Genomic DNA, 121,896 nt, shown 5'->3' on the forward strand with positions numbered 1-121,896 from the left:
GACTATTCATAAGGTCGAAGACTAATAGAAATAAGTTAGCTAGGAGGAATAAAAAGAACTAGAAGACTAGCAACTAATAACCTAGTTAGAAGGCGAAGAGGACCTAGGATAGGAATAAGAACGCCAATACTAGGACTAGCTATATAGCTAGGACGACACGCATAACTACGAAGCATGCGACAATGATAACTACGAGTATAATCATAGTAGCTACGTACTATTAAAAAACTAGGAAACCCACCTATAAAAGGGCCATAGGCGGAAGAATAGCTAATAATGCCACGAAGGGCCTTACGTATTATAAAGGGAGGTATAAACCCAAGATATTTTAAAATACCAATATAAATTAAGAGAGAATAGCTATGCGCTTTAATAAATAGTAGAGCTAAGCAGAATCTATTTAACCTAAGGACGGCAAATAGGCTTAAGCTATTATAGAGGTATAAGGCAAAGCCCTATATAATAATTAACCTCGAAGGAAAATAATTTAATTATAATAATAGAGTTATTAATAGTAAGATTAATTACCTTAAAGTTTTTATTAAGGGAAAGAACTAAGGAATCTCATTTAATATTATACCCATAAAAGGCCATGACCTAATACTTAGGTACCTATAGTTATGCCGATTTAACCTATATTTTAACTAAAGGATTAACTAAGTACTCTCCTTTAATAAGGAAGTACCCTCTACGATGAATAACGACTTAGAGAATAATACGAGATCTTAAACTTTTACTAAAGACACTAAAGAAGTTAGGTAGAGGCAAACATAAGATACCTCTCTACCCAAAGGGACATAATATAAATACCATAATAAACAGAAATAATAAAATTAGCAAATAATCGCATGCGTTATATAATAATTCCATAGGTTAGAAAAAGACCTTAAGCATATTAAGAAGATACTAGAGGAAGAACGACTTAAAAATATTCCACTATAGTACCGCATCTATAAAAAACTCTTTGCGGAAAAACTTAAGATAGGTTTACTAAAGTATATATACTATGACCTAGAAATCGAGTTTATTAATAGGAAGCAACCCGGCTTTAGTAAACTCTACCTACTTAATAAAGCATAACTACTAGTATTAAAGGAATATATTAAAGATATACTATAGAAAGGATATATTAGGGAAAGCAAGTTATCTATTAGATACCCTATTATATTTATCCCGAAGAAAAATAAAAAGCTCTAACTTTATATTGATTTTAGAATACTTAATGCTATTATAGTTAAAAATCATATATTATTGCCCCTTATTAATAAATTAAAGGATCGACTTTTTAGTATAAAATATTTTACCGCACTTAACCTTAAAGGAGCCTATAACCTTATTTAGATTAAAAAAGGATATAAATAGAAAACCGCTTTTTATACTAAGTATAGACTATTTAAGTACCTCGTTATGCCTTTTAGACTTATAAACACACCCGCTATATTTTAATAAATAATTAATAATATACTATAAGAATATCTAGATATATTTGTTATATACTACCTAGATAATATCCTTATTTTCTCTGAAATAAAAGAAGAATATATAGAATATATCTATAAGGTACTATAAATACTATAAGACGCTAAGTTACTAATAGAGCCTAAGAAGAATAAGTTCTATGCCTTAGAGGTAGAATTTCTCGGATATATTATCTCTTATAACGAGATATATATAGACCCTAAGAAGGTCTTAGTAATCAAGGACTAGAAGGAACTAACTAACATTAAGGAAATATAAGCCTTCCTTGGTTTTACTAACTACTACCGTAAATTCCTTAAATAATTTAGGAAAATCGTAGCACTATTAATTAACCTCACGAAGAAAGATAAGATATTTATATTTAGGAATAAGGCACGAGAAGCCTTTTATATAATTAAGGAACTTATCCTAAGCGAACTAGTACTTAAGATATTTAACCTATCTAGACTGATAGAACTTGAAATAGATGCCTTAGACTTCGCGCTAGGAGCTTAGATTAAATAATAAGACGACGAAGGACTCTTATACTTAATCACATTTTATTCCCATAAGCTACATAAAGTAGAACTTAATTACCCTATCTATGACAAAGAATTCCTCGCAATTATTAACGCTTTTAAGGAATTCTAATATTATCTTCTTAGAAGTAAATACTAGATTAAGGTATATATAGATCATAAGAATATTACCTATTTCGCGAAAACATAAGAACTTAGTAAATAATAACTATAATACGCTAAATACCTTTCGGAATTTAATTATATTATTATCTACGTTAAAGGAACAGAGAACGGCAAAGTAGATACTATTAGCCGACGACCTAATCTAAATACTAGAAAGATCAAAGCTAAAGAATAACTTCTATATTTTATATTAAAGGGATACCTCAAATAGAAGTTTATTAGGCAAATATAAAAGCTAATACCCTTACTAGAGTACCTTATACTTATTAAGAAATATAGACGATAGGTTATAGACTTTATTAACTATGCGCGGGGATATTAATAAAGAAAAGACGGATTATAGACCTATAAAGGAAAACTCTCTATCCCTAATAAAGTATTTTAGACTATCTTTAATTATTACTACTACTAAGTCATACGTTATAGGAACCTAGAAGAAATAACCCAGGCCATATAATAACACTACGATAACTATAAGCTCTAAGCCAAAGTATAAAAAAGAATATTCTAATGCGAAAAATATTATGAGGTAGCTAAATAAGTAAGCTAGAAATAGACCTACCTCTTAGAAAAAGAATATAAGGAATAAATCATTAAATAATTCTATGATATAAACTATGGATACCTAGAAAGACTAGCAAAATATATTAATAAGTACTTCTAAGGAGACTTCTTAGAAGAATGCCATAAATAAGCCTAGAATTATATTATCTGCGAATATATCTAGAAACGAGGAAAAATACTAACCTACGAATAAAGCAAAATCACAGGGATATCCTATTAAATCAACGCAGCTACCTATATAGTAAAATAAGGCAATTTACTCCTAGAATGGATCTAATAATATAATAAATAACTCCTAGACGACAAAAGGACCGATAAGCAATAAGTCCTAGATAAACTATACTATGAACTCATACGCGAAATATATAGCTACCCGCTATATAGATACTAAGGAATTAATAAAACCCTAGAACAAATTAAGACGACATTTACCTTTTCTAATATAAAGAAAATAATCGCAGTAGTCATCGAATAATATGACCTTTGCGCAAAAACTAAGGCACGACGCTATAAACCTTACGAGAAGCTATAACTACTCCTAGTCGCATAATAACTATAGGACTCTATCACCATAGATTTTATCACTAAACTACCCCTATCAAAAGAACTAGCCACTAGAAACTTCTATAATAATATTCTTATTATTATAAATAAACTCACGAAATTTTCCTATTTTATATCCTATAAAGAATTAATAATAGCTAAAGAATTTACCTACCTTTTCTACTTTCACGTCGCCAAGATATATAGTATACTACTTAAAATCATCATAGATCGAGGACTACTATTTGCTTTAAAATTCTAGCAAAGCCTCATAGGATATTTAGGAATTAACCATAAACTCTCTATTATATACCACAAGGAGACAAATAGGCAAATAAAACGCATAAACTAAACGCTAGAATAATATCTCTAATATTATATTAATTATAAATAAACCAACTAGGTTAAGAAGCTACTAGCTACATAGCTAGCCTATAATATAGCAACAAATAAAAGCACAAAGATCACACTAGCTTACGCCAATTTTAGATTTACCCTAGATGCCTATTAATAAATAAAAGACATAATCATCAACCCTAAAGTAATCCTCACTAGCGATTAACTAAAAAACCTATATAAAGAAATAAAAACGGAACTTAAATTCGTTAGAAATAGGATAATAAATTATACTAATAAAAAAAGAATTAAGGGACTAATCTTCTTAGAGGGAGATATAGTCTACTTTGCAATAAAAAACATTAAAATAAAACAATAAAACAAAAAACTTAATTATAAATATATCGGACTATACAAAATTAAACAAAGAATCTTAAAAAATAATTATAAACTAGACTTACTACTAAAAGTCAAGCTCTATCTAATTATTTATATTTTATTACTTAAATCAATAGAAAACACTATCTAAGTTAAAACTAGAAACAAACTAAAAACCGAAGTCAACGGACTAGAAGAATATATCATAGAAGCCATCCTTAATATAAACAAAATCAACAGCAAAACAATATATTTCATTAAATAAAAAGACTACCTAGACTTAGAAAATACCTAAGAACCCCTAGAATACCTCACTAGTGTATAATGCCTTCTAAAGAACTTCTACTAACAACGCCGAGCATAGGCTCATCGAGACTAATAGCATTCTAGTTAATCAAATTAATAGCCCCAAGAGAATACGCCTCTATAACCGCGGACGACTCCTCCCAGAGCTCGCCTAAATCCTCCAAAGCGCATAAACCACGCTCAAAAGCCTCGTCACCTCGCGCTTTAAGTAATCTTTTCTACTTCTAGATATAAGCAAGTTTAGCCATCGCCTCCTCAAGAGTAGCCTCTACCTTGGCCTCCTCGTCCTCTAGATACTTATGCTCCTAGATATTTTTAGCCACTACTAGGATTAGTAAGGCTACTATAAGAAACTAATATACACCTACAGAAAGAAGCCACTCTAGCCCCATCGCACACGACCTTTACATCAATATAATTAGAATAATAATTAGAATAGCCAGAAACCACCCTATAGGTTAGACCCCGACGGAAACAGCAAGTATAAGGCATGATTTTAGAACTAAAAGCCTCGATATAGGAAGAAAGGCCCTGCGCTTTGGAAAGTTTATAAAGAGAAGTACGTTTAGAAACTCAGCCTAATATCGCGTCAGCAAAAGATAAAGATTTTTATAAGTCAAAGTTACTTACTGATAATACCTAGTCGCTGAAACTAGTCTTAAGGATAAGACCAACGGAGGGGAGACCTCGTATCACGGCTATAATATAGGCCAGGCGGTAAAGCCTAGCAGAATACCCTAACTAAGCAAGGGACCATAGGGACCGAACTTTATTCCTATTGGTCCTAGGACCAAAAGATAAAGACAATAGTCTTACCCTAGACTAAACATCAAAATAATCAGTCCAGATAAACTACAATAAGTATATAAAATATACTTATTTGCACTTCCTTATATAGTAGCTACCTCAGCTATCAATATAACTTAGTTACACTTAATACCTTTGAGCATATTACTAGACGTAATACCCCCCTTATTCAAGCATAGCGCGACTAGTCTATCTGCTAACATAAACCTAGCACGACCGGTTTATCCCTTAGGAATATACACGATCGTCACATCTCTTTATAGTATATAAGGCCCTTTATAGTATTATTAGTTATTCTTTTACTTATAGCCCTTTTATAAGTAGGTTTCCTAGTTTTTTAATAATATATAGCTAAGGTAGTTATATTTATATTTACTATCTTTATATGCTTTATAGTTATATATATTATCTTAGCTATATAGCTAGTCTTAGTATTATTATTCTTATTTCTATCTTAGGTTTTCTTTATCTTCTAATTAGTTTATTAATTACTAGTCTTTTAATTCTTCCTATTTTTCTTAGCTAACTTACTTCTATTAGTCTTTAACTTTATAGATAATTTATTTACATTTTTAGATAGCTTTATATAATTCTTCCTTATACCTAGTATATATAATACTAATAGTATTATACTAGTAGAATACCTAATAGCTTTTTATTTTATATTATATATAGGGGTTATTATTAGGTTAAGCTAGTAAGGCAATAGGGAAATAGTTTTATTTTTACTTTTCTTCTTAATATTCTTTATATTAATAGCATTAATAAGATATTTATAAGATATTAGGATATTTCTTATATATAAGGTATATCTATATATTATCTTATAGGTTAAAGAGTATTTTTTAGTATTATGGGTTTTTAGCTAATTCCTTATAATAGGCCCTAATATAAATTTCTTACTTATATACTATATTTATATATTCTCGTGCGGTTTAGATATACCTTTCCTATAGGCTATTCTAGTATTAGTTATTATTTTTATTATATAGCTATAGGTAGTTTTCTTTTATTTATAATTCTTTATTACTTTTTTAGCGTTTTTATTATTAAGGGTATTCTTTATATAGTTCTTTTTATAGCCTCTAGGTATCTTATTTAAACTTAGTTTAGTTTATATTACTATTACTTATTTTCGTAATCTAATTATTATATAGTAGCTTACTATATTAGTCTATTTTTTATTATTTATAGATTTTATTATATTCCCATGATGCCTTAACCTAGTATTAGGGGCATAGGGTATAGTTATATTATATAAGATTATTCTATCTATAGTCCCTTTAATAGATTATAGTAAGTATTAAAACTTATCTCTTTTTTTTATATCTTATAATTTATTTCTTATAGGGGAAGCCTTCTATAGTAGCTTCTTAGAAGTTAGTTTATTTATTTATAGTTAGGGGTACTTATTATTTTTGCCCTATTGGGGTTAATTCTTATTTAAGTTTCTTAATTACCGCGATAATAACCCTTTTACTATTTATTATATCTAATATAGGGTTTCTTTACTTTATTAGTTCTAAGAGTAATTACTAGTATATATCTTAGGTTTTTTTTAGTTATTCTTTTATATGCCTTACTTAACTATAGGCTACTTTAGTATCTAGTTTTTATTTATACTTATCTTTATCCTTTCTTATTAGCATATTATATCTACTTTGCGATATTATAATAAGTTTAATTATTTATAGCATAGTTTAGGGGTCCTTATCTTCCTATTAGACTTATTATATTATATTTATATATTTCTTACCTTCTAGGAGAGATTATTATTAGTTTAGCTAATAATATCCCTCCTTAATATCTCGCTATTTCTTATAATAAACCTTCTTAATATAGTTTATTTTATAATAATATTAATATTCTAGGCCATAGTAATCCTATTTATCTTTTTATATAGCTCTAAGTATTATAGGGCTAGCTTTAGTGCTATAGGAGGTATTATTATTTTTTTTCTTACCTTAATTAATATTAAATCATAGATTATTAGCCTTATTATTATTAAACTTAGGGTTTTATAATTTCTTTTATAAAAACTACTAGTTATTAATCTTAATTACCTTATTAATATAATTAACTAGGTTATTAGATTAATTTTTTTTATAAAGTTTTACTTAAACTTTTTTTTTAAGTCTATTAAAAAAGAATAATATTAAGGGTTTTTAGTCCTAATTAAGCTTTAAGGTAAGTTAGAGATATTTTATTTTATATTCTAAGGCTAAGTGGGTTTATCTAAGTGCCTTAATTTCTCTTTTAGCTTATATCTTTTTATTAATTATCCTAAATACTTATTAGAGTATAGCCTTAAAGGTCTTAAAGCTAAAATAAAGGCTAATAGTCTTAGGTAAGAGTTTAATAAATAAGGTAATAAAATATTTTTTTATAATAAATTTAAACTAGGCTATAATATACTTAGTAAGTTATCCTATAATATATTAAACCTTATTAGATGCTAAGTTAAATTATATTAGGTAATAGGTTATAAAAGCCTATAGCTATATAAGGAAAGTAAATAGCTTATAGGTAATCCTATTAAACTTCTCTAGGGGATCTAGCTTTAGGATTTCTCTTATATCTTTGCCCCTTATAGCAGCGATTACTATATTATTAACTTCCTAGATATTATTTATATACTAAGTATTTTATATTTACTATGTTTCGCCTATTCTCTTAATTAAGTTATATATATTATTTATTTCGGCGCTTATAGCGGTAATCTAAGCCCGAAGTTATTTAACTTTATTATTATTAGAGCTATCCGCATTGTCTATATCTTTGTCTTAGTTAGCTAGGGCTAGTATGGTAGGTTAATAATTAGTAGGTAGAACCTACTAGTGATTATTTGCGGGAGCTACTTAGGTAGCTATTATGTTTAATATTATTTAAGGTAATATAAGTAATCCACTAAATAAGAGCTATTAATATATAATAATTATATATATTCCTAAGGGATAAACTAGTCATGCTGGGTTTATATTAGTAGATAAAATAGTTACGCTATACTTAAATAATAGGGGGTATTATATCTAGTAATATACTTAAAGGTATTAAGTATAACTAAGTTATATTAATAGCTAAGGTAGCTATTATATAAGAAAGTATAATAAATATGTTTTATATACTCTAGATGTGGCTTATAATCGTGAGTTATGGCCCACGGTAAGTTATAAGTCCTTCTATAAGCCTAGGTCGGGCTTATAGTATATACTATGAGTCGCTGACCCTAATTGGTTGTTTTTTATGGAGGCACACGTGACCTAAGTTAGTGCCATAACATTTATTTATTTTAGCCTAAGCCTCTTATGCCTCTTGTTATAGATAAAAGAAATCCTCTTTAGTATATGGTTTCTTAGAATCTAGATAATTAGACTCTTAATTAATATAGGTTACTAGGATAATTAAAATAATACCTTATGGCATATATAAAGGAGAATATATATAAATACCTAATATATTCTTTAATATATTATAAGAATAACCCTAATGGGTATATTTGCTATAATAATTAGACTTCTTAGGTAAGGTTATATAATATAGACCCTAAGAATAATAAAAAAAATATAATATAATTTAAAACCTAAAGCGGTTAATAGTATTACTTAGCTTAATAGTAGCTAGATATTACTTAGAAAGGGATAGATAATTAAATATATTAATACTAGGAAATTTTTATAAGTCTAAGTTAGGTATATTAATATTAGAGATAAGGTTATAGGTATGGCCTTAAGGATAAGACTAATAGAGGGGGAACCTTATATTATATCTTAAGAAACCTCGCAGATATATAACTAAGGGATAACCCATAGCATTAATTAGTTATTAGGGATTATTAAGGATTATAATAAAAATACTATAATCTAGCTATAACCTAGCAAAGGCTTATATATAGATTATGCCTTATACCCTATGATCTAATATAATCTAACTAAGGAGCCTAAGTATATAAAATATAATTATTATACTTTCTTATATAATAGCTACCTTAGCTATTAATATAACTTAGTTATACTTAATACCTTTAAGTATATTACTAGATATAATACCCATATTATTTAATCATAGCATAACTAGTCTATCTACTAATATAAACCTAGTATAATTAGTTTATCACTTGGGAATATATATAATTATTATATAATAGGTATCTAAGATATATCTAAAATTAGTATAAGCTAAGGTAATTTTTATTTTTTTATTTATAGCTATATTATAGGCTAGTTATATAGCTAGTAACCTTTTTAACTTAATTAATTTATTTATATTTAATATAATATTAAAAATATTACTTTAGTATTTACTTTTTATAATTTATTTACTTATATATCTTTTTATAATAAATAATAAAGAGCTTATAATTAATTCTTAAGTATCTTATAAGGCTTTATTAGAATTTTAAAGTAAATAATAATTATTAATTTATAATAATTCTTAATAATATATTTTATATTTTTATAATATATAAATAATAAAATAAGTAAATTCTTTAATTATTATTAATTTTTTATAAGAAATAAAATAAAAAGCCTTTATAAATCTATATATAATAATAAAAATACTATTATAAAAGTTTCTAATAACTAGTTTTTTTAATAGGGGTAATTTTATAATAAAGTCTATAGTAATTAAGTTTTATAGTTATTTTATAATTAAGAGTAATTATAATTTCTTATAAGGTTTATAGTATTATATCTTAGTTTTTATATAGATATTATATTAATTAATAACTATTAAAATAGTTTTTTTTTATTTTAAGAAAAATATATATTATTATAATTTATTTTAATATTTTATTAATTCCTTAGTATTTATATAATTAGTAATTATATATTTTATATATAAGCTTATATTATAATTTATCTAGACCTTATTATTTATTTATTTTCTTATTATCTAAGAGGTATTTATTATATTTCTTATTTTATCTTAAAAATATATTATTTTATTTTATTATATAAGTATTTCTAAAATTTTTATTTAGTACTTATATTTATATATCTCTTTTTATACCTTACTCTTAAGATTATAGTTATTATAATTAATAACTTAGTAATAGTAATAATTAAAGATAATTTAAAATATTTTATTAAAATAAAGATCTTTTTTTATAAGTCTAGGCTTTATTATTTCTTTATTAATATTCTTAAATATAATTAATAAAATCTATAATTAATTATTTATATTTTTTAATAAATATAAAATATTTTAATAAAGGTATTAATTATTAGGTTTATATAATAAACTTTTATTATAAGTGTCCTTTAGGTATAAAGTATATTAATTATTCTTTAATTTTAGTCTTCTTAATATCTAAGTTAGGTTATTAACTAATATATACAATAAGTAAGTAAGATAGTTAAGTAAGCGAAATAAAAATCCCAACTTTCTTAGTAGAAATTATAATAAAAATACTATAAACTATTTAATTAATTAAAATTATATATTATACTTTTTACTAAATATCTTAATTATTACTTAATAAGTCCTTATATTATAGCTAAGCTTATTATAAATACTATAATATTAATTACTTAGTTATATTAGCCTTTTTATCTTATTATATATTTATTCTTTTATTATTATTTTTATATTTTCTTTATATTATTAATTACCTTTTAATCCCTAAGTAAAATCTTTATCTCTCTCTAATATAATAAAATATAAATTATATTTAATCCTTATAGGGGCCTTAAAGTTAGGATTACGCCTAATTTATATTTTATTATAAGAAGTTTACCTTGCCTTATTTTTAGCCCTTAAGATTATTAAAATTATTTAATTAATTTAAATTACTTATTATATTTTTCTTTAAATATCTTAATTATTACTTAATAAGTCTTTATATTATACCTAGGTTTATTATAGATATTATAATATTAAATACTTAATTATATTAATTTTCCTTAATCATTACTTTATAATAATTTTATTATTATTTATATATTAATTTTTATTTAATTAATTACTTACTTTTTTTTTTTTATTATTATTACCTCTCTTCTCTAAAATTAGGTTCTTTTTGCCCTTTAGCGCTAGCTTAGTATCTTATTTGCCTCTTAAAGGTCTTAGACCTTTGCCCTTATTAAAGCTATCTTATATATAACTACCTTTATTCCCTTTATAAGAGACTTTAAAGCCTCTAAAAGTAACTCTAGGGAGCTATTTTAATGCCTTTTAATTTATCTCTAAAAGTATTTAAACTAAGAATTAGCCTTAAGTATAATCTTTAGGGTCTTTAAGACCTAAGGGGTTAATAATTTAATCCCCTCCTCGGTAAGCATTAGAGTCTATAGCGATATATTAAGCTGTAAGATTATAATTTCTAGGTTAAGAGAAATAAGATTAACTTTCTTAAAAGCCCTCTTAATATTTCTTTTTATTATCATAGCCTTATATATTATATAAAAGGCTAAAAAAAACTTAATCTTTAAAATATAAGTTATAAAGTATCTAATTAAATATTTTATTTTTTAATTATAAGCCTTTTTAAATAGCCTAAAGTATTTAATATTAAGTAATTAAAATAAATATAAGAAATAAGCTAATATATAATATTAAATAATTTTTTTTTCTTTATAATATCTCTTAAAATTAATAAGTTAATAATTTTTATAACTATTAAGGATTAAGAAATAATAAGAACTAATTAATTAATTAATTATATATTAATTAAAATACTTAAGCTATTTAAGACTAATCTTATTATTAGTTTAACTATTTTAAGTTATTATAATAGCTTAATTACCTAAGAGGTTACTTTCTTAGTACTAATTAGCGAGGTAATATTAGCCTATATTAATAATAAATAGCTAAATTACTTAGCCTTTTATATTAATTACTTAAATAACTATAATCTATTCTTAGTTTCTAGGCTATATTAATTTTAGCTTTAAATACCTTTTTAAGCCTATAATAACTATTTTACTTATAATTATGCCTATAAGGAAACTAGTCTTATTAAAATTATAGATATTATTTAATTAGATATTATACTTTGCGATTATATTTACTATAAGCTAAAATTAATTATAAATAATAATTACATTTATATATTTATTTCTTTAATAATTATATTTCTAAAAAAATATATATCTTAAGCGCTAAGTATTACTTAATAAAGTTTAAAGCCTAATATATACTAATTAAGAATATATTATGGTTAATAAGTAATTAATTAGTTATTTCTTTTATATTATATAGCTAAGAGTGAAATTCTTATAAATCTAGGTTAAGAATAAAATAAATAAGGATTTTTTCTTTTAGATTAAATAGCTTATAAGATTTCTAGATAATATTATATTAAGATTAAATACCTTATTACTAGCGCTAAAGCCTTATATAAGTAATTTTATATATTTCTGCCGCCTATTAGAGGCTTATTTTTAGGTTATTTTAAAGGGCCTAAAAGATAAGAAGGATTTTAGCCTTAATATTTAAGCTTAATATCTTTTATAGTAAGGAATTAATTAATTAAATAGAGATAATAGAGGTTAAGGGATTTTTATTTTACTTACTTAATTATCTTATTTACTTATTATATATATTAATAATATTAGCCTTATTATTTTTTAATTCTTTACTATAATTAATAATATAATTAAATTTTAAAAAATATTTAATATATTATAATTATTATTTATTAAGTTTTATATCTTTAGAAAATAAGTAATATTTTTATAAAATAAGTTTTATTTCTATAATATATATATATCTTAATTTAATATTTATTTCTAAAGAAATAAAATTAAAATTCCTTAAAAGTATTAATAATTATAAATAATTCCTTAGTATAAATAAAATAATTAAGTTTTATTTTATATAACTTATAAAAATAAAATATAAAAAGATATAAACGTTTTTTATTATTTTATTATTTAATCTAGGCGCTAAATATAAAGTTTAAGGTATTTATTTTAAATATAATTTATTAAGATAAATTAAATATTATAAATATAAGTTTATTAAAAATAAATTCCTTAATTATATAAAAGACTTTTTTTATTTTATCTTTAAATAAATATATTTTATTTTTTATTATTAAGTTAATTAATAATATAATAATCTTTTTAAATTATTAAAGATATTTATAATAATAATTAATAAAATTAAAAAAGGCTTGGATTTCTTTAATATTTAGAGGCTTTTTTAATTCTTAATTACTAAGACTTCTTAAGGTTTATATATATGTTATTATATAAAATAATATATCTAAGGAATTTTATTTCTAAGGTATAGAATTTATTTTTCTTAGGTTTTCTTAATAACTTAATATCTTATAGTATTTATAATACCTTATAAATATATTTTATATATTCTTTTTTTATCTTAAAGAAAATAAAGATATTTTATAAGTAATATATAATAAATATATCTAAGCATTTATATAATATATTCTTAGGTATTTATTATAAAATAATAAATATATTAATAAGTCTAAAAGATATAATAAGGTACTTAAATAATTTATATTTAATATAAAATAGAATTTTTTATTTATTTTTTTTTAATTTAAATAAGGTTATAAGCTCTTTTAAATTAATTATAATAAAATATTTTATCTTAAAAGGTTAATCTTTTAACTTATTAATAAAGGATAATAATATATAATCCTTAATTATAATAATATTAAGCATCTTAAAATTACTATAAAATTAGAGCTTTTTATTTTTTTTTTAAAATAAATATAATAAAATATTTAATAAATAATTTATTTTTTTTAATATATTCTTTCTATAATATATCTTTAATATATTTCTTTAATATTAATAATTATATTTTATTAAATAAAGAAAGTTTATTAAAGTGAAGTTATTTCGTATTAATAAACTTAATCCCTAAGTTATAATATATATATTTAAATAAACTTATCTTAAGTTTTTTTATAAAAAGCTTTTTATAGATATAATATTATAATAAAATATTATTAAGTTATTTTTCTTTTAATATTTTCTTCACTTATTTAAGGTTTTTCTTCTATTAATAAAATTATTATATAATATATATAATTATTTATTAGTTTTATTATTTTTATTTATAATAGTATTTATAGTATATCCCTTTAAGTAAGGAGATATTTTATATTTATCTTTACTTAATTTTATTAATATTTTTAATACAAGTTTAAGATCTCTTATTATATGCTAAGTTATTATTTATTATAAAAAATCTCAATTTATTAAAAGAAAATTCTTAGTTAATTCTTTAATTAAAATATAAGTTAAATTAATATAAATATAAGTACCTACATATAAGATTATATTACCTCTTTAATATAATATTATATAATATCTCTTAGTTTTTTTTAAATAAAAACTTTAAAGTAATTAATCTTATTATTAATAATATTATTTTAATAATTAAAAGAGATTCTTTTTAAGTTAATAACTAAATAAGGTATAGATTTATATCTTTATAATAATTTAAGTTTATTTATTATTATTAAGTTAAAGTAATTTTACTTAGCTTTATTATTTATTAAAGTCTTTAGTTATTTTCTCTAAATTTATACTTTTAATTCTAAGTAATATTACTTATATATTTTATTCATAAAGTATAAGGCCTTTTATAATAATATATTCTTATATTTATTTATTTATTACTTTTTATTAACTAAGTTATTTAGCTTTTTAATATTATATAACTAAAATAATTAAACTTATATTTATTATTTATATCAGCTTTATAGTTTTATATATTATCTTAGCTATATAGCTAATCCTAGTATTATTATTATTTTTTAGCTCTAAGGATATTCTATTCTTATTAGCTGATCTTCTTTTATTAATTTTTAATTTTATATATATTCTTTTTCTAATCTTAGATTATATAATATAATTTATTTTATTATTATATATAAGTAATATTAATACAAATTATATTAATAAAAAGCCTTATAGCTTTGTATTTTATATTATAAGTATGGTTTATTATTTAATTAATATAATAATATAATAAGGAAAAAGTCTTATTTTTATTTCTCTTTTTAATATTCCTTATATTAATAATATTAATATAATATCTAAGAAATACTTAGGTATTCCTAATATTTAAGATATATTTATATATTATAAATTAAATAATATTTCTAGGTAATAAGGGTTTTTAGTTATTTCCTTATAGTAGGCTTAGATATAGATTTCTTATTTATCTGAGGTATTTATATATTAATATATAATTTAAATATATTATTCCCTTAGGTTATTTTAGTATTAATTATTATTTTTATTATATAACTTAAGGTAATTTTCTTTATTATATAACTTTTTATTACTTCTTTAGTTCTTTTATTATTAATAAGAGTATTTTTTATATAATTCTTTTTATATTTTTTAAATATCTTACTTAAACTTAGTTTAATTTATATTATTATTATTTGCCTTAGTAATTTAATTATTATAAAGTAATTAGCTATATTAATTTATTTTTCATTACTTATAAATCTTATTATATTCGTAGGATACCTTAACTTAATATTAAGGGCATAAAATATAATTATATTCTATAAGGCTATCTTATTAATAATCCCTATAATAAATTATAATAAGTATTAAAAATTATTTAGTTTTATTATATCTTATAATTTATTTTTTATAATTAAACCCTCTTATAATAACTTCTTAAAAGCTAGCTTATTTATTTATTATTAATAGGGGCTCTTAAGCTAAAGCCTTAAATACTTTTTTACTAAGCCTTACCTATCTAAGTATAATAATAATTTATTATATGCCATAAGTTAGCTTCTTATTATCCTAGCTAGGCTCTAAGAGTAGCTTTTAGCCTATATAGTTTATAATATATAACTAATTAGTCCTTACAGGTTTAATTAGCTTATAGAGTTATTTTTTTATAGTATTATTAATTATATAATTACTTTTTATTTATTTTTTTATTAAGTAGGTAGCCTAATATAGCATAATAATTTCCCTTAGTTATAAGCTAATTTTATTATATTTTCTTTAGCTTATATTAAGTATTTTAGTAATTTAAATAACTATTTAAGGGTTATCTTCTTTTTATATTTATTATCTTTATAGCTTTTCTTATAATAATAATAGCAGTTAATATCCTTAGGCCCTTATTAGGCTACTCTAAGCTCTACAGGTCTAGGGTTAATATTATATAAGGTATTATTTTATTTCTTTTTGCCTTAATTAATATTAAAATAAAGGTTATTAGCTTTATTATTATTAAATTAAGGGTTTTATAGTTTCTTTTATAAGAATTATTAATTATTAATTTTAATTACCTTATTAATATAATTAATAAGGTTATTAAGGCAATTTTCCTTATAGACTTTTACTTAGATTTTTTTCCTAAGGTTATTAAAAAATAATAATATTAGAGGTTCTTAGTCTTAATTAAGCTATAATATAAGCTAAAGGTATTTTATTTTATATTTAAAGGTAAATTAAGTTTATTAAAGTGACTTAATCTCTTTTTTAGCTTATATTTTTATATTAATTATTTTACATACTTATTAAAGCATAGCCTTAATGGTTTTAAAGCTTAAATAAACGTTAATAATCTTAGGTAAGAATGTAATAAATAAAGTAATAAGATATTTTTTTATAATAAGTTTAACTTATGCTATAATATACCTACTAAGCTATTTTATAGTATATTAAACCTTACTCGATATTAAATTAAATTATCTAAGGTAATATATTATAAAAGTATATAGCTATATAAGGAAAATAAATAATTTATAAGTAATCTTATTAAATTTCTCTAGGGGGTTTAATTTTAAGATTTCTCTTTTATTTCTTATAGTAATAATTACTATATTATTAATATTTTAGATATTATTTATATCTTAGGTATTTTATATTTATTATATTTTTTTTATTTTCTTAATAAGTTTATAGAGTCTATTTATCTTAGTGCTTATAACAATAATTTAAGCTTATAATTATTTATTTTCTTTATTATAAAAATTAGTTATATTATATATATTTTTATCTTAATTAATTAAGATAAATATAATAAGCATAGGTACATAATTAATAAGTAAAACTTATTAGTTGTTTATAAGAATTACTTAGGTAGCTATTATATTTAATATTATTTAAAGTAATATAAGTAATCCTCTAAATAAAAGCTATTAATATATAATAATTATATAGGTTCTAAGGGATATATTAATTATAATAGCTTTATATTAGCAAAGAGTTATTAATATTATCTTAAATAAGGGCATAAATTATATCTAATACTATACTTAAAGGTATTAAATATAACTAAGTCATATTAATAGCTAAGGTAATTATTATATAAGAAACTATAATAAATATATTTTATATACCTTAGGACTTATTAAAGTCTAGGTAAGTAGTTTATAATTACTTATTACCTTTATAATAAGTAATATATAATAGCTTATAGTTATATAAGTAAGCGAGTTAGTATTAGTTTATAATTAGTTAGGTAAGGTAAGGCAGTATCTGCTCACGTGACCCTAGTCTCACCAGGTCGTGACACTCTTAATATACTTACCTTATTAAGGCTAAGCCTTAAAGCTACCCTAAACCGCCTAAAGCAGCCCGGCCTAATAAGACTATTAGAGCTAAAGAAGCTCCTTGCAGTCTCGCGACCTTTATTAGACCTTCAGAGGGTCTATTTAATAGCCTTCAGTTACTTCCTGCTCTAGTCATAGACCACTCTTACCAACGGCGAGCGGGAGTTCATCGAATTCTAAGAATAAATTCTCTATGACTTCGCTGGTGATATTTAATATATGTATATATATTAAAATATAATTTCCTCCTAAAGAGGTTTACTCACAGCTATCTATCAAATTGCATCCCACGTTGTTTCAATCTCATGCCTTTCTCTCGAATAGACGCCATCGTCCACTTTCATAATGACATCAGCTCTCATCCTGATACCGTTATCCACGTCGCCGAGTTCCACAAACTCCGTCGTCGAATCGCCGCCCGATACAAAAACTCTGGCACTCGCACCATCACGTTCAGGATCAACAGCACTATGCTGTTTGATGTATCCACCTGCGCCGGGCCGAGTACCCGTCTTAGTGCCTGGAGTAGTCGGCTGGTCGGTGCTGTCGAGATGACTTCGGAGACCGAGCTTATAGGAAACGAGGCGGAGTAGAGGTTGAAGTGAAGGGAAACTGCCACACCAGAGGCCAACGTGAGTTTCAAGAATAAACCACAGTGCGACCCGAGCCATTTTGTAAGTTCTACGGTACTTGGTTAGCAGCGAAATGGCAGCAGGACTGAAAAGGCAACCAACGAATCCACACTAAAGTCAGTGGTGACCAGAATGCCGAGTCGAATAATTCCCGTGATAATAGCAAAGAAGCCGACGCAAAATACGAGGATAACTTTGACGGCTTTGAAACCAAAAACCATCTTTTTTCGGATCACCCAGATAGGTAGGCCAAACAGGGCGGCGTCAATAAAAATTCCAATAATAGCATGCGCCCATATGAAATAAGCCTCCGCTTTTCGGCTGATGCAGTTCCTTTCGGGCTTTAAAGCATTAAAAAGGTCGCTGAAACATTATCAGAGGATGAACTTGGATGGGTTGATGAGAAGAAATCAACGTACCCAATGGGTTTACACTCTGTGAGTAAAAACAAGACTGCCGCCAGAGTGATTACAACGATCATCGCGCCAACACCCCATACGCATCGCATAAAAGTGCCTAATCAGGATGTCAACCACTGGTCCGACTCAGTGGGACGCGTCACTTACGATCTCTGCTAAGGCGAGGGAGGAAAGCTAGGATTGACAGCCGAATGAAACCGCACGCCAGGAAGAATATTATTTGGTCAACTGGCAATAGCTTGAGAGGTCTGGCAGTTAGCATTGAACGAAGAATGGGTCCGCAATAAGCTTTCTGCGTACCGTAAAGAAAGCTTTCCGCTGTGCTGGCGAGAGGGTGATGATCGAAGATCCAGACCCATTTCCTACTTGGGTGATCTCCAGGGAAGATAAAGTGATAGCAAGGCCCTAATGTCCCAACAGTCAGCTAAGATAAATGGAAAAGGGTATCTAGAAACTCTTACAAAGCCAAATACCGCCAAGATATCATCAACACCGAAAGCCTCGGTCATCAAGCCGCGGGTGTATAACCGTGTTATCATAACAATGGACGAGAGGACGATAAGGGTGACATTCAGGTTGAAAATGAGAGGGCCCCGAGATTTAGCTCCTTTGTCCAGTTCACTGGCCATTTTGTCGGGCTGGTGTGATCCAGTATGAGATGTAGCAGGACCCTGATGGACCCATGCGTCAAGGCACTCGGCGATGTGTATTTTGTGCTAGTAAGGAACGAATGGTTGATGAACGGCCAGCAGCAGCCAGTGGAGGGATCTGCAAAAGGCGGGAGGGGATGCATGTATAATATGGACAAGCGGAAGAGCAACAGCCTTCCGAGACTCTGCGGTAGGTTGCCACCCTGTCTACAGCCACCACCTTAAAAATATTCTAGAGGGCTTTGTCTAGCGAGTGAACGGCAGGGGGCAGAACCAAGGCCAGGCAGCCACCACTGTATCATCGCGCGAAATAAACCTTCAGCCAGGACACAAGGTAGCCTAGTCGGAACCGCGAACTTCCGCGAGCCGCTTCCGCCTGCGATGCGCATCAGACAGCGTCGGACTTGGGCTTGTTAGCGAAGGTTCAAGGCTAGAATCCTTGAACGATAGTGCCCTGTCAATAAGTTTTGACAGCATGTATCTGACGGGAAGGAGGCAGTGGCTTGAGGAGTTGGGTTTGTGTAATTAGCCGTTTGATGATATGGGCTTCTGGGACCTGGCTAGTTGACTGATTAGCAATCGTCGTCGCGGTGTCCGCTCTTACCCGAGGTCGGGTCCTAGTGAGATAATATTGACATGAGCGGGTGGTAACTTGCGCCGGAGGCGTTCATTGAATATTGTAAATGGGTCGAGAAAGAGACGTGGGTTCAATATCAAGCTTTGATTGCCAAAATGCAATATCGAATGTGCCATCCCTGAGGATCATCACCGGGAGCCCCAGAACTTGCTTTAGTAGCGATTTTCCACCAAAAGAGAACAATCCGTCAGCAAATGTGGCTTCCATGACTCGAGCAGTTCATAGCCTAAGCGCACGTTTAGCTTTTGGAAGAGAGCGTGATTAGTGGACGCCATATCAGCCGTCGAGTCAGAGTAGCGTCAAAGTCAAAAACCAGGACGGAGAAAGCCGTCCAGTCGGTTGGTGCAAATGGCAATTTGACAAGGATCTGCATCCTCGCTTCGTCTTCGGGAGCAAGAGGCATTATCCGTAGCAGGGTGGGCTTCCACCGGCTTCTCCATCGGCTCGCTGATTCGCGGATTCTGGGCCCCTGAAAACGCTAGTAGGCGCAGATGCATTGGGGCATAAGAAAGTTGGAGTCTTTGAGACTGTACTGTTGGATTGGGCCCTGCACGATAGCACAGAGGGTGGTCACGTGCCTTCAATGGCCGGCCGGGCGATCTCCGGCTCAGTGAGCAGCCGCGTCGTTGTCACGACCTGAGACAACCCAGCCACGTGACAACGCGGCTCCACTATGCCCAGGTAATCCCAGAAGGAACTAAGACTGCTCACTATTGCGATAGTGAGTTGATATATACTACTTACTAAGACTATTATAAGCAGGCTTGCCTAGCTTACCATAACCCTAGTAAGCTCTCTAAGATATAATATATACTAAATTATACTTTATTATATAATAACTACCTTAGCTATTAATATAACTTAGTTATATTTAATACCTAAAATATATTATTAGATATAACTTATATCTTATTACTTAAATTATACTTATTATTTTTTATTAATATAAACCTAATATAATTAATTTATCTCTTAAGAAATATATAATTATTATATATTAATAGCTCTTATTTAACAAATATATTATATACTCTAAGTAACTAGTAATTTAATTAAGTTACTTATTATATTTATATATTATATTTACTATTATTATATCTTAAAACTTTACTTACAATTAGGTTAATAAACTTTTTATTAAACTTTTATTTAAAACCCTATTTTATTTATTAAGAAACTTATAAATTAAGCTTCTTACTTATTAACTTTCTATATAAACCCTCTCTATAGAGCAAAAAAGCTCTTATAACTATATTTCTTATTATTATAAGGTAATAAGAAATATTAATTATTTAGTATATAAAGAATAGCTATATTTAATATAATTAGCGAGGTTATAAAAAATGTATTTTTACAATTTAATAAACTCTTATTTATTATTAGTAAGAATATTTTATAATTAAAGTAAGAAGTAATTAAAGGCTATTAAATAAACCCTCTAAAGGTCTAATAAAAGTCACAAGATTATAAAGAGCTTTTATAGGTCTAATAATCTTATTAGGCTAGTTTGCTTTAGGCAGTTTAATATAACTTTAAGGCTTAGCCCTAATAAGGTAAGTATATTAAAAAGGCATAAAAGTATAATCCTACATTAAGGTACTTCTAGGCTAGAGTTATTAAGAGAGAGAATATATTAGGTAATTTATATAAAAATTACTATCTTATGCTATATAGTTATTATTAATAATAACTTATTACTATTTAAATACAAAGTAAATTACTTTTATTATTACTAGCTAGTAATATATTATTAATAAGATAAGGTTTATTAAGGTAGAGTATTAAGCGCAGAAGTGTTTATAAAATATATTTAATATTAATTCTTATATTAAAAGGCACTAAGTATAATAGCTTAATTATATATAAAATTATATTTCTTTTTCTAGGTTATTTTAATTTACCTTTAGGTATACTATAAGGTTAAATTATTTTTTAATACTTTAAGTAATACTTATTATTATAATATCCAATATTAAAATACTTTTTATTACTTAGTATAAGCTATTTAGTATTACTTAATAAAAATAACTTATAGTTATATAAGAGGACTTAAATATGTTAGTAAATATTAATAGTAATAAAATTCTTTTTTTATATTTTATATAAAAATAAGATTTATAAATTTAAATATAAATATAATTACTTTAAGACCTAATATAATAGTATCTTAGATAATATATATAATACTCTTAAAATTACTTAATAATACTTTATAGTAATAAAAAGTATTATAAATAATATATATAAAGTATTTCTAATAAAATTTAAAAGTAAAATAATAATAATAATAATAATAATAAACTTTTAATAAAAATAAATTACTTAACTTATATAGCTATAAGAGTAATAAAATAATATAATTAAGTAATAGATCTAAGATATTAGTAAACTTATAATAAGTTGTTATAATATTAATATTACTTAATAAAATATTAATAAAATCCTTAGATTAAAGGATTTAAAAGTATTTAATAAATAATCTTATTAAATTAAGCTTTTCTTAATACTTCTTATAGTATATTAATAAAATTTCTTAAATTAAATAATTAATATTAAAAATAAGGTCTTATATATTAATTAATACCTTATAGAGAATATATTTACTTACTTTAAGCCTTAGCTATATAATTATCTTAAAATAAATACCTTTAAAAAAACTTAATTTTTATTTAATATATATGTAAAAGACTGAAAAATAGAGACTATAAAGTCTGAAAATAGTATAGGGTAGGTAACTAAAATAGGAGGAGAATAGGCAGTGGAATCAGTCCTTATAAAAAGCTAATTGACTAGATAAGGTATCATAGAGTAATAAAAGTAGGAAAATAATATATAAGGTTATAAAGAAGAAGGCTAGCTTCTTATAGGTAGTCTTATTGGTTGAATTGGTTAAAGATCTAAGGAGCTATTTCTAAGAGAAGGTATATAGCTTATATAGTAAATTGCTTGGAATCTATTAGCCCGATTCCGATAAAGGTTATACCATCGGATAGCCCTAATTCCGGGCTTTAAAACCCTATTAGTCTTACTAATAACGGCTAACTAGAAGCTGAGTTATGGTATAATAGATATTAAAACCTATAGGGTTTTAAACTAGGATATTTAAAACCGGATAGGAAATACCCTATAGAAAGAGACGGGTTTAACAGCGTTATCGGGCTTATAATAAAATCCTAAGTCTGATATCACGTGACCTTCCTATAAGGGAAATAAGCCCAAAAAGGGAAATATTAACACTCCCTTATATTACGGCTTGGTTCCCCGTAATAGCGCTATAAGCCTCTATAGGCAGCTGAAGCACTACTATGATTGCTACAATAGCGATTATAGCCCAATCTTTTGCCCTGTGGCGTGACGGCTAAGGTGCACCGTTACACGATAATCGCTAGAAGCGGGTGACCCGAGGCTCGCAGGTTCGATCCCTGCCCTTGGCATAGTTGCTCACGGGCTTGCCTGATGCATACGGGGCATATGCGGGGCTTGCGCCGGGGGTTGGCAGCTGCAGCGTGCCGTACAGGGCTTGGTTCCCCCTGTGACGGATTGACCCTTAGTGGCTCGGGACGAAGCCACAGGGGAGGGAGCATCGTGTTACGGCTTGGTTCCCCGTAATAGCGCTATAAGCCTCTATAGGCAGCTGAAGCACCACTATGATTGCTACAATAGCGATTATAGCCCAATCTTTTGCCCTGTGGCGTGACGGCTAAGGTGCACCGTTACACCTTATATCTTGCTTATCTAAGCGGATATTGCTTAAGTAGGCACTCTAGAGAAAGGTGCATAAGCTAAGGTATGGGGTATTAGAATCCTAGGCTTATATCTTATAAGCTTATTTTTCTAGAAATTTATTTATATAAGACCTTCTTAGAAATAAGGTATTTTATATTAATATAGTAAAAAATAATAATAAGATATAATAAGTTATAATACCTAAGCTTTATATTAATTAAGTATAAAAAGTATAGATTAAAATATAACTTAGAAATTTAATTTATAACTTAATACTAAATAATAGTTATTTTAAGTTTAGTAATCTATAATTAACTTATAAAAAAGCGTTTAAGCTTTAAAAAAAATAGGATTTATAACCTAGGCCTAATAATATATCCTTAGAAGAAGTAAATACTTATAATAACTTAAAATCTAAAACGCTACACCTTATAAGGCTCTTATATTATAAGTAATATAAAATAAAATATTTATAATAAGTAAATATAATTACTTATAGGCCCTTTTAGCTTAATAGTTAAGAAGCTTTTTTATATTAACATATATACCTTTACTTTTTTATACTCTAAATAAACTAACAACTAGGTTTAATATATAAAAAGCTATAAGCAAATTATTAAAATAGAAGAATTAAGCTGCTATACCTAACACTTAGGGAGGCACTTGTTTTTCAATGCAGTGGTGTATTTAAAACAAATAATTAAATAAACCATACGAAGACCGTGAACCATATCTCAGGGACACCCTCGGCCTTATCAAGATTAGATAAGCCGGTGCGCATCTCGGTGGGTACCCAGACCTATGTACCCACCCAGGCGAGTCGAAGAAATCACCACCGCTCCCCCCATACAATTTTGGTGCCAGTACGGAGTACCAGCGGTGTTCTTTTCGACCCGCCTGCCACCCTACCCACTCGCCAAGAGGATGGGACTAGGTGGGTGCCATTTTGCGACTCCAGGCATTCCTTTCTTTTCGCCATGACGTCCACATGCATGCTTTCCATCCCAGGAAGCCGTTGCTAGTCATGTGATGCACACTCCTTGTGCAGGTTTTGATCAGCTCGATCACAGTTGTTTCAGTTGAGTCTCGCCAAGGAATTGGTGGGTCTTTTATGCCTGTCGGCTTTAATTATGCCTGAGACCTGTCTCCTGTCATGTCATTGCCAGTACTCTTGCTGTTCGGAATTTTCACTTTTCAACAGTCACAGGTATCAACAATGGTTTAAATCACACTGTAGGTTGGCAAGCGAATTCTTCTCTACCTCCTGGTGATAATCTCGTCCATCTTGTTGGAGCTCTTCAAGTACAGCTCCCTAAAAACCCCACACCCTCTCTTCGACTTGTTGGGAGCAATATCGGTATAGACTCTGAAGCCACTGTTCTTCCTCGCGTTCTGGAAGGCCGCGTGGTGTTCCTCCAGACTGTACACTTTGTGCGATGACCTCCCTCGCTTCCCGAGCTTGAGGACTCCCGAGTTCACCATCTTAATGGTCAAGTCGATTCCTTTCCGCGTAACCATAGCTTTGCCTATGATCTTGATGTTTTGATGCAGCACAAGCGTATACGGAACAGATATGGACCCAGATGGTGCGCCACTCAGGACGACTCTACCTTCCGGCCGCAGAGCGCGTATGGCGGCCGAGAAGTATGGAGATCCGGTCAGAGAGCCCGATGCCCAGTCGTTGTATACCTCGACACCGCGTCCATCAGCGCTGGCCTTGAGGATCGCTGCCGCGTCGACTTCATCATCCCCAGTCATGACAAGGTAACTAAACCGCTCGTCCGAGCTGCTTGGCCAGAGACGCGAGGTTCTCCTCACTGCGACCAATCGCAATGACGCTGGCGCCTAGAACTTGTGCCATATCACAAGTGATGCCGCCAAAGGTCCTAATGGCTGGGCCAAGCGCAATCGTCTCGCCTGTTTGGAGGTTGGCAGCTTCGCACAACGCTCCAGCAGCGATGGTGTAGAAGGAAATCTCGTGGAGGTCCGCTGGGGAGTAGCCAAGCTGCTTACACAGCCGATCCTCGTTCAAGATGAAGATGTTCTCAAGCGGAACCCTTTGATACTGCTGCAGTGTGCCGTCTCGCCATTCCCCCTGCATCAGCCTCCGGTCTCTCGGCCCCTCCCCGCCGTGGTGGCCCTGGATGATGCTCACTTCTGGGTCGTCCCGGGCAGAGATAGAAGCTGAGAAGAAGACGAGATCGCCAGGTCTGACGAGGATGGCATCCGATCCGACAGCGTGCACCCGGCCTATATGGCTAGGCTGCGGCACCAAGGGAAGAGAAAGGTTGAAGACCGGCAATCTCCCCTCGTGGATGTCCTCAGCGTAAGGGAACACGGCCGTGTTGAGGGCCTCGACAACTACCGAGCCAGCCCTTGCCTCAGGGACAGGGAGCTCAATGAGCTCCAAACGCTTCTCGAACGAGGAGAGCCACAAGGCACGGTTCTTTGTGAAAGTTGAGATGGATCCCATCGTGAACTAGAAGTGGAAGTAGATAGAGTGGAATAGACTTGAATCGAGATGGTGACAGACAAGGTAGAATGAAGAACTGGCAATAGACGACTCGCGAGGGAATGCCGGCTAAATATAGGAGGGCCCCATGAACTACAAGCGCTCTATCCTTCGGGCAACATTGTCAGAGCAAGAAGGGTGGAGTTCATTGCCACCTTGCCAAAAGATGCAACCCATCCGTAGCGTCCCATGCACTTTCCCCGCGTTATAGTGTTGACCTCGATTGATCCTCACACAGCTCTTGACGGCCTCGGCACACGGCAAGTGGAGTTAGGCTGAATAATAGAATTCGCGGCCCAAGAGGTCCGTCCTCTGTTCGGATCGACGAACGATGCAATATCACACCGAGCTTAACTGGGTCACCATCCACGAACGCCATGGGGCCCGTTGTGGGAATGAACGAATCCATGCTTAAGCTGCTATAAATACTAAATAATTCACCATCCCATCCCGTTCAAGTAGCCGAGATCCTTCGGGTCTTTCTGGCTTGAAATGCCTGCCTCACTCAACTCCAAGATGCCGAACAGATGTTTCCAAGCTTCTCTACCGTGCTCGTGAGTCAGGTCTGTGGCCGGAGTGTGTGTATTGGTAATTGAACCTACTTCGTCCCCAGTGAGCACCCAACTTGAACTCAATCATGATCGACTTACCTTCCGTGTTGCATGACAGTGACGGGACGGTGGAGGGCACCAAGTCGTTGGTGCCAGCCATGGAATACTCGGGACACTCTGCCGGCGTTGGAAAGCAACCTGGAGGAAACTCGCAGGACTGAACTGGGGACTGGCGGCATACAGCAAGATCCGGCCGTGCAGAATGCGGGTTGGTGTTTGAGCCCCCGCGGTAGGGCCGGACGACCGCTCCGTCGCCGATGGCCTGGTAACTAGTGAATATAGCAGGCATAGTAGACATTCCGAAGCGGTTTGCAAACATCAAAATGAGATGCATGGTTGAGAGGCCGACAACCTCTGTGCCTCTTGTGCTTGGCAGTCTATGCGGTGAGGTGAGGGACCGCTGGGCTTTGAGGAACATCTCGGTGCTCTTGAAGGCAAGATGAAGATTGAAAAGCTGTGGCGATAACCTTTCTGCAGCTTCGAGCTGATCCTGGCCCGGCAAGGAGGAAAGAATGCAGTGCTGTGGAAGTTGCTCATGCCAGTGGCTCAATGCCAATGAGCGCTCGTTGCAGAGCTCATCCAACGCTGTCGGATCTGACATTGCATCGTTGAGAATTCGAATCACATCAACGTAGCGGTTGAAGATGCTAATTGCCCGCAATGGCTGATGTATGGAGGAGCTACTATCGTTGGACTTGCCAGGGCACGCAGTCCGAGGCTCCCACTCATCCGGGCCTGTTTCCACCAGGGCGGGTAGGAACCGTACATCTGCTGACCTGAGATGGGGTGGCTTGCCTAACTGGCACGATACGATGGTGTCGAGAACGAAGCAGCTTAGGAGCAGCCGGCCTTGGCTGTCATCGCCGCCGCAAGGGGCATCTGGGCCTTTTCCGTCAAGGCGCAGCGTGCCTGAATCAAGACAGATCCTCACGGACTGGCCGATTAGATGCCAAGCAGCTGAGACTTCTCCCTGATCCAGTTTAAAGAGGCTCAGGATGAGCAAGGCCTGGACGTAGCCGGGCTTCTGTGCCCCTTCGCTGGGTATCTGTTGTCTCGCGTTGGCGTAGATCTGCTCGGGTGTTAAGGGTGAGTCTCGATGGCCAGCTGGGACAGGAGGGTCCGGAGACTGTTGGAGGGACGCGAGTGCGAGGACTGCCCAGAAAGTGGCCAGGTTTCCCCCTTCTCCTAGGGCAGATCGTGAAGGCGAGTGCAGCAGCTCTAGCATCTTATGCTTCTGCACCATAGGCAGCCAGCAATGGGTATGGGCGAAGTATATGTCTAGTAGGCGCTGGGCATTTTGAGGAATAGTGGTTAGTGGCGCCTCTATTTGTGGTGGAGCTTCGAATGCCGGCGATTGTTGACGAGGGGGTGTGCCTGCGCTGTTGCTGCCTGCGGGATCCGAGGTGAGCCGGGCTGTATCTGCCGATGCACTCTGAATGGCCTCGAATGACCTGAGATAAGGAGGGAGGTCCAAGATAGAGCCTCGGTCGTTTCCGGTAGGGACAGGATCTCCACCTGCGTCGCTGCTTTCTTGGACATCTGACAAGAGCCGATCTAGATGTCCCTGGAAACCACTGTCCTCCCAAGCCTGTCTCAGCATCTCCGGGTCTTTGATAAGCCTGGTATCCATGACCAGCCTTGACCGGGAATCAATGGCAAACTGAATGTCGGGAATGAGCTCCCTGACTATGCCTGCACTGTTGGGGATGACGCTAAACACGAGAGCCCATAGCAGCTCGAGAACCCGCACATATCCAGTAGGTAGCCCGCGCTTCTTGATGCCCGAGCCGTAGCTACATTGTTGGCGGGTGGCAGAGCAGGATGAGCAGGCCGGGCGGCGGCCATCACATCTGTGCTTCCGGGCGCGGCAATAGTCGCACGCTCGCGAGACTCGTTTTCGTTTGTTCAATCTCGGGCGACTGGCAGGTTTGCCGGTGCTGGGAGTATCTTCGCTCATGGCAGGTCGATGAATGGCAAGATGGTAAAGTGTATTACAGGGAGAGACGGACTGGAGCACAACTGCCAGCTTCCCTCACAGGACTCGTCAAGCATGTGAAGGTGATATGATATATTGCATGTTACCAGGCTGCCCCTGGCCACTGAGCGATCCTCCGTCAGTTACAAGTACCGTGGTAGATGGGCCCCATCCAACGCACGCCACGGTGGGGATGCACCTACATACCCTTGGGGACACTATCCATCCCTCCACCTGCTGCCCGTCCCGGATGATCCGCGACATTCCGCCGAGATTATTAGGTTATTTAGCGTCGTAAGATTACTCATGATGGTGTGCAATCCTGGGCGTGGCAGCCGGCATTTATTCGTTCCTCTTTTTGAGCATCTCGGAGGCCATTACCAGATCCCAAACATAAGCCTTTCGCAAAAGACCGAATGCACTCTCTGTCTCTAGGTTGCTTATTCTCATGGAATGAATGTTGTCCTCCTTGAACGAACACCAATTCGGTCTCGACTCCGCGACTCCTGGGCTCATCACGTGCACGCTGTAAGAGCCCTTGCTGGCACCAACCCATCTTCAGTATCGTGGACAAGATCGGTGGGTGGAAACTGGCCCTGGGTAAACCACGTAGCGGGGTCTACGAAATCATTGTTATCGTCTCCCACAATTGTCTTCATCCACGCGGCTTGATAGAGGACAATAAAGAGCCTTATTTTTCTTTAAAGGAAAGTAACTAAAGAGCTAGGCGTACAAGCTACCGAGCGCCTTGTAATAAGGGCTATGCTTAACAAATAAGAGGGCGAGGCGAAATGCAATACGATCCCACTAGAGGGGGAGCAGAAGTCGGGGGAGTTGCATCTTTCCATGTCTGGCCCAAAGGCTTGATTGAGCCTTGAGGCTACCTGGGGGCGTATGCAAGGGAGTATAATATGATATGCTTGATGCGAGAGGCATTCTATACCGTACACGTCGATAATGGCGAGAGGTGGGCGAGGTAAGGCGGCCTGTATACGTGACGTATTAGCACAAATGTCTCCATATCACCAGTCATCCCAGTCTCAGATGTGTTTCAAGTCCTTCCACGCAACATAAGGCGCGTCCGTGTCGACCCCAGTGTCACCCAAGGAGCAGCTTCGGCAGTGTCGTCTGCGCTCACCTGTTTGCTTCTATTGCGTTTCTTTGTAGCCCTTCAAATACCGCGGCAGCAGGGCATTGTCGATAGTTGGCGGAGATGGCCACAAAGCCCAGATCGATGAGCTTTTTTGCTTAGTGGCGGAGGAGCAACGCTTTCGAGTAGACAATGAAGTTTCAACCATGGAAGTGCAGAGGTGTAGCTCAAACTATTTGAGCACCAGGCGAGACATGCCGACAGCACACCACTTGCAGTTGCGCACCGAGTGGAAGCTTGGAAGCTGTCGTAACTTTTCTGAAACAAGCATCTGCGGCTTGTGTTCAAAGTGGCCACTTTGAACATAGATTCCTTGCGTGCAGTCACGTTGCCACGCCAAGTCGGCGACAATGAGCTCGATCAAGGGATGGTACGTCCCACGCGTATCGTTACATTACAAAAGAGACTACAAAGTCCCAAACGCTTGTAGATGATCAGAGATCTGAGGAGGCAGGAGGCTCTAGTGGGAATGGTTATGGGCGCCACCCACTAGGTGCTCACCCACCTCCCCACCTGGTTTGTGCCCATCCACCTCACCATAAACGAGCCAAGTCAGATGGGGCAAGTTTGTGCATGACATTACAGCTTGAGCTAGGGTTGTGTGTACAAGAGGAGGAAGCCTTTTCTTATTATCCCTACAAATGCTTCCCTACTGACTCGATACAGGGCAAAAGTCGTGTCGTGTTGTGCCAAATCTATTCTGTTGCCCCGTCACCTCATGGTCTGCTGCACAGGAGCGTCGTTGTTCGCGGCTGGTATCAATGGAGGGTGGCTCGTTGCAACATGGATGGTACTGTCCGCGGCTTTGAACTTCTTGATCAAGAATTCCAGCTTCTGAGACACCCCGGAAGGCCCTGTAAAAAGCGTTTAGTTTACCATGTGCTCAAACTTATCGGCCAGGTGCCCCTTACATTTCCACACAGAGCTGTCCGAGAGCAACTCGACCGACACGGCAAGCGGCAAGACAGAAAGCTGATCCTGAACCTCCAATCGCAGCTCAGCAACCTCTGCGAAGCTCTCATTTATCAGGGCGCTCAGGGCGCTGGCCCCCCCAGCCAGGAGACCCTTCCATTGCCGGGTGAGCGTTAAGGAGGAAAGAGTGTCTGTCTGTACTAACATACTATACTATAGTATACTATACTATGCTATGTCATGTACACAGGCAGGCCTCAATCCCTCCAGGTAATCGTCTTGTACCGAAGAAATTCTCCCAGCCCCTGAGCCGCGTTGAATCTCCCATACCCGCTCTTCTTGGCTCCTCCGTGCGCCAGCGAGGCCTCGTCGTGCACAGTCATCGAGTTGATGTGGACCGCCCCGGACTCGTACTTCCTGGCGACCCTCATGGCGGCTCTTAGGTCCTCGGAGAAGACTGCCCCCGAAAGGCCGTAGTCGGTGTCGTTGGCGATTGCGAGCGCCTCTTCCTCCGTCTCAAACGTCATCAGAGAGACTGTCGGCCCAAAAGACTCGGTGTAGTAAATATCCATGTTTTTGGACACGTCCGAGACTATGACGGGTCTCATCTTGGTAGGTTCATCTTCGGCAGCCTCAGCGTTCCCCATCAGGGTCGTCGCGCCCTTGCTGACCGCGTCGGCGACCAGGCGCTTGTTCTTCTGCACGGCCGTGGAATTGACCAGCACAAACGGCGGGCCCTGGGAGCCAAAGAGCTTCTGCGTGGCCTCTTTGAGAGCGGCGCTGAAATCTTGGGCGATCGAGTTGTGCACCAGGATGCGTTCGGTTGACATGCACACTTGGCCACCCTACAGAGGAGCAAATGTGAGCAGAAGCAAGCAGCGGCAGCGGCAGCGGTAGAAAAAAGATGGAAAAAAAAAAAAAAAACCTCAACGTACGTGGATGAAAGCGCCTACGGCACAGCTGGTGGCGGCTTTTTCAAGGTCCGCGTCTTTGAGAACAATGGCGCTGGCTTTGCCGCCGAGTTCCAGCAGAAGCGGCTTCACATGTTTACCGGCTAGGCTGGCGATGATGCTTCCGACGAGGGTGCTCCCGGTAAAGTTGATCTTCTTGATCGAGGGATGGGCGATCAGCGCTTCTGTGACGGCAGCCGCATCTGCCGGTTGGTGGTAGAGTATGTTGAGGCAGCCGTCGGGCAGGCCAGCCTGTCGAAATATGTCGCCGATGGCCCAGAAGACGCGCGGGCAGAGCTCGGAGCCCTTGAGGATGGTCGTGTTGCCTGTCGCGAGGGCAAACGCGACTGATCGTGCTCCCAGAACGTAGGGGGCGTTCCTATGAGTGACGCCATCATCAGTCCTGGCTCACGCAGACAGAAGCGGAAGATATTCCACGTACCATGGGGCAATTGCGAGCACGACGCCATATGGCTCCCTGACTACGATTGCGTGTGAGCCCTCCTCCGCCGTCGCCGGGACGGACCCTTCCACCGCGGCTTCAATCCTCCCGCCAATATCCCTTAGGACCTGAACGGTTGCATTGATGTTGAGGTCCATAAACTGCCGCCCTGCGCCTGTCTCTTGGGTCTGATAAGAGAACAGCTCTTCTTTTCTGCTGACAAAGAGGTCTGCCGCGCGGAGCATGATCTCTCTCCGAAGACTCGGTTTTGTCTGGGACCAGGAGGCAAAGGCCGTCTGGGCTGCCTCGACAGCCCCGATGGCCTCGCTTATTGACACGGACGAGGCATTCCAGAGCTCCTTGCCTGTAGCAGGGTTCTTAACTGCAAAAGTCGAGGCTGAGGTGACGTCTTTGCCGTTGATGATGAAAGGGACTGTGTTGCCGCATGAGGCCATGGTTGGTTTATTGAGTATGAGAATGGTTGAGACGAGTGACTGGAGTCAACAACTAACCGAAGCAAGACGAAACGGGGTGAGTATTTTAGCCTTGTTTATCATGCGCTGCCAAGTGGCTGTCCACAAGAGTTGCTGCCGGGTGGATAGCATGTGCAGACCGGGTGGGGAGGCATCGGTCTCGGTGGGGATCAGTCCCCCATGGGTGGGTGATGCCAATGTCGCAACTAATTTACTCATTAGAATTAGTTTTCTCGAGGACAACCTGCTTCGTACAGGACCTTGGACGGCTTCTAGTGATTCGGACTTGTTCGTCATGTCTTTAATCATGCCATGGGCGCTGGACGGGCCATGCACCTTCCAGCCGTGTTGGACATGATTCTCCCTTTGCTGGCTGATGACGGCAATGGTTTCGTGACATGATGTATTCCATAGTCATCTGGATAATGGCATGCATGCCCTCAGCTTTTGCTTCAGACATCGGGGTATGCTTCTGTTCTACATGAACGCATATCGTGGCCCACCCTGTGCCACACACCCACCTACGCGCTTGAATTCGCCCGACGCTGTCGGTCCATAAGTAGTACCTAGTGCTTTAAATCTGGCAAGCAGAGAGGCCTCGGGTGAGACATGACACATCAGACTCGATACACTCAACCTCTCCTCTTTCACCATGAAGTTGCTGGAGGGACAGTCGCTAACCGTGCCTGTGGGCAGCGCCTTGCTGTTGCTATGGCTTCTATACCGCAAGGGTCTTTTCTTCCGGTTTCATCACAAGTACAACTTCCCCAATCTCGTTCCCGGAGTACCTCTGTTTGGGAACATGTTGCAGATTCCGACCGACACGGCAGAGCGGCGTCTCTACCTCCACAAGTTGGCCGCGAAATACGGTGAAATGTATATCTGCCTCAGTGGTCACAGATGAACAGGACGCTGATGACTCATCTTCGTCCAGGTTCACACTACTGGTTGTTCATGAACTCTCAACGTGTTGCCAACGAGATCCTCGACAAGCGCGGGGCGCGGTACATTTCACACCAGAATCTACCCATGCCCGGTGACGTTGCCTCAGGCGGTAAACGAATCATCTTCATGCCGTACGGCAACCTCTGAAAGTGGGAGCGCAAGCTTATCCACGAGATCAACGGCCCCAGGAACCGAAACGTGTTTGCCCCTCTGCAGGATGTCGAGTCGCGAGCCCTGCTGTACCAATATCTCGCCCAACCGGACCTGTGGCACCTAGCTCACGCTCGGTACGCCAGCTCCCTGATCATGAGCATGGTGTTTGGGTGAAGGACCAAGCGGGGCGACCCGAATGTCGACAGGATAATTGAAACCAACAATGAGATCATGAAGATGTTCGAACCCGGGTCCAGCTTGATCGATTCTTTCCCATGGCTGGCGTCCATTCCTCTCCCGCGCTCGATCCAGCCATGGAGATGGTGGGGAAACAGTGTTTTCGAGCAGTACAAGAGGTATGCCGTGACATGATGCTTTGAACTGGGGTGGATGGAGGCAGGAACTTCATTGAAGAGTTTCAGGGTCTCACCGAGCGACAGCGGCAGGGCAAGGCCACAACCTGCTTCATTTCCGAGTTCCAAAGGCTCGGAAGAGACAAGACGCTTGATTATGTGTCGACCGTATTTCTCGCCGGGTCACTTATAGAAGCCGGATCCGACACGACGCGTGTGGCTTTGAACCAGCTCTTGGCCGGCGCAGCCCTTTTCCCTGACTCGGTGCGCCGTGCACGCAAGGAACTGGACGAGATCTGCGGTGCCAACGCTGAGAGACTTCCGGTTGCGAGCGACGTCGACAGCTTGTCTTGCCTTACATCAAAGCCATCGGCGAAGAAGTTCTTCGATGGAAGTGAGAAACCTACCTACCTTGCTGCGTTGCATGCTCGCTGAGGGCATGATGCTTCTCCGTTCGTTGGGACCAGGCTAACTAGATTCTCCAGTACATCGTTGCCAGAAATTTCCCACTCACTGATCGAGGACGACTCCTTCGAAGGATATAACCTCCCAGCCGGAACCAATGCCATTTGGAATACCTGGGGCGTGCACATGGGCGCATCCGAGTACGAGCAGCCTGGCAGATTCTGGCCCGAGAGATTCCTCAACGAGGACCTGGACAAGCCGATCAAGGGGCACTTGGCGTTTGGAGCAGGTGAGTAGGGATGCATGTCCTACCGGGATGTCACTAACACAATCCGTTTCTACTAGGCCGCCGAGTATGCCCAGGATGGCTCATCGCCAGCAACAGCCTTCAACTGTTGATCGCGCGCGTCTTGTACTGCTTCGACTTCCACACAGTACCGGGGCACCCGATCCCGGTCGGTAAGCCGCTTGACATCGGAACAGAGAAGCCGTACGAGGTAAAGGTCATGGTTCGAAGTCCGGCTCACGCGGCTGTGATCCAAAGGGAGTGCGCAGAGGCGGCAAACATCGAGTAGGTCTATCTGCAAACATCGGTCCTACTGGGGAGTGAGACGACGCACGTTAAATGGAGGCGATGGAGAGAGGGCCATATATTTCTTTGAGGCGAAGAGAATGGTTCTGTGGGTGGCTAGTATTATCTACTTTGGAGGGGCTTCGAAAGGACGCTTAATTCTTCCTCCTGGACAATCTTTTTTATCACGTGTATTCATGCATATCCAGGTGAATCGAATGTGTTGAATTTGCTGGAATCTTATCTCGGGTGAGATCACGGGCAAGCTGGCTTACTAGCATGACCTCGAAGCAGAATGCTCATAATGATTTAAGTAAATCAAAGGCTATATTTAAGTAAATCAAAGGTTGTAAATCTTTATTCTAATATTTAAGATTAATAAATACTAGCTAAAGTTTAGTAATTTACTAATATATTATATTTAAGCTTTAATAACTTAATTCTCATTATAACCCTCTCAATAAGTTAACTTACCTTAATAGCTATAACTTACTTTTTTTTACATTTATAATTAAACTCTTTTTTTTCTTAATAGCAGAAATTACTTTTATAACTTTATAGCTTAAAAACTTTAATTATTTCTAATTAATTATTTTTATTTTATTTAAATTTTTTTAATATATCTTTCTTAATCATATACTTACTTTTAATAAGTTATTAACTTAGCTTATATTCTTTTTTTTAAAATCATAATATATAAATTACTTCTAAGTTTTATATTTTTAAGCTTTTTATAATACTCTTAGGTGTTTTAATATTATTATTAGTTGTATTTTTTTAAAATAATTAAATTAATATAATTACTTAACTTAATAATTTATTACATAATAAGGCTTGATATATTAATATTATAATATAAAAAAATATTAACACTTATATAATAATATTAATATTATATAACTTAATAATATTATTATATAACTTAATAATATTTAGTATTTAATTTACTTTAAGTTTTATAAGACTTATATTAAGAGATTATAACTTTAAATAAATAAATAAAGTATTTTTTCATTTTTTATATTAAAAATAAAATATTAAAATATTATATAAAATATTTTACCTTTAATTATAATATAGCTACATATAACTCTTTTATTGTAAATAATATAAAATTAAAAAAAGGCTATTGTATTAATATTAATATTTAATAGTATAATATGTTAATAATATATTTTTTATTATAATAAAAACCTAACCCTTAATCGATTAATTGAGCCAGAAAATCGTGAATCTCTATGGCCTGTCCCTTTAGCTGTCACTGTGCGAAGATGCCCTTCCTTAGCCTGATCTTTTTCTATATCGCACTACAAATCCGCCCTCGCCTCCTCCCCAGCCCAAGCCCTCCTGATGACCTCTCTGATTCCATCTCTGTTTATATCCCTTGGGTTGGGGTAGGATTTGCTGACGGCAAGATCAGCTGCCTTGTCGATATCTTCCTCCTTGAATCCAATCGATCCCAAGCTTCGGGGAACGCCCAGATTGCGGAGCAGATTGTTGAGGCCGCGTAGAGCGTCACCCTCGCTATCCGGAAACGCCCCAGCAAGAGCTTTCATGGCCTCGGGAATTTGAGGCGCGTTGTAGGCCAGGGCGTGAGGGAGGATGATGGTGTGTGTCTCAGCGTGTGGCAAATTGAACGAGCCACCTAATGTATGGCAGAGCTTGTGATGGAGAGACATTCCAACGCTTCCCAAGCATGTTCCGCACAGCCAAGCTCCATACTGGCAGGCAGATCGCGCTGAAATGGAGTTGGCATCATCAAGTAGCTCATATGATCCTTTGGCAAGAGACTTGACGCCTTCGGTCGCCATGAGGCTGACTATAGGATTGAGATTGGGAGCATAAAGGGCTTCAACGGCATGAGCAAGGGCATTGATCATGCTGGTTAGCGACATGGATAGAGGAAGCGTGAGAGTCAAGTCCACGTCGTAGATGACCGTCTTTGGGAGGATCGAGAGATGGGTCTGGGTCTTCTTGATGCCATCACCAGTCTCGCCGAGGATCGCCGTCACCTCGCTGCCGGCGTAGGTGGTTGGGACCGCGATGTGGTACAAGCCTTTGCGGAAGCTGATGGCTTTCCCAAGGCCAGTGGTGCTGCCGCCTCCGATCGAGACCAAGACATCAGGCTGTTTCTCCTGGCAGAACCAGAGGGCTTTTTCGGTGATGTCCAGAGGAGTATGCATCGTGGCCTCAGAAAAGATCCAGGTTGCATCCACGTGGGGCTCCAAGATGGTGGTAAGTTGTTTGGCCTGGTCGACCTGCTGGGGGGTTGAAAGGACCAAGGGCCGACGAAAGCGAAGCTCCTCGAGGCATTTCGGAAGCTGTCGGATGGAACCGCGCCCGAAGATGATTCTGTGAGGCAGGGGACTGTAAACGAAGGACTGCATCTTTTGCGAGATGAAGAGTCAGTTGAGGGATGGGGATGGTGATGGTGATGGTGGTGGTGTCCGTCTCGACGTGAATGTCTTCATTTATCTCGATCCGGCAGTGAGCCTCGGTAGATGGTGACCCTTGAGGAGCCACTGACTTGAAAACCTACTTACTGTACTGTGCCTACCCACCCCCCGGGTTCTCCGGCCGGGTCTTCCGCATGTCGACTTTCTCGACCAGCGGCACACCCACCAAGTCATCCCCACCTCTAGGCGGGGTTGGCTGAAGGTCGGCCACTTGACCCTTCCCCCCGGAAATACGGCACAACTCGTCGACTTAAGACTCGATACTTGACGCGTCCCTTGTTGGTGGTGGAAGTGGAAGCACAACATCTGGAATCCATCGGCTGCCCCGGGTAGAAGCCACGATGCCGCACACTCGCCCTGATATCCCCCCGTTGAAGGATCTCACAACAGAGAACATCACTGGGAATGTCGTGGCCATAAACTCTACTTGCAAGGACGCTAGAACTCGGTTCCTCTTCGAGAGGCTCGCCCATCACCTGCATGACTTTGCGCGAGAGACTCGCCTAAGCACTACCGAGTGGGAGACAGCCATCCAGTTTCTCACAAGCACTGGCAAGATTTGCAGCGACACCCGGCAGGAGTTCATTCTCCTCTCGGATGTCCTGGGCCTGTCTCTACTGGTTGACGACATCGATCACCCTAAGCCACCTTCGTCGACCCAGGGAACTGTTCTCGGTCCGTTCCACGCCCATGGAGCTGAAAACGTGGACTCTGGTGAGACGATATCTCACGATCCCGAGGGAGAACCCCTCTTGGTTGTGTGTTCAGTAAAAGACTCCCAGGGGAACCCGCTAGCAGGTGTCGAGATTGATGTCTGGGAGACCGACTCCAAGGGCTTCTACGATGTGCAATATGCAGATCGCGAAGGCTTTGACAACCGGGCAGTGCTCCACAGCGACCAGCAAGGCAAGTTTCACTTCAAGGCCATTGTACCCGTCCCCTACCCTATTCCCGACGACGGGCCGGTGGGCCAGCTCCTCAAGCTTCTTAATCGGCATCCCTACCGGCCAAGCCACATGCACTTTAAATTCAACAAGCCTGGTTACGACCCCTTGATAACGTAAGCAATGCCTACCCTTGCTAACTCGGGGCTTTCTGTTGACGTCCAAAAGGGCACTGTATCTCCGGGGTGACCCGTACGAGGACTCCGATGCCGTCTTTGGCGTCAAGGAATCTCTGATCGTGGAGTTAACAAAGGTCTCCGAGACACCGGGGTTTGCCCAGGAATATGGAGTATCTGAGGATACGAAACTGCTCCAATACGACTTTGTTCTCGTCTCAGAGAGCGAGGTGGCGGCCCTGCGGCATGCAGAGGCACTCAAGGCAGCTGGCGCACTCGGGGCTGGTTTGAAGGTAGTGGATGGGACGCTGTTAAACTAGGAAACGAAATGTGTTAGTAGAGTGGTACCAGTCAAGTTTTGTTTATTCGGAAAAATGAATCCCTGGGGCCCCTTTTTGCGACCTGTATTCTTCCTACGTGATGTCTATACAGAATTACCCTCCAATCGCAATGAATATTAACCTGGACATGTTCTTTACTTACCTCTGAGTAACCCGGCCCTTCTACCAGATACTGAAACTGAACTGTGCAAGAAAGACCGATATCACGGATTGGAATATGGGCATCTCCCGCGTCTAAGAAGCCATCCCTTCTATAGCGTTGCATGGGCGAGGCATGCATGAATCGGCGACACTTGCTGACCATCTGCTGAAACTGTCGATGGTGCGTGAGCGGTCTTTTGGCAATCCCATTTGTACATTTGATTGACTGGTGAATTTGCCTATGGTACTCATTATGCTATCCTACGATAGATCCATATATGTACACACATTGTGGCCTGCCCTTCGAAGTTCTCAATTCCTGCGCAAAGGTAGATGAACCACATTCTTCAGCGGCCAGATGCCCTGCTTTCCAGGTGATAGGAGGCCATTTGGATCCACAGCAGCCTAGGCAAAGTACTATTAGAGTGCGCAACACTGTTGCGGCGGTGCAGCGACGTACCTTGAGAGTCTCGACGAATCTTCTGTAGATGTGGCCATTGAAGCCGTATAGTTTCTGGACAGCGTCTGGGAATATTTAGCAACTCTGCATCCAAGTATAGAATCAAGTGAAACCCGCCCATGTGCTGTACATGTGATCGATAATTCGCGAACCCGTCCTTCTCTGCCTCGGTGAGTAGGGCTTTGACAACCTTGCGGCCGCTCTCGCGGTCCTTAGTGCTACTCTTGTTAAAGACGTACTCCTGAACAAAGAGGATAGACTTTGAAAAGTCGTGGCAGCCAATGAATGGGTCAACTCCCTGCTCTTCCATGATGGCCTTTGCTTTCTGGAACCACGTCAAGACAGTATTGCCCTCGCACGGAAGGATGAGGGTCGTGTCGATGTGCGCACCCGCTCCCGTCCCATCATCAGGAAGGTTGTAGTCGGCGAGCTTCACAGCCAGCAAGGAAGGGACACCGGCAGCGAGTGTTCTGATGTGGCTATTGTCTACAGGCCTGCCGTCCTTGCCCTCGTAGAGCGATCTTCAGGCTCAGTTAACCCATCGAGGGCCGGGCTTCAACTATAATAAAGAACATATTTTTAATACATCATAGCATCATAATCCCGATGCTAATATAATAGCCTTTCTTTTTGTTTTTAACCTTCTACTGCCTATAGTCAAAGAGTCATACCTAGTTATATTATGATAAGAGATTAAGCCTCCTATAGGGTATTTAAAAGCTCTAACCTCTATATAAGAAATAAGAGAATTATCCCTTTTTACCTTCTCTTAAGACTATAATCTCTTAATATAATATCTACTAATATAATACTAAGAATTATAATTAAGAAATTATATAATACTAAGGATTTTAATATTATAGCTATAGCTATAGCTTTAATTCTTATTACTACTAAGTATTAAGACTAATACCCTCTTTTTCTTTTTTTCATTAGTTATTTTAAGCTTAAAAAGAATAATATTAAGGATAATATGAGATATCTCTTAAAATATAATATTAATATAATAATTAAGCTTTATAAGTAATAGGCCTAGCTTATAGATAAATAATATAGGCTAGGTTAATAGCTTATTATAGCTAGTGATAGAGTTAAAGCTAGTAGAAAAAACTAATAGAAAGATATAAATAAAAAGGGAAAGCTAGCTATTAAGGATAAGTTATAGAGGATATATTATTAGAGGAGAAGGGGATTAAAGTTATTAAGTCACAGGGGTAACTTAAGCTATTAGGAAAGAAGAAGGTTTTAGTTATAAAGGTAAAAAGGTTTAGGTTATAGAGGAGGGTTACGGCGAGATTTAGTTAAATAGGAGCTTAAATGTAATATCTCGGCAAATTGCCAAAGTTTGGCTCATACGCATCATCTTTGAACACAATGGCCCTCGTAGAGCGTGTGCTGGGTCCAGGCGGTGGGAAGATTCTGGGCGACAGCTTCCTGTATCCTGCTCCAGCGAGCGTCCACCAACTGCTTGGGCCCATATAGTGACACTAGGGATCGCCAGTATCCCATGTTGTACTTCTTCTTGAGAGAGGCGATAGTCTCAGGGATCAGAGGCCCCAGGATGCTCTGCTGCTCACGCTTGGGCGTATCGTGAGAGGGAAAGTGGTTGATGTTGGTGATCAAGCTATGACTCTGCATGATCCCCTCCCGATCCAGCTGCTGGAGCGTGTCGATGAGGGGCGCAATGTCCTCGATCGAGGGGCAGTGAATCTGGATGTCCATGAAAGACGCCGGCGCCGCGTCGAGAGCCACAGCCATCTTTGTAACGATGCCCAGGTTGCTCTGTAGGAAGAGGCCGTCAACCTGAGGGCCGGAGCTATTGGGGCAAGCATGCGCGCTGGGGGAGTTAGGCACAGCCCACTGACCGGTTCGGAGGATGTCCCCCGAAGCCAGCACCGCCTCCAGGCCGCCGATGAAGTGCTGGCGATCTGCCGAAATGGTGTAACCATGGCCACGATCTAGGGTCTGCACATCAGTTAGCGGGGGAGAGCAACACTACCAGAAGAGGGGGTTGACTTGCGTTTCCCACAACACTACCCCAGCCCAGAACCGGAACAGAGACCCACAGATCAAGGTTGTTCTCCGCAATGTAGTTGTAGACATCAAAGAAGGTGACGCCAGGCTCGACAACGATGTAGGCCAGTTTCTCGTTGACCTTCAGGATACGGTTCATCCGTTGAAGGGAGAGTACCATAGAGCCGGAGACTTGAGGTGCAGGCCCACCATATCTAGGAACAGTCAGTGAGTGGCACGGCCAATGACAACACGAATCTCTCCCAGGCCTACCCAAAGTTCTTTCCCTGTGAGCAGGTCCACAGGGTGACGTGATGCTGATTGGCTACCTTGAGGATTGCCTGTACTTCTTCCACAGAGCCCGGGCTAGAGCGTTGTCAGTAACGAAGTAAGTTGCCATGGCTTGGGTTGAAGGTGCTAACCACAATCCGGCCGAGGTTTCGAACCCTTCCTCAAACAAGGGATACGGGTGACGGAAGTTGGCCAAAGCCTCGCCGACTACGACGTTCTCTTGGCCGATGGCAGCTCGGAACTCATCCAAGACACGGGAGAAGCTTGCCTCGTCGTGGCCGGGGGGGTACGCGTCCCCGGCTTACGAGTTCCAACTGCATGGTCATGATGCGACTGAAGCTCGGGAGATTTGTACCACTGAACCATTTTTTTTTTAACTGTATGAACAAGTAACCGAGGGTGAAATGGAGAGTGAGAAAAAGTCTTGGGCCTGGACTTTGCGGAGTTCTGGTCTTGTTCAGTCACGACAATTGATTATCAAGGACAGGCAGGTCCTTATGGACTTGAGGCGGCTGAATAGAGATGCCATCCCCGCCATGATTAACAGCTCGAGATGTCCAACTTCTTGGGAACCCGGTGGCACACGTGCGAGCTAATCCGTCGTGTCAGACCATTCATGGCACAAATGGTGGAGAACCAGCTTTACCCACTCTGAGGTGGGATCGCGATGCCACCTCGAACGACGGCCCAGGCCAGCAAAGTTAAACACCGTCGGCAGTTGGGCTCTGCAGCGAAAGTAAACTTTTTGATGGGATATCATTCTGTCGTTATAAGAAGCAGACGGATGCTCAGGTCTGACTTCCTGTCTTCATCTTCACCTCAACTCCTCATCTCGAAGCTACACTAAAGACTTATCTTGAACCACCATGGCGCACGTCGTTCCGGGAGTCCCAGGCACCCGCTTCTCCAAGCACTATGCTATGAGCAAGTGGAACGAGGAGCACCTGCGGTTCGAAGCTGACGCCTACGAGCTCGAGGTCATTGGAGAGATCCCCAGCACAATCCACGGGGCCTTCTACCGTGTCCAGCCAGACCACGCATTTCCACCCGTCTTTGCCGAAACCGAAATCCCTCTCAACGGCGACGACAATGTCAGCTCCTTCTACATCAAGGATGGCCACGTCGACTTCAAGCGGCGCTACGTGCGCACGCCCAAGCTCTTCGCCGAGCGAGAGGCCAGACGGGCCCTCTTTGGCAGGTACCGTAACAAGTATACGGACGACCCGCGCGTCCAGAACATACTCAAGGGCACCACGGCCAACACTCATGTCGTCTTTCACGACAACAAGCTGATGGCGCTCAAGGAGGACGCCAGGCCCATGGAGCTTGGCCCCATCACTCTCGAGACCCTTGGCTACGTTGACTATCACGGCACGCTCCGCTGCCCGACGCACTCGGCGCACCCCAAGCCGACTCCACCACGGGGGAGCTAGTCTGCTACGGGTATGAAGCTGCCGGCGATGCATCCCCCGACATCTGCCCCTTTACCGTGGACAAGGACGGCAAGCTCTGCGAAGAAGTGTTGTTCCAGGCCCCGTGGCCTTGCATGATCCATTACTTCTGGGCCACAGACAACTGGGTCGTGTTCCCATCAACGGCCTCAAGGCCAGCCTGGAGCAGATGAAGAGCGGGGGTGACCACTTCTACTAGGACGAGACCCTCGACTACCAGCTTTTGGGTGTCATCCCTCGGCGAGGCACAAAGCCCGAGGACGCCAAGTGGTTCAAGACGCCTCAGGGATGCTGCTCGCACACCATCAACGCCTATGAGGAGGACGGCAAGCTGGTCTTGGATGCCAACGTCTGGACCGACGCGCACTTTCCCTTCTTCCCCAACACCAAGGGCGAGAGGTTCTTCACCGACCCCAGAAAGGTCACGGCACCCATCCTTCGTTACCGGTTCGACCCCAACGCCAACACCGACAAGATGATCCACCCAGAGGGTGTTTTTGTCGAAGGGGTCAACGAGTTTGGCCGCATCGACGACCGACTCCTGGGCAAGAAGTACTCGCGCGTCTGGATCTTGAAGGTGGACCCCACTCACCAGGTCAAGCTCAACGACCACGATGCGGCCCAGGGCAATGTCGGCTTCAACACTCTGGTGTGCTACAATTTCGACACGGGAGAGCTGCAGTCGTACCGCCACGAGGACGACACCACCTTCCAGGAGCCTGTCTTTGTGCCCAGGCACGAGGGGGCTGACTAAAATTAGGGTCCAAAAGAATCTGAACAGCGCCACTTTTACACCAAAAGGCTATCATTTTAATATACTATTTTAATATTAAATAAAGTATTTAAAATAAAAATAAAAATATTTAGCTATAAAGAATTACTTTATATATATAATATATTTTTTTAAAATCTTTTATTAATATCTTTATATATATATTTAGCTATAAAGTTAAAAGTCTTTATATATCCTTAAGCTGCTCTCTATAAGACCCTCTATAATCTTCTGTAGTAATAAATTTAATTTTCTTTTCTTTTCTTAAGCTTATAACTTTTTTAAAATAAGATGAAAATAAAATATAATTAATATATAAGTTTTATTAGATATTTAAATATATAAAATAAGGTTTTTTAATATTATATCTACTTTAGGTATGGTTTTATTAGTATATTAAAGATAGCCTTTTGGTGTAAAAGTGGCGCTGTTCAGATTCTTTTGGACCCTAATTTTACGAAGATGGCTATATCCTCGTCCTGGCTGACCGATATCGTGAAGGCCGCAATGTCCTGCTGCTTCTTGAGGCATCGGACATCACCAAGGGGCCTCTTGCAGAGATCAAGCTGCAATTCAAACTGATGGACGGCCTGCACGGTAGCTGGGTGGACGGCAAGGAGGTCGACGCCGCCAGGGAGGCGAGTGAGGCACGGAGGGCCAATAGGCATACAAACGGGAAATAGTGCACTCGTTGCATGACGTTGGTTGACGGGACTTGATCTTGTGTGCCGTCTAGTTGTATTCGGAGCCAAAGAAGGCTGAACTTGTCCTGGCAAAGCAACAGTTTTTCCGACACAGCTACAAAGCCCGAATGTTGGTAGCCAATCAAAAGTAGCGTGGACAGTCATTACCACAATGTCAAGGATATGTAGAACTCTAAGAACGGGAGAAAAATGATGTCTTGTTTTCCCCCAAATCGTTTGAAGTTGGATGCATGCCTCTAATGTGCGGGGCGTCTTGAACGTATCCGCAGCATCCGAGACTACCTGAACAAGAGTGTCGGAATTTCCTCATCATCGCAGCCATTGCCTGGCCTTTACTTGCGTGCGAGTGTTGATGATGTGTCATTGGGAGTTGCTACAGTTACAGTCAATCCCACTTCTACGTAGCTCACTCATACACGGCATTTTATTACAGTCAATCAATTGATGATGGCACGTCGTTGAAATTCCTAAGTTAGTCGGCAACGGCAAAGCATCTAAAATATGCTAGATCCACCACTGATGGGTATGTACGCGCCGTTGAACCAGCCAGCCTTGTCTTCAGCCAAGGTTGGAACGGCCCATGCAATCTCCTCTGGCGTACCCACGCGTGCGGCGACAGGTGTAGCGTCGACCATGGGCTGCAGTGCTTCTCTGACGGCGCTGGGAGCAGCGTAGAAGGCATCTGTGCCGACAGGGCCAGGGGTCACGCCGTTGACGGTGCATCCATACTTACGAGGCAGCTCTGTTGCCCAGCACTGGGTGTAGACCTCGATGAGGCCCTTGGTGCCTGCGTAGATGCTCGATTCTGGCCCCGGTGTGCAGGATACTGAACTGCCAATGTTGATGATGCGTGAGTTCTCGCGCGAAAGGTACCTAAGCACAGCGCGGGTCAGGAAGAAGACGCCTCGGGCATTAAGGTAGATGATATCATGCCACGTCTTGTCAGCCTTGGCATCATTGGGGTCGTCGAGAAGTGTCGGACGGTTGATGCCGGCGCTGTTGACAAGGATGTCGATCTTGCCAAAGGCCTGAGCCGCCGCATCAGCGAGCACCCGCGGCCCCTCCAGGGTTGAAAGGTCTGCTTCTACAGCGACGGCTCGGTCCTTCGCTCCAAGGCTCTTGACAAGGTTCTCTGCGTTGGCCTTCTCACTTTGCTTGGGATAGTTGATGACCACGGATGCTCCGCGGTTGAACAGCTCGCGAGCGATGGCGGCGCCCAACCCCGCGGAAGAGCCGCTGATGAGAGAGCAACCTTGCCGGCCAATGTTGACATTGTTAGAACTGCTGTGGGTCGGGATGGAATGCGTGCTGAATGAGAAACGACTCGTGGAGAGGTCAACCTGATGGTGAATCGGTTTCCAGAGGGACCAGATATGCTAACTAGCTACGTGGTAGATGGACGGATGGATGGGATAATACAGCTCACACCCAGGTGGATAAGCCTGTCCTGCTGGCTGCGGTGGCGGCTTGAGAGTTTGGGCTGCCGCTCGAGTGGCTGCGCTGGCCACAGTAGCTAGTGGCGGAGAGCCCTACCCACCCTGCAGGGTGGGGAGCTTGATGGTCAACATGATATGGTATGAGGCATGTACTATAAAACCATGACAGGCAAACATTTGCAAGCAATACACAAGTAGGCACCTCCATAGCTCTCGAAAACGAGCAAGGGTTATATAAGAAACAACAGAATTCACCGTATCCGCACCATGCCTCTGAACATCGTCGTCATCGGAGCTGGGCTTGGTGGACTGGCCGCCGCCCTCTCCGTCAAGCAAGAGTCACCTGACCACGATGTCCTCGTCGTGGAGTCGGCTCCCGTACTAGCCGAGGTGAGTTTCATTAGGGTCTGTTGCTTGTGTAACGGACGCTCGCTGACATTTTGGGATTGCCCAGATCGGCGCAGGCCTTCAGCTCACACCCAACGCGACACGCCTGCTTCTTCGATGGGGTCTCAAGCCTAGCCTGGAGAAGCTGGCGAGCAGTCCAGAGGAGTTCCTTATCCGCCGGTTCGATGGCCGCAAGTCTCTCGGCGAGCGAAAGGGTTTCGCCGCAGAGATGCTTGACAAGTATCGGTCTCCCTACTGGGATATGCACCGAGCCGATCTGCAACTCGCAATGTTTGAGCGGGCCAAGAGCCTCGGCGTCCGCTTCCAGTTCGGTACTCTGGTCAAGGACGTGGATCTTTCCATTCCCCAGTTGATAACCGACAAGGGCGACAAGATCACCGGAGATCTGGTGATAGCTGCAGATGGTGCGACATCCTCGGCTGTCATGTTGTCAAGCTAATATGTAGCAGGACTGTGGTCTAACACCCGATCCAAGGTTCTCGGTAGGCCTAGCCGTCCTATACCCACGGGCGACCTGGCGTACCGTATTGTCCTCAAATCCGAGGATGTCGAGGATCAGGAGCTGCTTGAATTTATGCAAAAGCCTCGAGTCTGCCTTTGGGCCGGCCCAGACTGCCATGCCATTTACTACCCTCTCAGGAACAACACTATGGCCAACATCGTCCTGCTGGTTCCAGACAACCTGCCAGACAATGTAGCAAAGATGCCAGGCGATCTTTCCGAGATGAAGGAGATATTCGCCAAGTGGGATCCGCTGTGAGTTGATAACCATCGGCTGGGTTTCGCACATACTGATCATTACTACAGGCTGCAAAGGTTTCTAACTCAAGTCAATAAGATCGAGAAATGGAAGCTGATGCATCGTGAGTGCAAGGGAAACTAGGCTCTTGACCTGATCTAAAGCTGCGTAGTTGACGAACTGGAGCGCTGGTATAACAACGAAGCAACAGTTGTATTCCTAGGCGATGCCTGTCATCCGATGCTGCCGTACATGGCACAAGGAGCTGGCTCTGCCATTGAGGACGGTGCCGCATTAGGGGTCCTTCTTTCTAAGGCAAAGAGCAAGGAGCAACTGCCTGATACTCTGAAGGCATATCAAAGTCTGAGAGTTCCTCGGAGCACTGCGCTGCAGAAGGGTAGTATGAAGCAGGTAAGTCCGCAATCCCTCACAAAGGCAGTCAAGACAAACAGAGCAGACAGTTGAGGCGTGACGCAGAGACATATCAACCACTTGCCCGATGGTCCAGAGCAAGAGGAGAGAGACCGACTTGCCGAATCTCAACTCTACGATCAGCGACCTGGATACCCATTCTATTGGTATGTTTCACCAATCTGACAACAAGATCTGACCGAAGCTGACAAGGTCGTTAGGATCGATCCAAGCGCACAAGACGCTGTATACGGATATGATGTCATTGCTGAGGTCAGTATGGGGGACCCCTATGGTTTGATTTTTAGATACTGACACACTTGGAAAACAGCTTGAGAAGATTGGGGTTAAGACGACTCATCACTGTAAGAGACAGCGACAGCTAGATTGGAGCAAGGGATAGATAACTAAGTTGCTGTGAATCTAGGAGCTATATATAGTAAAATAGAGATTATAAACAAAGTTAGACTACTTCTATATATAGAGAAAGAGTAAGGATAAAGGGTAGTTTTATATTTTATTTAACTAAAATATATAAATTTATCTATTTATTAAGAAAAAAAAATTATACCTAAGGCTATAAAATAATAATTTATATATTTAAGAGATTATAACTTATAAATAAAAAAACTAAAAGAATTTATTAATATTATTATTATATTTAATATTTATAATTAATAAATATCTAGAAGTTACTTCTAATAATTAATAAAGTCCTACTCATAAGGTATAAGAATAACTTAAAGCCTAAGTAAGTAATAACTAAAGAAGGCTAAATTAACTCTTTAGAGGTCTAATAATAGCCATAAGGCCGCAAGGAGCTTCTTTAGCTTTAGTAGTCTTATGAGGCTAGTCTACTTTAGGTAATCTAGGGTAGCTTTAAGTTTTTGCCCTAATAAGGTTAGCATATTAGGGGGGTAAGCTAATATAGTCCTATATTAATTTACTTCTAGGCTTAAGTTATTTAATAAGAGAATATACCTAGTTATTTAAGTCGCTATCTTATGCTATGCTATTATTAGTAATAGTGACTAGCTATTATTAGAGCGGAGAGTAAGTATTACGGCTATAACATAGGCCAGGCGGAGAAGCATAGTAGAAATACTCTAACTAAGCAAGGACTAAAGGGACTAAAGGTTACTCGCATTAATCTATAGACTAAATACTAAAAATATTAATCTTACCCTAGACTAAACTAAGAGAATATTAGTCTAAAGATTAACTATAAGTATATAAAATATATTTATTTATATTTTCTTATATAATAACTACCTTAGCTATTAATATAACTTAGTTATACTTAATACCTTAAGTATATTACTAGACATAATACCCCCCTATTATTTAAGTATAGCGCGATTACTTTATTTATTAAACTCTTACCTAAGATTATTAACCTTTATTTTAGCTTTAAGACCTTTAAGGCTATGCTTTAATAAATATTTAAAATAATTAATAAAAAAGTATAAGCTAAAAGAGAAATTAAGGTACTTAAATAAACTTACTTAGTCTTAAAATATAAAATAAAATATCTCTAATTTGCCTTAAAGCTTAATTAGGACTAAAAACCCTTAATATTATTTTTTTTTAATAAACTTAAGAAAAAAATCTAAGTAAAACTTTATAAAAAAAATTAACTTAATAACCTTATTAATTATATTAATAAGGTAATTAGGATTAATAATTAATAATTCTTATAGAAGAAACTATAAAACCCTAAGTTTAATAATAATAAGGCTAATAACTTATAGTTTAATATTAACTAAGATAAGAAATAAAGTAATAATACCTCTTATAGTATTAAAGCTAGCCCTATAATACTTAAAGCTATATAAAAAGGTAAATAAGATTATTATAGCCTAGAATATTAATATTATTATAAAATAAATTATATTAAAAAGGTTTATTATAAAAAATAGCGAGATATTAAGGAGGGATATTATTAGCTAAACTAATAATAATCCCTCCTAGAAGGTAAAAAATATATAAATATAATATAATAAGTCTAATAGGAAGATAAAAAACCCTAAACTATAATTTAAATAATTAAACTTATTATAATATCATAAAGTAGATATAATATACTAATAAGAAGAGACTAAGATAAGTATAAATAAAAACTAGATATTAAAATAGCTTATTATTAGGTAAAATAAATAAAAGAATAATTAAAGAAAACCTAAGATATATAATAGTAATTACTCTTAGAATTAATAAAGTAAAGAAACCCTATACTAGATATAATAAATAGTAGAAGGGTTATTATCGCGGTAATTAAGAAACTTAAATAAAAAGAAGAGGTAATACTAATAAGGCAAAAATAATAAGCATCCCTAGCGATAAATAAACTAACTTCTAAGAAGCTGCTATAGAAAGCTTCCCTTATAAGAAATAGGTTATAAGATATAAAAGAAAGAAATAAGTTTTAATACCTGCTATAGTCTACTAAAGGGACTATAAATAAAATAATCCCATATAATATAACTATACTTTATGCCCCTAATACTAAGTTAAGGCATTATAAGAATATAATAAGATCTATAAAAAATAAAAAATAGACTAACGCGGCAGGCTATTATATAATAACTAGACTATAAAAATAAATAGTAGTAATATAAACTAAACTAAGTTTAAATAAGACGCTTAGAGACTATAGAAAAAACTATATAGAAAATACTCTTAATAATAAAAATACTAAAAAAGTAATAAAGAATTATAAATAAAAAAAAACTACTTATAGCTATATAATGAAAATAATAACTAGTACTAGAATAGCCTATAAGAAAAGTATATCTAGATAATATAAGAATATATAGATATTATATATAAGTAAGAAATCTATATTAAAGCCTATTATAAGGAATTAACTAAAAACCCATAATACTAAGAAGTACCCTTTAACCTATAAGATAATATATAAATATACCTAATATATAAAAAATACCCTAGTATCTCATAGATATTTTATTAATACTATTAGTATAAAAAATATTAAAAAAAGAAATAAAAATAAGATTATTTCTTTATTGCCTTATTAATATAACCTAATAATAAACCCTTTATATAATATAAAATAAAAGGATATTAGGTATTTTACTAATATAATATTATTAGTATTATATACGCTAAGTATAAAAAAGAACTATATAGAGCTATCTAGAAGTATAAGTAGACTATTTATAAGGTTAAGGACTAGTAGAAATAGGTTAGCTAAGAGGCATAGGAAGAACTAGAAGACTAATAACTAATAACCTAGTTAAAAGATAAAAAAGACCTAAGATAGAAATACGAATAATAATACTAGGACTAGCTATATAGCTAGGATAATATGCATAACTATAAAGCGTTTAATAATAATAACTATAAGCATAACTATATTAGCTATGCACTATTAAAAAACTAGGAAAATTACCTATAAAAAGGCCATAGGTAGAAGAATAACTAATAATACCACGAAGGGCCCTATATACTATAAAAGGAGGTATTAACCTAAGATACTTTAAAATACCGGTATAAGTCAAGGGAGAATAGCTATATGCTTTAGTAGATAATAGAGTAGAGTAGAACCTATTTAACCCGAGGATAGTAAATAGGCTTAAGCTACTATAGAGGTATAAGGCGAAGCCCTATATAATAATTAACCTCAAAGAGAAATAGTTTAATTATAATAATAGAGTTATTAATAATAAGATTAATTATTTTAAAGTTTTTATTAAAGGAAAGAAATAAGGAATCTTATTTAATATTATACCTATAGAAGGCTATAACCTAATACTTAGGTACCTATAGTTATGCTAATTTAACTTATATTTTAACTAGAGGATTAGCTAAGTGCTCTTTTTTAATAATAAGGTATTTTTTATAATAAATAATAACTAAGAAAATAATATAAGATCTTAAATTTCTATTAAAAATATTAGAAAAATTAGGTAAAAGTAAATATAAAATACTTCTTTACCTAAAGAGATATAATATAAATACTATAATAAATAAAAATAATAAAATTAGTAAATAATTATATATATTATATAATAATTCTATAAATTAAAAAAAACCTTAAATATATTAAGAAAATATTAATAGAAAAATAACTTAAGAATATCCTATTATAATATTATATTTATAAAAAACTCTTTATAAAAGAACTTAAAATAGGTCTATTAAAATATATATATTATAACCTTAAAATTAAATTTATTAATAAGAAGTAATTTAACTTTAATAAACTTTACCTATTTAATAAAATATAACTATTAATATTAAAGAAATATATTAAAGATATATTATAAAAAGGATATATTAAGGAAAATAAGTTATTTATTAGATACCTTATTATATTTATCCTAAAGAATAATAAAAAGCTTTAACTCTATATAGATTTTAAAATACTTAATACTATTATAATTAAAGATTATATATTATTACCTCTTATTAATAAGCTAAAGAATTAACTTTTTAATATAAAGTATTTTATTATATTTAACCTTAAAGGAGCTTATAACCTTATTTAAATTAAAAAAAAAATATAAATAAAAAACTACTTTTTATACTAAGTATAAACTATTTAAGTACTTTATTATACTTTTTAGACTTATAAATATACTTATTATATTCTAATAAATAATTAATAATATATTATAAGAATATTTTATTAAAGAAAATAAAACATACTAACTATATAGCTAAAAATCTTCTAATATATCTTTCTTTTAATAACTTTTTAAAAAAAAATTTTATATACTTTTCTATAATCTTAATATTATAAAAAATAATAAAGGTAACTAATTAATTAATAGTAATAATAATTATATTAAAAAAGAGAGCCCTAAAGCTCCCTTTTCTTAACTTAATTAATAAAAAAGATAATAATAATTAAAGGTCTAAGGCCTCTAATTCCTATTCTATATATAAAAAATTACCTAATAGCCTAAAACGGCTTAGCACCTATTTCCCCTAACTCATAGCTCCCCACGAGGCTTTAATACCTATCCTTATAGTTCTTAAAAAGCCTTATTAAACCTATCTCCTTTCTTTATATATTATTCTTATTGTGCCTTACCTAGCACTATGCTAGGCTTATAGCTACTATTAATTAATTAATTAAATATCCCTATTCTTCTGCCGCTTCTTTATTCTCTTATCTTAGCTCTCTTTTAATACTATAGTAGATATCTAAGGCTAAGTAGCAATAACTAAAAGCTTATCCTATTATAAAGGTCTTATTATCCTATTAGGGAGGTAAATAATATAATTACTAGTTAGTAATTATTATATAGGCTAGCTATATATTATATTAAGCTAACTCTTTTCCCCTAGGTTAGCTAATATAATCTTTATCCTTATCTTAATTACTTTTTACTTTAATATAAATCCCTTATTAGTCTTATAATCTAAGTAAATAAAATCTTTAGCGCTATAAATATAAGGCCTTTCTTTAATAATATAAGGATACTTATCTTTAATTTAACCTTATTTATAATTAATTATTATTTAATTAGATAAACCTAATAGCTTTTACCCTATAATTATATTTTTTATACCCTTAAATAAAGAAAGGCTTTTATTTTATTAATACTTAGAGCTATTATTTAATAAAGGTTATAGCTACTTTAGGGTTCCTAGGGATAGATTCTTAAAAGGTTTACTTAGGGTCTAAGGCTAATTCTTTTAATTAAAAGGTATAAGAATTAAGGATTTATTAGTTTACTTTTAAGCTTTAGTCCTTAAGCTAGCTAGTTTTATTATTAATTTCTTTGCTTTTAGATTAAGCTTATTATTATTAACTAAAATAATTATTCCCTCTTAATAAATAGGGAAGTTATTTATAATTTCTATACCTTAGTTAATATATTATTTAATTAGTTATATAGGGAGGTTAAGAAATATAACCCTAGAGTTAAGGACTATAAATAGCCTTAGTCCCTAAGGAAGTTTTATTATATTACTTAGATTACCCTAAGGAATTAAGATTAAGCGGTAAGATTATTAATTACTAATATAGCTAATATCTCTTATATTTACTAATATATATCCTCCCTAGTTAATATAAAGCTAGTCTTAGGGTATCTTCTAAGTAAATCTAATTAGATTATAGTTAATTAAATCTATATAAAAAGATTATTATTTTATTATAATCTTATTATATATACTCTTATGCTAGAAATAATTATTTTTAATTCTTAGCTTATTAAAGATTATAATCTAATAAATACCTTAAATCCCCTCTAGGTTATTATTATATAAGATATCTCTAGGCTTTTTTCCCTTAGTCTATAAGTCTAATAGCTAGTTATAAATTAATAGATTAAATAATTATAAAAATACCTCTTTATTCCTATTAATATTTAAGGCTATAAGAAGGTAAATTATAGCTAATTCGCTTAAAGTTACTCCTATAAGTCCTCTAAGGGTTTAAAAGAGGTAAAATATATTAAAAAGACTATATTTTTCTTATTATAAAATTAAAGGGATTAAATAAAAGTTAAAGTAATATAATTAATTAATACTTATAAGGTATTCTTACTAAGTAATAAAGCTAAGCTTTATATAGAGCTTCTAATTAGTTAATATTATATTAAAATAATAAAAATTATTCTTAATTTTATTTTATATAAATATAATAAAGTATTTATTATACTTAAACTTAAAAAATCTTATAAAGAATTTTCTCCTTTTATAGGCCTTATATTACCTCTAAATCCCTCTAAAACCTATATTATAGTTTATTAAGACTCTTTTATAGTTATTAGGGAGGAAAGGTAAAAGCTCCTCTTAGTTAGAGTTATATTCTAGCTTTTTCTCTTAGATATTAATTTTATATTATATAGCTATAATAACCTTCTTAAGGCTATTTCTAAGCATTTATAATATTAATAAGATTAAATTATTAAAAAGTATTTCTTTATTTTTCTCTAAGTCTTAATATAAGTACTATAAAGCTAATATATACTTTTTTTATAATATATTATAAGCGGGGTTATTATAGTAATATTACTAAAACTTATTCTTTTTAAGTTTTAATTTAATTAATTAATAATTATTTAATATATTAAAGTATTTAAAAATAATAAGGTCCTAATAATCCTATTCTTAATATAGCTAAAAGAAAAATAATTACTTAGAGTTATATAGCTTTTTAATTATATTAAGACTAGTTTTATTTTTCTTAAGGAAGTTTTTTATTTTTTTAAAGTATTTAACTTAAGTTACTAAGTAAGCTATTTTTTCCTTCTTTATAAACTATAAATAATTAATAAAAGTAAAAAAAATAATTAATTATATAAATAAAGATATCTTAAAGGTTTAGAGTATACTTAGGGATATAAAGTTATTACTTTTAAAAAGTCTTTTTATTAATTTATATATAATATATTATTATTATATAGTTATACTTTATATAATTAAATAAAAAAGGATTACTTAGTCTTTTAAACTTTATTAGTTTTAAAGTATAAAGAGGTTAATCTTAAGGTTAGTTATTAATTTATATTAATCTTATTATTATTAAATAAAGAATTTTATTTTATTAAAGAGAGGTAGATATATATTTTTAAATAAGTAAAAAGGGGCTTTATATTTTAATTAAATAATTAATATAGGTAATTATAAATAAGGAGAGATTTATATCTTTATGCCTTAAGGAAAATAAATAATAGGCTAGTTTATATATAAAATATAAAAAAAGGTTAATATATTATTCTTATCTTAAGAGACTATCTAGCTCTTTTAATATATATAAAGGATAACTATAAATCATAGCTCTTTATATAGAGATTACCTAAATATATTACTTCTCTTTTTTTATATATTTTAACCCTATATATATATAACTTCTATATATTTTTTATTTTCTTATTTTCTTTTTTTCTAACTTTATTACTTTTATTTATATTTTTAATTAATTAATTTATTATATTTATATAAACTCCTTATAAGATCCTCACTAATAAATAATAAAATATCCTCCCTAATATTTAGATTCTTACTTAATCTTAGCTTTCTTATATTAACTTTTAAAGAGGTATTTTTTCTTAATAAAATAACTATAGTAGGTTTAAGATAATTCTTATAAAGGCCTAAATAGCTAACCTCCCTAAGGATAGTTCTTATATCCTCTTTGCTCTTAATAGCCTTTTTAACTAAATAATTAAATAAGTCTATAAGTACCTTAAGGTCTAGATATATTCTCGCTTTGCCCTTAACTAAGATAGTTTTCCTTTATATATTAAGCTCGCCTTTAATAATATAAGCTATAAGAACCTAAAGGCTATTATAAAATATTTCTTTAAGTATTATAGTGCTCCTAATATAGTTATAAAAAAGCTTATTTTATTTATATTAAATTATTTCTTTTAAATTATTTATATTCTTATTAATTTTATTTATCTTTATAAATAATTCTTTAAGTAATTAATTACTTACCTTAAGTATTAAAAAGCTCTTAAGATTACCCTTCTTAAGTTTTATAACCCTATTTTCTATTAATATTATTACTAATCTTATTTAATTAATATTAATTAAAATAAAAAGTATATTTTTTACTTCTTTTTATCTTATATCTTAATTAAGGGTTTTATAGGTAAGAAATATATTAACTATATTTAGTATTAGAAGCCTTATAAGTAAGAGTTTTTACCTAGGTATTAACTAAAATTTACTACTAAAGGTCCTTTAGACTAGCCTCTATAGAGAAAGAATATTTTAAAAGATTTACTTAATAAGATTAAAATTAATTAGTTAAACTAAGTATTTTATTCTTATATTTCTAATTTATACCTTTCTAAAGATAGGAATTAAGAGTAAAACTATTAGTTTCTCTAGGGAATATATTAATTAGGTCTTAATAAAAAAATTAATTCCTCTAGGTTTTAAAAGGGGATAGATTTTAAGTCTTAGAAGCTTTTTTATTAAGAGATAAATTTAAAATATAAGTAAGGTATTATTATTTTTATTTAACTAATAATAAGGTCTAGCTTTATATTTATAATTATTTTTAATTAATTATTTACTTTTTATATCTTATTAATCCTCTTATTAGTCTTATTATTTAGTTTTTATTTTCTTATATAGGTTATATATTAAATTTATTTTTTATAAAATAAGAAATTTAGGTATTATATTTAAATTATTATAAATAATATTACTATTATCTTTTAATATATCTTACTTATTTTAAATAATATCTCTAATATCTTAGGTAATACCCCTAGTATTTAATTAAATAATTTATATATCCCTTATATAATAAATACCTAAATTTATTAAAAATTCTAATAATTATATTATAATATTAAAACTTTCTCTTTTATTTCTTTTTCTTTTATTAAAAACCTAAGGGTCCTTATAGGTTTCTAATATTACTTTTTTTTTTTTTATTTTATTTTAAAAGCTCTTATATTAAGTAGCTTACTTAGTAATAAGGCTAAGGAGTTATACTTTTAGATATATTAAAATATTTCTCTTTAGATATAATATTTTACTTTTTTTACTAAGATTCTTTTTTTTATTATTTATTTTATTACTTTTATTATTACTTTCTTAGCTAATTATTTAATTAGCTATTAATTTCTTATTTCTTATTACTTATATACTTTTTTTATTTTTATTACTTTTTAGTTTTTTTTTTTCTTTTTTAAGCTTCTTAAGGATTTTCTTTTTATTTAATTCCTTTTCTTATTAGCTATTTATATTTTTTATAAATTTCTTTAAGTAATCCTTATAAATAGATTTAGTAATCTTATAGCTATTAAGTATCTTAAGTTTATAGTAATTTGCTTTATTATAATACTTAAAGATATAAAATAAGTTATATTATTTATATATTATTTTTATTTTTATTAATATATTATTTAATTAAGGAATATTAAATCTTAATATTAAATCCCTAACTTTTAGAGAGGTCTTTCTTAATTTATAAATATTCTTTTTATTTTATCTTTTTATAACTTTTACCTTAAATATATTAATCTTTTATTATATTACTTTGATATTTTTATTTTTCTTTTTAAAGATCCTAACCCTCGTAAGGATTAGATCTTTAGCTATTAATACTTTATCTTAATTAATTAATTACTAAGTAAGAAGATTAACTTCTAGAAGATATACTAGCTCCTACCTATAGATAAGATAAAAAAAAAAGTATCTATATAGTGCTTTTATAGCTATTCTATTAGTAAATAGCACTCTTTCTAGGTTATTATACTATCTTAGCTTTCTTTCCTTCTCTAGCTTCCTTAAGGCTATAAAAATTAAATAATATCTTTTTTTATTAATATTATTAGCTTTAGGGTTATATAGGGATATAATAATATATAAAATTTTTAATTTCTTAAGTAAAGATAGAAATCCCTTTTTAAATTTAAGTCTATTATCTATAACTACTATAGAAATTATATTAAATTAATAGATAAGGTTAACTATAAAGCGCCTTAGTACTTTAATTATAATCTTCTTTAGAGGAATTACTTTTATTTATCTTATTATATTATATCTTACCTCTGCGAGGTACTTAAACCCTTAGTCTAGTAGTATATATTAATAATTAAAATAAACCTTAATTATAAGATTAAATAGTATAATATACTAGATGGCCTCTAATAGCCTCTAGGGGGCATAGGCTTAGTAAGTAGGGTAATATTATATTACCTTAGAGACCTAATTTTATATATTATTTTAAAAATATTTCTTTTTTATAAGGTTATAGGTTATTTCTCTACCCTTATAGCTATTATTAAAATAATATAATTTAATTAACTTTTTTTATATCTCTAGGTTATTTATTATTAATAGGGGTAAATTATATTTTTATTTTAGCTATTTCTATAGATATTATCCTTAAATAAAAAAAAAAGTATTTTCTTTTTAAACTATTATTATTATAAATAAGTTAGACCCTTAGGCTTCTTAAAGGTATATAAGTATTTAGCTATATCCTTATGCTCCTAGGAGTAAATACTATTTAAGATATTAGGTTTCTTATTAATATAAACTATATTAAGGTAAAGGTTAATAAAGTCCTTAATATCCCCTTTAACTTATATATCTAATTAATTAAATAGTCTTATATGCTTTTATAATAATCTATTAGCTATATAGTTTTTCTTTCTAGGTATATATCTAATTATAAAATTAAAAAAAAAAATATAACTAATCTATCTTAAGATAAAAAAACTAGGTATATTATTTACTTTGCTATTAATTTAATAGACTAATATTTATAAATTAATTTTAAAAATAAAAGGAATACTATAGATTATACCCCTAAGATAGTAAAAGATATAAAGGATTACTTTGTATTTTTTTTTTATTATATTATACTTAGTTTTAGCTAGGTTTTATAATTTAGATTTAAACTAGATTAGTTTTTATTTCCCTTTAATTACTTATATTAAAATATACTCTTAGCCTAATAGGCTTATATTAACTATAAGAATTACCTCCCTAGCTTCCTTAAAGTAATTAAGAGTAATAAAGATTAATAAAGCTATAACCTTTTTCTTTAATATTTCTATAGCTTCTTTTTAGTTTAATCCCTAGATAAACTTAGTATTTTTCTTTAATAAGTCTATTAAGGCCTTTATAATCTAGGCAAACTATTTAATCTATTAATAGTAATATTTTATAATGCTAAAGAAAGACCTTATTTCCCTTATACTAAGGTAGACTTCCTACTTTAAGATTTTTATAACCTTTTTCTCTTTTAACTTCCTCCTATAGGTCTTATAAAAATAATTAATAATTATTATTATTTTTCTATAAAATTAAGACTTCTAACCTATAATTATATAGCCTAATAGCTTAATATTTATTAGCATTTTATTAAGATTAATTAAATACTTTAAAATAAAGTAATATATCCCTAGTATTACTTTTTCCTTATTATAATTTATTATAAGTCTTCTAATATAAATATTATTTAAAAAGGATTAATAAATATTAGGGATTAGATCTCTTAAGATTTAGAGGATATTTTAAGTAAACTAAGTAACTAAGTTTATAGCTCCTTATAGCAATATATATATTCTTAGTAGTTTAATTAGTATTATAAAACTAGTTAAGTCTTTATTAATCTCTATTAGCTTTATCTAGTTATACCCTAAGAAGAAATCTAAGAGTAATAATATTTTATATATAATAAAATCTATAGAGAACTTATTATAGCCTAGGGGATAAGGCTATCTTATATTATATACTTATTTATTAATATAGCTAAATTAATTAATTAAAACTAATTATTTTTTTTTTAAATAAGAAAGAATAGATTTCTATAGGGGCTATAACCTTCCTTAAGGATCCCTCTCTTTATTTAGGTTCTTAATAACTTAATAACCTCCTTCTTATACCCTTTAGGAATAGGTATACCTTTTGCTTACTAGGCTCTATGCTTAATTACCTTAATAACTTATAGCAATATAACTAATAGGTTAAGTTTTCTATACTTTAAAAATTCCTATATAAGTATTACTTTTTTATTATATATAATCTTAAGAAATATATTTAATTCTTTATATATAAGGGTATTATTTACTTAATTAATTAATTCTTAGAGTTACTCTTTATAGATCTAGGCTTTTTGCTTAATATTTAAGAATTTTAATATAATTTAATCCTAGTATTTTAAATCTTCTTATAACTTCTCTTTTACCCTTTCCTACTTTTTAGCCTTTTATTTTAAATTACCTTCTAGGGTAGATCTATTTAATAGGATATTATCTCTTAGGTAAATCTTAATATCTTTTTTTTTATAAAAGGTATTAATTAAAATTTCTTTTAATTTACCTTAATTAGATAAGTCTTTTTTTTTTTATATTTTATATTTTTTTTTTATTTATTTTCTAATTAAATAGTTTATATCCTTAAGGGCTATATAATATTACCTAATTATTTTTACTTTAATAATACTAATTATTTCTTTTCTTAATTTTTAGCTTAGTTATTATAATAATATTAAGATATTATCTAGTTCTAAACCGCTTTTTTAATTAACCTTAGGTTTAAAGAAAAAATTAATATTTATTTTAATAATATATTATTATTTATATTATAAGTTAATACTTCTTACTTAATAAAATTAATAGCTAGGGTAATTATTTATATATTACCTAGCTAGTATTTAAGAAATATAAAACTATCTCTTATTAAATAATTAAATAATACCCTTACTAAATAAATAAATAATATACTAAGGATAAAAGGAATTAAGATTTTATTAAAAGGCATTATATATATCCTCTATTAGATCTATATATTACCTAGGTATAATTAAATAATTACTTAGCTAAGTATAATAATCTAGTCTTAAGAGAAAGATATTATAAAGGCTTTTATCTTTATAATATTAAGACTATAGGCTTTTATAAGTTCTTTTAAGATTATATTCCCTTTAGAGCTAATATTTATTATAATCTCTATTACCTTGCCTTTTATATTATTAAATTAAACTAAAATCTAGGGTAGTTCTTATAATTATATAACTATCTTACCTTAACCTTCTAGTATTAATCTAATAATATTAATTATCTAATTAGCTATTTTATTATAGTTTATAATAATTCTAGTTTCTCCTAAGGTTTCTATAATATCCCTTTATATTTCTATAGTCCTAATTACTTCTTAGCTTATTTTTATATTAATTATTATAATATAGTTACTAAGTTAAAGGTCCTTAGTATTATTATTAATTTATTTAGTTTAAGGCTTATTATTAATAAGAATTATATTAACTCTAGCTCTCTTACTAATCTTAGCCTAATAGGCTTTTCTTTAGTTTTACTTATTAACCTAGATTATATTTATGCCTTAAGGCTTTTAATTAAATAGTCTTTATATCTCCCTAATAATATATAAGGCTAGCTTAATATAAGTAATCTATTTAATATTATTAATAATATCTTAATAATCTTTAGCTATTTTTCTTTTAAGTTATAATAATAATATAAAAAGCTTATTAGTAATAATAGAAATTTTTTTAATTTAATATTTATTTCTTAATTCTTATAAAATAAAAGCCTATTTTTCCTTAAGTATCTAAAACCTCTAGTTTTTTTCCTTATTAATAGCTATAGGCCTCTTTACTAAGATAGATTTCTAAATTAGCTATATTACTTTTTAAACCTTAATAATATCTTTAATATAAATTCTTTTTCTTATATTTATATTAATAGTAATTATAATTATAATAAATACCTAAGGTATTTTTAATTAATCTAAGAGTAAAGAGTTTTTATTAATTAAGATTATATTAATAATAATCCCTAATAGTAGGTTTTAATTATTTAAAATATCTTAGTTATTTTTTATAATATTTATAAGTAATTAATTAAATCCTTTAAGGGATTTATATTATAATTAATAAAGGCTTATAGCTTTAGGGTTTTTTTATATAAAATTATTAATTATTATATCTTTTTATTATATTAGTTTAAAGTTAATTTTAATATAATTATATTATTTTATCTATCTAACTAGGTAGAATATATCTAACTTTAAGAAGCAACTTAGCTAATTATAAACTAGCTTTTTAATTTTAAACTTCCTTAAGATATAAACTAGATTTAATAATAATATCTTATTACTTCTTCTAAGAAAGGTAATTTTACCCTAGGGGTTATAGCTTATAATTTTATTACTTTTATTATAAGTAAGATTAAAGTAATTATTTAAGAAATAATTTCTCTTAATATAATACTAATATATTAAGTTATTCTAATAAAGGCTTTACTTAGACCTATATGCTGCGTTTATATAAAAATTCTAATAGTCTTATATCTAATTAATTAATATAATATTTATCCTAAAGGGCTAAGGTATTCCTAAGGCTACTTACTTATTATATTTCTTTTTAATAATCTATATAAGCTAAAGCTATAATTCTTAACCTTTTATAATATTAATTATAAGTTAACTTAGTTATATAATTAATTAGTTTATCTTTAAGCTAGAGGGCTTTTTAGGATTTTTCTTAAGGATCTTTAGGGCTTTTATTGCTTTTACTAAGGGGCTTAGGCTCCTTAGAGGGGTTAGGGCCTAGGTAATTTAATAAGTATTATCTTTAGTCTAAGAGTAGTAAGTCTTTTTAATTTTAATCTTATTATTATAATACTATTTAATTATTTAAGTAAGTTTATAATACTTTATAGTTATAATATTATAAATATTCTTATTATATTTCTTATAAATACCCTTAATAACTTCTTTTAAAAGCGCTTTATAAATAACCTAGAACTAGGCCTTAGATTCCTTCTAGTTATTATTAATCTACCTAAAGAGGTATTAATATTTATTTAATTATTTAATAATAGCATAGAAATCTACTTTTAATTAGGTCTTATTAAGTATTTTTAATTTTTCCTTAATAATCTTAGATTAATTAAAGTCTTTACTTATAAAAGATTCCTTTAGATTCTCTTAAGTAATTACCTATTTAAGCCTATTTATAGCCTATTAGACCTTTTTTTTAATCTTTAGGTTAAAATATAACTTAAAAAGCGCCCCTCTCTTATTTTTAGGAATATTTATAAAGTTAGCCTATTAATTAAAGACCTAGAGGTATTTAATTATATTCTTTTCTTTAAATACAAAAAGAAGGTTAAGTAAGATAATAAAAAAGAGATTAATTAATCCTTTAATTAAGAGTTATACTAAGAGCTTAATAACCTTATTATTACTTTTAGTAGCTTTATTGCTTTTTGCTTTTATATTCTAGCTAATATTAGATTTATACTTATAGTTAGTAGATTTATTATTCTAGGCTATTTCTATAATTAAAGTAATAATACTTATAGTATTAGGCGTTTAATTAGATAGTTTCTAGGAGCTTAAATTTCTTATATTTAAACCTCTTTACTAAGGAAAATAAAAGGGGTTTATAATAAATATCTTTTTAAATATTATAAGGATAAGAATAAGAGCTATAAAGGTCTTATTTCCTATAGCTGCTTAAACTAAGATTCTAATAGCTAAGACCTTTTATTATTACTTAATAAGGATATCCTTAGGTAGGTTAAGGAAGGCTAAGTTACTTATTTTATTAAGAAATAATACTTTTTATATTAACTATAAGTTAATAATATCTTTTTTTTCCTTATTTATTATAAATAGATTCCTTTATTTCCTTATATTTACTATTTATAAGGTATAAAAAGGATTTATTTTAATCTTAGTCCCTAGGGGAAGGTTTAATTAAATAGTTTTACTAAATCTAGATTAAAAAGGGATAAAATTTATTTATAATTAATATTTCTTATAATAAAATAACTTTTTAGGGTTTCTTTAATTACTTACTTCTTAACTTTTATATTAATTCTTAATACTTAGCGCCTTTTAAGCTAGTAATAATAATTATATTTATAATTTATTAATTAGTAATATAGAAATATACTTTCTTATTTAATTAATTAGATTACCTTTAATAATATATCCTAGTTATTATAAAAGTAAGAATATTAAATATTTTATATAGGGGTATTAGATTTATTAGAGAAAATAAAATATACTAACTATATAGCTAAAAATCTTCTAATATATCTTCCTTTTAGTAACTTTTCAAAGAGGGATTTTATATACTTTTCTATAATCTTAATATTATAGAAAATAATAAGGGCAACTAATTAATTAATAGTAATAATAATTATGCTAGAAAAGAGAGCCCTAAAGTTCCCCTTTCTTAACTTAATTAGTAAAGAAGATAATAATAGTTAAAGGTCTAAGGCCTCTGACTCCTTTTCTATATATAAGAAATTGCCTAATAGCCCAAAATGGCTTAGCACTTATTTCCCCTAACTTAATATCTAGATATATTTATTATATATTACTTAGATAATATTTTAATTTTCTCTAAAATAAAAGAAAAATATATAAAATATATTTATAAAGTACTATAAATACTATAAGATACTAACTTATTAATAAAACCTAAGAAAAATAAGTTTTATACCATAGAGGTAAAATTTCTTAGATATATTATTTTATATAATAAAATATATATAGACCCTAAGAAAGTCTTAGTAATTAAGGACTAAAAAGAACTAGCTAATATTAAGGAAATATAAGCCTTTCTTAGCTTTACTAATTACTATAAAAGGTTCTTATAAGTATTTAATAAAATAATAGCCCTATTAATAAAACTTATAAAAAAAGATAAACCCTTTATATTTAGAAATAAGGTATAATAAGCCTTTAATAATATTAAGGGACTTATCCTAAGTAAATTAATACTTAAGATATTTAACCTATCCTAATTAATAGAGCTTAAAATAAATACCTTAAATTTTATACTAAGAGCTTAGATTAGCTAATAAGATAATAAAAGACTCTTATACTTAATTATATTTTACTCTTATAAGCTATATAAAGTAGACCTTAATTACCTTATTTATAATAAAGAATTCCTTATAATTATTAATGCTTTTAAGGAATTTTAATATTACCTTCTTAGAAATAAATACTAAATTAAGGTATATATAAAGTATAAAAATATTACTTGCTTTATAAAAATATAAAAACTTAGTAAATAATAATTATAATATGCTAAATACCTCTTAGAATTTAATTATATTATTATTTATATTAAAAGAAGAAAAAATAGCTAAGTTAATATTATTAGCTAATAACTTAACCTAGATACTAGAAAAATTAAAGCTAAAGAGTAATTATTATATTTTACCCTAGAGGGATACCTTAAATAAAAGTTTATTAAGTAAATATAGAAGCTAATACCCCTATTAAAATACCTAGTACTTATTAGGAAATATAAATAACTAATTATAGATTTTATTAATTATATATTAAGATATTAATAATAGAGTAATAGAGTTTAGACCTATAAAAAAAAGATCTCTATTCCCAATAAAGTACTTTAACCTATCTTTACTACTACTATTACTAAGTTATATACTATAGCAGCCTAGAAGAAACAACTTAAGCTATATAATAATACTATAATAATTATAACCTTAGGAGTAGGATAAAAAGGAAGATATATTAGTATAAAAAATATTACTAGCTATTAACATAAAGACTACTAATTTATAAATAAGATAAAGTTATAAGAATACCTTATTAAATAAATATAGCTACTTATATAATAAAATAAAGTAATATATTCTTAGAATAAATTTAGTAATATAATAAATAACTCTTAAATAATAAAAAAACTAATAAATAATAAGTCCTAGATAAACTATATTATAAATTTATATATAAAATATATAGCTACTTGCTATATAAATACTAAGGAATTAATAAAACCCTAGAATAAGTTAAGATAATATTTACTTTTCCTAATATAAAGAAAATAATTATAATAATTATTAAATAATATAACCTTTATATAAAAACTAAGATATAATACTATAAACCTTATAAGAAGCTATAACTACTCCTAATTATATAATAACTATAAGACTCTATTATTATAGATTTTATTACTAAACTACCCTTATTAGAAAAACTAGCTATTAAAAACTTTTATAATAGTATTCTTATTATTATAAATAAACTTATAAAATTTTCTTATTTTATATCTTATAAAGAATTAATAATAATAAAAAATTTTATTTACTTTTTTTATTTTTATATTACTAAGATATATAATATATTACTTAAAATTATTATAAATTAAGGATTATTATTTATTTTAAAGTTTTAATAAAGCCTTATAGAATACTTAAGAATTAACTATAAACTCTTTATAATATACTATAAGGAAATAAATAAATAAACTAAATAAATAAACTAAATACTAAAATAATACCTTTAATACTATATTAATTATAAATAAAATAACTAAGTTAAGAAGTTATTAGTTAAATAGCTAGCTTATAATATAGTAATAAATAAAAATATAAAAATTATACTAGCTTATATTAATTTTAGATTTACCTTAGATATTTACTAATAAATAAAAAATATAATTATTAATCTTAAAGTAATTCTTATTAGTAATTAACTAAAAAACCTATATAAAGAAATAAAAATAAAACTTAAATTTATTAAAAATAAAATAATAAATTATATTAATAAGAAAAAAATTAAGGAATTAATCTTCTTAAAGAGAGATATAATTTATTTTATAATAAAAAATATTAAAATAAAAGATTAAAATAAAAAACTTAATTATAAATATATTAAATTATATAAAATTAAATAAAAAATCTTAGAAAATAATTATAAATTAGATTTATTATTAAAAATTAAGCTCTATTTAATTATTTATATTTTATTACTTAAATTAATAAAAAATATTATCTAAGTTAAAATTAAAAATAAATTAAAAACTAAAGTTAATAAATTAAAAAAATATATTATAAAAGCTATTTTTAATATAAATAAAATTAATAATAAAATAATATATTTTATTAAATAAAAAAACTACTTAGACTTAGAAAATATATAAAAACCCCTAAAATATCTTATTAATATATAATACCTTCTAAAAAACTTCTACTAATAATATTAAGTATAGGCTTATTAAGACTAATAGTATTTTAATTAATTAAATTAATAGCCCTAAAAGAATATACCTCTATAATAATAGATAATTCCTTATAGAGCTTACTTAACTCCTCTAAGATATATAAGCTATGCTTAAAGGCCTTATTACTATATGCTTTAAGTAATCTCTTCTATTTCTAAATATAAATAAGCTTAGCTATTACTTCCTCTAAGGTAGCCTCTACCTTAGCCTTTTTATTTTCTAAATACTTATACTCCTAAATATTTTTTATAATTATAAAAAATTAACTAATAGCTATAAAAAAGCATTAATATATACCTATAGAAGGAAGCTATATTAGCTCTATTATATATAAGCTTTATATTAATATAATTAAAGTAATAATTAAAATAATTAGAAATTACCTTATAAGATAAGCCTTAATAGAAATAATAAATATAAGATATAATTTTAAAACTAAAAGCCTTAATATAAGTATAAAGACCTTATATTTTAGAAAGTTTTTATAAGGAAATATACTTAGAAACTTAGCCTAATATTATATTAATAAAAAGAGATTTTTATAAATTAAAATTACTTATTATAAATACTTAGTTACTAAAACTATTCTTAAGGATAAGATTAAGAAAGGGGGAACCTTATATTATAGCTATAATATAAGCTAGGCAAAGAAGCATAGTAAAAATACTTTAATTAAGTAGAGACTAAAGGGACTAAAAGTTATTTATATTAATCTAGGGACTAAATACTAAAAATATTAGTCTTACCTTAGACTAAACTAAGAGAATATTAATCTAAAGATTAACTATAAGTATATAAAATATATTTATTTATATTTTATTATATAATAATTACCTTAGCTATTAATATAACTTAGTTATACTTAATACCTTAAGTATATTACTAGACATAATACCCCCCTATTATTTAAGCATAGCGCGACTACTCTATCTACTAATATAAACCCAGCACGACTGGTTTATCCCTTAGGAATATATATAATTATTATAGTAAGTTAGCTGCTTTTATTATTATTAATTAGTATTATATTCTTAATAAGATAAGGTTTATTAAAGTAGAATATTATGTATAGAAGTATATATAGAGTATATTTAATATTAATTCTTAAATTAAAAGGTATTAGGTATAATAGCTTAGTTATATATAAAATTATATTTCTTATATTAGGTTACCCTAATTTACCTTTAGGTATATTATATAATTAAATTACTCTTTAATAATTAATAACTATAATAAATAACTCTCTTATATATTATTTTTTCTTATTAATTAAGTAATTTTAAAGTATTTAATATTTTATAATATTATAATATATTTTAAAGGATTTTTTACTTTTTTAATTATATAAAATACTTAAAGATTTAGCTATTATAAGCCTATAACAGTTTATATAAATTAATATAATACTTTATATTACTAATAAAATAAATTTAATTTAATATAAATTAATTCTTTTATTATATTACTAAATAATTAAGTTATTTATTATATTTATATATTTAGTATTATTTAATATTAAAACTTTATTTAAAATTAGCTTAATATATTTTTTATTAAATTTTTATTTAAAACTTATTTTAGTTATTAGTAAAACTTATAAATTAAGTTTTTTACTTATTAATTTTCTATTTAAGCCCTCTTTATAAAATATAAAAGTTCTTATAATTCTATTTCTAATTATTATAAATTAAAAAAAATCTTACTTTATTAATATTTAAGAAATAATTATATTTAATATTATTTAATATAATTATAAGAAATCTAGTTTTAAAATCTAATTAAATCTTATTTCTTATAATAAAAAATATTTTATTATTAAAATAAAAATTAATTAAAGAAAATTAAATAAGCTATTTTAAGGTTTAATAAAGGTTATAAAACTATAAAAAGCTTTTTTAATCTTAAAGATCTTATTAAGCTAATTTATTATAAATAAAATAAAATAAATCTATAAACTAGCTTTAATAAGGTTATAATATTAAAAAAAAATATAACTTTATATTAAGGTATTTTTAAGCTTAAATTCTTAAAGAAAATATATTAAGTAACTTATTTAAACTATTTTAATAAAGCTAGGTTTAATTCGTTTCTAATAAATTAACTTTATTAAATTGAGCTTATTAAGATCTTAGCCTCTAAGTATAAAGTCTTTATTATTAAAATTATTAAAATGTTAATTAAGATATTTAAATTCTTATTTTAGGTAATATAAGGTTATAAAATATATTATAAAATATAATAAAATATTAAGATATTATAAAACATAATATTAATATCAATATATTATATAAGATCCTTTTTTATAATAAATAGAGTTTATATTAATATTAAGATCTTAGAATTATAAAAAATATAAAATAAATAATTTAATTACTTAAAGAACTTTATATAAAGCTTAAACTAATTATATAAAAAAAAATAAAAGTTTATAATATATATATAAGAGCTAAGAGTCTAAGCCTTGTTAAGTATAAAGTTATAATAAAGAAAAATAAATAATATATTAATAAGAAGTTTAAATAAAGAAATTAATAAATAATATAATTAATAAAAAACCTTTTATATTATTACTTTTAATAAAAATTAGAAAATACATAAATAATTCATATATAATTTATTTATTTAGTAATAAATATATAATTATTATTATACTTAGTAACTTTTTTAATAAATAAATTTACTTAATATAAGTACTATTATACTAACTTACCTCTAGTTAAAAAGGGTAATAATAAAAAAAAATACCTTTAAAAATAATAAAAAGCTATTTATATATAAATAAATAACTTATAAAAATCTATTATAATAGAAGATCTCAGCCTAGATAAAAAGAGTACTCTAATATATAAGGAAAATTATTAAATTTAAAGGAAAGAATAAATATAAAGAAGGCAAAGACATTCCTTACTATAATTAGCTCGAGAACGTCTACCCCTTACTCTTAGCATTTTTGGCATAGGACAAAACTTTCTAGCCCTACATCCATAGATTGAAGCCATCCATAAGGATAGCCCTTCTTTATAATAAAAAGAAAAGATTAAGCCCCTATCACCTTGCTTACGCTAAGACTGCCAACACGTACAGGACTTACCTTTTCTTGTGCAATATCACGGATACGACCGGGAGGTCCCTTCGAAATCAACCACTGCCGAAACGCCACAAAAATCATTCTAAAGATACCTATGACTTCTCAAGCAGTCCCCGCCGAGGTACTTAACGCCGCCGACTCTAGTAGCTACATCATAGAAAAGAAAAACCGCTGCCACGCCTGCCTAGGCCATCGGTGTGGTGTTGCGAGATCACGAGCAGAAGACCGGGCCTTGGCCTCAATCAACGGGAATAGGGGCAAGAAGGGGGCGCCGCAATCGCGGTACGGCTATTATATAATTCATCGGATTACTTTCATAAGTATCACCATAGAAATTAGATGGGAAAAGAAGTACCTCTCGTTTCCTTCATTTTCATTAAATCAAAGTCCTGTCCGGTACGCGTTGGCAGTTTTAGCGCAAGCAAGGAGATACCTAACTATTAGTGCGGCACCTGTTTTTTTAGTGCAGTAGTCAATTCGACAAACATACCTTGGGCGGTGGCACCCTTAACTCCTGAGAAGGGCATACGTGCTGCGTTACGTAGTGATGGACATCCCTTCTCTGCAACCAAACCCACTCAACTCCAGGTGGCGCTCTGGTGGGCTTCTCTGTCCACACAACCCAGCCCAGCACTCTCACGGGTGGCTCGCTCGGCGGGGAGCATCCGCAAGTGCCGGCGCTACCACCATCAGTGTCCGTCAAGTTGGCTTTAAATGGACGAGTCTCTTTTCAGACTCCCAATGATTGCTCAAGCAAACACCATCATCTATCTCATCATTATCACCATTCACCATTGTCATCATGGCCACAGTACCTGACACACTTTCCAAGACGTCTGAAGGTTACGACCAGCTTCGCCGCAGGTTCTTCAATGGGCGTGTCCCCGAAGTCCATCCCACCGAGATCGTCAGCCCAGCAACCACGGCTGAGGTCGTGGCCGCAGTCAAGAGGGCAAAAGAGCGTGGCTGGAAGATTGGCGTCCGCTCCGGTGGGCACCTATTCTTCTGCACCGCCCTGCTAGAAGGCGGCCTCCTCATTGATACGCGCAACCTCAACCAGGAGATCGAATACGATGCTGCAACTAAGATTGCTGCAATTAGTCCCGGTCACATGGTCAAGGATGTGACCAACTTTCTCTCAGCACGCGGCAGATTCTTCCCTGCTGGTCACTCGCGGACCGTTGCCGTAGGCGGCTTCTTGCTCGGGGGTGGGCAAGGCTGCTTTCAACGTGGATGGGGCTACACCGCCCCAAATTGGGTCACACAGCTAGAAGTTGTCACCGCCGAGGGGGAGACGGTAATTGCGAGCAAGACGCATAACACGGACTTGTTCTGGGCGGCTCCGGGCAGCGGGCAGGGCTTCTTTGGAGTTGTGACGAGGGTCTGGGTCAGGACCATCCCAGCGAAGCGGCTCTTTGACACGACGACCATCGTCGACGCGACCGAAGTCTTCAAGCCGTTGCTCAAGTGGGTCATAGAGACGGGCAGGAAGGTACCCAAGTACGGCGTTGACCTGTTTTACTGCACATTCTACGCCGACAAGGATGATCCCAACGGTGGCCACGAGTCGGCCGATAAGCGTGTGTTCTTCGCCATCAACGAGAGCATCTTTGCCGATACTTTGGACGAGGCCAGAACCCTTGCGAGTCCCTGGGAAATCATCCCAGACGAGCTCAAGAAGCACATCGTCACAACTGTCCCATTGGTCGAGAGGACCTGGCATGAGCTCTGGGCCCTCCAAGAGAGCTTCCAGCCACAGGGCAACGGCGAGAGATGGAACGTCGACAGTATCCTAGTTGACCCCAAAGCATCCGATGATGAGGTAAGTGGCTTTTCACTTGATTGATTCATCCATTCATTCAGTCATCCATGCATGTATACTAATCACTAAACGAATAGCTCATCGATGCCATCACCCCAGCGTTGTACGACTTGCCGACTCGTCTCTCATCCGGCACCTTCTGCCCGATAGATTATTACCCCGACGAGGCAGATCATGCCCTTAGTCTGCCACAGAAGACGTATGTTTCGACCATGTGCTGCTGGATGGATCCCAAGAAGGATGCAGCTGTGGACAAGTGGCTGCTCGATGCGTTTCTTAAGGCAGAAAAGGTGGCGTGTGGTGTGTATGTGGCCGACTTTAACGTCAATCATAGAAAACCCAAGGTGAGTTCAGTTTCAAGGTAGTCCAGGGGAAGTTGTCATACTAACTTGATCAAAAGGTCATGACTGATTCTGCACTGAGGAAATGGCTTGAGATCAGGAGCAAGTGGGACCCTGCCGAGAGGTTTATCGGGCATCGGGGCTTCAGCAGCATTCTGGATAGTGAGGCAAAAGTTACCACTCGGTTATAAGCTTTTGAGGCATTGTATGGATAATTGAGTCAGTGGAGGAATTGGATGTGCGGGTGGCCATGTGCTGTAACCGTGGCGGCATGACTTTGACTTGTTGACAACTCCTCACAAGCTACCTTCTCTAGCTGCGCTCTGAAACAGTAGCAACGCCTCGGTAATCGAGTACGTCAAAATTCTGATAAGAGGGGTATGTATACCGGGGACATGACGAAGGTGCTGATCGTAGCAGTCAGAGGGGGAAGGGGTTCTCATTAGCTAGACAGCAAAGGAAATACACCCTGTGCGTAAGGCCTTGGTGTCATTGCCATGGCGATACAATTTTTGAGTCGGTCAAAGTGTGCTTTCATGATATTGAATTCGAATGCTATCGCTGATTCAAGAGAGGCATGTGTTCTTTGTGACAGTGCCTGTGACAGACCCTCTCAATATCGCCATGATAATTGACATAACATACCCAGCGATATTTCCATATAAAAGTGTCCGACTGCAATGTACGCGCAAAAATCATTTATGCATGACTTACAGGCGCGTGCCGAGAGCAATATCCTGCTTGAGTGTGTAGTTTGGAAGCTTCTCTGGCTGCCAGTGAAGAATTCCCTTCCACTCCCCAGCAAGAGGACCCCTCGGGTCTTCTTCCGGAGTGCTTTTGGGCAGATTCAGCTTGTTAATCCATATCCCCAACGGCCGAAAGTCACCCCTTGCGTGCCCGTCCGAGCCTCGGTCAAACAGAATTGCCTGGACCTGGAGAGCAAGGCCCCAATTCCACCCGTTCTTGATGCTCTCCAACGCTTCAGACACAACCTCGTTGGACTTGAGATTCTCGACCTTCCAGTTCTGACCGGTCAGCTTTTCCACGACCGAGAGAATCTCGTTTTGTGTCACGGTGTAAGAAGCCACATGGATGTACATGTTCTTTGCTTCTTCGAACCGCTCTGGGTCAGTTAGGAGCGTGTAGAGGGCCTGGGCCGCCAGGTCACGGGGGCCCGTGGAGATTGGTACATGGCCGCCGTTGTACAAGCGCACTTGGCGGGTGTTGACGTCAACACCAAGAAGCCCATCGATAACACTACGAATGTCAGCTCAGTCGATGTATGGCCGGGGACGTGAAGGCAGTGGCAATGACAGGTTGGAGAGACGTACGAAGTCGATCCAGGGATTACACAGACCAGCAGTCCAGCTCGTGACATCCTGAGTCTGCTCTAAATACTTGACAATCGATCGCTTCTCGGCGGCGAGCAAGACGTTGTTGGAAAACTCGGGGTGATAGGTCCTACGCCATACTCGGAAGGGAAGAAGCGCTTGACGACAGCCCTGACGGCCGCGTCCATGACGGTTTCGTGGTCGACGGTAGATTCCGGGGGGAGGAACATGATAACCACATCTTGTCCCCTCAAGCCTTGCTCAAGAGACGCCGGGCTGTAGTCGGTTGAGATGGCATTCAAGCCAGCGGGGAACTTGGCATCGGAGCCCTGTCTTGTTAAGACGGAGACACGGAGGGGTGAGTCTAGCTGTGCGAGGAAGTCATTCTGGATGACAACCCCTAGATTACCGCTGGCCTGGTTATGTGTCGTTACTTGTGCGCTCCGTAAGCAACAGTGGTGTGGTCAAGGGAACTTACACCAACGAGTGCGACATTCTTGACTTGGGTCACCATGTTTGTAGGAGGACGAGTTGCTGCTAAGGAGATGAAGAAACGACAAGCATCTCGGTTCCTAGAGAGACTATCTTGTGACTCAGTTTCCCCATCAAGGGCCGGACTTCAACTCTAATAAAGAACACATTTTCAACACATTATAGCGTCATATCCCAATGCTAACACAGTGGCCTTTTTTTTAACCCTCAGCTGCCTGCAGTCAAAGAGTCATACCCAGCTGCATTATCATGAAACGTTAAGCCTCTCTCATGGGGTATTTAACTGCTCTAACCTCCGTACGAGAAAGAGGAGGATTACGGCGAGGATCGGGTAGATTAGAGCTTGAATGCAACATCTCGGCAAATTGCCAAACTTTGGCTGGTACACATCAACTTTGAACACAATGTAACAAAAAACACATTATCCTAGAGAAACGTTGAATCTTGATGCCGCAACCTTGTTCTTATCACCTCAGGAAAGTGGGCAAGGAACCAGGCCATGACCCCCACCCCCTACCTCCCCGCCCTCACCTGTGCCTCGACTCGGCACTTGCCCTGCCCAGGTAAGCATCCCGGATAGGCGGCTAGCTTCGGATTCCGAGACTAGTCAAGCCACTCGATGGATAGAGTGTCGACCAGCCGGCCGGGAGAGATAGAACTCCCCACTCTCCCTCTCCCCACCGAACCATAACTACAGTAAGTATATACTCGTACTGGTACCTGCTCCAGGGCCCGCGATAATGCGGGGACCCCGCCTTAAACCCCCATTGGGCCCCGGCCTAGATTCAGAGATGCCTTAGCCGAGGTGGAGCCTCACCTGATATCCCTCCTCGCCCCTTCGCACCTAGGATATCCAGTGGCTAGTCAGGAAGTATTTTTTTATTTTTTATTTTTTTTAGCTTAGAAGAATAAGGCCTTAGAAGTGGCGGTATTGGGACGTCTACATGGACTGGTTGCCGTTAGCATAGTGGTCCGTCTTATATAACACCAAGGCAGCTCAGCTATCCATCACAGAAGAGATCACCCTAGTACAAATAGGGATTTGCGACTGAACAGATTCACAAGAACCAAGAAGCCAATGCACAATCGACAACCAAGGGCGCCAGGAAGTACAATACATTCTTGAAGAAGGTCCTTGACATGAAATCGCAAGGGCGTCTCGAACTGCCAAATATGCTCGCCTGTGGCAGCAATATCGAGGCCGGTTCAGACACCACAGCCGTCGCACTAAGCTCCGCTTTATACTTACTCTACTCGAATCCCGATAAACTTGCTAAACTGCGCAAGGAAATTGACATAAAAGCCGCCGACGGCAGTATCTCGGATCCCCTCACCTTCCAGGAGGCCCAGAACATGACCTACCTACAGGCTGTTATGAAGGAGACACTGCGTCTTCATCCGGCCGTGGGAACCATCTTGCCACGTATTGTGCCAAGGAGTGGCATCGAACTGTCGGGCCACTATTTTCCTGCAGGTGTACGTTATCAGTCGCGTGCTCTTACCTTCTACGGACCAGGCGTGTAGACCGAGGTTGGCTTGAATGCATGGGTGTTGCACAACAGCAGAGACACCTATGGCCCAGATCCTGAGGTGTTCCGACCAGAGCGCTGGATAGGTCACGAACGGACCAGCATCATCGACTCTATGATGAACATCAGCCTGCTGGAATTGACCAAGGTGGTGCCTGAAATTGTCCGCAAGGTTGACCTCGAGTTGGAGCATCCGGGAAAGCCTTTGGAGACCACATGCGTGTGGTTTGTCTATCCGCGTTACAGCGGCTGGTTTAAGGTACGAGATTCAAAAGCATAAGCCTCTTGTACAATGGCTGGCGGATCACGGAGATCATGCTACGATCTTTTTTGCCCTTCCGTTACAATGGAAGACCTTTTTCTGCTTCTGAGAGTGCTTGAATTTATGCCGGTGTATACTTATGAGAAGTTGAGGCTGTAAAAGGTGGATAACTTGAATTGTATTATCTTGAGGATTGTGTTTAAAGTTAATATATGCCAATTAGCGAAAGTTTAGCAACTCGTCGAAATGTTACATTTAAGCTCTAGCCGACCTAGACCTTGCTAATCCTCCTATTGAGTTGGGGGAGAGGTGCATTAGGCTGCTTTGAGCCGTCAGTTATTTTGCTTATACGTAGATAAAAGGTCGAGGGCGGATTTCGCCTTGATTATTATTATCTCCTTTAGAGGTCATAACGAGAGAAAAGAGCTTTTAGGTTTTGTTTCTCGCGATAATCTTTATTACTTTTAATTAATTAATTACCCATAATATTTTTTATAATATTTATTTTACTTAGAAGTATAAAAGATCTCTTTTAGAAATGCTATGAAATGAAATTAAGAGTTAGTGCTAGACTTCGTAGCTATAGTTAGTATATTTATTCCTCTAAGAAACTATTAACTTATTTTATTAGTAATAGCTAAAATCTTCTTCCTCCTAATAGGTTAACTTATTTCTAAAACTTAATAGTATAAAAATTTATTTCTTTTTTTATATTTTTTTTAATTTATTTATTTAATTTAAATTATTATTTCTTATATCTTAGTAACTTTACTAGCTTAAATAAGGTATTAAACTAGTATATATTTCTACTTATAGCCTTAATAGGATTGTATTTATAATAGTTTTTAATTTTTTTTCAGGTTTAATAATTAGATATACTATATATTATATTTAACTAATATATATATATCTTAATATATAAATACTATAAGAAATATACTATAATTAAAAATAACTTAATTAATATAGTATAATTATTAATTTTTACTTAAATAAAAAATTAAAACAAATATAATAATATAATAATATAGATTTTTAAAAACTATATTAAAATTTAAATAAAATATTAAGGCACTTAATAAATATATAACTTATATAAATAAGCTATATAAACTATTAATTATAATTAATTTAATTTTATAATATATATATAAATATAAATTAAAATAACTTATTAAAAGAAATATAATTTTATATTTAATTAAGTTATTTTCTTTAATATTTTTAAATATAAATATTAATAATAAATATATTCTATATATACTTGTATATTTAATATTTTATATTAATAATCTATATTTTATTATATTACAAAATAATTTAATTTCTATCTCAAATTTATATATATTTCATTCTTAGTAATTTAATTAAGTTATTTATTATATTATATTATATTTATATTTTTATATCTTAAAACTTTATTTAGAATTATATTAATAAAGTTCTTATTAAACTTAATTTTATTTTATCTTTATCTTATAGCTTATTTATTAAAAAGCTTATAAATCTTTTTTCTTACTTATTAACTTATTATCTAGACTTACTCCAAGTAATAAAGAAATTCTTATAATTATATCTCTTTTTATTATATTTAGCTAATACTTTATCTTAAGGTTATAATTTATTATAATTAATTTATATTACTAAGCGCTTAAGCTTTTTTTCTCTATGCCTTAATAAAATATCTCTTAGTATTACTATTAAATACTTATTTATTAATAAGTAAAAAGTAACTAAAAATACTTAAATTTACTCTCTAGAGGTCTAATAAGGGCCTAGAGGCTATTAGGAGCCTCTTTAGGTCTAAGAGCCTTAATAGGCTAATTCTTTTTAAGGTATTATAATATCTTTTAAAGATTTAACCTTAATAAGGTAAACCAATTATAAGAGTATTATATTATATTAAAATATTATTACATTAATATATTAATATTATTAAGTAAGAAAATATATCTTATAATTATAGTAAGTATACTTAGTTAATATTATTTATATTAATTTTAAATACAAAATATATTATTTTTATTATTATAATTAAAGAAGGTTTCTTAAGGTAAAGTATTAGATATAGAAGTATCTATAAAGCTTATTTAATATTAACTCTTATATTAAAAGGCATTAAATATAATAGCTTAATTATATATAAAACTATATTTCTTTAACTAAGTTGCCTTAATTTACCCTTAGGTATACTATGAGGTTAAATTACTTTTTAAAATATATTTAATACTAATAAAACTTCCCTCAGCGAGGTTTGTCAAATGTGTATTACTGCACGTATCCTCATTCAACCGACCAATCTGGCTGACGAGAGCTGTCACAAGGAGGCATACTGCCGCTTATCCAGTCACTGGTTCCCGATCCCTCCAGTCTTGTGCCCGACGACAAGGCTTGAGGAGCTTCATGGCCAAAGAATGCCTGTTGTGGGTCGAGATTAAAATCCTGGCTCAAGTCGTTGCTGTAAAAAGCGTCGAAAAGATCAACATGAAGCCCGTTTAAGGACACTTGGGGAGAGGTGTTGTCACTGCCGTCGACACTTCCAACCCGCTCTGACTCGCGGGGCCTCTCTTTAGTAGTGCTCGGGGAGGCCCCGTAATGTGCAGATTCGTGATGCCCCGACATCAGTGACGACGATGGGGAGAGCTCCGGGCGTCGCTCTCTACGGGTCGCCGATGACCTTTTGTGAAGAAATTGGCGCACAACATCAGCACAGCGCTGTGAGGCTTTCAGTTTGATGGATTCGAAAACTTCAACAGCAAGTTGGCAGAGCTTCCTGTCCTCTTCTGCTCTTCCTGGGTCTGTCTCCAAGGGTGACAGTGAGCTGGGCTGATTACCGGCATGTCTCTGCTGGCGGTTTCGAGAATGCTGATCGTCGGCAACCTTGAGCAAAAGAACGAGCGTGGACTGCAGGCAATAGAAGCAGTAGTAGCTCCAGCGCCTCAGTCCTGGCGCTAATGTAAACAGCTTGTGAATATGCCGTATTGTGTCCCTGGCTGCATCTATATAGAACGATTGGTGAAGGCCAGACAATGGCTTACTGGTCAAGGCATGGCGATCGATTGGCTTTCTCAGGATGGTGCCTCGGAGAAGGATGATCTTGGCGAGGTCATAGTCTGTGGGTGGTGTAAGCAATTCAACAAGAGGTTTACTGTAATGCAGCGTGTTGAGCGGAAGATGGAGGAGACGACTCACGTATTCGAAGACTACTTTGCTGTCTAGCTTTCCAGTCGTACAAGTAAGCGGGATCATAGCTGTTGTACACCTCTTGGCTAACATCTGGAAAGGCAAGGTAACCAGGAAGCGAAGCCCTCCAACCTTCCAATTCCTGGCGCAACGCCTCTCTTTGTTCGAGCTTGAGCGAGCTGGGTTCGGCGGACTCGGCAGACTGAAAAGATAGTAAGCATTGGCACCAAAGGTCAAGACAAGAGAGCTTCGGTACAAGTTTGATGATTCTGCGGATTATTTTGGCGAGTTCTGCCAGGTATTGGATAAAGGCAACCTGGGCTGAGTTTGGCACGGCTTCTTGGTCGGATGGAAGCTTGACAAGTGTTAGTGGGATAGCAATAGTAACACGGTAACCATACCTGCACAGTGGGATAGTCCATATTCATCTCCGAGGTGCGCAGGGACATGGGTCGGCCAGCATCAAGACTCAGCTCCACTTCCTGGATGTAAATAACCCACCACGTGCGCCTCGCCTCTTCGGCATCGACTCCGAGCGACGAATGCAACGACTCAACATTCAGTCCGGTCGAGAATGCCAATCGAGTCGCAACACCATTAAGGATGTATGCGACTGGTTAATCAGACCTTGAATACATCAAAAAAGGGTGCCAAGAGTATCTTACGGTTGGGTTTGATCGTATGCTGAGCGTAAGCGCCCTATAGAGAGAAGTTGGTTAGTGCGAGATGATCAAGTGAGGGAGTGTGGATTTGCAAACCAGAAGGGTGGCAGCTTGGACTAGTTGTATATTGCTAGAATTCAGCAAACGCCCCAGCATTTCTTGCGCCTCTGCAAAATACCACGAAGCCCAAGAAGAGCTGTCTTCTCGCTCATCCTCGTACAGCGCACCGAGTGCAAGCACGGCATACAGCAAGCAGACAAACTGCGGTCGCCTTGGATCGTCAAGAGTAGCGAGGAAAAGTCTTCGGTCTCCAAAAAGATGCCTCAGCGAGCCGTATCGTGTTCTAAACGCACCGATGTCGAGAATGGGGAGGAAGATGTGAATAGTGCGGAAGAAGCTATCGATATGGCGGCCGGCGATGGCTTCACGCAGGTATCGATCGCCACGGAGATCGTTCAACGGGACAACATAGTCACAGAAACTTGTTAGGCCCTCCAACCCAAGACTGTCGGAGCTTTTGTCGTTCGGTGCCTGTTGTCCGGCCGCTAAATCGTTTCGGCGCCGCTTGGCGGGCGGATTGCCCTCCAACACGTCGTCAAGCTGCCTGACCCGTTTGTTCAGAAAAGAAGCCGTCATGAACGTCGAGGTTTGTCCTGCTCGTTGTGAGATGGGATGATGAGTCCAAATGTCCGAAGTGGGATTTACCATAGTACTCGAAGCACCCAGTCTGTTCGTTCAACTGAGCAACGCCACTGGATCGTCTCTCGGAAGGGTGCTTCCTCGGCTTCTGCAGGCTCGGATCGGGAGTGTGGGCAAGAATCCTGGCTTGTCGGTTTACTTGTTCTTCGATTCTGTCGAGACGGGAGAGTACGAGATTTAGTTTCCTTCAAAAACGTTAGAGTCGCATGGCGATATTCGAGAGGAGACGCACTCAACAAGAACCTCATGCCCGCTTGGCGAAACTAATGGTGCAAAGGAAAAGACGCACTGCACTTCTTTCTTGTCGCATTGATCACAAGGCTGGAGACCATTGCACTAGGACAACTGTCAGCGGAATCCGAGTGCTCCCTTTCAGAGCTTGAGTCACCTTGATCCGCTTCTCCCGACAGCGCCCACAGGCCTCGGGAGCCTTCTTGCGGACCGCCCTTGTCCTACTGGAAGCAACGACTATGTTTGTGGAGACGGCGCTGGCCATCTTGCCAATCTAGCTGCTGATACCGTCTTGGTAGCATTCGAAAGCTGTCACCTGGGCAGTCATGAACGACGTTGGAAACTTGCGGAGTCAGGGGCGGCATTTCAGCAAGATTGCGAGATCAAGTAGATTTGAAATGCGGGGGCCGGTACGACGCCACCCCCGCAACCTAACCTTCTCTTCCATTTAACCCTGCAAGGGCTAAGCCGTAAGGAGCGGAGTGTCTCATAGATGAATTAGAGCGTATTTATGAAGTGCTTACTCTTATAAGCGGTATGTATCTTTAACAGATTTTACCAATCACGGCTACGTTTGTTGCCAAAGCGGAGGCCAACCTCAACAATATAGGGCCGTGTTGTGGTATCCGTCCGGAATCTCCGCAGACCAATTGGAACCTCCGCACCTTGAGGCCCATTCCATTACGGTTTGAACGAGTAGGTGATATTAAACCTATACAAGTATATAGACTAAACCTGAATCATTCATTGAGTACGGTTCAAATTTCTGAATTTCTCTACCATAACCCCCCCTAAACAGAGTGCGCAATGAGCTCAGTAGCTGAATCCAAGATCGATGTGCTCGTGATCGGAGCTGGGCCTTCGGGGTGAGCGCATCAACTGGGCACTTCACCAATCAAGCCCTGGCTAACAATATTCAGCCTCATGCTTATGACATGGCTGGCTCGGCTTGGCATCAAAGCTCGCATCGTCGACAAGCGATTTGATAGAATCAACAGCGGGTGAGAAGATGCCTCCCGGAGCACTGGAAAACCCTATCGCTTATAGGACACCAGGCAAGCAGATGGTCTGCAGAGTAGGACGTTCGAAGTAAGCCCATTGCTAGATCGTCCTGAGATGAGAAACTCACCAACTTGTGCATAGATATTCGACTCTCTTGGATTCGGTCAGGACGTTTGGCGGGAAGCAAACCACATGCTGGAAATTCGATTCTGGGTGACGACTGTACAACTCATCTTGACCTGAAATAGTTGCTAACTGTGTTCAAGAACCCAGGTGAGAACAAGAAGCTGTACCGATCCGACAGAATTGTGGATACAATGCCTGGCCTCAGTCGCTTTCAGCAAGCAACTCTACATCAAGGTACCAGAGACACCCTGGTGATCGCCTCAGACCTTTTGCTAACAACCCATCAACTCTCAGCACGTATTGAGGACAATCTACTCAGGTACATTGACAAGTTCAGTGACATCGAGGTGGAGTACGGTGTAATGCCAGAGTCCCTTACTATTGATGCCGACAAGGTTGAAAGCGAGGATTATCCCATCTCAGTTACTCTTCGCAGCTTACCCAGGCCGGATGCTGACTCTCCTCCTCACGTTCCGGCTGATGAGCGAGAGCCAAGTGTTCCAAACGGACTTTACAGAAGCAATCTCACAGCGGACAGCACGGACGAGATCTTGCAGAATGCGCGAACCACCAAAGGGACACGCACGGAGAAGGTCCTGGCTAAATATGTGGTCGGCTGTGACGGAGCACACTCGTGGACCCGGCGGCAAATTGGATCCGTGATGGAAGGTGACCAGACAGATTACATATGGTCAGTACCGTTGCATGCCTAAACTAGGAAGTGGATTGCTGACGAGATGGAACAGGGGCGTGCTCGATATAATTCCAATTACGGACTTTCGTGAGTCTTAACTGTGTTCGGCACTCTGCAGAAGCAACACTTACGCCAGGCATCAGCCGATATCAGGTATCGCTGCGCCATTCACTCGGACTCTGGCAGCATGATGGTCATTCCTCGAGAGAACAAATATGTCAGGCTCTACATCCAGGTCACAGAGGTAGATGACAACGGTAATGCTGTAAGCGGTTTGGATTAAAACCCACATTGATATTGCCACCATCGACTGACATGCTTCAAGATCGACCGTTTCAAGATCACGCCGCAGACCTTGGTCCAAGCGGCCAACAAGATCCTCTCGCCTTACAAGGTCAGCTACAAGCATTGCCACTGGTGGACTGCATACCGCATCGGACAAAGAGTGGGCTCGAAATTCAATGCACATGATCGCGTCATCCTTGCTGGCGATGCAGTGCACACACACAGCCCGAAAGCTGGTCAAGGCATGAATATCAGTATGCATGACAGTAAGTTCAAGTGCGTCCTTCAGCATCATACGACTCTAACCAACGTGACTCAAGCATTCAATCTGGGGTGGAAGCTAGCTTCTGTCGTCAAAGGGTGGGCGAAGCGATCGCTTCTCACGACATACACTACCGAACGGAGGCAAGTGGCAAAAGAGCTGATCGAGTTTGATCAAAGGTTTTCTCGCCTCTTCTCAGGCCGGCCTGCAAAGGACGTCCTGGATGAAGGGGGCGTGGACCTGAAGACATTCAAGCAAGTTTTTGAGAAAGGCAACCTATTTGCCAGCGGCTGCGCTGTCGACTACGGTGCAAGTGTCATTGTAGCCAAGCCCCAGGCCATTGGAAACGCGGATGGAACAGGAGCCATCGCGACGATTGGGAAGCAAGAACTTGCTCCAAACATTCCCATTGGAATGCGCATACCAAGTTGCAAGGTTTTGAATCAGTCAGATGCGAGGCCATGGCATCTTCAAGAACTGATGCCGAGCACCGGGGCCTGGCGAGTTGTCGTCTTCGCTGGAGATGTGCTCGATCCTGCCCAGTTCTCGCGGTTGTCAGCACTTGGCAAAGCATTGAGCTCGCCTAGTTCATTCTTGAACCGTCACAAGCCGGAAGAGGGTCAAAGGTTGGCCTCATTTTTCGAAATTCTCACAGTTCATTCTTCCCCCCGACACGAGGTTGAGCTGCTCTCGCTGCCGGACATTTTCCACCCTTACTCAGAAGAATATGGCTGGGATTATGAAAAGGTTTTTGTCGACGACGTGTCATATCATGAAGGGCATGGGCAGGCGTATGCAAGCTATGGCATTGATACTACTAGGGGCTGTGTTGTGGTTATCCGGCCGGATCAATATGTCAGTTGGATTGGAGAGCTGGAAGATGTGGATGTTATTGATAGGTTTTTTGAAGGAATTTTTAAGTAAAGGGTCTAAGATGTGGAGGACGCGTCTTGAACGTGGGTTTTTTTTTTAACATATAGGGGTTAATTTTAAAAGTTTTATCCTCGCCTGAATTTATCGGAATGGACCCGGAACAATAGCTCCAAGGGTGGGCACGTGACTTCTTTGGCCGGCCAGGAGAACTCCGGCTCGTGGGATAGAGTAGACTAAATGAAGAAGGCTATGGCGCGGACGATAAAGAAAGGAGGTAATAGCCTTTAGATAAGTTATTAAATTAACTATTATATTAAAAATATATACTATACTAATACTTAGGTATAGTAGCTAAATTTGTTTTATGTATATAACTAAGATTTTTTTTATTTTAGTATTTATTTGAATATCTAGAGTAAAGATATAAATAATAGTATTAATAGTTAATTAAAGAAAATAATCTAAGATCTTAATTCTTTATAAGAATAAAAAAAGGTATTATCTTAAATATTAAATATATCTTTTTCTTTAATTCTTTATAACTGTTATTAATTTTAAAGGTAAACTAATTAAGTTATATTAGATTTAAACACTAATATATTAATACTTATATTTCTTACTATTACGGCTAATAGCTTCTTATATTACAGATAAGAATATATTTTCTTATCCTCATGTTTTGAACTCTGTAACGCTACACTACTCTAAATACTCGTTGAACCATACAATAGCTTGGTAGAAGGCCTGCTCCTTTGCCCACTTCTGCTCACGCTTGGATACGTCACTCCTTACAGCGAAGCCATGCGCCACCTTGGAAAACAGCGTCAGCTGATAGGTCTTCCCGTTACGCAGCAGGATATCCTCAGTCTCGTGCCGCTTCTCGGGTGGGAAAATGTGATCCGTCTCGGCTGCTGCAATAGAGATGGGGCCGTTGATGGCGGCGAGCTCATCGGCGTTGACGAAACTAGGGTGCGCGAGGTAACCAACATCAATACCCTCATTGAAGTGCCGAACAAGGTACTACATGGTAGGTCAGTTAAGGTCCCCGAATCTTCTTGGGGCTTTCCCGCCCATGAGCTTAAGGTATCAACCTACCTTGGCGCCGAAGCAATACCCGACAGCACCGAGTTTCTTCACTCCATACTCTTCCTTCAACACCTTAATAGCGTCCTTGACAATGGGGTCGACCGCTGGCTCATTGTGAGGATTATCTCCAGTGGAGCCACCGGCAAGCCAGGCCGCAATGTTCACCTCGTCGGCGTCCACTGATCTAACAGGAATGGGATCGCCATTGAACGTGTCAAGCAACAGGGTCAAGTAGCCGTTCGCAGCAAACTCGTCAGCCAGAAGCCGACTGTTTTGCCAAACGCCCATGATATCAGGCAGATAAAGAACAGCTGTCGACTTTTTGGCCTTGTCTGGCGGTGGCGTCGCTAGATAGGCTGCATACTTGCCGCCAGCAATCCGAATGTCTTTTCCTTGTGGCGTTCCTCTAGATACACGTCAGGTTGGAAAGCTCCAGGCGGAAGGTTGACTCTGGGCGAAGGGACTTACTCATGTCTGAAGCCAGTTGTGCAGCACTGTGCAGGTGGATAAGAAGCCATGTCTTTGTTAGGGATGCGGGGGAGCGGATGTGAACCCGGCGATGAAATCTGAAACTGCTTTAAAGAGGTATGATAAAAAGGGAATTTGGGCACACGAGTAGCTTCAAGCGGAATGTGGTTTGCAGATGGGATGTCTTAATTATATTTCTTTCCCGCGATGCAGAGTTAGAAGAAGAAGAGCAAAAAGTGGAACCTTAATGCATAACACCTACTTTTGGCATCTATCTGCCTTTCTTGGACAGCTACCTTTTGTGGGTAGTCGCCTAGACTGGTTAATTGCGTGGTGTACATAGCCACTCATTGCTGATGGCCACCCAACGTTCCTGTGGGGCCACTTACAGCCCATGGCCACCTGGTTTGATAGCCACCCGTTCGTTGTTGATAGCCACCCGTTGCTGGTAGTTACCCATTCCAAAGAGTTAAGTGGCTTACCCTTGAAATTTCCACGAGAGTTTCAAATCAAACAATCAGCCAAGTCTCAGCGTCGCCGGTGCCTACTTGTTATAACTCTCTTGTTCATACCAAACTGGGTTTACTTTTTTGGCGCAAGAGCCGATAGATCAACGAAAAAAAAGAACAGAAATTGGGCCACTAAACATGGCTAGCAATTCCATGTCTACCGAAAATGGCGTCCCTACCCAGTCCACTGTCACGGGGGCGTCAAATTTCTTCGAGGCTCTGTGTATGCGTTGCGACTAATACGACAATGATAGGCAAACTGACTGGAAATAGATGATGCAGGCACACGATACTGCTTTGTCAACCTGTATGGTCACACCACGTGCAATCATTTCTCATGAACTAACATTGGCCTCGCAGGGGGAGCGATCATCCTGCGCTCTTGGAAGCAATGGCAGCGTCCAAATCAGGTCTGAGAGCCCGAAACGTGCCGCCATCATTTTTGCGATTAACCGGCAACAGATAAAACAAAGAGACTTCCCACAATCGTCACCTGTCCTTCAGAGCTAGTTGCATTATCAGCTGCGTTGGGCTATGGCCAAGTCACTGGTACCGCTGTACGATCATAGCAACCTGAACTGCGATCAAGACTAACCGATGCAAGCAATGCGTCATTGTACACGTGGATTGTGGCACTCTTGCGATGGGGCAGTCGATTCACAATGCGTCCATTGGTCGTGTCCCGGTCCTTATGTTTGCCGGATTGAGTCCCATTACACAGGAGGGCGAATTGCTAGGGTCCCGGACTGAGTAAGACACGCTCGACTTTCAATGACAGCCGAGCTGACACAGCACTTGAGATTCATTCACTGGATCCAGGATGTACCGGATCAAGCTGCAATCGTCCGACAGTACTGTAGATATACAGCAGAAGTCCGGGTCGGCCACAACATCAAGCAGCTTGTCAATCGGGCGATTCAGATTGCCACGTCGGACCCCAAGGGGCCTGCCTACCTGACCGCCTCGCGGGAGGCTCTTGAACAGGCAAGTCGGCAAAGTCCTAGGGACCATTTATCCTGCTAACTTTCACGAGACTGTCAACACGCTGAAGATAGACCAGGAAAGATGGGGTGCCACGGTGTCCTGTCCGCTCCCGGAATCTGGCAAGTAGCACAACATACCCAGCCCTCGGCATGAACATGAATTTAACAAGATCAGAAATCGAATTAATCGGCAAGTCGTTGATAAGAGCAGAGCGTCCTCTGGTTATAACAGGCTACCTTGGTCGGAACGTTCGAGCGCCACCTCTGCTCGAAGCTCTATGCGACAGGTTGCCGATTGAAGTAATTGAGACTATCGGCTCCGATTTGTGCATCAGCAGTGCCCACGAGGCATACAGGGGAGTCACGATCTCGACTCATCCTCTTGTACCGGACGCCGATGTTATCCTGGTCCTGGACTGTGATGTACCGTGGGTTCCAACACAAGGGACACCTTCTAAAGGTCAGTCACCCATTACCCTGCCCAGACTCGGACAGTCCTCGTGCCTAGGCCAAGGGGCAAGCTCCATAGCCATACCAGATTAGTGTTACTGATCTGCAAAAGATGCTAAAATATTCCATCTTGATGTCGATCCGCTCAAACAGCACATGTCACGTACGTTGATCCTATCAAGAACAAAGCATTTCACTTCTTAATCCACTTGTAGTCTTCTACATCAATGCGCACCGAAGGTACACAGCGTCCTGCGAGCTGGCCCTCGAACAACTCAACGCGTTTCTCGACCGCCAGAATTTGGATAGATCAAGTCTTGCTGGTCGTTTTGAGGCGAGGCGCAACAGATATCAAGAATGGCGAGCTAGTCTGTTATCGCGGGAGGTGCCTGCTGGAGATGGTATCGTTCGAGTGCCATACTTCATATCTCGTCTGCGAGAATCTTTGCCCCAGAACACCACCGTCGTCATGGAAGCTGTCACAAATGCCATCCCGGTGATTCATCATTTGAATCTCACCAAGGTTTGTCGGGATACGATTTTCCTCCATGCATGCTGCTTGCTAACGATCGAAATAGCCAGGGGGGCTCCTAGGATCAGGCGCCGGTGGTCTCGGATGGCTTGGAGGCGCAGCAATGGGCGTGAAGCTCGCAAAACCACATGACTTCGTGTGTGCAATGTAAGTCCTACCGAGTCTGAACACGCAAAAAGCGTTGCTGTAACTTCGCATCTAGTGTCGGTGACGGGACGTTTCTATTCTCTCAAATGGAAAGCGCCTTCTGGATCTCGAAGCGATATGATATACCTTTCTTACTTATCGTGCTAAACAATGGTGGTTGGAATGCTCCAAAGGTGTCAGCACTTCTCGTGCATAAGGACGGGCTTTCATCGAGACATGACAGGAAAGGTATATATTTTCTCCACCGGTCGCCGCGAGACCCTATCATGCATCAGGCAAGCCTGCTAACCAGTGCAACCCTTGCAGATCTCAATCTCTCCTTCGAGCCATCTCCTGACTATGCCGGTATCGCCGCTGCAGCAGGCAACTCCTACGGGGCTCTCATTGAGACAGAGGATCAAGTGGAACCAGTCCTCAAGGAGGCCGTCAACACTGTGCAGAGTGGAAAGTCTGCTGTTGTTGAAGTCCGGTAGGCATTGACAGTACTCACGAGGTGCTAAAACCATTGCTAATCTTGCCTACATAAAGAATCCCCCCAATCTGGCCGGAGACGACGTAGTGTGTGCTTCTAGAAAGGCATCACACCTGCGGGGCAGATATTCTCGGATGATGGCATCGGCCACACGGCAATAAAGTTTATATTTTACACTGAGAATAGAATAAGCTTCCCAAACTAGAGCACATCATGTATAGACTCGCCACATGTTTGCCTAATCTGGCTGCGTCTATCGGAAGTTGACCAGGCATCATGGCAAACTCCAACCAAGTAAGTTGGTCAAATGTCTATAAAGACACGTGCCCCATCATGATGCGGCAAGCAATGTCAACTTATTCTCAGACTCTATAGTAATCATGTTGGTGTTGAACCTTGATCATATTCGCCCGGCCTGCATTTATGCACCAAGCAGCCATGGTTGCCCTTGGCAATGGAGGTGCTGTCGTGGGAGCTGACCAGCATTACCGCCGATAAACAGGTGAGGTGGATTGCCATTCGACCGACTGTATTGAATCTTGTTAGCTAACAATAGCAGACCCGTTTGTTCCGAATTGTCCGCGATTTACCGAGTGCCGTATATGATATCCTGACTTGCCAAGACTTGAGTTCACATCGTGCACCTGACTTGAATAGAGGACGACGGGTAGCCAGCTACGGGCTAGACAGCGGCAACCTAACTGTGAGACTTTTCACGACATTTGGGACTGTGCAAAGCATGGTTAAAGTTGACTTGTCCATCTTCTGAAGTCCTGTGACGGCGCGGTAGCAGGGTCAAGTACCCAGTTTGGCATTCAAACCCCCTGCAACCTGTAGGTCTATGAAGAAACCTAGCTCAATACCCAAATTCCCATTTGCGCAGGCAGAGACGCCGTCGCAGAATGTGATGTTCTGCTCAAGCGTCCTCTCTGTCATCATTTACATCTTCCAATTGGATCACCTTCCCTCTCTTCTGTTCCTCCGCTAGCTCGACCTCGACTGGAGCGTCAATGTGCGGCTTGAACTCCGTCCTAGGATCTTTTAGGAAAAGCGCAACTACCACGAGCGGTTATCAGTGACACACAGAAGACATGTATGTATCTTTGAGGCGAGTGAAGCTTACCGATCACACCAGGTAGACAGAAGCAGGCAGAAGCAATCCAGCAGTTCCTAAAGGCGACTGCATACGCATCCAACCGACCAGCCTGAGCCGCATCGATGATGTCAGCAGTGGCACCAGGGATCTCGGCGAGAGCGGCACTGTCTTGGCTTATAACAGCCGCAATTAGCATTTCGAGAGACGATTTGGGAAAGCCGAGAGAGGTGGCTGCCCCGCCAATCTTGTCGGGAAGCTCTGAGGAGAGGGTATTGTTGAATATGGCGTTGTTGATGGCTAGGCCTATGACGCCGCCGACGGACCTTGCAATGGTAATAAGGCCGGAAACTAGGGCGATGAGCTCCGGAGGCGTGGTTAACTGTGCAGCAACCATGAAGGTTGGGGTAACACCTCCGAGACCGATTCCGGCAAAGATCATATAGCCCCAGTAGTTAGCCTCTGGTGTCGATACTGTTACAGTTGCCATGAGGACATTGAAGAGGACGATAAGAGCCAAAGAGATTGCGCCGGGTATACGGACGATGCGGAGTTTGGTTGATACCCAGCCAAAGACAACTGGGGACGCGCCACCGCAGATAAAGAGCATGCCAAAAGCCAAGCCCGTGATCAGTAAATCCTTTCCAGTGAACATACTAAACTGCTGGGCGAAGTAGTTATTAGCAGTAAAGAAGGATATGCCGTCGATGAACAAAGCAAGAAGTGCGATAGCGGTGTTGCGGTGGGCAAAAACAGCATGGTTGGCGATGCCTTGAGCGCGATGTTAGCAGAAAGCTTCAATCCAACACACTTTGGGCAGCCTTACCATCCTTCTTAATGCGCCATTCATAGATGATGGAGATAATGATAAGAATAACTCCTATAACGAAGGGCGCGATAATATGTGCATCCGTCCAAGAATAGGGGTTGTCAGACCAGGCGAGGGCCATAGAGAACAAGGTCAACCCAGCTGCGATGAGAACATAGCCGATCCAGTCGAGTTTTCCGAGCTTTTGCTTTAGCCCAAAAGCGACTTGTTCTTCTCTTGGGGGCGGCGAGTAAAAAAACACGACGCCAAGAAGCGACATGCCAAAGAAAGCGGCTACGACGTAGAAGTAAATGCGATAGCTCTCGAGGTCATTGTATCGAAGAAGAGCACCGCCCATAATAAGACCGAGGTACCCCCCAATGCTGGAAGATATACTAATAGTAGCCTGTGCTACAGGCCGCATACTTCTTGGGAGAACCTCAGATGGCACGGCGAACAAGATAGGCTGGCAGCCATAGTTAATGCCAACTAATATGAAGCCAGCAATTACAGTCGCAATATTCTCGGCGCGAGCAATAATCATGGTGCCGGCGAAGCCAATAGCGAGCAGCACGACAAGAAGCCATTTACGGCCCCAATAGTCTGCCATCTGGGAAACTGGTAGGCACACAGCGACGGAGAGGAGGTTAATAGACTGGTTAAACCACATGGTCTTCGAGGAATCGCCGAAGAAGGCCCCGATGGGCGGCGCGAGGAAGCCGGAGCCGATGATGATCGTGAGCTGGGAGAAATAAACAAAGCTAATGCACTGGTCATTGTCAATATGGCTTCCTTGTATACGGCCAGCAACGGAGCACATGCAGTAACGACAATCCAAGTCGTGAGGTGGACCTTTAGAGGCCTGACTTGGGTGGTGCTGTCCTCATTCATGATGATCACGCCGCTGATTGTGTTTGTGTGTTGTGTTGGTGTTGGTGTGTATGTGGGCAGGTGGGGACGGATCTGACTTGAATCCGGGGAAGTCTGGAGAACTTATCGAGGCGAGCATCTAAGAAGCAACACACCCCTGGACTGAACTCAACTGCCGACGCCAGGGTCTGGGTCCGCGGATCGATCCGGTTGCCTGCCATGGGTCTTTCTCTTTGCCGTTAGCCCCGCGGGTGTTCCGGGTGGCAAATGGGAATGGAAGCGGGTGTTTCGGACAGACAATCTCGGACCAAGATAAGCCTCGTCATCTCCTTCGTCATCGTCCGGAGCCCATCCAGATGGCATCAAGCCAACATGCCACTGATCAAACCAACCCAATTTCTATTCAAGGCGGTCATAGACCTGGTGGTGGTTATCACAAGTGGCTCCAATGGAATAGGGGACGTTCCGCAGCTCTTGCTTTTCACGGTATGTAAAGGTTTGGGTTGGAGTGTTGGCACCCTGGTCTCTCCCATCCTACGGTGAGAAGACCTCAATGCCAAGGTTGTGTGGCAGGGGACGGAAACACCGAATAGGGGCAGGCCCTTGCTTCATCCCTAGGAGATAACTTTGTCTTTATCTAGTGCGACGTAGCCAAGTGCCGGGATCAGCTTGCTCTCATTCGGGAAGCAGGGCGCTCCTCTACTAGAAGTGGACATTAATTTGCGAGGCGTATTATTTACTAGCTAAATTGTTATAGACTACTTGCGGCGGAGTAGTAGAGGGGGCCTTGTTTTTGTTAGTAGAATAGGAGGCTTTGAGATAGCTCAGCTCATGCCCTACCTTGCCACTACGTATAGGGTTATTAATGTGATTCGAGGGCTATGCCTGGAGTCCCTTGGCCATTGAATTAAGATTAACGATGCTTACCCCTAGACGACACGTAAGTGGCAAACACTCATGGAGAGCTGAGCGCTGAGGTTGTGAACCAGAGCTGCCCATTGACGAGCCCGAGGACGTCGCGACTTTGATGCTTATCTGTGCTTCTTTCAGCCGCACTGAGGGAGTAACGCATGACGGTGCCATCTCGCCTTTCTATGGAAAGATCTTATTCGTAGATAGAGGAAGGTTGTATGAGATTAAGGACTTGCTGCAAGGAATTGAGCCGGTATGGCTGAGCCAGGAGAATAGCGAAGCAGTGTCCAAGGGACAGGAGTTCCTGCACAATGGAAAGATGGCCTGGAAGCCTTCTGGTAATCCTTGAAATTGTACCTAGTCTACAAGTTGTCGCGAGGCAATATAGCCATAATGACCATGCTTACTCGTCTCTACAAGACCGTGACCCATCTTCAGAAGAAATAAAGAGCAAAACCCCCAAGTACCCAAGATCCCCCTTCCCCCCGCCTCCGCGTCCCAGCTACATTAATCCCATGTTGGGTTCACACTCTCGGGGATAGGGCCTATGTTATCCCGCAAATTACGCATAAAACCCTTAGTATCCTGCCCTGCTGACCTGCTTTCGAGAACCATGTTTCTGCCGCGAGGCAGCATCACGTCTGCGTACTCCTTAAGAGCCGACCGAGCGTCCACGCCTTGTTGAAATGAGCGCTTCAGGATTCTAGTGAGGTCGGCGGCATCTCTGAAAGCCGTATTGGCGCCAGCACCGCGGAACGGAATCATGGTATGAGCGGCATCCCCAAGAAGTGTAACTCGGCCCTGCGGTAGTGTTTTGGGAGGGACGAATTCTTGGAACTTGATGGGTGGAACATACATTCCCTGGGGGCCCATATGTTGAATAACATTTCGCAAGATCGGTTGCCACTCTTTCGTGAGCTCTGTTGCCTTCGCAAATAGTTCCTCGCGGCTCGCCACAGCCAACTCATTCATCTCCTTCGCCGAATTCTCGTCTGCGCGATAGCCCAGGATGTAGTAGAACTTGCGGATGTCTTGCTCCGGTAGGAAGGCATGCTGGCCGAAAATGCACCGTCTATACGGTGCATTGGTGAGGATAGCCGAAGTAGCCATATTTCGCAGTGGTGTATAGATTTCCGGTGGGAGCTGGCCTTCGCCGCAGATAGCGACGAAGGCGCTGGGTTCAAGCTTCGCTTCCTGACCTTGAAGCAACTGGGCGCGTATTCGCGATCGCGCGCCGTCCGCCCCAACCAGAATGGCTCCTCGTGCGGTAGAGCCATCCTTGAAGAAGGCAGTGACGCCTTCATCATCCTCCTCATAATGCGTAATCTCCTTACCAGTAACGACATCAGCCTTCTTCCAGAAGAGTTGACGCATCTTTGTGCGGCTAGCACGAAGTAGATACCCGTCTTCACCCCTGGCCACTCCACCGAACTTCCAGTGAAGCTCCCCCGTGATACCATCATAGAGTGCCATCGAATCGTGGTCCTCATTGCCGTGGTTCACGCTGACCCACTCGAGGTCACCGAGATCCTCAGGGAGGAGCTCCCACATATCCGGAAGACATCTACAGACAACCTTAGCCCAAAGGACAAACTAGAGTTTCGGCAGTGATGGGGGACTTACGCGATCAGTGCAACAGCCCATCCTTGGGCTCGCGAATCAAGCTGCTCATCTCTCTCAAAAATTTCGTATGGTATTCCCTGGCCGCGAAGAAATTGAGCGAGAAGCAAGCCGCCGGGCCCGGCGCCAATGATCAAGACCTTGTTGTTTTCGTTTTGAGACATTTGGATAGTAAAACGAGACCAGGGGAATTTTACTAATTGTTTTGTTTCAAGGGTAATAAAATGTAAAGCCAACAGATGGTGGTTGAGTGAGGTTCTAATACACGGCGAGCATAAGCCTACAAGTAGTAAATCTATTCATCCTTAGGAAGAGGGTGTCGTCAAAATTTCCGTTTGACGCCGTTCACAGCATAGGCCTTGGGTAAGCCATTTCCCACCTAGAAACATACAATTGCCGTCGCATGTCGAGGATAATTGACTGGTGGTGCAACTCGCGACATGTAGAGTGGGGAAAGAGTGTATGCCACCCGGTGGCTACAAGACTTATTGCCATTTTCGGTAGTATCAGCATTGACGGAATAACCGCAACTGTATCGCGTAGGCGAAAGTAAGGCTAAAAGACATTAGTAGTTTAAGAGGTATTAATTTAAGACGTAATTAATTTCAAGCATAAAGAATTATTAATAGTTATAATAATTCTATTTATAAGTATATATAAATTTTTATAATATAATATAATATAGTTATTTAATAAGGATTATAAATATATAATATCTTATTTATAATAAATAAATTAAATTATTATATATTAATAAAACCTTTATTAAAATAACTATAACCTTATATATAAGTATTTTTATAATAATTTCTAAAATAATGAATAATTTTATTTTTATTAAGTATTTAATAATTTTTATAAAATTATTAAAATATATATTAATATACAAAACTTTGATTTTTTAATATTATTTTAAATTTATTATAAGTTTATTAAAATTATATTATAAGTATATATAATACTATATATATAACCTTAATTAATATTTTTAAAATAAATTATATATAATAAATAAATTTATTCATATATATATATATATATTTAAAAAAAACTTAAATATAAATCTATATTATATAAAATAAAATTTAAGTAATATTTAAATATTAAGTTACGCTTATAAATTAAGAAATTTTAATGGCGCTACTAAGGACTAATATTAACCTCGAAATCTAAACAAAATATATATTCTAACCTCTCCTCGCCACATTCTGACATCTTTCCCCTGCTTTATCTATACCCCTACATCGACGCTCTTCTTTATTGATATCCGCTTATTACTTACCATACACAATGATTGGCGAACTTTATGCCGTACCCAACCGCCCCGCGCATCTCCAACCGCGTGGTGCCTCACGCAACAACAGATCTGGAACTGATGCTGATGCCCTTGAGCGATTCAAGATTAGGGAGATCTGTGAGGGATACCCACTATACCGGGATGTGTCCGAATGGGAGAATTTCCAATCCCTCTTCCATGAAGACGCGTATGTTGCCACGTCCATGTCTGAGGGCCGCATAGCCGATCACATCGCGTTGATGCAAGGCCACAAGGAGAACAACCCGCTTTACGTCATACATCACGTCCTTGGCCAAACAGTCGACTTACAGAACAACCGGGCTGTGAGTCAGATGAAGATATTTATCGTCATTCGGCTGGAGATCGACGGTGTGGAAGTGGATTGCGAAGTTGCAGCTCGCATGTTCTTTCTTCTCGAGAAAAGAAGTGGACAATGGGGAATCGTCTTCTTTACCGTCCTTTACGAATCTGACAAAATGATCCCCGTCAACCCATCCAACGGCAGCTTAAACATTCCCGAGCACGAAACAAGAAAATTCCCATCGTAAGGAGCTTTCCTTTTCCCCTATACTGTAGTTCAGAACTGATGTGTCAACAACGCGCAGCGGATATCGATATCTCTGCTGGTGTGAAGCAAAACTGGGATTCAAGCCCAAGCTGGATCTCAATAGCCATGGACCGGGGCGCGACATCCTTTATGCCAAGTGCAAGGATTGGCTGGAAGGGAGAAAAGTCCAACCTAACTTGACTGGCACTGATATTGTTGATGTTTCCTGAAGCATGTGGCTGCTAGTAGGGAAAAGCCATCTGACTTGGCTTATCTGAGTCTTGATGCATCGTTCAATGAGATTGTTACTACATTTCTTTTTTTTTTTTTTTTTTTTTTTCCGTTTTACTGTTGATTCATAGCCCGGTTCCCCGCCACAGGTGGAGAGCCCATTTCGCAGTTGGTATCAAATAACCAGTTGCTTTTTACCTATTTCTCAGCACGTCCACGGCAGCTCGTATCTTAGTGGCCCAAATTGGGTTGCAATGGCAAGGACTGAGGTCTTTAATCTTTGACCGTGAGAGTCTGATGGTGCCAGGCCAGCATGGCTGGCTGCACTTTGAGGAAGCAAACACGAACTCCAGCTAGACACGGAGTATATGTTGGATGCAAATAACCTATTTTCACATGCAGTTGACTAATTTCAAGACTCGACCCATGTATTCACTCTCATCGGATACTTGCGCAATGTGCTATTAAAGTCCTGGATGTAAATCCGACAGGCTCCACGACATCTAACAGCACAACGGCGCTGCGAGCTACACGAGTAGCCCTCCTCCATTCTAATTTTGCTTAACTAAGCAAGAAGCCACCCGTCACAGGGATCCATGCACCATTAATCCAACTCGCTTTGTCTTCGCACAGCACAGCGACAGTGTACGCGACCTCCTCCGGTTTGCCCAACCGTTTAGCCACCGGCGTATTCTGAATGACGGGGATTAGATCGTCCTGCACTTCCTGGGGAGTTGAGAGGAGCGACTCCGTTCCGATAGGCCCCGGGGCTACCGCGTTGACGGTGCAGCCATACTTCGGAGGAAGGTCTTTGGCCCAGCAACGTGTGAAACTTTCGACTATGCCCTTAGAGCCTGCATAGATGCTCTGTTTTGGGCCTGCAGCACGGGAGATACCGCTGGCAATGTTGATGATGCGCGAGTTTTGGCCACGAAGGTACGGCAAGCACGCCCTGGTAAGCAACAAGACTCCACGACCGTTCAAATTGATAGTTTTGTCCCAGATTTCAGAAATGACCTTGTCATCTGGCTCATCGAGCTCAGAGGTTATGACGACACCAGCATTGTTGACCAAGATGTCGATCTTGCCAAAAGCCTCCGTTACTGCCTTGACTAGTAGCTTTGGACCTTCGAAAGTTGACAAGTCCGCTTCGACGGCGATTGCGGTGGCTTCTGGGCCAAAGCTCTGCAATACTGCGTCCGCATTCGCTTTCTCGCTTGGGAACGGATAATTGATGGCGACAGTGGCTCCTCGCCCTGACAACTCCTTGGCTATCGCAGCCCCGATGCCAGCGGACGATCCGCTCACAATTGCAACCTTTCCCTGCAGAGACATGGCGATTGCAAGTTGAACCCGGTTTCTGGGGCTAATAAACGTGGCCAGCGATAGCCGATAGAGGCAGGTGATTGGGATAAATGATGTTTAGGGAATTCTGTTACTGTTCAATGCAGGGAAAGCCTTGTATTTGCCGAAATGAAGGATAGTAAATCTTGCTCTCGGTTAGTGAGTGGCTCATGAGCAGCCAGGGTGGCTCGATGTACTCCGAAGGTGGCAAACTGGATGACCAACCCTTTAGAGCGAACGTTCCTCTTTCGGAAACAACAGTCCCACTTCACCAAGCGACATACTGTACAGTACTGATTTCGGGCACACAAGATCGGTGGTCCAGGTCCCGAGGTTGTACCTGCTTGTTGGTTAAGTGGCTATTCTTTCTACGTAACACGTTTGGGACCCGACTGTTGCCCGATTGTAACTAAAAAGTAGATAGGGCTTAAAATAAATTAAGATTAATTACTAATAAGTATAATAAGCAAGGATAGCAGGTAAGTAAGTATTTTATTTAGTGAATAAAGTAAGATAATGTTAATCTTAATAAAAATACTAATTAATTATTAAATAGTAGTTAAAAAATTATAGTTTAGTATTATAAAATATACTAAATATTATATGTTTTTTATATAATAATACATAAATAATAAAGCTACTAAGCAAGGTTACTAATAGTTTACTACTAAGATTTAATAATAAGATATTTAATTTTAAATAAAATTATTTAATATTATATTATAAATTAATTAAATATAATTATATTAAAATTTGAAAAGTTAAATAAATCTTATAAAGGTATTAAAAGATATATTAATATTAATCTATTTTAGTAATTAAGTTAATATAAGAAATATACTAGTATTTTTAAGTATTATTTTAAAATATATAGTAATTGAATTTTATATTAATATATACTAACTATAAATTAGATTAATACTTTAATATTAAAATATATTATATAAGTAAGAAATAAACTTAAATTTAGTAATATACTTAAAAGGATTAAATATTATTATTATTATTATTTAATTCTAAAATTTTATTATAAACTAATTAATATAATATATATATAATTTTACTAATATTTACATATAATTTAATTTTATAATATACTTAATATAAATTTAAGAAATTTAATAAAAAAACAATAAAACTATATATATAATTAAGATATTATATTTAATGCCTTTTAATAGAAAACTTAGTATTTATATATATTTTATATATATTTTTATATGTAATATTTTTTTTATAAACTTTTTAAAAAATACATTATTTATTAATAAAAATAATAATAATGTTTTATTATTATAATAAGTTATTATTAATAATAATATTATAATATATAATAACTATTTTTTAATAATTAAATTACTTATTATATATAAGCATTATATTTATTATTTTTATATTTTAAAATTATATTTAAATTTATATTAATAAACTTTTTATTAAATTTTAAATTTATTATATTTAAATCTTAAAGCCTTTAAAGCTTAAAATATTAAATATTTATTTTATTTCTAAATAAATATTAAAAACTTTAATTGTATTATAACTTAACTTTATATTACCTAAAATAAGGATTAAAGTATTTTAATCTATATCTTAGTAATTCTAATAGTAAATGCTTTATACCTAAAGCTAAAGGTTTTAATAGGCTTAAATTAATAAGGGTTATTTATATATTAAAGCTAGCTCTATTTATAATAAATAAGTTATATCTTAATTAATTAAAGGGATTAAAATCTAACCCCTTTATATAATAGCTCTCTCCTTTAATATCAACCTTTTAATTATAATTTTTAATTACTTTAAGAAATTAAAATTACTTTTATTATCCTTATAAAAACAGATTTAATTATAACTAATAATAACTATAATTAACTAATTAACTAATTAATAACTAAGTAATTAATAAATAATATATTAAAGAGATTATAATAGTTTTTTATAAAGACCTTTGCTTAGATAACTAAAATAATATACCTAATACTTATTAATATATCCTTTAATATAACTAAGATAACCTTAGTAAGAAGGTCTATAAGCTTTATAAGGATATAAAAAATACCTATAATAAGCTATAAGTAATAATATTAAATAAAAGCCTTAAAAGTATTAATATAAATATATAATATAGCGATTTATTATAAATTAAACTTATAATCTTTAATTATATTATTCTTTTTTTATTTAGTCTCTTTTTTTTTTTAGCTATAATACTAATAAAAAGTTTAGTTTTTTTAAAAAAGAGTTTTTTTTATTAAAGGCTCTTAAAAAAAGCTATAAGAATAATAATATTTTATTAATAAAGATATTAAATTCCTTAAGGACTTAAAAGATAATACCTAATATAAGGCATAAGTTATAATACTTATAATAACTATAAAGACCTTTTATATTACTAAATAAAAGGATTAAAGAAGTCTTATTATAGCTAGCTAGGATCTAGCTATATAGCTATAAGTATAATTATATTAGGAAATAGGAGTTATTAGTATTATAGGTTTTAGAGGGATTAGTTCTTAGAGTTAGTATTAGAGTTTTATAAACCTAAAAAGAGTTAGCGCTAGGGCTTAGCGCTAGACTTAGAGGTAAATAAAGGTTTATAAGTTTAATTAATTAAACCTATTTAATTAAGTATATAATATATATATCTTAGCTTATATAAATATATAAATAATAATAATTTTAATAATAACTTTAATAATAAAACTTTAATTATATATTAATTTTTAAAATTTTAATTTTAAAATTAAAAAATTAAATATAATTCTTTTTATGAATTTTTATAATATAATAGTTATTTATTTATAATTATATTTATAAAGATTTAAATATATTATAATTAATTTTAGCTTATAATAAATATTATTATAGGGTATAATATTTAATTAAAAGATATTTATAATTTTAATGAAATTTAAATCTTTATATTTAGTTATTTACTAAATATATCTTTAATATTAAATATTTTTTAAGGTTTTAATATTACTTAATAAGATTTAAAGCCTAATATATATTAATAATTAATATATTATAATTAATAAGTAATTAAATAATTACATATCTTATATTATAAAACTATAAAAAAAGTCTTTATATATCTATATTAAAAATATAAGAAATAAAAACCTTTTCTTTTAAGTTAAAAAGCCTAAATAATTTAGGGATTTACTTATATTAGGACTAAGTAGTATATTATTAGTACTAAGTAGTATAGTATTAGTACTATAGCTTTATATAATAAATATTATATATTTTTAAAATATATTTAAATTATAATTTTAATTAATTTTAAAAAGCCTAATAGGTAAGAAGGATTTTAGTCTTATTATAAGATTATAATATATTAAGTACTTAAGAGGTAATTAAATAAATAGAAATAATATAAATTAGAAGATATTTATTATATTTACTTATTTATTATGTAAGCTATATATATATATATTATATTAAATAAATTAATAAGAATTATTATAATTCTTTATTTAATTTTAATAATTATATTTAAATAGTAAATATTATAATAATATATATTACCTAAGAGCTATAATTAACTAATAAACCTAATAAGTAAGCTATATAAATAAATCAGTTATATAAAAATCCCTTAACTTATATCTTCCTTATTTAATTAATTAATTCTTAATAACTTAATATATTATAGTCTAATAAAAAGGCTAGAATCCTTTTAGCCCTTTATGCCTATTAAAATAACCTAAAACTTAATCTCTAATATGCTATATTAATCTATTAAGTTAATTATAATACCCTCTATGCCTTATATAATAATATCTAACCCTAAGCTAATATAATCCCTAAATTATATAAGCTATTTAATCTAGAGGAATAGATCTTTATTTATTTTATTCTTAACCTATATTTATAAGGATTTCCCCCTTAGCTTTATAGTATTAAAGATATAATTAATTAATTATTTATTAATTATAATATATTATTAGTTAATATATATTAAGCTTTAAATTTATTAAGTAATACTTAGAGCTTAAAATATAGTTATTTTAGAAATATAATTACTAAAGAGCTAAATATAAAAACCTAATAATTATTTATAATTAGTTTTAATTTATAAGGAATATAAATATAAAATATTATATCTAATTAAATAATTTATATAATTTTAATAAGATTAGCTTTCTTATAGGTATAATTATAAATAAAATAGTTATTATAGGTTTAAAAAGGTATTTAAAGCTAAAGTTAATATAACTTAGAAACTAAAATTAAATTATTATTATTTTATTAATTAATATTAAAATAATAACCTCTTAGGTAATTAGGCTATTATAATAACTTAAAATAATTAAATTAATAATAAAATTAGTCTTAAGTAGCTTAAATACTTTAATTAATATATAGCTAAATAATTAAATAATTATTATTACCTTTTAATTCTTAATAACTATAAAAGTTATTAATTTATTAAATTTAAAAGATATTATAAAAAAAAATATTTAGCTTTATATATTACCTTATTTCTTTTATTTATTTTAGCCTCTTAATATTAAGTATTTTAATATATTAAGATAAGCTTATAATTAAGAAATAAAATATCTAATTAAATCTTTTATAACTTATATTTTAAAGATTAAGTTCTTTTTAGCTTTTTATATTATATATAAAGTTATTATAATAAAAAGAAATATTAAGGGGGCTCTTAAAAAAGCTAGCCTTATTCCCTTTAACCTAGAAGCTATAATCTTAAAGCTTAATATATAGCTATAAACTCTAATACCTACTAAGGAGGGAATTAAACCTTTTATCTCTTAGGTCTTAAGGACCCTAAGGATTATACTTAAGGCTAGATCTTAGTCTAAATACCTTAAAAGATAAATTAAAAGGTATCATAATAACTCCTTAGAATTAATTATAGAGGCTATAAAGTCTCTTATAAAGGTAATAAAGGGAAATATATATAAGATTATATTATTAAGAGCTAAAATTAAAAACCTTTAAAAGATAAATAAAATATTAAGTTAGTATTAAAGAGTAAAAAAGACTAAATTATAGAAAAGAAAAGTAATAATAATAAAAAAAAAAGGTAAGTAATTAATTAAATAGATATTAATATATAGGTAATAGCTAAATTATTAAGATATAATAATTAAGGAAGGTTAATATAACTAGGGGTTTAATATTATAATATCTATAGTTAGTTTAGCTATAATATAAAGACTTATTAAGTAGTAATTAAGATATTTAAGGAAAAATATAATAAGTAGTTTTAATTAATTAAATAATTTATAGTATTTTTATAGTGATTTTAATCTTATAGGCTAAGAAAAATATATAGCTTACTTATCTATATAGCTTACTTATTAAGTATATTAAGTATTATATTTTTAAATTTATAATATAAAATCTATATTAAAAAAATATAAGTTATTTAATTAATTTAAATTACTTATTATATTAGTTTTTAAATAACTTAATAATTATATAATTTATTTTTATATTATAATAAATCTTATTATTAATATTATAACTTAAAATATTTAATTAGTTATTTTATTTTAATTATTATTTTTTAATAATTTAAGTATTATTTATATATTAATATTTTTTTAATTTATTAATAATATTTTATATTTCTTTACTTTTTTCTTTAAAAAAGACTTTTTTATTTTTTAATATTAATTAGATATTTTACTTTTTATTTTAGAATATTTATTTATATCAAAATAATTTATAAGTATAATTATATAATTATATAATAAAAACTTATAAATCTTTTAAGTAGTAGTAAAAAGTAAGTAAAATACTTAAATATTTTAGATTTTATATTATATAATAATAAATATATTTATATTATTTATTATTTTAAAGAAGTTAGTTTTCTTTAAACCCTCTTTATAAAAAATATATAAAAACTACTTTAAGTATTTTTTCTCTTTTTAAGATATTTAAATATTTAATATATATATATTTATATTAATATAACATATTAAAATTAATTATTATAAATTTATTTGCTATATTAACTAATAGTACTTTTATAAATTTAAATTATATGACATTTTTATATATTTTTATTATAAAAAGCATACTAAATAAAGACATATTTCTTTATAACATTACTTTAAATACTAATATAATAGTAGTATAAATATATAAATTAATAAGCTTATTTATAAGTAAGACTTATATATAATATATTTTACTTATATAAACCCTTTAATAAACTATTAGAAATAACATATCTAGATCTATTTTTTTAGCATTTTATTATATATAAATTTAGTCTTTACTTAAATTTAAAAATACTTATATTTATACTTATATTTTAGTAATTGGTTTTATATTACTTTTAATCTTAATAAATTATGCTAGATATTAGATATATTTTATAAGTTATATTATATTTTCTCTTATTTTAAGACTTTAATATATTTATTTAATAGTACTATTTATTTTATTAGCTATGCTTAAAGAGGTTAAGGTATTTTGCCCTACCCGCTCTGTCGCACGCCCACTTATTATATCTTTACACATTCCCTATGTTTATCTTTTCAACATCCATCTACGTCCACTCTATCACTCACCTCGCTATATCATATACCAGCCCTTCCTCTAAGCCTTCGAGACCACACACACCCTAATGCGTCGCGCCATCACCTCCACTGATATTGACCAGCTCCTGTCCCTCCTTAGGGACACCGATGCGCTGATCAGCGAGCCGCACGATGAGAGCTACAAAGAATCAGTCAAGAGATGGTCTGCCGCAGCTGAGAGGCCAGCTGGTGTAGCTGTCGTCCCTACGGATGCCTCACAGATCTCAATCATCCTTCGATACGCCGCAGTCAACAAAATTGACTTAGCGCTCCGGGGTGGTGGCCATTCCACCTCGGGGTCTAGCAGCACTGACGGCGGTCTGCTCATCGACCTTCGCGCCATTCGCCATGTGAAGGTCAACGCAGCCAACAAAAGCGTCAAAGTTGGTGGCGGCGCCAATTGGGGCGATGTGGATACAGAAACAGTGAAGTACGGGTTTGCCACCGTTGGAGGCACCATCTCTGACACGGGTGTCGGCGGCTTGACTCTGGGAGGCGGGTATGGCTGGCTTTCTGGTGCACACGGCATCGCTATCGACAACTTGTTGAGTGCCACAGTGGTGCTTCCCAGTGGTGACATCGTGCGGGCTTCCGACAACGAGAATCAAGACCTATTCTGGGGTCTGCGTGGTGCTGGCCAGAACTTTGGTGTTGTGGTCGAGTTCGAGTTCAAGCTACATCGCCAAGGCAACCTCTGGACTGGCACCCTCGCATTTCCACCTTCTCCCCCAGTCGTGCACAAACTTGTTGAGGCAGTCAATGACCTGTACTGCCCCAGGACCCCGGAAGGGAGGAGCAAATATGCCGGCCGCGCAGCCAGCGTCATCAACATTCTTCGTCCATCCGACGCTGGTGGCAAGGTTGCTCTGGCTGTCGCAGTCATGTTCAACGGCACGGAAGAAGAAGGCAGGGAGGCTTTCAAGGGGTTGTACGATATTGGGCCTGTCATGGAATCCGTTAGATCGGTGCCCTATGATATCGCGAATCAGACCCTATCGGCTACTCCGGGTTTTCGAGTCAGCATGAAGGGAGCCGCCTGGGCTCTGCCACTTCAAACTGCACTCCTGCAGGAACTCATCGCCTCGTATACCCATTTCACGGAGGCAATCCCGGATATGGAAAGCAGTATGATCTTGCTCGAGTGCTATGACCCCTACGTCGTTGCGACTGGCGCTACAAACAGCGACATGAGCTTTGCAAATCGGGGATGGCATATGAACGCAAGCATCCAGCCTTCTTGGACCAAGCAAGAATTCGATGCCGAAGGGAGAAAATGGGCCAGGGATACTACTGCACTGTTTGAGAAGTGGTTTGAAAAGATCGGGACACCGAGCAGATCAGGCGATTATGGCTCTGTATTGGCATATGGCAACTATGATCGTGAGTCTCACTCTATTAACCACAAAGCGGTACCGGGCTGACCAATTTTCTTCGCTGTAGACTACGACCAAAAGAATTCCCGAGACATCTTTGGCCGGAACTACACGCGGCTACAGGAGCTAAAAGCTAAGTATGATCCGTATAACATGTTTGACAAGTTATTCGCGGTCCATCGGAAGGAGTAAGACATGTACCTGTTTCTACTGTATGGTTAATAAGTCAGATCTATCGTATCATGTTGGATTGTGTGGATACAACTACTACCAGTAGTCATACATTGAATAAATCGGATACGAAATTCACTGTTGGATACCAAGAGCGTTCTGTACGGAATGTATCTCGGTCCGCTGGCGGTCCCGATCTTGATCGACCTCGTATTAAGATATCTAACCACATTTTAACTTTCCATACCGGCCTGGTCATTCGGCTATTCATTCTGGGTGTCATGTATTTTTTTTTCTTTCTTTTCTTTTGCCTATGTACGGTCTTTCACAGCACCGTGTGTGCCACAATGTGACTGGTATGGGATGTTGTGCTATTTCAAGATAAGAGGTTTAGTTTCTCGATCAAAGCATCTAGTTTTGACGAAACTACGGGTGGCCCTGGAGTGTCACAACGTCAGCGTGTAATCTCATCGAAACAAAGCCTAGCTAGCAGCGTACATTTCCAAACTGAGGCGTCCCGTAGAATCATTGAGCTAGCCAGTAACGGTATAGCAGAAATTCGATACTTGTAGTCCGAAACCTGCTGAGACTCAACTTCTGTGATTCCTTCGCTGATGAGGGCGTCTAGCGGCGACTGTGAACTCGTCGTTGGACTATGTGAGCGTCTTGTTTGGAGATAGCAGCACAGAAGGAGACCTGTGCGTTTTTGTGAGCGCTGTTCTCAACCAGGTCTCTTAGACACAGTCGGTGCCATCCGAGCATACCTCTTTCAAAGACTGCCGTGGTCGACACTGGTCCGAAATGAGAAGCTTCGAGGTTCCCTAGATACTGTAGCCCCTGTCGTGTCTCTTGCAGGAAGACTTTTGCTGCTCTTTTGATGGCTTTATCAAAATTAGTTGTGGATGATGCTCGTAGGAGCTGCTTGAAGCTTTCCGAGTCCACCAGGATTTCTGGACAAGCCAAAAGTTCTTTCATTATCAACAACTGACTTGACCCGTACAGGTGGTAGTAAATGGAGTCAAGCAAAGCCCTCGCTGTCTTGAGAAGCGGTGAGTGAGTGGTGCTGTTCTCGCTCATGCAGGCAGATGCATTCTTGCACAGCTCATCCAGAACTTGGACTGGCCCACTCATTTCAGTAACAAAGGCTGTCCATAGACGCGGATGCCGCGAGCCAGTGAGCAGCTCAAAAGAGGAGACATGTCCAAGAAAAGTCGACATGATGGTCAGAAGTCCAAACTCACTCAGGCTCGGGTCATATGTTTTCCCTGCGTGGATGAGCCTCATAGTATCCGAGATATTGGGTGCGTCAACGGGCTGTTCCCACTCGCTCTCGTTCTTCATCCATTCGCTATTCATGGCAGGCAGTGTGAAATCGAAGTCCATGCCCAGGACTTTGAAGTATTCTTCCTTCATGGTAGAATTCAGTGTTGCCCCGATGACAATCGCGCCTGCCATACATCTGTGGTCTTGGTCAGAGTTCAGTCTGCTGCTGCGATTTGAGTTGGTGTACTTGCCTGATCGTACTCTCCAGACTCACCCAGTTCTTATAGTTCGATTTTGACAGGCCTTTCATCGCACTATAAGCCTCATGGGCAATCTAACAAAAATATCTTAGTCCAGTGTGCCTAGGGGGTGGGGGCCATGGGACGAATACTTTGGCAGTCTCGGACAGCAAGGCCATGCCTCTTTGGGGAACCTTCCAGTCGGCATTGTACATTTCAAAGAAGGCCAATAATAGATTGGCCTGCAACCACCACAGTTGCGTCTTGCCACCTCTCTTCCAGTGCTAGGTAAGACGTTAGTAATCATGGCTTGGCAAACGAACTCACAACGGTGCAAAGGCATCAAGTCTGGTGGATTGGAGAGGAATGCAGCGATAGCAATGAAGTTTTGTATCTGGCAATGAGCCAATCAGCCGGAGAGCGATAGTTACCTCGGAACAAAGTTGGATGGCAACTCTATGGAGCTTCTCTGCCGTCCGCCGTTCACGGGAATACATGGCGCCACACGCCATGATTTCAACGAGCAAAGGCACTCCGGGGAAGAGTCAGTCAACAGCTATATCATAGACTCAAAAGCCATTACTCACAGGGCGCTGAGATGACAGCGAACGTGGGAGGGTGCAAGACAGGGAATTGAGGAGCCATGTGCTTGAAAAATGCCTTTACAAATCGAATGACAGCATGCTTGGAAGGAAATCGGAATTGTGAGAGTGTTCCACTGGGGTCAGACTCTGCTAGATCAGCGACTATCTTCTCGTACTCATCATCCGTCAAGCTAAAGCAGCTCCAACATGGTGAATCATGGGAATATGATGCAGGCGAACCGGGAGGCAGAGGCTCCACGAGCGCTGTCACAGGAGCGTCTCTTTCCCAGTTAGACAAGAACTCTGCCGGATTCAGGACAGGGGTGGTTTCGCTGGCAAAAATACCCCAGGTATTTGGCATGGGGAGATCAGATGTCGCGAGGAAGTCGAGCATTTCGTGATCAGGAAGGGTTATCCCGGAGGTCCCGGTAACCTCGTTGGCGTAGAGTTCGGGCTCCAACAGCTGTGTTTCTGGCACCGGCAGGTAATTCTCCAGATTATTGACGTCTTCAGTGAGCAAAGGCTGCGATACCGGTGTCTCGGGACTGTCGCCGATTTGTTCGGGATCGCCAGGAGAGGGGAGTGCCCACGGAGCCGGGTTCGCCGGGGCGCTTCTTGGGGAGGCCGATGAAGGCAATGACGCATTTACGGACGGTTCAATATCTTCCGCATCACTTGTTGGTCCAGGATCGTCCTCGGCGCTCGCAGAAGCTATCTCCGGATGGAAATTCCTTGTATGACGGAGGATTACGTCCTTGCGCGATGACGAGACTGGACAAAGCTCGCACTTGTAAGGTTTGTCATTTTGATCTAAGGAGGCGGATGCAAGAGTCAGTGTCAAGGCCCCAATCGATCGATAGGACGAGAGAAAGGTACGAGTTTTGTCATGACGCCTCAGATGGGCAGCGCGATTGAATGTCGCCTTGCAGTGCGTGCATGAGAATTTGCAGGGGGGTGGCTTTGCCTGCTTCGTCCGGGTACGGCCGCGGCTGGGGGCCTCCGACCTCGCTAAGAAAGCTGTCATCATATCTCCTGATGCGGTGGTCGTGATCGGAAAACAGGGCGTATGCTGTGGGTTTCGAAGCTGAGATGTATTGTAGCGAAGTCTGCGGGGGAGCATGACGACGGTAAAGACATCAAGGTCGCCCCTTCCCCTTTTTAGAAAAGGCGGGGTAGAGCTAGTCCGTCCGGGGTCCTACCTGCCGGAACCACACCCGAGGATTAGCAAGGTAGATAGATAAAATTCTTAGATATTAACTACTAAGATAGAAGCAAGGTATACTTATTAATGAATAACTATAATATAAGTATAGTATTATATAGCTTTATTTTAAATTATAAAAATAATTAATATATATTAAATTTTTTTTAAAATAAATATTATTAAAATAAATTAATTTTTTATTATAATTATTTTTAAATTTAAGATTAATAAATAATAATTTAATTTAATATTTATATAATTATTTATTTTTAAAGATTATAATATTTAAATCTATAAAATGATTTTAATATATAAATTTCTAAGATATAGAAATATTTAAAATATATAAATATTATAATATATCTTATAAAAAGAAGTATAAAATATAAAATTATATATTTTAAAGAAATATATTAAAATAATTTAAAAATTAAAATATATAATATTTTAAAATATAAATTTAAATTATAAAAATAAATAATATATTTTTAATATATTTTTATAAAATCTTTTAATAAATATTATTTTAAGAAATATTGTTTTAATTTTAAATAAATTTAAGATTTATAAGGGTATTAATAAAAGAGTTTTTTTTATACTTATAAAACTAATATATATAATAAGTATGCGTCGCAGGTAAGTATGCGTCGCACTATACTGTATAGGCAAAAATAGCAAAACCTTCAAGTTCTAAAACTAGGTATAAAATAGTTAAAAACCTAAATAAAGTATTTCTAGCTATTTAACTAAAAATAAAATTATATAGTATTTTTTTTAGATTTTTAAAAATTACCCTTTATATATAAATAGTAATTTGTATAGTATGAATAGGTTCTTTCTTATCACGGCCATGACATGGGCCAGGTAGAGAAGCATAGCAGAAACACTCTGACTAAGCAGGGACTAAAGGGACTAAAGGTCGCTCGCATTAATCTAAGGACTAAATATTAAAAATATTAGTCTTACCCTAGACTAAACTAAGAGAATATCGGTCTAAAAATTAACTATAAGTATATAGAATATATTTATTTATATTTTCTTATATAGTAATTACCTTAGCTATTAATATAACTTAGTTATACTTAATACCTTTAAGTATATTACTAGATATAATACCCCCTATTATTTAAGCATAGCGTGATTACTCTATCTACTAATATAAACCTAGTATGACTAGTTTATCCCTTAGGAATATATATAATCATTATATATTAATAGCTCTTATTTAGTAGAATACTCGCATTACCTTAAATAATATTAAACGTAATAGCTACCTAGGTAACTCCCGCAAATAATCACCAGTAGGTCCTACTTACCAACTACCTACCTGCCGTACCTGTTGAACCCGTATTGAGTTGAATTGCTTGATTGAACCTATCTGCATAACTCTTGCCCCTCTCTTGGGCTAATGCCTTGCGCTATTCCTATTTAGAGGGTGCTATATCACATGACCTTGCCTTAACTAATTCTGTAGTTTATTTTACTAAGACGTAATATAGAACCCTCTATGTATACTTATATATATATAATGGCTTTGGTTTAATATACCCCCCTAGAGTAGAAAGCTTTTAATACTCTAAATAATAGTTATAGTCCTTTATGCTATATTTAATATCCTTTAAGTAGTTTCCTTTATAAATCTCCTTATTTATAAGGTATTTTCGCCTAGTATATATTATTATATTATTTAAAGTTATAGCTAAAAGAGAAAGTATTTATTTAGCTAAATAAAGGTCTTTTCCTTTTTAGTTAGTTATAAATAGCTTTAAAGTTATAAAATAAAAGGGGAAGTATTTATTTAAATAAATAAAGGCCTTTTTTTTTTTAAGTTAATTATAAATTATAAATAATAAATAATTTACTTTTTTATTAATTATAATTTATATTTAAGGCTTATAGATAAAATACTTTCTTACTTTAGGCTTTTTTTTTTTTTTTTTTTTTTTAACTTATTATATATTTTTAATATATAACTTTTTAGATTACCTTATACCTCTCTTTTATAAGCTTATTTTAAGCTTTTTAAGCTATCTTTTATTAATCACATTATATAAAAAAATATTTCTTTCTCTTGCTCTTATATTCTTACTCTTACTATTGCGATATTATTATAAGTTATTTTATCCCTTAGAGTTTAGACTTAAGGTTTTAGGTTAATTAATATAAAGTATAGTAATAGCTCCTTTTCTTCCCTATTATTTAACCTCTTATTAGTTATTTTAAGCTTTAAATACACAAAATATAGTATTAATTTATTAATAGCTCTATTAACCCTCCTTTAGTGCCCTATCCTAGTTCTATAGCCTTTATAGGCCCCCTTACTTATACCGCTTAGTACTATATTAACTATGCTCAGTAAATTACTAATATTATAGCTACCGCCGCTACTATATAAGTTATACTTTGTTTTTATATTTTAAGACTTATATTAATCTTTTGCATAGTTAAAATTAGAGATATAACCTCTCGTGCTTAATATGCCTTAATAATACTCTAGCTAGCTAGAGCACTAGTAAGTATTAGGCCTAGCTAGGCGCCTACTACTATAAGTAGTATAACCCTAGTGGCTTATACTACTTAATATAAATATATTCCTTTTTGACTTTTATAGTTTATTTTACTAATTTAAACCTTATAATTTTTTTATTACTCTCTTTATAGTATTATTTATCTTAGATTATATCTAATAAGACCTCTCTTAGGTTAATAAGACTATAAGTATACTTTATAGTTTATTTTAATTATTTAAGTCTTATTATTAATAATTATTTAATAAGAGAAAAATAAGCGCTATATTATAGCTAAGGTAATCTTAAAGGGTATTATAGCTAGAGATTTTCTTTTAACTAATAACCCTTATTTAGCTTAAATAAAGGTAATTTCTCTTATTTAAGTTTTACTTAGGTATTATAATTTATATTAATATAATTACTTTTTAATATTAAAAAGGATTATTTATTATTACTTTTTATTTCTTTACCTTAATATAACTTTATAACTTTTAAACTTTAATATATTAATATAAGCTTTATTTCTTATAATTATAACTTATCTATAATTTTTTTAATTAATTTTTCCTTAAGTACTTTATTATAGTATTTTATAATATATTTTTAAATATTAACTAGCTTATATTACTTATAATTTTCTTTTTATTTATTACCTTATAAAGCCTTTATTAAGCTACTTATAATATGCTTTAAGCTTTTTTTATAACTAAAAGAAATTACTTTATTCTTAAGGTATTTTTATAACTAATAATTATATATATTTATATATTTTAATTTTATTTTTAACTTTTTTTATAAACTTTTAAGTAATTAAATTATTTAATTATTATTAGAAAAAAATATAAATTAATATTTTATAGCTTAAGTCTTAGGCTTTAAAAAAACTTTTATTAAAATAGCCTTTTTTTTATTATTTAAGATAATCTAAGTAGTTTTACTTTTATTATAAAGGTTATAATAATATCTTACTTATTAGCTTACTAGTTAACTAGGCCTTTAAAAAATAATATTATAAAACCTTATAAGCTCTTCTAATTAATTATATTATCTATAAATAAAATATTACTATAAACCATAAAGCTTTCTCTAGGTCTAAACTATAAAGCATAAAAATATATTATATAAAAATAATATAAGACTTAATTAGCTATTTAAATATATTTCTCCCTAGGGTTATTAATAAACTAGGCTAATTAAAAAACTATAAAAGTAATATCTAGCCTTATAATAATACTTATAAAAAGAATTAATTTAATTACTTTTTTATACTAATTAATTATATATTTAATTATTATTTCTTTACTTAGAATAAGTTTTTTTTTTATTATTAGAGATCTATTTAGGGTATCTATAATATATAATTTATATATCTTCTCTAGATATATAATTTATATAACTTAGATTTATTTTAAAATATAATCTTAGATAATCTCTATTCTAAGAAATTATTAAAGCTTATAGCCTTTAATTAACTTATATTTCTTTTTTAAGGACTTAATAATTTGGGATATATTATTTTTATCTTTTTTTTTAAATATAATAATTATATTATCTATATAAAAAATATAATAATTTTATCCTTTTAGTAATAATATAGCTTATCTAATATTCTTTTATTATCTAAGCTTTAAAATATATTTCTAAATTTTATTTATTATAAAAGTAATATAACTTATAGTCTATATAATACCTTATATAAAAATAGTATTTATTTTTACTTATAGTCTCCCTTAAACCTAGGGGGTAATTTTATAAATATATTACTTTATAGCTTTATATTAATAAATATATTTATAATATTATATTATAGTAATTTAAGATTAAATTTTATTATAATTACTAATAGTATATAAAATAACTTTTTAATAAAGGTTATAATATAAATATCTTTAGCACTTAATTTTTATTATTAATTTCCTTAAATAATAAATCTTACCTTATATTTCTATAAATACCTATACTTATTAAATTTATAACTAAATATTTATATATAGTCTAATATTTATAAGCTATAAATATATAAATTATATCTTATAATCTCTATCTAGGATAATATCTAATAATAGCTCTTTAAGTAATTTCTCTATATTTATTTAAACTTTACCTTAAACCTATATTTAATTAGATTATTATAGGAACTTAGAGCTAATAGTAGATTTTTCTTATAATATACTTATTTATTAGGTTTAAGATATATTAAAGTTATTTATGCCTTATACTTAGGCTTTAGCTTTTTATAAATATATTTATTTCTTATTACCTTTAAAACTAATATATTTTCTTTTCTTATTATAAATATTATTATTATTTTTATATAAAATACTTAATTTAAGATAAATAAATTATCTTTTAACTTTTTTATTTTATCTTAATTTTAGCTTATTTATAATCTTATTTATATAAAAAAGCTTAAAAATAGGCTTTTTAATAATATTAAGAGGAATTTAAATCTTACTTAAGTATACTTTAAGTTATTAATTTATATATCTTTTATTAACTTTATCTTAGTAATTAATAAGTCTTCAATAAGACTTTTAAGGCTTAATTTTAGTATTTCTTACTTATTAGGGCTTTATATAAAGTCTATAACCTAATTAACCTTTTAGGTACTTAAAAGAGCCTATAGGTATTATTAGATCTCTTCTAAGGTTTATTTCTTAATAGTTTTTTTTATTTATATTTTATTAATATTAAAAGACTCTTATTTATTTAATATAATATTTTTAATAATATAAATCTTATTAATAATAGGATTTTATACTTAAAAGATATTTTAAGAGTTATATCTAATTAGGTAATTTATTTAAGCCTTTAGATTTATTTTTAATAAAAGTCTTTTATTTTTTTATTATATTAATTTAATAAAAATAAAGACTTTAAAGCTAATTAATTTTATATACTTAATCTAAGACTAGTTTTACTCTTATATATATAAAATACCTAAAAAGAAGCTTTTATATAATATTTTTTAATATAGACTTTATTTTAGGGTTTAATTAAATAGGTATATAGCTATTCTTATTATTTCTAGCTAAAGTTTAATAAAGAGGTTAGTATTAATAATTAATAATCTTATTTTCTTTTTTATTACCTCTTTAAAATATTCTTTAAAGCTATTTTATTATTAAATATAAAATATATTCTTATTTACCTTAATTCCCTTTTCTATAAGCTATTTATAAATTAACTTAGCCTTTTATAACTTATTATTTATTTTAATAATTTAGAGCTTAATATTATATATTATATTAAGTATTTATATAAAATACTTTAATATTATAAATAAACTCTTTTCTTAATAATTAATAAAATAATAATCTTAATAAAGTCTTAATTATTAATCTATAAAAATTCTATATAAGGTATAATTATTTATTCCTTCTAGGTAATTATAAAAATCTAATAAGATTCTCTCCCTAGGTTTTAAAATTTATTCCCTTAGTTTATAATACTCTTAATATTTTATCTTTATTAATCTATAAATATTATATTTAATAATAACTAAGCCCTTTATCTTAACTCTAAAAGTATAATTTATTAAATATTTTAGGCTTTTTAGTCTTAGATATCTTATATAATAATATTAAATTATTACTTAAGCTTAGCTTAGCTTTCTTCTAATCTATAAATTATAATATAAATACCTTATAAGAAATATAATATATTTTATTATTTTAAAGATATATTTTTATATATATTAATTATACTTTTATCTTAGCTTATATAAGGCCTAATTATTAATATATCTAATAATAATTTTATTATTTTATTAATCTTATTAATATCTAAGTTAATATAATTTATATAAAGATATAAGGTTTATTTTTATCTCTAGGTAATATATAATATACTTTAAAGTAAGGATTTATAGCTTATCTTATAAGTTTTATATTTTAATATTTATATTTTTATATTTATAAATTAATAGCTACTTTAAGCTAATAAATATACCCTTTTTATATTAGGCGCTTTTTAATAAAATAAATCTCTTAATATTATTAAAAATATAAATAATAATCCCTAAGTCTAAGATTAATAAGCTATATAATAAGTATTTATTACTTAAAGCTAAAAAAGTAATTACTTTTTTTAAAATATAATATCTTAAGTCTAATAATTAATTTAACCTCTCTAATAAATTCTTATTTTTATTTTATAACCTCTTATAAAGTTCTTAAACCTCTTTATTTTACTTAAGATATTACTCTTATAAATCTAGTTATCTCTTTAATAATTAAAACTTCTTTAAGGTATTTTCTAAGAATACTATTTAATATAAAGATATATTTAAGTACTTATATCCTTTTTTATATAATATATATTACTTTAGTATTTTTAAAGACTAATATAAGCACTTAATAAAATCTTTTCTTAATTCTTATATAAATAAGTAGTTTAAAAAGTCTTCTTTTAATTCTTATATTAAAGATTAGCTTTATTTTTTATTTTAAGAGAATAAAGCTTAAAATACTAATTTAAAGCTTCTTTTTATTACTTAATTAATTATAGCCTTATTAATTCTTTTTTTATTTTAAATTTCTTATTAAAATTATATAAGAAAAATTAATAATAAATAGGTTTTATTTTTAATTTTTTCTTTATTTTAACCTTACTTAATCTAAAGAAAAATCTTAAAATAATATTTTAAAGCTTCTTTTAAGTTATTAAACTAGGTATTAAGGTATTATACTTTAGCTATTTATCTAAGCTTTATAATTTATATTAACTTCTTTTAATTAATAATTTATTCTTCTTAGTTTATTTTATTATTTAAGGCTACTTTTAATACCTTAAAATACCCTTTTTAAGCTTATTTTCTTTATAGGCTATTATTAATACTATAAGCTATTTTTAGGTTAAGAAAGAAGCTTATAATATTATTATACTTAGTTACCTTATTTATAGCTAATAAATATATCTTAATATAATATAGATTAATTTTCTTAATTATTTAATTAAGTATATTATAAATATTATTTATTTATTTATTATATTACTTAAGATTACTTTAGTAAAGAGTTAGCTTTACCTTATATACCTCTTAATCCTTTAGAACTATTTTAGTAAATAAGGTTATAAGGCAATTACTTTAAATAAGTCTTATATTATATATATTAATTATATTATTTTCTTTTGCTAAGTAATTACTTATTTTAGGTTTTCTTAGTTTTTTCTTATAAAGAGTATTAAATTAGCTTAGGTTATTAAGTTAACCTAGCTTATATATTTATTCTATAGTTATTTTTATAATATAGGATTATTTAAAGGAATCCTAGTTATTTAGTTTATTTAGAAGATAAGTCTTTATATTTGCGATAGAGAATATAATATCGCGGTTAAAATATTAATATTAAGGTTAGTTTTATTAATTTAATATTTATTTTAGTAGTTATAGTTACCTTAAAAAAGAGTAACTCTAAGACTCTTAATTATTAAACCTATATTAAGTTAAATTACTTAATTAAACCTATCTATATAATTCTTACCCCTCTCTTAGGCTAATGCCTTACGCTATTCCTATTTGGAGGGTACTATATCACGTGACCTTACCTTAACTAATTCCGTAGTTTATTCTGCTAAGACGCAATGCGGAACCCTCTATGCATACTCGTATGTGCATGACAGCTTCGGTTCAACAGTACCGGCCCTAGCTAACCAGGACGAAGACATAGACGACGTAGATAGCTCCGACGACGAGGAAGTCAAATAGCTTTAGGCTTAGATTACCGCTATAAGCGCCGAAATGGACGGCATATGTGACCTAATCGAGAGAATAGGCGAAATATAGCAAATATAAAATGCCTAGTATATGAATAGCATCTAGGAAGTTAATAATATAATAATTATTACTATAAGGGGTAAAGATATAAGAGAAATCCTAAAGTTAGACCCCCCGGAGAAGTTTAATAGGACTACCTATAAGCTGCCTACTTTCCTTATATAGCTACGAGCTTTTATAACCTACTACCTAATATAATTTAACTTAATATCTAATAAGGTCTAATATACTACGAGATAACTTATTAAGTATATTATAGCTTAATTTAAACCTATTATAAAGGAGTATCTTATTACCTTATTTATTAAATTCTTACCTAAGATTATTAACCTTTACTCTAGCTTTAAGACCTTTAAGGCTATGCTCTAATAAGTATTTAGGATAATTAATAAAAAGGTATAAGCTAAAAGAGAAATTAAGGCACTTAGATAAACCTACTTAGCCTTAGAATATAAAATAAAGTATCTCTAACTCGCCTTAAAGCTTAATTAAGACTAAGAACCCTTAATATCCTTTTTTTTTAATAAACTTAAGAAAGAGGTCTAAGTAAAATTTTATAAGGAAAATTAACTTAATAACCTTATTAATTATATTAATAAGGTAATAAGGATTAATAATTAATAGTTCTTATAGAAGAAACTATAAAACCCTAAGTTTAATAGTAATAAGGCTAATAACCTATAGTTTAATATTAATTAAGGTAAGAAAAGAAGTAATAATACCTCTTATAGCACTAAAGCTAGCCCTATAGTATTTAGAGCTATATAAAAAGGCAAATAGGATTATTATGGCTTAGAATGCTAATATTACTATAAAATAAACTATATTAAGAAGGTTTATTATAAGAGATAATAAGATATTAAAGAGAGATATTACTAGCTAAACTAATAATAATCCCTCCTAGAAGGTAAGAAATATATAAATATAATATAATAAGTCTAATAAGAAAATAAGGAACCCTAGACTGCGATTTAGATAACTAAACTTATTATAATATCGCAAAGTAGCTATAATATACTAATAAGAAAAGATAAAAATAAGTATAAATAAAAACTAGATATTAGAGTAGCTTATAATTAGGTAAGATAAATAAAGGAATAATTAAAAAAAACCTAAGATATATAGTAATAATTACTCTTAGAATTAATAAAGTAAGAAAACCCTATGCTAGATATAATAAATAATAAAAGGATTATTATTATAGTAATTAAGAAACTTAAATAAAAAAAAGAAATAATACTAATAAGGCAAAAATAATAAGTACCCCTAATAATAAATAAATAAACTAACTTTTAGGAAGCTACTATAGAAGGCTTTCCCTATAAGAAGTAGGTTATAGGATATAAAAAAAAGAAATAAGTTTTAATACTTGCTATAATCTATTAAAGAGACTATAAATAGGATAATCCTATATAATATAACTATACCCTATGCTCCTAATATTAGGTTAAGGTATTATAAGAATATAATAAAATCTATAAATAAAAAAAAGTAAACTAATATAGTAGACTATTATATAATAATTAGATCGCTAAAGTAAGTAATAATAATATAAACTAAACTAAGTTTAAATAAGATACCTAGAGACTATAGAAAGAACTATATAAAGGACGCTCTTAATAATAAAAATACTAAAAAAGTAATAAAGAACTATAAATAAAAGAAAACTACTTATAGCTATATAATAAAAATAATAACTAATATTAGAATAGCCTATAGGAAAAGTATATCTAGATAGCATAAGAATATATAAATATTATATATAAGTAAGAAATTTATATTAGAGCCTATTATAGGGAATTAATTAAAAACCTATAATACTAAGAAGTACCTTTTAACCTATAAGATAATATATAAATATACCTAATATATAGGGAATACCTTAGTATCTTATAGATATCTTATTAATACTACTAATATAAAGAATATTAAGAAAAGAAATAAAAGTAAGATTATTTCCTTATTGCCTTATTAATATAACTTAATAATAAACCCTATATATAATATAAAATAAAAAAATATTAGGTATTTTATTAATATAATGCTATTAGTATTATATATACTAGGTATAAGGAAGAACTATATAGAGCTACCTAGAAGCATAAATAAATTATTTATAAGGTTAAGAACTAATAAAAGTAAGTTAGCTAAGAGGAATAAAAAGAACTAAAAGACTAGTAACTAATAACCTAGTTAGAAAATAAAAAAAACCTAAGATAGAAATAAAAATAATAATACTAGGACTAACTATATAGCTAGGATAATACATATAACTATAAAGTATATAATAATAATAACTATAAGTATAACTATATTAGCTATATATTATTAAAAAACTAAGAAACCTACCTATAAAAGGGCTATAGGTAGAAAAATAATTAATAATATTATAAAGGGCCTTATATATTATAAAAAGAGGTATTAACCTAAGATATTTTAAAATATTAATATAAGTTAAGGGAGAATAACTATGCGCTTTAGTAAATAATAGAGCTAAGTAAAATCTATTTAACCTAAGGATAGCAAACTAGCTTAAGCTACTATAGAGGTATAAGGCAAAGCCCTATATAATAATTAACCTCAAAGGGAAATAATTTAATTATAATAATAAAGTTATTAATAATAAGATTAATTACCTTAAAGTTTTTATTAAAAGAAAAAATTAAGGAATCTTATTTAATATTATACCTATAAAAGGCTATGACCTAATACTTAGGTACCTATAATTATACTAATTTAACCTATATTTTAATTAGAGGACTAGCTAAGTGCTCTCTTTTAATAAGGAAGTACCCTCTATAATAAATAATAACTTAGAAAATAATATAAGATCTTAAACCTTTACTAAAGATACTAGAGAAGTTAGGCAGAGGTAAATATAAAATACCTCTCTACCTAAAGGAATATAATATAAATACTATAATAAATAAAAATAATAAAACTAGTAAATAATTATATATATTATATAATAATTCTATTAATTAGAAGGGAACCTTAAGTAAATTAAGAAGATATTAGAGAATAAATAACTTAAAAATATCTTACTTTAATATTAGATCTATAAGAAATTCTTTATAAAAAAACTTAAGATAAGCCTATTACTATATATATATTATAATTTAGAAATTAAATTTATTAATAAAAAGTAACCTAGCTTTAATAAACTTTACTTACTTAATATAATATAATTATTAATATTTAAGAAATATATTAAAAAAATATTATAGAAAGAATATATTAGGGAAAATAAGTTATTTATTAGATACCTTATTATATTTATCCTAAAAAAAAATAAAAAACTCTGCCTTTATATTAACTTTAAGATACTTAATATTATTATAATTAAGGATTATATATTACTACCCCTTATTAGCGAGCTAAAGAATTAATTATTTAAAATAAAGTATTTTATAGCGCTTAATCTTAAAGGAGCTTATAACCTTATTTAAATTAAAGAAAAATATAAATAAAAAACTACTTTTTATACTAAATATAAACTATTTAAATACCTTATTATGCCTTTTAGACTTATTAATATACCTATTATATTTTAATAAATAATTAATAATATATTATAAGAATACCTAGATATATTTATTATATATTACTTAAATAATATTTTTATTTTTTTTAAAATAAAAAAAAAATATATAAAATATATCTATAAGGTATTATAAATACTATAAGATATTAACTTATTAATAAAACCTAAGAAAAATAAGTTTTATGCCTTAGAGGTAAAATTTCTTAGATATATTATCTCTTATAATAAGATATATATAGACCTTAAGAAGGTCTTAGTAATTAAGGACTAAAAAGAATTAACTAATATTAAGGAAATATAAGCCTTCCTTAGTTTTACTAATTACTACTATAAATTCCTTAAATAATTTAGAAAGATTATAGTATTATTAATTAACCTTATAAAAAAAGATAAGATATTTATATTTAGAAATAAGATATAAAAAGCCTTTTATATAATTAAAGAACTTATCCTAAGTAAACTAATACTTAAGATATTTAACCTATCTTAACTAATAAAACTTAAAATAAATACCTCTAACTTTATACTAAGAGCTTAGATTAAATAATAAGATAATAAAGGACTTTTATACCTTATTATATTTTATTCCTATAAGCTATATAGAGTAAAACTTAATTACCTTATTTATAATAAAGAATTCCTTATAATTATTAATACTTTTAAGGAATTTTAGTATTACTTTCTTAGAAGTAAGTATTAAATTAAGATATATATAGATTATAAGAATATTACTTATTTTATAAAAACCTAAGAACTTAGTAAATAATAATTATAATATACTAAATACCTTTTAGAATTTAACTATATTATTATTTATATTAAAGGAATAAAAAATAGCTAAGCTAATATTATTAGCTAATAACCTAACCTAGATATTAGAAAGATTAAAGCTAAAAAATAGCTATTATATTTTACTATAGAAGAATACCTTAAATAAAAGTTTATTAAGTAAATATAAAAACTAGTATCCCTATTAGAATACCTTATACTTATTAGAAAATATAAATAACTAATTATAGACTTTATTAATTATATACTAGGATACTAATAATAAAGCAATAGAGTTTAGACTTATAAAGGGAAGATCTTTATCCCTAATAAAGTATTCTAACCTATTTTTAATTATTACTAT

The 121,896-nt window shown here is 34.0% G+C and overlaps 22 protein-coding genes and 2 pseudogenes across 24 annotated transcripts, besides 2 other annotated features; 10 read left to right on the forward strand and 14 right to left on the reverse strand.

The window, feature by feature from the left end:
* Positions 1-17,885: 17,885 nt before the first annotated feature.
* NCS54_00886100 (Hypothetical protein) lies at positions 17,886-19,290 on the reverse strand (the record flags this gene model as incomplete). Its single annotated transcript, XM_053154229.1, has 6 exons — positions 17,886-18,291; positions 18,345-18,605; positions 18,662-18,758; positions 18,809-18,899; positions 18,962-19,066; positions 19,123-19,290. The coding sequence occupies 6 exons, from the start codon at positions 19,288-19,290 to the stop codon at positions 17,886-17,888; spliced, it is 1,128 nt and encodes a 375-aa protein (XP_053010204.1).
* Positions 19,291-24,931: 5,641 nt separating this feature from the next.
* NCS54_00886200 (ADH-zinc-N domain-containing protein) lies at positions 24,932-26,147 on the reverse strand (the record flags this gene model as incomplete). Its single annotated transcript, XM_053154230.1, has 2 exons — positions 24,932-25,413; positions 25,493-26,147. 2 exons carry the CDS (start codon positions 26,145-26,147, stop codon positions 24,932-24,934), a joined length of 1,137 nt encoding a protein of 378 aa, XP_053010205.1.
* A 476-nt stretch (positions 26,148-26,623) lies between these two features.
* Positions 26,624-28,772, reverse strand: NCS54_00886300 (Zn(2)-C6 fungal-type domain-containing protein; the record flags this gene model as incomplete). Its single annotated transcript, XM_053154231.1, has 2 exons — positions 26,837-28,772; positions 26,624-26,787 (listed from the first exon to the last, which is right to left on the reverse strand). The coding sequence occupies exons 1-2, from the start codon at positions 28,752-28,754 to the stop codon at positions 26,624-26,626; spliced, it is 2,082 nt and encodes a 693-aa protein (XP_053010206.1). The 5' UTR covers positions 28,755-28,772.
* Positions 28,773-31,091: 2,319 nt separating this feature from the next.
* Positions 31,092-32,681, reverse strand: NCS54_00886400 (Aldedh domain-containing protein; the record flags this gene model as incomplete). Its single annotated transcript, XM_053154232.1, has 3 exons — positions 31,092-31,679; positions 31,770-32,163; positions 32,227-32,681. The coding sequence occupies 3 exons, from the start codon at positions 32,679-32,681 to the stop codon at positions 31,092-31,094; spliced, it is 1,437 nt and encodes a 478-aa protein (XP_053010207.1).
* A 670-nt stretch (positions 32,682-33,351) lies between these two features.
* NCS54_00886500 (Hypothetical protein) lies at positions 33,352-35,130 on the forward strand (the record flags this gene model as incomplete). Its single annotated transcript, XM_053154233.1, has 7 exons — positions 33,352-33,568; positions 33,634-33,775; positions 33,833-33,931; positions 33,974-34,153; positions 34,198-34,569; positions 34,636-34,844; positions 34,901-35,130. The coding sequence occupies 7 exons, from the start codon at positions 33,352-33,354 to the stop codon at positions 35,128-35,130; spliced, it is 1,449 nt and encodes a 482-aa protein (XP_053010208.1).
* Positions 35,131-36,433: 1,303 nt separating this feature from the next.
* On the reverse strand, positions 36,434-37,525 carry NCS54_00886600 (Fe-ADH domain-containing protein; the record flags this gene model as incomplete). Its single annotated transcript, XM_053154234.1, has 1 exon — positions 36,434-37,525. Exon 1 carries the CDS (start codon positions 37,511-37,513, stop codon positions 36,434-36,436), a length of 1,080 nt encoding a protein of 359 aa, XP_053010209.1. The 5' UTR covers positions 37,514-37,525.
* Positions 37,526-37,923: 398 nt separating this feature from the next.
* Positions 37,924-38,962, forward strand: NCS54_00886700 (Hypothetical protein; the record flags this gene model as incomplete). The annotated part of the gene is made up of 2 exons (XM_053154235.1): positions 37,924-38,642; positions 38,695-38,962. The coding sequence occupies 2 exons, from the start codon at positions 37,924-37,926 to the stop codon at positions 38,960-38,962; spliced, it is 987 nt and encodes a 328-aa protein (XP_053010210.1).
* Positions 38,963-39,436: 474 nt separating this feature from the next.
* On the reverse strand, positions 39,437-39,894 carry NCS54_00886800 (FAD-binding PCMH-type domain-containing protein; the record flags this gene model as incomplete). The annotated part of the gene is made up of 3 exons (XM_053154236.1): positions 39,437-39,529; positions 39,585-39,649; positions 39,702-39,894. 3 exons carry the CDS (start codon positions 39,892-39,894, stop codon positions 39,437-39,439), a joined length of 351 nt encoding a protein of 116 aa, XP_053010211.1.
* A 1,049-nt stretch (positions 39,895-40,943) lies between these two features.
* On the reverse strand, positions 40,944-42,254 carry NCS54_00886900 (FAD-binding PCMH-type domain-containing protein; the record flags this gene model as incomplete). The annotated part of the gene is made up of 5 exons (XM_053154237.1): positions 40,944-41,549; positions 41,605-41,812; positions 41,871-41,963; positions 42,020-42,107; positions 42,194-42,254. 5 exons carry the CDS (start codon positions 42,252-42,254, stop codon positions 40,944-40,946), a joined length of 1,056 nt encoding a protein of 351 aa, XP_053010212.1.
* Positions 42,255-42,754: 500 nt separating this feature from the next.
* NCS54_00887000 (Hypothetical protein) lies at positions 42,755-44,093 on the forward strand (the record flags this gene model as incomplete). The annotated part of the gene is made up of 2 exons (XM_053154238.1): positions 42,755-43,246; positions 43,539-44,093. 2 exons carry the CDS (start codon positions 42,755-42,757, stop codon positions 44,091-44,093), a joined length of 1,047 nt encoding a protein of 348 aa, XP_053010213.1.
* A 1,216-nt stretch (positions 44,094-45,309) lies between these two features.
* NCS54_00887100 (Hypothetical protein) lies at positions 45,310-46,383 on the reverse strand (the record flags this gene model as incomplete). Its single annotated transcript, XM_053154239.1, has 2 exons — positions 45,310-46,067; positions 46,353-46,383. The coding sequence occupies 2 exons, from the start codon at positions 46,381-46,383 to the stop codon at positions 45,310-45,312; spliced, it is 789 nt and encodes a 262-aa protein (XP_053010214.1).
* A 111-nt stretch (positions 46,384-46,494) lies between these two features.
* Positions 46,495-48,212, forward strand: NCS54_00887200 (FAD-binding-3 domain-containing protein; the record flags this gene model as incomplete). Its single annotated transcript, XM_053154240.1, has 8 exons — positions 46,495-46,641; positions 46,706-47,063; positions 47,109-47,415; positions 47,467-47,522; positions 47,571-47,809; positions 47,876-47,976; positions 48,031-48,082; positions 48,141-48,212. Exons 1-8 carry the CDS (start codon positions 46,519-46,521, stop codon positions 48,210-48,212), a joined length of 1,308 nt encoding a protein of 435 aa, XP_053010215.1. The 5' UTR covers positions 46,495-46,518.
* A 22,913-nt stretch (positions 48,213-71,125) lies between these two features.
* Positions 71,126-72,725, forward strand: NCS54_00887300 (annotated as a pseudogene). Its single transcript has 3 exons — positions 71,126-72,193; positions 72,271-72,537; positions 72,594-72,725.
* Positions 71,126-72,725: a sequence feature.
* A 519-nt stretch (positions 72,726-73,244) lies between these two features.
* Positions 73,245-74,379, reverse strand: NCS54_00887400 (NmrA domain-containing protein; the record flags this gene model as incomplete). The annotated part of the gene is made up of 3 exons (XM_053154241.1): positions 73,245-73,791; positions 74,007-74,281; positions 74,344-74,379. 3 exons carry the CDS (start codon positions 74,377-74,379, stop codon positions 73,245-73,247), a joined length of 858 nt encoding a protein of 285 aa, XP_053010216.1.
* A 1,151-nt stretch (positions 74,380-75,530) lies between these two features.
* Positions 75,531-76,166, forward strand: NCS54_00887500 (Hypothetical protein; the record flags this gene model as incomplete). Its single annotated transcript, XM_053154242.1, has 2 exons — positions 75,531-75,833; positions 75,882-76,166. 2 exons carry the CDS (start codon positions 75,531-75,533, stop codon positions 76,164-76,166), a joined length of 588 nt encoding a protein of 195 aa, XP_053010217.1.
* Positions 76,167-78,431: 2,265 nt separating this feature from the next.
* Positions 78,432-81,188, reverse strand: NCS54_00887600 (Hypothetical protein; the record flags this gene model as incomplete). The annotated part of the gene is made up of 9 exons (XM_053154243.1): positions 78,432-79,261; positions 79,341-79,533; positions 79,588-79,686; positions 79,733-79,944; positions 79,997-80,030; positions 80,090-80,646; positions 80,699-80,877; positions 80,925-81,028; positions 81,081-81,188. 9 exons carry the CDS (start codon positions 81,186-81,188, stop codon positions 78,432-78,434), a joined length of 2,316 nt encoding a protein of 771 aa, XP_053010218.1.
* Positions 81,189-81,730: 542 nt separating this feature from the next.
* Positions 81,731-84,216, forward strand: NCS54_00887700 (Hypothetical protein; the record flags this gene model as incomplete). The annotated part of the gene is made up of 10 exons (XM_053154244.1): positions 81,731-81,789; positions 81,844-81,924; positions 81,979-82,012; positions 82,067-82,147; positions 82,192-82,285; positions 82,346-82,742; positions 82,798-82,832; positions 82,889-83,010; positions 83,071-83,296; positions 83,351-84,216. The coding sequence occupies 10 exons, from the start codon at positions 81,731-81,733 to the stop codon at positions 84,214-84,216; spliced, it is 1,995 nt and encodes a 664-aa protein (XP_053010219.1).
* Positions 84,217-84,864: 648 nt separating this feature from the next.
* NCS54_00887800 (MFS domain-containing protein) lies at positions 84,865-85,769 on the reverse strand (the record flags this gene model as incomplete). The annotated part of the gene is made up of 3 exons (XM_053154245.1): positions 84,865-85,185; positions 85,261-85,657; positions 85,720-85,769. 3 exons carry the CDS (start codon positions 85,767-85,769, stop codon positions 84,865-84,867), a joined length of 768 nt encoding a protein of 255 aa, XP_053010220.1.
* A 597-nt stretch (positions 85,770-86,366) lies between these two features.
* On the forward strand, positions 86,367-88,813 carry NCS54_00887900 (Pyruvate decarboxylase; the record flags this gene model as incomplete). The annotated part of the gene is made up of 12 exons (XM_053154246.1): positions 86,367-86,451; positions 86,502-86,535; positions 86,589-86,638; positions 86,691-86,785; positions 86,833-86,978; positions 87,029-87,225; positions 87,294-87,671; positions 87,774-87,824; positions 87,877-88,184; positions 88,240-88,340; positions 88,396-88,568; positions 88,647-88,813. The coding sequence occupies 12 exons, from the start codon at positions 86,367-86,369 to the stop codon at positions 88,811-88,813; spliced, it is 1,785 nt and encodes a 594-aa protein (XP_053010221.1).
* Positions 88,814-89,728: 915 nt separating this feature from the next.
* NCS54_00888000 (MFS domain-containing protein) lies at positions 89,729-91,604 on the reverse strand (the record flags this gene model as incomplete). The annotated part of the gene is made up of 4 exons (XM_053154247.1): positions 89,729-89,868; positions 89,936-90,676; positions 90,732-91,482; positions 91,536-91,604. 4 exons carry the CDS (start codon positions 91,602-91,604, stop codon positions 89,729-89,731), a joined length of 1,701 nt encoding a protein of 566 aa, XP_053010222.1.
* A 3,801-nt stretch (positions 91,605-95,405) lies between these two features.
* On the forward strand, positions 95,406-95,960 carry NCS54_00888100 (SnoaL-like domain-containing protein; the record flags this gene model as incomplete). The annotated part of the gene is made up of 1 exon (XM_053154248.1): positions 95,406-95,960. One exon carries the CDS (start codon positions 95,406-95,408, stop codon positions 95,958-95,960), a length of 555 nt encoding a protein of 184 aa, XP_053010223.1.
* A 791-nt stretch (positions 95,961-96,751) lies between these two features.
* NCS54_00888200 (Hypothetical protein) lies at positions 96,752-97,525 on the reverse strand (the record flags this gene model as incomplete). The annotated part of the gene is made up of 1 exon (XM_053154249.1): positions 96,752-97,525. One exon carries the CDS (start codon positions 97,523-97,525, stop codon positions 96,752-96,754), a length of 774 nt encoding a protein of 257 aa, XP_053010224.1.
* Positions 97,526-104,180: 6,655 nt separating this feature from the next.
* On the forward strand, positions 104,181-105,662 carry NCS54_00888300 (annotated as a pseudogene). The gene is made up of 2 exons: positions 104,181-105,477; positions 105,538-105,662.
* Positions 104,181-105,662: a sequence feature.
* Positions 105,663-106,017: 355 nt separating this feature from the next.
* On the reverse strand, positions 106,018-108,847 carry NCS54_00888400 (Hypothetical protein; the record flags this gene model as incomplete). The annotated part of the gene is made up of 8 exons (XM_053154250.1): positions 106,018-106,079; positions 106,140-106,337; positions 106,406-107,100; positions 107,156-107,238; positions 107,296-107,427; positions 107,575-107,675; positions 107,731-108,537; positions 108,604-108,847. The coding sequence occupies 8 exons, from the start codon at positions 108,845-108,847 to the stop codon at positions 106,018-106,020; spliced, it is 2,322 nt and encodes a 773-aa protein (XP_053010225.1).
* Between the last annotated feature and the right edge of the window lie 13,049 nt (positions 108,848-121,896).

This window comes from Fusarium falciforme, chromosome 7 (assembly GCF_026873545.1).
Source record: "Fusarium falciforme chromosome 7, complete sequence".
NCBI classification, from domain to species: Eukaryota; Fungi; Ascomycota; class Sordariomycetes; order Hypocreales; family Nectriaceae; genus Fusarium; species Fusarium falciforme.